A 144,179-nucleotide genomic window follows, 5' to 3' on the forward strand; every position below is an offset into this window, starting at 1 on the left:
GCACTGCGGGTACTTTATACCGTCAGTGCTACTTAAGGTTTAAGGTATAACATCATTGCAGTGCTTTGCTGCATAAAGGTTTAAAGTGTAACCATATTATTACATTGTATTACTAATAAGGTTTAAAGGTTATCAATTGTGTGTGCGCGCGCTGTGCGTACTCTGTACACTCAGCGCGGCGTGTGTACGCCAAGTACGTACCTCGTACGGGACTCTGTACGCAAATAGCATACAAAGTGCGTAGCGCGTGTATTCAGTCTAGCGGCCATAGCGGCTCCACGGTAAAAGTTTATCTAGAGGTATAGCTTTATGGTTTAAGATAATATCGACATTATCAATTGGGGGCATCGTCCAGTTTTTCCTCATACCCGCAGCCTAGCAGGTTTACGCAGACTTTATCTATCAGCAAAGGGCGGAAAGTATCCCACGTAAGCCTTCTCCTGGTTGGTGGATACACTGAAAACCCTAAATTTAGTGCTGATTAGATGGCGTCTGCTCTGCATGGTTTGTAGGGATGCTGGTGGGATCCGTAAGGTAAATATACAAAGCTATTTTTAAAGTCTGTGAATTTCTGTTTGGCACCAAATGCGCACACAATACAAGCATACACCTGTACTCTGCATATCTGATCATATTGTTGCAAAACAAGGTTCAAATGAGTCATATTGTGTTTGATTCAAATTGGATTGCTTATCTGTTAAGTAGGGTAAACGTACATTTAAAAGTTGCTGCAAAAGCCTTGATATAGTGTTTTTTTTAACTCAACCCTAAAATAACTTCAGGGGCTTGCATGGTGTGTGATTTCTTTGTGACAAAGGAAGCCGCATGGTCTGTCCTCCATTTTGGACTAACCACATGGCTTGTCCACCATTTTGTGTAACCCTCATGGATGTGGAAGGGGGAGGAGCAGCAGCCATGTTGGGAAGGTCATTTTTCTAAATGGCTGATTTTCACTGCCCGGAATAATCAGCCCTCCTTGGTCAAAAATAAATCACCATTTATGAGTTACCAATGCATTTATTTAACCCATGCCATAGTCAATTACAAATAGTTTCAGCTGGGCCTAGTGAAAAGTTAATAGTAAGATGAATATTTGATGTAAGAAGTACACACAGATATAAAAAAAAGTTTTTTTCTCTCTAAGATTCAGTTAACTCTGCTTGCTATAAGATAGCCATTGAAATGCAAATTAACCTGTGTAACTGCTTTTTCTTAGCAGTGAACAACCCTCTTGAACAGGCAGTCAAAAAGCACACAGCATTGTTATGCAAATTAGAGACTTTAAAGGAAATGCATTCATTTCAGTAGGTGTGTACTGTGTGGGGGTTCTATGAGAGTCAAGTTATATATATTATATAAATATATAATATATATAATAATATTATAATTATGTGTATATTTATATCAGTGTATGTTCTGCAAGATAGCTATCCAATCTGAATCATACCATTTGAATTATTGATTATTATTAGATTCATTTTGACCTGTGCTGAGAAATTTGTTGCTATTTAGTTAAAACATAGACTAGATATTAAGGGAGTAAAACGTAAAAATACAAATACAGTCTGGCCTAGTTAAACAAGGTTTATACAGAAAGATACTGTGTTGTGTTAAGTAAACAATTATAGGTAATATCGCTTACATTTATAGAAGTGTGGGATTTGTACTACTGCGGACGTACGGTTTGTACACGTGTCTTGGACAAAGTACGGTACTGCGTATGCAACGTAAAGACATACGCATGGTCGCATGTTTACGCAACATGCATAAGGATCAGTGGCGGATCTTGCCACGGGCAAGCGGTACTTTTGCCTGGGGCGCCGCCTTCCGGAGGGCACCGCTCCAGGGCAAAATCCGTCACTGTGCCCCCCACAGTGCCCCGCTGTGCCCCCCGCTTTGAAGGGAACCAGACGCGTAGCGTCTAGTCTCCCTTCATGGAGAGGACCTTAGTTGTGCGGTGCGCGATGACGTCATCGCACACCGCACAGCAAAGGTCCTCTCCATGAAGGGAAACTAGTTGCTACTGTCTAGTTTCCCTTCATGTAGAGGACCTTTGCTGTGCGGTGCGCGATGACGTCATCGCGCACCGCACAGCATAGTGGCACAGACACTAGGGGTCATAATTGACCTCTAGTGTCTATGCTGTTTTATGGGAGAGACGTAATAATGTCTCTCCCATAGATCGAGGAGAGGAGAGGAGAAGAGCGGCGCCGCCGGCGGAGGAGGTCTGCAGCGGTCTGGATCAGGAACGGGGATGGTAAGAAAACTTTTTTTATTTTATTTTTTCTTTCAGTGTCGCTACTGGGGGCATAAATAGGGGCGTAACTGACCACGCCCCCATTTGAAGCCACGCCCCTATACTTTGCCCGGGGCGCCACAAGGCCAAGAACCGGCCCTGGTAAGGATACAACCGCTAAGTACAAATTACACAATAGCAGTGTTTAGTTTAGGCGCAAAACGGTAGCCACGCGATAATAGCACAAATTGCTCAGTGTCCAAGATTTAGTTTAAATAAAACCTTTTTTACTTTATTACCTCTGGTACTAAGGCTGTTCACCTGAATGAAAGTTAATTTTCTGTACAGAAAAACCAAAGTGTATATGAGTGAACGAGAGTGAGTGTGCAAACAATAAAGGTTTTGTGGACCCAGGGAATTCGGGATCCCGTAGGAGACCACACCAGGTGAGTGGACACTTGGTGGCGTGAGAGTGGCTTGCTCACGTTAACATTGATTAAAGTACAAAAGAGCAAGGTAGTAGATATCGCAAACCAAAGGTCAGCAAAGGTTTAGAGTACTGCAGACCAAAGGTCAGCTAGGTTTTTGTTTAGATACCGCAGCCCAGGTGGTTGGCGAAGAACCCATATAGGCCCGTTTAGATACGCTCCGGCTGAGGTTTCGCAGCCTGAAAAACGATCCCATTGATCGTACGGCGGATAAGTAACAGTTACCTATACGCTGTGCGATTGGACCGCACATTCGTGGGTGCAATACTTAGCTCAACATAATACCCTTTTTACGAGCTTTGCGTAAAATCGCGGGATCATAAGCGCTGAGTGTAGCATACGCAAGCGTGATTTGTGTAAAAATAAAATATTTTAAGGGAGTTTCGCTGGTCACTCAGGAAATCTCCAACAACCAATATTTACTGGGAAGGGTAAGTCACTCCCATATACTTTCAGTAAATAGAGGTTAAACAGGTGCCCGAGGTTTGGGTACATTGCCTGCGCTATCAACAGTGTATGGTAGTATTGGCCAACGGTGGCGTGAGTGGGTGAAAGCACTCGTTGAACTTTCACCGTTGCCTTATATTGAGTATTTTGTTTTTTTGTAGGAATTAGCTGAGAAGGCAATACCTGCAAAATTTGGAGGCCAGTTGCTCAAGTAAGGGACGTTCAACCAGGGTTCAGGTTGATGTTCTGCGGCCCAGAGGGTCAGCGAGGTACATAATGTGTGAGAAATATGGATCACACACAGAGGTTTTATGCAATGAATGGGAACGTATGACTGCGGAAGATAGGGAACCATTCCCTAGGGTAGGCAGTTTTGAACCAGAGGTGTTGCAGAATTTAAGGGTTAGGATATGTCTGATAAAGTCCCAAAAGAAAAGGGTCAGACACACAAACTGTTTAAATTTATGGCAGCAAGAGGGCGATATGCAAGAGAAATTAACATATGCAACCGGTTCCAAACCTAGCGGGAATGAGAACACAAACACACCATTGTCGACACAGGTCGAAGGGGAACAGAAGGCTACAGTCAATGATACATCCGTAAATGATAGTAATATGAAAGAGCAATGTATTAACCCTAACTTTTGCAAAATGTATCCTGTTTTGAAGTCTCTCCAAGGTTTTAGGTCACAGGAAGATGAAGGATTCAGCCAAATCGCAGCTCTCCTCCAAGCAGTCACTTTGCAGGACACTCAGGTGGGGCCTGTCCAACCAGGTAGCGCAGTAATAATATTCCCTAATGAAAGAACTGGTGAGGTCACAGCTACCGGTAAGTATGAGACAGTTCATTGCACAGAAACAACAACACCACACAGTAAACAGATTAGGAACGGAACGGTAGGATTACACCCTGTCTTGGAAATTGTAACTCCCAATGGGGGAACCGATAGTCAGGAAGTAGTCCTCACCAGGAATAATGCAATGTATTGCCCGTGGCCCAGAGATGAGCTGCGATCAATCATTTCAGAATTCCCCGACCCTCAGAAGCATTTAGCCAGATGTCAGAAATTTATCAGAGATCTGGGTAATGTGTATGAACCGACAAACCAACATTGGCAGACATTTTTGAAAGCCTGCCTACCCCCTAATATTGACACCCTAAAATTAATCACTGATTGTAGATTAGAATTGGATAGTCCTATGACTGACAGAAACAATCAGGAAAATATAGAACGAATTAATAGACAACTAGAGTTGTATTTCCCCACAACTGCTAAATGGAGGAAAATTTTCTCCATAAAGCAGAGGGAAAACGAAATGGCATCTGAATATTTCCATCGGGCCCTACACATAATGGATAGATACATAGGGGTATCGGATGCAGGGAATGATGAAAATTACAGAGGGGTGGTTGTCTCTGCGCTAATGGATGGACTCGATAAGACAGTGAGGGACAGAGTACAAACATCTTTGCCTGGTTGGAGAGGGGTCACAGTAGCTTGCCTTAGAGAGTGCGCAATTGAACACCATAGGAATATTTCTAGGCGTAGAAAACTGCGAGAGGAGAGGCTGAGGATTGAAAGTATGCAGGCTCTTACACCAAAGTCTCATCAGCCCAAACCCCAAAACCCTAGTAGTAACAAAAGACCTAAGATATGTTACATTTGTAAAAATGAAGGACATTTTGCTAGAAATTGTAGGAGTAGTGGAGCACATAGCCAATATAGACCTCTAGACAGAATAAATAAGCCACGTTATTAAACACATAGATAGGATCAAGGGACATATAGTAAGGAATCACGATACAGTATAGAAAAACAGATTCGGTTAATGGGAAGAACAGAATAAATGCAACTTTACTCTTTTGACAGAATTTACGAAGATTAGGAGGAGGATTCTAAACTTCTGCTTCTCTCTCTCTAGCAGAAGTGACCTCTAAGTAATTTAACAGGAGTTTTGTTAGAGATGGTATACATATAGAGTGCTCCCACCCAGGAAGCACAAAATATGTTAAAATACCCACAAAGACTAATATTGCATTTCACTGTTTTAGAAGCATGTCCATCACAGGTAGAAGAAATTATCTCAAAGATACCGGGTTCCCTATAAACTTAGAATGGATAAGACACTGGATTGAGGGCTGGGATAGTCCCAGTAGAGATATAACACACATAGAATTTTTTTTAAGGGAACAGACTGATTAGGGAATCATTCCCCGTAGTGCCCAATCCAGATGTCAAACTTTGTAAAATCTTCTTTGTTACTAAACTCTGTGATTTGTCTTCAAAGTTTTATCTTCATCTCTGACGTTCACTGACAGAATTACAGCTCAAACATCACATGTCTACTCGGTCTTTTCAGAGGTCTGCCCAAACCCAGTATATCTCACCAGCATCACTGTGCCTGGCCATGCACAAAGGGTGGAAAATGGAAATACTGGTGAAGGGAGACTGTGCATAGATACTGATAGACATGCTGATGTGACAGCCTGATGGTGAACGCAAATCTGACAAATTTTCTTTTTATTATTTTCTCTCTCTCTTTTTCATTTTTCCACGGATGGTTTACTTCACACAACTGATAATATACAACAGTTAAACACAATGTAATGCAAGATTTATGTTCCCTATAGAAAGGTCGCTGACACGGAGAGAACATCGTATCACTGGAGTGTCTGTTCCGGGAAAGCTGAGAGGTAGGACTGTTGTCACGGCACCTGAGCGCGGAGAACAAGACCAGAGGCGGTTGTCGTACCAGTTTTCTTTTTCCTTTTTATTATTTTCTCCATCTCCCATTTCCTCCCCCTTCTTGTTCCCTTTCTCGCCCCCTAACAAGATGGACTTACCCCAAGAGACTGCATTCCGGGTTTTCCTGTTAATCCTGTTGTTGACCAGAGCAGTCTGTTTCGGTGAGAGTACCAGAGAGGTCGAGAAAGGATCTGGAATGGGTTCTGATGGCAAGGACGGATTTGTAGAATTCCAAGAGCAACACATCCATCGAGCAAAGGCAAGTACCAGAAAACGATCTGGTAGTCAGGAAACTAGGAGGCACTGTGAAGGGTTATTGGCTGAGGAAGAATGCATTTGTAGGAATTGTGAAAACATAGTTGAGGATGGGTGCATACAGAGATGTCAGTCCATCATTAATATCAACATGGACCGGCATCCATTGAGTGATTACCACTCACTAGTGGGTAAGGTCTTAAACCAGACAGAATGCTGGGTGTGCTCACAAGTACCTCAAGGTCAGAGCAAGTCAGGATTAGTACCATACCCTTTAGCAACAGATGAGGTACTCGAATTACGGGGTGGGAGACCGGTGGACAAGAAATTTAATATTTCTAGGCCCCCTAGTTTGAAGCTCCACTAGTACCATGTAGATAGATCCATAGTATGTTTCAACATTTCCAATTCCCAAAAGCCGGGAAATTGGGAGGTGACATGGAATAACCAAATAATGGCATTTTCGCACAGAGCTGATAGGATACCCGTAGACTCTGAACTTATACGCCAAATAGCCAACAGTGGAAGGTATTTTCGGTAAAGGTATACTCAAGGAAGTAAGACCATGCGGGTTGGAGAAGTATCACCAGGGTACTGTGCGCATATCATACAGCCTGATATGTGTACAGAACAGATGATAGGGATAGGATTTTTCACTTGGAAAGTTTGCAATATGGTAATGTCATATTCTGTCCCATATGTTCTCCCCGATGATGCTCATTTCATATGTGGGAGGAAGGCGTATAAGTGGCTTGCCCCGAACTCAGAGGGATTGTGTTACATTGGAAGAGTGTTGCCAGAAGTAATGACCATCACCCATAATAAGATGAAAGACGTTCACCACAGTGCTCAAGCTCCTTATATCCATACTCACTATGAACACATCGTTAAGAGACACCTCATAGATAGGACAGAGCACGCAGCCTCTGATTTGATCCACGAATCCACCGGGATTCAATTCCTTCTCGCATTAGATATCATCCGTACTGCCAGAGGAATTATAAATTATAGGTACATCCATGCGCTAGCGAACCTGATAGATAATAGCACTGAGATATATGACGACACCTTCAGGTATACAGGAAGGGAGTTGCAAGCTTACAAAACGGAACTGATCCAGCACAAGATGGTCCTCAATTATATCACAGCCGTGATGGGTGGGTACTGTGTCACACTGGCTACTCAATATGGTGTGATGTGCTGCACGTATATTACAAACAGCACTGATGACCCAACTGAGATCATTGATCAAAAGATGGACGATATCTTGCAGTTGAAGTGGGAGTTCCGAAGGAGACACAACCTTACCTTGACTGCTGTGAGTAATGAACTGACCGTCTGGGTCTCATGGTTGAACCCACGCAATTTGTTCTCAGGTTTAGGAGAATGGGCTCAAAATGTTATCATGAGTGTAGGAAAGTTTCTCCTTTGTATCCTGGGAGTCGTCATAATTATTGGCTTGATATTTAGGTGTGTTCGAATTTTAACGCGGCGCAAGCGCAGTACAAAATTGATGAGTTTAAGGAGCGGGGGCATTGGTACAGCAGCAGATTTAATTTATGATCCATCTATAGAAACGATGTTGTGATAAGGATTGCAAATGAATTCCACGGCCCGTTTCTTTCACCCGTTTTTCCTATGTTTTTCCCTCAGCAAAAATACTCCCATCCGGAAGAGACTTTGATCAATACCCAAGAATGATTACGCAAATGTTATGTGAATGTATTGTACATATGTGTCTTATCTTCATCTCTACAACCTTCAGTTAGTGACACACATAGTCGACAGGTGATATCCACATATATTAGCACTCACATATGTTCCCCCTCCATGTATCATCTAAATGTGCACCCCATTTGTTGGAACAAGAAGCCGAAAAGAGCTCGGTAGTGTTTGTTGGCCCACTTACAGACCCTTAATATGGGATAAGAAGGATTTAATGTATACTTCGTAATACCTTGAAGCTTATCTATAACATATACGGCACTATGATACATGCCCCTCAGACATGGATTCATACATACATGCTTTTATTATCTCACTAGGTCATATATTTCCCACCTACACCTCTCCTCATACCGTCCAATCATCTGTAGATATGTATTGTATATTTTTCTGTTTAATGTTTAGATAGTGGCAGTTATTGTTGACTGCCAAAGGGTGGACTGTCAAAGTCGAAAAATATTGTAATGCATACACCATGTACTAACCCCATACACATGCCCGCTGCGCGTGCACTTATTCCGCCGTGCGTGCATATATCCGCAATTTGCGTATGATCGCTCCTGCGATCATGCGTGTGGTATGGGTATTTACGGCGGAGTTTGTGAGCGCATAGAGGGTTATCAGAACATTACATATTTAACCCAAATAGTGCATTTTGTACACATAGCTCCCCTACACCTGTCAAAGTTGAAAAATATTGTAATGCATGCCACACGTACTAACCCCATGCACATGCCCGCTGCGCGTGCGCCCAGTCTGCCGTGCGTGCACATATCCGCAATTTGCGTAAAGTAGCTTTCCACGGTCATGCGCCTTAGCGCGTGGTATGTGCATTTACGGTAGAGTTTGTGAACGCATAGAGGGTTATTAGAACATTACATATTTAACCCAAATAGTGTACATTTTAGATATAGTTCCCCTACACCACATCAGCGAGTATCAATAGTTTAAACAGTTCCAGTACTAAGGGATTCGCCTTTGCATGATAGGAAGGGTAAAACAAAGGTTAGAAGGTGATGTCTAGTATCCAGCTGTAGGGTATTTTAAGGGTAACATTCCGTTGTTAGTTAGAGAAAGATTGCATGTTCCTGCGTATAGTTATGTACAGAAGTAGAATATAAATATTAACTGTATTTACTGTATATTATGTATGCGGCGGGAATCCAGAGGATACCACCCACAAGAGCAGTTGGGGAAAGACATCGCCCATCTATTCAAATCAACCTATGACCTCTTCTGTAATGTAAAGACACATCCCTGTGTCCAATGGACAATGAGATTACAGTAACCATTGTATTGTGTATGCATGTTGTGTATAAATTGACCGTTGTTGCCTGGCCGGTCAGAAGACTCTGAACGCTATCTGTATGACCAGCGGAGGACCGTCCGGGTTGCGCTTGCGAACATTCTCACGTATGTACATTCTCTGTAGCCATTATCCTGTTTAGATTTATCTTGTTAGCCTGTAGTGTATGATTTGTACTGTTTTACCTTTTGGAATAACCCACTGTGGCCTTAGAACCCTGTGGTTTCACCTACAAATCGGTGTTGTGTCTTCACTTTCCTGCAAGGGTTTTAGAGTGTATTTATCTTTATAAGGTGTATAATACTTTATACCGTAAGCGCTACTTAAGGTTTAAGGTATAACATCATTGCAGTACTTTGCTGTTAAGGGTTTAAAGTGTAATCATATCATTACATTGTATCATTAACAAGGTTTAAAGGTTATCAATTGTGTGTGCGCACGCTGTGTGTACTCTGTACACTCAGCGCGGTGGGTGTACGCCAAGTACGTACCACGTGCAGGTTATATGTCATGTTAAATTGTTTTTAGACTAATACATTTTATATTAGTTTGATAGATAGTATACCATTTTAAATATAATCTCTTAAAATGTTTTAAGACTAATACATTTCCTATTAGTTTGGTACCTAATATAAGATTTAAATGTGTTTTTTCTGCGCTAGCCAGTACTTGAACACAGGTCGCAAGAATGGGACTCTTGCATGATACCCCTACACTAGTGGCGCTGCTGGCTTATAGGGTTCCACAAGAAAATAGATGTATATTCAAAACTATGTGACATGAATATCTTTTTAATTGAAAACTTACTAATTGCACTGCTGCATAGCTTTCCCTAATTAAGAAAAAATATTTCTTTGATCCATGGATGTATTTATTTGTCAAAAAAGTTGTGCTAATGAATTTGTTATGCAGATTCAGTTTATTAATAAATGTTATTGTCAGCAGAAAAAAGCTATGAGATCTTAAAGTTAGTGTCACAAGTAAACAAATTTTCTAAGTTTAAAGAAAGTATTACTATCATATTTAACTACAATGTGGTGCATCCAGGCATCTTGTAGGAAATGTAGGTTATATGTCATGTTAAATTGTTTTTAGACTAATACATTTCTTATTAGTTTGATAGATAGTATAACATTTTAAATATAATCTCTTAAAATGTTTTAAGACTAATACATTTCATATTAGTTTGATACCTAATATAAGATTTAAAATGTGTTTTTTCTGCGCTAGCCGGTACTCGAACACAGGTCGCAAGAATGAGACTCTTGCATGATACCCCTACACTAGTAGCACTGCTGACATATAGGGCTCCACAAGAAAATGGATGTATATTCAAAACTGTGTGACATGAATATCTTTTTAATTGAAAATTTACTAATTGCACTGCTGCATAGCTTTCCCTAATTAAGAAAAATATTTCTTTGCTCCATGGATGTATTATTAATAAATTTATTGTCAGCAGAAAAAAAGCTATGAGATCTTAAAGTTAGTGTCACAAGCAAACACATTTTCTAAGTATAAAGTATTACTGCCATATTTAACTACAATGTTGTGCATCCAGTCATCATGTAGGATACATGTCATGTTAAATAGTTTTTAGACTAATACATTTCATATTAGTTTGATAGATAGTATAACATTTTAAATATAATCTCTTAGAATGTTTTAAGACTAATACATTTCATATTAGTTTGATACCTAATATAAGATTTAAAATATATTTTTTTCTGCTCTAGCCGGGACTCGAACGCAGGTTGCAAGAATGGGAATCTTGCATGATACCCCTACACTACTAACGCGGCTGGTTTATAATGCTCCACAAGAAAATAGATGTATATTCAAAACTATGTGACATGAATATCTTTTTAATTGAAAATTTACTAATTACACTGCTGCATAGCTTTCCATAATTAAGAAAAATATTTATTTGCTCCATGGATGTATTTATTTGACAAAAAAATTGTGCTAATGAATTTGTTATGCAGATTCAGTTTATTAATAAATGTTATTGTCAGCAGAAAAAAGCTATGAGATCTTATAGTTAGTGTCACAAGTAAACAAATTTTCTAAGTATAAAGAAAGTATTACTGCCATATTTAACTACAATGTGGTGCATCCAGTCATCTTGTAGGTCATGTAGGTTATATGTCATGTTAAAATGTTTTTAGACTAATACATTTCATATTAGTTTGATAGATAGTATAACATTTTAAATATAATCTCTTAAAATGTTTTAAGACTAATACATTTCATATTAGTTTGATACCTAATAAAAGATTTAAAATGTGTTTTTTCTGCGTTAGCCGGTACTCGAACACAGGTCGCAAGAAAGAGACTCTTGCATGATACCCCTACACTAGTAGCGCTGCTGATTTATAGGGCTCCACAAGAAAATAGATGTATATTCAAAACTATGTGACATGAATATCTTTTTCATTGAAAATGTACTAATTGCACTGCTGCATAGCTTTCCCTAATTAAGAAAAATATTTCTTTGATCCATGGATGTATTTATTTGTCAAAAAAGTTGTGCTAATGAATTTGTTATGCAGATTCAGTTTATTAATAAATGTTATTGTCAGCAGAAAAAAGCTATGAGATCTTAAAGTTGGTGTCACAAGTAAACAAATTTTCTAAGTATAAAGAAAGTATTACTGCCATATTTAACTACAATGTGGTGCATCCAGTCATCTTGTAGGATACATGTCATGTTAAATAGTTTTTAGACTAATACATTTCATATAAGTTTGATAGATAGTATAACATTTTAAATATAATCTCTTAAAATGTTTTAAGACTAATACATTTCATATTAGTTTGATAAATAATATAAGATTTAAAATTTATTTTTTTCTGCGCTAGCTGGGACTAGAACGCAGGTCGCAAGAATGGGAACCTTGCATGATACCCCTACACTACTAACGCTGCTGGTTTATAATGCTCCACAAGAAAATAGATGTATATTCAAAACTATGTGACATGAATATCTTTTTAATTGAAAATTTACTAATTGCACTGCTGCATAGCTTTCTCTAATTAAGAAAAATATTTCTTTGCTCCATGGATGTATTATTAATAAATGTTATGGTTAGCAGAAAAAAAGCTATGAGATCTTAAAGTTAGTGTCACAAGCAAACAAATTTTCTAAGTATAAAGTATTACTGCCATATTTAACTACAATGTGGTGCATCCAGTCATCATGTAGGATACATGTCATGTTAAATAGTTTTTAGACTAATACATTTCATATTAGTTTGAAAGATAGTATAACATTTTAAATATAATCTCTTAAAATGTTTTAAGACTAATACATTTCATATTAGTTTGATACCTAATATAAGATTTAAAATGTGTTTTTTCTGCACTAGCCGGTACTCGAACAAATGTCACAAGAATGGTACTCTTGCATGATACCCCTACACTAGTAGCGCTGCTGGCTTATAGGGCTCCTCAAGAAAATAGATGTATATTCAAAACAGTGTGACATGAATATCTTTTTAATTGAAAATTTACTAATTGCACTGCTGCATAGCTTTCCCTAATTAAGAAAAATATTTCTTTGCTCCATGGATGTATTTATTTGTTAAAGAAAGTTGTGCTAATGAATTTGTTATGCAGATTCAGTTTATTAATAAATGTTATTGTCAGCAGAAAAATGCTATGAGATCTTAAAGTTAGTGTCACAAGTAAACACATTTTCTAAGTATAAAGAAAGTATTACTGCCATATTAAACTACAATGTGGTGCATCCAGTCATCTTGTAGGTCACGTAAGTTATGTGTCATGTTAAATAGTTTTTAGACTAATACATTTCATATTAGTTTGATAGATAGTATAACATTTTAAATATAATCTCTTAAAATGTTTTAAGACTAATACATTTCATATTAGTTCGATACCTAATATAAGATTTAAAATGTATTTTTTTCTGCGCTAGCCGGGATTTGAACCCAGGTCGCAAGAATGGGATTCTTGCATGATACCCCTACACTACTAACGCTGCTGGTTTGTATTGCTCCACAAGAAAATAGATGTATATTCAAAACTATGTGACATGAATATCTTTTTAATTGAAAATTTACTAATTGCACTGCTGCATAGCTTTCCCTAATTAAGAAAAATATTTCTTTGATCCATGGATGTATTTATTTGTCAAAAAAGTTGTGGTAATGAATTTGTTATGCAGATTCAGTTTATTAATAAATGTTATTGTCAGCAGAAAAAAGCTATGAGATCTTAAAGTTAGTGTCACAATTAAACAAATGTTCTAAGCATAAAGAAAGTATTACTGCCATATTTAACTACAATGTGGTGCATCCAGTCATCTTGTAGGTCATGTAGGTTATATGTCATGTTAAATTGTTTTTAGACTAATACATTTCTTATTAGTTTGATAGATAGTATAACATTTTAAATATAATCTCTTAAAATGTTTTAAGACTAATACATTTCATATTAGTTTGATACCTAATATAAGATTTAAAATATATTTTTTTCTGCGCTAGCCGAGACTCGAACCCAGGTCGCAAGAATGGGAATCTTGCATGATACCCCTACACTACTAACGCTGCTGGTTTGTAATGCTCCATAAGAAAATAGATGTATATTCAAAACTATGTGACATGAATATCTTTTTAATTGAAAATGTACTAATTGCACTGCGGCATAGCTTTCCCTAATTAAGAAAAATATTTCTTTGATCCATGGATGTATTTATTTGTCAAAAAAGTTGTGCTAATGAATTTGTTATGCAGATTCAGTTTATTAATAAATGTTATTGTCAGCAGAAAAAAGCTATGAGATCTTAAAGTTAGTGTAACAAGTAAACAAATTTTCTAAGTTTAAAGAAAGTATTACTGTCATATTTAACTACAATGTGGTGCATCCAGGCATCTTGTAGGAAATGTAGGTTATATGTCATGTTAAATTGTTTTTAGACTAATACATTTCTTATTAGTTTGATAGATAGTATAACATTTTAAATATAATCTCTTAAAATGTTTTAAGACTAATACATTTCATATTAGTTTGATACCTAATATAAGATTTAAAATGTGTTTTTTCTGCGCTAGCCGGTACTCGAACACAGGTCGCAAGAATGAGACTCTTGCATGATACCCCTACACTAGTAGCGCTGCTGACATATAGGGCTCTACAAGAAAATAGATGTATATTCAAAACTGTGTGACATGAATATCTTTTTAATTGAAAATTTACTAATTGCACTGCTGCATAGCTTTCCCTAATTAAGAAAAATATTTCTTTGCTCCATGGATGTATTATTAATACATTTATTGTCAGCAGAAAAAAAGCTATGAGATCTTAAAGTTAGTGTCACAAGCAAACAAATTTTCTTAGTATAAAGTATTACTGCCATATTTAACTACAATGTTGTGCATCCAGTCATCATGTAGGATACATGTCATGTTAAATAGTTTTTAGACTAATACATTTCATATTAGTTTGATAGATAGTATAACATTTTAAATATAATCTCTTAAAATGTTTTAAGACTAATACATTTCATATTAGTTTGATACCTAATATAAGATTTAAAGTATATTTTTTTCTGCTCTAGCCGGGACTCGAACGCAGGTCGCAAGAATGGGAATCTTGCATGATACCCCTACACTAGTAGCGCTGCTGATTTATAGGGCTCCACAAGAAAATAGATGTATATTCAAAACTATGTGACATGAATATCTTTTTAATTGAAAATTTACTAATTGCACTGCTGCATAGCTTTCCCTAATTAAGAAAAATATTTCTTTGCTCCATGGATGTATTTATTTGTTAAAGAAAGTTGTGCTAATGAATTTGTTATGCAGATTCAGTTTATTAATAAATGTTATTGTCAGCAGAAAAAAGCTATGAGATCTTAAAGTTAGTGTCACAAGTAAACAAATGTTCTAAGTATAAAGAAAGTATTACTGCCATATTTAACTACAATGTGGTGCATCCAGTCATCTTGTAGGATACATGTCATGTTAAATAGTTTTTAGACTAATACATTTCATATAAGTTTGATAGATAGTATAACATTTTAAATATAATCTCTTAAAATGTTTTAAGACTAATACATTTCATATTATTTTGATACCTAATATAAGATTTAAAATTTATTTTTTTCTGCGCTAACTGGGACTCGAACGCAGGTCGCAAGAATGGGAACCTTGCATGATACCCCTACACTACTAACGCTGCTGGTTTATAATGCTCCACAAGAAAATAGATGTATATTCAAAACTATGTGACATGAATATCTTTTTAATTGAAAATTTACTAATTGCACTGCTGCATAGCTTTCCCTAATTAAGAAAAATATTTCTTTGCTCCATGGATGTATTTATTTGTTAAAGAAAGTTGTGCTAATGAATTTGTTATGCAGATTCAGTTTATTAATAAATGTTATTGTCAGCAGAAAAATGCTATGAGATCTTAAAGTTAGTGTCACAAGTAAACACATTTTCTAAGTATAAAGAAAGTATTACTGCCATATTAAACTACAATGTGGTGCATCCAGTCATCTTGTAGGTCACGTAAGTTATATGTCATGTTAAATAGTTTTTAGACTAATACATTTCATATTAGTTTGATAGATAGTATAACATTTTAAATATAATCTCTTAAAATGTTTTAAGACTAATACATTTCATATTAGTTTGATACCTAATAAAAGATTTAAAATGTATTTTTTTCTGCGCTAGCCGGGATTTGAACCCAGGTCGCAAGAACGAGAATCTTGCATGATACGCTACACTACTAACGCTGCTGGTTTGTAATGCTCCACAAGAAAATAGATGTATATTCAAAACTATGTGACATGAATATCTTTTTAATTGAAAATTTACTAATTGCACTGCTGCATAGCTTTCCCTAATTAAGAAAAATATTTCTTTGCTCCATGGATGTATTTATTTGTTAAATAAAGTTGTGCTAATGAATTTGTTATGCAGATTCAGTTTATTAATAAATGTTATTGTCAGCAGAAAAAAGCTATGAGATCTTAAAGTTAGTGTCATAAGTAAACACATTTTTTAAGTATAAAGAAAGTATTACTACCATATTTAACTACAATGTGGTGCATCCAGTCATCTTGTAGGTCACGTAGGTTATATGTCATGTTAAATAGTTTTTAGACTAATACATTTCATGTTAGTTTGACAGATAGTATAACATTTTAAATATAATCTCTTAAAATGTTTTAAGAATAATACATTTCATATTAGTTTGATACCTAATATAAGATTTAAAATGTGTTTTTTCTGCACTAGCCGGTACTCGAACAAAGGTCACAAGAATGGTAATCTTGCATGATACCCCTACACTAGTGTCGCTGCTTGCTTATAGGGCTCCACAAGAAAATAGATGTATATTCAAAACTATGTGACATGATTATCTTTTTCATTGAAAATTTACTAATTGCACTGCTGCATAGCTTTCCCTAATTAAGAAAAATATTTCTTTGCTCCATGGATGTATTATTAATAAATGTTATTGTCAGCAAAAAAAAAAGCTATGAGATCTTAAAGTTAGTGTCACAAGCAAACAAATTTTCTAAGTATAAAGTATTACTGCCATATTTAACTACAATGTGGTGCATCCAGTCATCATGTAGGATACATGTCATGTTAAATAGCTTTTAGACTAATACATTTCATATTAGTTTGATAGATAGTATAACATTTTAAATATAATCTCTTAAAATGTTTTAAGACTAATACATTTCATATTAGTTTGATACTTAATATAAGATTTAAAATGTATTTTTTTCTGCGCTAGCCGGGATTTGAACCCAGGTCGCAAGAATGGGAATCTTGCATGATACCGCTACATTACTAACGCTGCTGGTTTGTAATGCTCCACAAGAAAATAGATGTATATTCAAAACTATGTGAATATCTTTTTAACTGAAAATTTACTAATTGCACTGCTGCATAGCTTTCCCTAATTAAGAAAAATATTTCTTTGATCCATGGATGTATTTATTTGTCAAAAAAGTTGTGCTAATGAATTTGTTATGCAGATTCAGTTTATTAATAAATGTTATTGTCAGCAGAAAAAAGCTATGAGATCTTAAAGTTAGTGTCACAAGTAAACAAATGTTCTAAGTATAAAGAAAGTATTACTGCCATATTTAACTACAATGTGGTGCATCCAGTCATCTTGTAGGTCATGTAGGTTATATGTCATGTTAAATTGTTTGTAGACTAATACATTTCTTATTAGTTTGATAGATAGTATAACATTTTAAATATAATCTCTTAAAATGTTTTAAGACTAATACATTTCATATTAGTTTGATACCTAATATAAGATTTAAAATGTGTTTTTTCTGCGCTAGCCGGTACTCGAACACAGGTCGCAAGAATGAGACTCTTGCATGATACCCCTACACTAGTAGCGCTGCGGATATATAGGGCTCTACAAGAAAATAGATGTATATTCAAAACTGTGTGACATGAATATCTTTTTAATTGAAAATGTACTAATTGCACTGCTGCATAGCTTTCCCTAATTAAGAAACATATTTCTTTGCTCCATGGATGTATTATTAATAAATGTTATTGTCAGCAGAAAAAAAGCTATGAGATCTTAAAGTTAGTGTCACAAGCAAATAAATTTTCTAAGTATAAAGTATTACTGCCATATTTAACTACAATGTGGTGCATCCAGTCATCATGTAGGATACATGTCATGTTAAATAGTTTTTAGACTAATACATTTCATATTAGTTTGATAGATAGTATAAAATTTTAAATATAATCTCTTAAAATGTTTTATGACTAATACATTTCATATTAGTTTGATACCTAATATAAGATTTAAAATGTATTTTTTATTTTGCGCTAGCCGGGATTTTAACCCAGGTCGCAAGAACGGGAATCTTGCATGATACCCCTACACTACTAACGCTACTGGTTTGTAATGCTCCACAAGAAAATAGATGTATATTCAAAACTATGTGACATGAATATCTTTTTAATTGAAAATTTACTAATTGCACTGCTGCATAGCTTTCCCTAATTAAGAAAAATATTTCTTTGCTCAATGGATGTATTTATTTGTTAAATAAAGTTGTGCTAATGAATTTGTTATGCAGATTCAGTTTATTAATACATGTTATTGTCAGCAGAAAAAAGCTATGAGATCTTAAAGTTAGTGTCACAAGTAAACACATTTTCTAAGTATAAAGAAAGTATTACTACCATATTTAACTACAATGTGGTGCATCCAGTCATCTTGTAGGTCATGTAGGTTATATGTCATGTTAAATTGTTTTTAGACTAATACATTTTATATTAGTTTGATAGATAGTATAACATTTTAAATATAATCTCTTAAAATGTTTTAAGAATAATACATTTCATATTAGTTTGATACCTAAAATAAGATTTAAAATGTGTTTTTTCTGCACTAGCCGGTACTTGAACAAAGGTCACAAGAATGGTACTCTTGCATGATACCCCTATACTAGTAGCGCTGCTGGCTTATAGGGCTCCACAAGAAAATAGATGTATATTCAAAACTATGTGATATGAATATCTTTTTAATTGAAAATTTACTAATTGCACTGCTGCATAGCTTTCCCTAATTAAGAAAAATATTTCTTTGCTCCATGGATGTATTATTAATAAATGTTATTGTCAGCAGAAAAAAAAGCTATGAGATCTTAAAGTTAGTGTCACAAGTAAACAAATGTTCTAAGTATAAAGAAAGTATTACTGCCATATTTAACTACAATGTGGTGCATCCAGTCATCTTGTAGGTCATGTAGGTTATGTGTCATGTTAAACTGTTTTTAGACTAATACATTTCTTATTAGTTTGATAGATAGTATAACATTTTAAATATAATCTCTTAAAATGTTTTAAGACTAATACATTTCATATTAGTTTGATACCTAATATAAGATTTAAAATGTGTTTTTTCTGCGCGAGCCGGTACTCGAACACAGGTCGCAAGAATGAGACTCTTGCATGATACCCCTACACTAGTAGCGCTGCTGACATATAGGGCTCTACAAGAAAATAGATGTATATTCAAAACTGTGTGACATGAATATCTTTTTAATTGAAAATGTACTAATTACACTGCTGCATAGCTTTCCTTAATTAAGAAACATATTTCTTTGCTCCATGGATGTATTATTAATAAATGTTATTGTCAGCAGAAAAAAAGCTATGAGATCTTAAAGTTAGTGTCACAAGCAAACAAATTTTCTAAGTATAAAGTATTACTGCCATATTTAACTACAATGTGGTGCATCCAGTCATCATGTAGGATACATGTCATGTTAAATAGTTTTTAGACTAATACATTTCATATTAGTTTGATATATAGTATAACATTTTAAATATAATCTCTTAAAATGTTTTAAGACTAATACATTTAATATTAGTTTGATACCTAATATAAGATTTAAAATGTATTTTTTTCTGCGCTAGCTGGGATTTGAACCCAGGTCGCAAGAATGGGAATCTTGCATGATACCCCTACACTACTAACGCTGCTGGTTTGTAATGCTCCATAAGAAAATAGATGTATATTCAAAACTATGTGACATGAATATCTTTTTAATTGAAAATTTACTAATTGCACTGCGGCATAGCTTTCCCTAATTAAGAAAAATATTTATTTGATCCATGGATGTATTTATTTGTCAAAAAAGTTGTGCTAATGAATTTGTTATGCAGATTCAGTTTATTATTAAATGTTATTGTCAGCAGAAAAAAGCTATGAGATCTTAAAGTTAGTGTCACAAGTAAACAAATGTTCTAAGTATAAAGAAAGTATTACTGCCATATTAAACTACAATGTGGTGCATCCAGTCATCTTGTAGGTCACATAAGTTATATGTCATGTTAAATAGTTTTTAGACTAATACATTTCATATTAGTTTGATAGATAGTATAACATTTTAAATATAATCTCTTAAAATGTTTTAAGACTAATACATTTCATATTAGTTTGATACCTAATATAAGATTTAAAATGTATTTTTTTCTGCGCTAGCCGGGATTTGAACCTAGGTCACAAGAACTGGAATCTTGCATGATACCCCTTCACTACTAACGCTGCTGGTTTGTAATGCTTCACAAGAAAATAGATGTATATTCAAAACTATGTGACATGAATATCTTTTTAATTGAAAATTTACTAATTGCACTGCTGCATAGCTTTCCCTAATTAAGAAAAATATTTCTTTGCTCCATGGATGTATTATTAATAAATGTTATTGTCAGCAGAAAAAAAAGCTATGAGATCTTAAAGTTAGTGTCACAAGTAAACAAATGTTCTAAGTATAAAGAAAGTATTACTGCCATATTAAACTACAATGTGGTGCATCCAGTCATCTTGTAGGTCACATAAGTTATATGTCATGTTAAATAGTTTTTAGACTAATACATTTCATATTAGTTTGATAGATAGTATAACATTTTAAATATAATCTCTTAAAATGTTTTAAGACTAATACATTTCATATTAGTTTGATACCTAATATAAGATTTAAAATGTATTTTTTTCTGCGCTAGCCGGGATTTGAACCCAGGTCACAAGAACTGGAATCTTGCATGATACCCCTTCACTACTAACGCTGCTGGTTTGTAATGCTTCACAAGAAAATAGATGTATATTCAAAACTATGTGACATGAATATCTTTTTAATTGAAAATTTACTAATTGCACTGCTGCATAGCTTTCCCTAATTAAGAAAAATATTTCTTTGCTCCATGGATGTATTCATTTGTTAAATAAAGTTGTGCTAATGAATTTGTTATGCAGATTCAGTTAATATTAGTTTGATAGATAGTATAACATTTTAAATATAATCTCTTTAAATGTTTTAAGACTAATACATTTCATATTAGTTTGATACCTAATATAAGATTTAAAATGTGTTTTTTCTGCACTAGCCGGTACTCGAACAAAGGTCACAAGAATGAGAATCTTGCATGATACCCCTACACTAGTAGCGCTGCTGGCTTATAGGGCTCCACAAGAAAATAGATGTATATTCAAAACTATGTGACATGAATATCTTTTTAATTGAAAATTTACTAATTGCACTGCTGCATAGCTTTCCCTAATTAAGAAAAATATTTCTTTGCTCCATGGATGTATTATTAATAAATGTTATTGTCAGCAGAAAAAAAGCTATGAGATCTTAAAGTTAGTGTCACAAGCAAACAAATGTTCTAAGTATAAAGAAAGTATTACTGCCATATTTAACTACAATGTGGTGCATCCAGTCATCTTGTAGGTCATGTAGGTTATATGTCATGTTAAATTGTTTTTAGACTAATACATTTCTTATTAGTTTGATAGATAGTATAACATTTTAAATATAATCTCTTAAAATGTTTTAAGACTAATACATTTCATATTAGTTTGATACCTAATATAAGATTTAAAATGTGTTTTTTCTGCGCTAGCCGGTACTCGAACACAGGTCGCAAGAATGAGATTCTTGCATGATACCCCTACACTAGTAGCGCTGCTGACATATAGGGCTCTACAAGAAAATAGATGTATATTCAAAACTGTGTGACATGAATATCTTTTTAATTGAAAATTTACTAATTGCACTGCTGCATAGCTTTCCCTAATTAAGAAACAAATTTCTTTGCTCCATGGATGTATTATTAATAAATGTTATTGTCAGCAGAAAAAAAGCTATGAGATCTTAAAGTTAGTGTCACAAGCAAACAAATTTTCTAAGTATAAAGTATTACTGCCATATTTAACTACAATGTGGTGCATCCAGTCATCATGTAGGATACATGTCATGTTAAATAGTTTTTAGACTAATACATTTCATATTAGTTTGATATATAGTATAACATTTTAAATATAATCTCTTAAAATGTTTTAAGACTAATACATTTAATATTAGTTTGATACCTAATATAAGATTTAAAATGTATTTTTTTCTGCGCTAGCTGGGATTTGAACCCAGGTCGCAAGAATGGGAATCTTGCATGATACCCCTACACTACTAACGCTGCTGGTTTGTAATGCTCCATAAGAAAATAGATGTATATTCAAAACTATGTGACATGAATATCTTTTTAATTGAAAATTTACTAATTGCACTGCGGCATAGCTTTCCCTAATTAAGAAAAATATTTCTTTGATCCATGGATGTATTTATTTGTCAAAAAAGTTGTGCTAATGAATTTGTTATGCAGATTCAGTTTATTATTAAATGTTATTGTCAGCAGAAAAAAGCTATGAGATCTTAAAGTTAGTGTCACAAGTAAACAAATGTTCTAAGTATAAAGAAAGTATTACTGCCATATTAAACTACAATGTGGTGCATCCAGTCATCTTGTAGGTCACATAAGTTATATGTCATGTTAAATAGTTTTTAGACTAATACATTTCATATTAGTTTGATAGATAGTATAACATTTTAAATATAATCTCTTAAAATGTTTTAAGACTAATACATTTCATATTAGTTTGATACCTAATATAAGATTTAAAATGTATTTTTTTCTGCGCTAGCCGGGATTTGAAACCAGGTCACAAGAACTGGAATCTTGCATGATACCCCTTCACTACTAACGCTGCTGGTTTGTAATGCTTCACAAGAAAATAGATGTATATTCAAAACTATGTGACATTAATATCTTTTTAATTGAAAATTTACTAATTGCACTGCTGCATAGCTTTCCCTAATTAAGAAAAATATTTCTTTGCTCCATGGATGTATTCATTTGTTAAATAAGTTGTGCTAATGAATTTGTTATGCAGATTCAGTTAATATTAGTTTGATAGATAGTATAACATTTTAAATATAATCTCTTTAAATGTTTTAAGACTAATACATTTCATATTAGTTTGATACCTAATATAAGATTTAAAATGTGTTTTTTCTGCACTAGCCGGTACTCGAACAAAGGTCACAAGAATGAGAATCTTGCATGTTACCCCTACACTAGTAGCGCTGCTGGCTTATAGGGCTCCACAAGAAAATAGATGTATATTCAAAACTATGTGACATGAATATCTTTTTAATTGAAAATTTACTAATTGCACTGCTGCATAGCTTTCCCTAATTAAGAAAAATATTTCTTTGCTCCATGGATGTATTATTAATAAATGTTATTGTCAGCAGAAAAAAAGCTATGAGATCTTAAAGTTAGTGTCACAAGCAAACAAATGTTCTAAGTATAAAGAAAGTATTACTGCCATATTTAACTACAATGTGGTGCATCCAGTCATCTTGAAGGTCATGTAGGTTATATGTCATGTTAAATTGTTTTTAGACTAATACATTTCTTATTAGTTTGATAGATAGTATAACATTTTAAATATAATCTCTTAAAATGTTTTAAGACTAATACATTTCATATTAGTTTGATACCTAATATAAGATTTAAAATGTGTTTTTTCTGCACTAGCCGGTACTCGAACACAGGTCGCAAGAATGAGACTCTTGCATGATACCCCTACACTAGTAGCGCTGCTGACATATACAGATGTAGCCACCTTTATCTTGAGTGGCTGCGGCGTTTGTCCCGTTCGACCATACGCAGCGTACTGGGGCGTAGCGAGGCGCGCCTAGTCACAGAGAGGCTATCTAATCGCACGGAGACAGACATTTGACGTTTGGCGTTACCTTTACGTGTAATACCTGCGATCAGCCACCAGATGTCGCTTTTTACAATCACCACTGCGCATGCGTGTGGTCTCCCGTAAAATACAATACTGAAATACATAATAAGGACTACTTTACTAAGGCGTCTCATTACGCTGCATACAGTAAATACTGTACTCATTACGCTGCATTATTTAATACAGTACTGTATATACGACACCGACGCAAATAGTACAGCATACAGTTTATGATCCATCTACAATACTTTATGAATACTGTATGTGAGCGTCCAAGTCCCGCAGACAAAACATACAGTACTGTAAAACCAGTAGTGTACACTGTCGCAAATGGATGTGTGTTACAAGTTCACTATTGCCTCTCAAGATTAGGAATTTTGTACAGTATGTTATCGTCCTAATCCCGTAGCCATTACAGCATAATCAAAACCAACGGATTTATACATTTGTCTGCGGCAAAGTGGTGAAGTGTTTCGTTTCCTATACTCAGAGTCCAGGGTTCGATTCCTTAAGTACGAATGCATGTTAGTTTTTTTCAGACACTTTATTATTTTTTTTATTCACATACTGTAAACCAGGGCATACAGTAGCTGCATGAGCGGTTCTATGCGATCGAGTCCGGTGTACCATAATGTGCAGGTTCTATGCAGGTTAAGGTTCTATGCTCCGTACAGTACACATACAATTCTGTAGCTGGGCAGACTGAATAGAAATGGCTACCACCTATGACTCCTTGCCCCACAGAGGCCCTAGGCTACGGAGCAAGTAATAGTCCAGATTGTACAGACTATGGGGCAATGCTGAAGGAGCGTCACAATCCCCTAGCTAAAATACACAGTATGCATATTATGGTACACCGGACTCGATCACATACTGTAGCACACTGGCAAAATGGCCGCCGCCCCTGAACCCTTGTGCAGGTTATGGGGCAATGCTGAAGGAGCGTCACAATTCCCTAGCCAAAAATACACAGGGGAGATAGGGATAAGCTACTGTAGGATTGCATACAGTATTACGGTACACCGGACTCAATCGCATAGCACACTGTCAAAACGACCACTACCCATGAACCCCCACCTCCTGAACCCCCACCTCGTGGCAGGCAGCAGTTGGGTATGGAATGAGAAATGGCATAAGCTGTGCAGGCTACGGGGCGATGCTGAAGGAGCGTCACAATCCCCTAGCCAAAAATACACAGGGGAGATAGGGATAAGCTACTGTAGGATTGCATACAGTATTACGGTACACCGGACTCAATCGCATAGCACACTGTCAAAACGACCACTACCCATGAACCCCCACCTCCTGAACCCCCACCTCGTGGCAGGCAGCAGTTGGGTATGGAATGAGAAATGGCATAAGCTGTGCAGGCTACGGGGCGATGCTGAAGGAGCGTCACAATCCCCTAGCCAAAATACACAGAGATAAGCGAGGTCTATGCACATTACAGTACGTTACACCGGGCTCGGTCGCATAGCAAACTGACAAAACACAAGTTTTACAGTACATACAGTAAAGCAGGCCAAAGCTGCAGGAGAGTTTCTACTGTAAAGGTTCTATGCACCGTACGGTAATGTACACATACCTGTACAATTCTATAGCAGGGCAGACTCAATTGAAATGGCTACCGCCTGTGACTCCTAGCTCCTAGGAGGCACTCAGCTATGGAGCAAATAACAGCACAGATTTTGCAGGCTACGGGGCAATGCTGAAGGAGCGTCACAATCCCCTAGCTACAATACACAGGGGTGATAGAGATAATCGAGTGGCTGGAGGGGGGTCCCCTTGATTTAAGGGGCCCCCACTCCTCCAGGGTACTCCGGCCAGGTGTGACTAGTTGGGTATTTAATTCCATGGCCGCAGGGACCGGTATAAAAGTCTCCCCCGGCTGTGCATTATCTGTCCAGCTAGTGGAGCCCAGTGCTGATTCAAAAAATATGGGGAACCCCTACGCTTTTTTGTCCCCCTTATTTTTTGCACCAGGACCAGGCGCAGAGCCCGGTGCTGGTTCTAAAAAGATGGGGGATCCCGTGTCCATTTTTTCCGTATTCCTGCCGGAATTCGACTGCAATTGCATATACAGTACTGTACCCCTTAATGTCACTGCTTACAGTATACAGTATTTAGACATGAGCTTGTGTACAGTATCTGTCATGAGGTGCTTTTTTCACTGACACTATAACTTTTTTCTATTGTAATATACTGTACAGAGGCGGCAAACTAGCCAAACGGGAATAATCAGCTTCTGCAGAATAAAATGAGATGCTACAGTACATGCCTATATTCTGTGAGTGACTGCGGCTCTATGAAATTAAATCAGAAAATTTAAATATGAAATGCATTACTAATGTGTGGCATTACTGTACTGTATGTGTATAAGGTGTACTACAATATTTTCTGGTGTAACATAAGGAAAGGGCACTACTGCATGGTCTAATGCAGTGGTTCTCAAACTTGGTCCTCAGGACCCCACACAGTGCATGTTTTGCAGGTAAACCAGCAAGTGCACAGATGTATTCATTACTAACTGACACATTTTAGAAGGTCCATACAGTAGGTGGAGCTAATTTTTTCACTTGTGATTCTGTGAGACCTGCAAAACCTGCACTGTGTGGGGTCCTGAGGGCTGAGTTTGAGAACCTGTGGTCTAATGTAAATAAAGATGAATGTGGTGGGGTGTAATGTGAATAAGGGGCATTACTGTTAGGAGTAATGTGGTACTATGATATGATGTCATGAGAATAAGAGACACCACTGCATGATATAATGTGAATAAAGTTGCAGTACTGTGTTGTGTCATTTCATCTTCGGGTATTATTGTGTTACCATGCCCCTTCCCAGCAAGAACATACTGTACACTGTTTTGGGCTGGCACTAAATGTGCACATTGTTCTTATTTAGATTATAGGGGGTAGGAGCGCCAAAATGGGTGATGGTGCTGGGAAAGGGGTGCAGGGTTAGAGGCGGAACTACGTAGCATCTGTGCAAGAGGGCATCAGCCAAAATCTAGCCTAGGGCATCATGTTGGTCAGGTTTGGCTCTGATAATACTGTATACTGTACTCTTACTGTACTTTGCATTCAATACAGATACTGTTTGCACACAGGTTTTACATGAATCATTGGCAATGCTGCAGGAGTGTCTCATTAGGCAATCTAAAATATACCACGACTATGGGTGGGGATACAGTAGGGAAGTTCTGTCACCATAAGCTGTCTGCTGTGTATAGCATATTTCCATCTGAGATGCATTTGTGTGTTTGTAATAAGAAAAAAACATTTTACTGTACATTTAGTGGATACAGTATTTCTCCCCCATAATGACGTATCATACTGTACAGGTACCCTCATGTACTGTACCGTACCATACTGTAAAATTGAATATTTATTGGAAAAACATCAATATTAATGTAAAAATAAAGTATTACAACATCCGATTCCATGTACTGCACTGATCAAAATGTACAGTACTCTTATTCAGGACTTATAAAACTGAAAATAACTGTTCATACACATCAATAACATTACTACTGTATAATATTCTACATTAGTTTATGCAATAATCAGACAAAGGCAATTTTATCATTTTTTTTAATAATGCACCAATTTAAAATTTTAAACAGAAAATACAGTACAGAACTACATATTTGTGGCTTGACCATTTCTTTCGACTACAACAGGTAATACTTTATACAGGTGATTTATATAATTATTACAATGTTCAGGTGTGAGTACTTCTAGCCAAAATTTCTTTATCCCATCCACCAGTTGCTGTTTTGTTGTTGGCTTTGCAACACTCCTAACGTACCTCTTCAATTGAGCCCACACTAATTCGATTGGGTTCATGTCTGATGATCTATATAAAAATAAAAAAAAAGCGTATAGAAAAAATTAATTACATTACAGTAAATAGAGAAAATTAAACATACAATATTGTACTGTTTATTAAACAAAATTTTTTTTTACAGTACTAGAGTGCTATCCAAAATTTTACTTGTACACTGTTGAAAGAATACTCACTCTGGTGGTGTGCGTTCCCAATTCATACTGTACCTTTCTCTTCCATAAATTTGGCTGAGGCGGAGTGTTTAGGATCATTGTCTTGGAATATCCTATGGTGAGTTGGGTAATATTTATTCACAAATGGCACCATACATTCCTCTACTATTGTTTCTTGGAAAAATTTCTTATCCATGATTCCTACAGAAATCAAAAAATGTTGTTCATTAATAAGCAACTCCTTTTATTGTGCAGTTACATGTACTCTACAGTACAACATGTATTTTTACAGAACACAGGCACAGAATAAAGTATAGTACTGTACCTTCGAAAAATAATAGGGGACCAGCTCCTAATCGTGATATGCCTCCCCATACATGGACTTTCAATGGATGCTTTGGGCGTGGTTTTAAAGAGATATGGTTACGTTTCCTGAATGACATTCTGGAGAACCGCTCAAGGGCAACAGACGATTCATCTGTGAAAATGACATCATCAAATGTTTCACCACTCTCAATCCATCGCCGTGCCTGTTCCACTCTCTTTTCTTTATTCACATCTCTTATCATTGGAGATATCCTGTGAAGAGCCAAAAATAATGAAATCAGATACAGTTATGAAATTACAGATTTACAGATTACTGTATATACAGTAGACTGTATGTGCAGTATACTGTATTATATACCTACTGTATACATTAAACTGTACATACAGTACATTAAGTTACATACAGAGTAATATATATATACATACTGTACATACACACAAACACACACACACAGTATACAGTATGTAATCATCACAATAAGCCGGCAATGCTTCATTGCTGTCTCTGAGTGCCTATACAGTAGGTATCTCTTTTGGGATAGAATATATACAGTATATACACACACACATACTGTATATAGTATAAAGTACACACTCTGTATAATGATTTATGGCATTATTATATCACGTATCAAGGGATTATTAACAGTGCATTTACTGTATGGTTTATACTGCTTTCAGTATTTTACCTTGTTGCGCCAAAGGTCCATCCCATTTTCCGTCGCATCCTTCTGATGCTGGTGGCCGATATGTCCAGGTCATACTTGGAATGGAGAATTCGTTTTATTTGCAGAGCAGTACGCTCATCATCCTCACGAGTTAGTTCCTCCACAATTTGTTGCACTCTCCTACAGTACAATACAGTATGAAAAATATGAATTCATGAACAGCACAATCACAGTTACAATTGATGAAGTTTTTATTTTATTTCAAAAAAATTGTTTATGGTATAAAGCAAGTCATTTAAACATTACAGTAGTGTACAGTACGTACCATGTGCATTTTGTAGGAAATACAAATCTGGGCGTTGTTCTCTCGAATGCATGATAGCGCACCGTTTCTAAAGTGACTATAATGCCACTTTCCTTGAGCCATGCATGGATCTCTTTGATGGTTTTATTTTCTTTTTTCATGTTGGCGATTATCTTGCTCATCGTTTTGTTGATAGTTACTGGCATGTTGTCCAACTATAATTCCTGTATGGAGAGAAAACATTTGTGAATACTGTAGTCTAAAATTTACACATCTGAAAATGCATAAGAGTTTTATGATAGAAGTTAATACTGTACATGTTTACTATCCAGTACCTGATGTTCAAATTTAAGTATTGTATACTGTACAGTACTGAAAATACCACTTCAGTGTTATGGACTGCAATTAGTTTCCTGTATGAAACAGATACAGTACAGTAAATAACCCTCCTTGGAAGTGCATGGGCCCTGTGAGACTTACAGTAGTGTACAGCATAAGGGTCGACTGACATGATGTACAAGCATTACATACAGTACATGTCAGTACTGTATGTAAATTCTTCAATTATTGCCTAACAACAATGCTGCTTACTGTATATTAAATACTGTAGGCCTAGAAATGTGCATCTCAATATAGTAGTTAAAAACACAGGGGCCTATGTGGATAAGCGAGTTCTATGCACACTAAAAATGGCCACCGACCGTGAACCCACAGCACGTGGCAGCGCTCGGATATGTAGTGAGATACAGTATGGCATACATTTCACAGTCCAGGGGGCAATGCTGAAGGAGCGTCACAATCCCCTAGCTCAATTACACTGGGATAAGCGAGGTCTATGCACATTACGGTATACCAAGCTGGATCGCTTAGCAACCTGACAACATGGCCGCCGACCGTGAACTCCCAGCACGTGGCAGCGCTCGGATATGTAGTGAGATACAGTATGACATACATTTCACAGTCCAGGGGGCAATGCTGAAGGAGCGTCACAATCCCCTAGCTCAATTACATTGGGATAAGCGAGGTCTATGCACATTACGGTATACCGAGCTGGATCGCTTAGCAACCTGACAAAATGGCCGCCGACCGTGAACTCCCAGCACGTGGCAGCGCTCGGATATGTAGTGAGATACAGTATGACATACATTTCACAGTTCAGGGGGCAATGCTGAAGGAGCGTCACAATCCCCCTAGCTTAATTACACCGGGATAAGCGAGGTCTATGCACATTACGGTATACCGAGCTGGATCGCTTAGCAACCTGACAAAATGGCCGCCGACCGTGAACTCCCAGCACGTGGCAGCGCTCGGATATGTAGTGAGATACAGTATGACATACATTTCACAGTCCAGGGGGCAATGCTGAAGGAGCGTCACAATCCCCTAGCTCAATTACACCGGGATAAGCGAGGTCTATGCACATTACGGTATACCGAGCTGGATCGCTTAGCAACCTGACAAAATGGCCGCCGACCGTGAACTCCCAGCACGTGGCAGCGCTCAAATATGGAGTGAGAGATGGTATACATTTTAAAATACACCGGGATAAGTTGTACAGGCCATGGAGCAATGCACAGGGACATTCATCATTTACGTATATAAATAATTGTAAACCGTAAATGAAAGAATTACCGGTCAAATACTGTATGACGAAACTGTGTCAATGAGCTGGAACAGTATGGCCTGTGAAGAAGTTTTCGAAGGCAGAAACAGAGAGCAAATTATCAGGAGATTTCTGAAAGGTCGGAGAAGATCCACACAGCAAGTCTGCTTACGAGGAAACAGCTTTGCAAAGTGGGTAGCGGGGCGGTGACTGAGACGCTCTTTTATTCACATTCACACAAAAGGAATTCTTACCGCTGTGATTGGTGCCAATATAGGCGCATTCATCCTTACACCAATCACAGAGCATACTGTACTTTTGAATGTGAATAAAAGAGCGTCTCAGTCACCGCCCGCTACCCACTTTGCAAATCTGTTTCCTCGTAGGCAGACTTGCTGTCTGGATCTTCTCCGACCTTTCAGAAATCTCCTGATAATTTGCTCTCTGTTTCTGCCTTCGAAAACTTCTTCACAGGCCATACTGTTCCAGCTCATTGACACAGTTTCGTCATACAGTATTTGACCGGTAATTCTTTCATTTACGGTTTACAATTATTTATATACGTAAATGATGAATGTCCCTGTGCATTGCTCCCTGGCCTGTACAACTTATCCCGGTGTATTTTAAAATGTATACCATCTCTCACTCCATATTTGAGCGCTGCCACGTGCTGGGAGTTCACGGTCGGCGGCCATTTTGTCAGGTTGCTAAGCGATCCAGCTCGGTATACCGTAATGTGCATAGACCTCGCTTATCCCGGTGTAATTGAGCTAGGGGATTGTGACGCTCCTTCAGCATTGCCCCCTGGAGTGTGAAATGTATGCCATACTGTATCTCACTACATATCCGAGCGCTGCCACGTGCTGGGAGTTCACGGTCGGCGGCCATGTTGTCAGGTAGCTAAGCGATCCAGCTCGGTATACCGTAATGTGCATAGACCTCGCTTATCCCAGTGTAATTGAGCTAGGGGATTGTGACGCTCCTTCAGCATTGCCCCCTGGAGTGTGAAATGTATGCCATACTGTATCTCACTACATATCCGAGCGCTGCCACGTGCTGGGAGTTCACGGTCGGCGGCCATGTTGTCAGGTTGCTAAGCGATCCAGCTCGGTATACCGTAATGTGCATAGACCTCGCTTATCCCGGTGTAATTAAGCTAGGGGGATTGTGACGCTCCTTCAGCATTGCCCCCTGAACTGTGAAATGTATGTCATACTGTATCTCACTACATATCCGAGCGCTGCCACGTGCTGGGAGTTCACGGTCGGCGGCCATGTTGTCAGGTTGCTAAGCGATCCAGCTCGGTATACCGTAATGTGCATAGACCTCGCTTATCCCAATGTAATTGAGCTAGGGGATTGTGACGCTCCTTCAGCATTGCCCCCTGGAGTGTGAAATGTATGCCATACTGTATCTCACTACATATCCGAGCGCTGCCACGTGCTGGGAGTTCACGGTCGGCGGCCATGTTGTCAGGTTGCTAAGCGATCCAGCTCGGTATAACGTAATGTACATAGACCTCGCTTATCCCGGTGTACTATGTGCAGTAGTACTGAATGATTGCTATCACTTGTGGTGAAACACCTATCTTATCAAATACAGTAACTACTGTACAGTATAGTTGTTCGCACAGGTGATGGTAATCATACTGTATATTTAAACTGAAGTCCGTAACAGAGCATTCTGTCCCTCCTGCAGAGGTTCATGTTGGGAGGCACAGGGAAAAAAGTATAATACTGTACAGTATTTGCACTTTACTGTTGTGCACTTTATTTGAAAATGTACAGTTGTTTGCTATTTTTAGCATGCTGTGCTTTACATGTTTTCTTATTGTGGTTTTTATATTTTTAGACAAAAGACAAAGAATGCAGACTACCAGATTTTACGGGAGTGCCAAAACCCACGCATCAGTGGCACCGAAACTTGCTGCAGTAGTCCCACAAAAGAAGAAGAAAACTGCCAAGGCGGCTCAGAAAGAAAATGTGGTGAAACCACGAAAAAATGCCAAGGCAAAGAATAATAAGTTGGAGCTGATATGTGGTGTGGCAAATGATGTAATTGTTCCATCTCCTGCAGATCACAGTGTTCAGCCAATGAATCTGGAAATACCGGTGCTAGAGGACGTGACAAACACGCTGCATCAGGAAGCTTCTTTTTTGGACCATGTAGCCACCCCTGGACAAGAAGACATGACACATTCACCACGAAGAAGGTTGCATTTCACAGATGTGAACACCAAAGTGCAGGACTGCCAGTGTACCTGTCCTGTTTTACTAAAGGAGCTACTCAGTAAGGTGACCAATATGGAGTCAGAAGTTGGTGGACAGGTCAATCAGCTGCAGACCGATGTGGCTGGCCTTAAAGAAGGCATAAAGGAACAGATGGTAGAAGCCATGAAGAAAGTCATTGAACAAACGAGGGAAGAATGGCAAGTTGGAGTTTGCCGCACCATAATTGCAACACACCACCAAGCGGTTCAAGTCAGCGGCCTGGACGACCGAGGCCTGGAGGACCGCAGAGGAGGCCTGGAGGACCGCAGAGGAGGCCTGGAGGACCGCAGCGGACTGGACGAAGTCAGCGGCATGGACGACCACAGAGGAGGCCTGGACGACCGCAGAGGAAGCCTGGACGACCGCAGAGGAGGCCTGGACGACCGCAGAGGAGACCTGGACGACCGCAGAGGAGACCTGGACGACCGTAGAGGAGGCCTGGGGGACCGCAGCAGCGGACTGGACGAAGTCAGCGACTTGGACGACCGCAGAGGAGGCCTGGAGGACCGCAGAAGAGACCTGGAGGACCGCAGAAGAGACCTGGAGGACCGCAGAAGAGACCTGGAGGACCGCAGAGGAGGCCTGGAGGACCGCAGAGGAGGCCTGGACGACCGCAGAGGAGGCCTGGACGACCACAGAGGCCTGGAGGACCGCAGAGGAAACCTGGAGGACCGCAGAGGAGCCCTGGAGGACCGCAGAGGCCTGGACCACAGCAGCGGACTGGACGAAGTCAGCGACTTGGACGACCGCAGAGGAGGCCTGGAGGACCGCAGAAGAGACCTGGAGGACCGCAGAAGAGACCTGGAGGACCGCAGAGGAGGCCTGGACGACTGCAGAGGAGGCCTGGACGACCGCAGAGGAGGCCTGGACAACCACAGAGGCCTGGAGGACCGCAGAGGAGCCCTGGAGGACCGCAGAGGAGCCCTGGAGGACCGCAGAGGCCTGGACCACAGCAGCGGACTGGACGAAGTCAGCGACTTGGACGACCGCAGAGGAGGCCTGGAGGACCGCAGAAGAGACCTGGAGGACCGCAGAAGAGACCTGGAGGACCGCAGAGGAGGCCTGGACGACCACAGAGGCCTGGAGGACCGCAGAGGAGCCCTGGAGGACCGCAGAGGAGCCCTGGAGGACCGCAGAGGCCTGGACCACAGCAGCGGACTGGACGAAGTCAGCGACTTGGACGACCGCAGAGGAGGCCTGGAGGACCGCAGAGGAAACCTGGAGGACCGCAGAGGAGGCCTGGAGGACCGCAGAGGAAGCCTGGAGGACCGCAGAGGAGGCCTGGAGGACCGCAGAGGAGGCCTGGAGGACCGCAGAGGAAACCTGGAGGACCGCAGAGGAGCCCTGGAGGACCGCAGAGGCCTGGACCACAGCAGCGGACTGGACGAAGTCAGCGACTTGGACGACCGCAGAGGAGGCCTGGAGGACCGCAGAAGAGACCTGGAGGACCGCAGAGGAAACCTGGAGGACCGCAGAGGAAACCTGGAGGACCGCAGAGGAGGCCTGGAGGACTGCAGAGGAGGCCTGGAGGACCGCAGAGGAGGCCTGGAGGACCGCAGAGGAGGCCTGGAGGACCGCAGAGGAGGCCTGGAGGACCGCAGAGGAGGCCTGGACGACCGCAGAGGAGGCCTGGAGTACCGCAGAGGGCTGGACGACCGCAGAGGCCTGGATTCAAGTGTGCTGTTGCCAGGAACACCAATGATGACCAGCACACCTGCTCACAGGCCACTTCTCAATACATTCGGAGGCTCTCTGAACAATATTGCCCTGGCTGTCATCTCAACTTCCCTGGACGACCATCTGTACAGAGCTTCAAATGGACATATTCAGAAATATGCATATTCTCTGTTCCAGCTCCATGTACGGTACGACAAATACTTGACGTGGGCCAATCGTGTGAACTTTGATGGTTCCAAGGGCAAACTTCCGCTGCCCAAAAATCTGGTACATGACATCATGGCTAGGTGTGAACGCCGCGTGAGGATTGGTGATCCAGAAAAGAGGAAGATAAGGGATACCATAAACGCTGTGCTGAGAACGAAGAGGAAAATGACTTGGAAGCTCGACTATGATGAAACCAGATCATTACCTACCTCCTAGCTTCAGCACATCAGCTTCACACAGCTGAAGCTAAAAAATTGTGTCAATGTACCTGTATGACCTGTACATTTTCTGGGGCTGCATGCACTGTGCTGAATCCACTTGGAGCAGCTCGGTTACTCAAAGGGGAGTGCATAAACTTGGCTCACCACATTCCTGGTAATGTAAGGGCCTGGTACAAGTTGCCCCTTTTATTCCTGTTGATTTTTTGGGCGCTGCTGTATCTATCCAGTAGCAGCCGAGTCCATTGTGCTGTGTCCATCTGGGGCCTTGGGCTGCGTTTCCATCCAGGGGCTGCTGTTGTCAGTCCTCTATTCTGGTGTCCGTATGCGACAGTGTTAAAAAGCAAAAGACAAAAACGAAAAATAATTCAAAAAAGCAAAACCTAAAAATAAAGTACAAAAACCATCACCCCGCACCACCACCACAAAAAAATAAATTATAAAAATGTTAAAGTTGATATTGTTACTGTATTTGTGCTGTTACCTTTTGATTAAAGTACCGTACAGTATGTGTGATGTTGGCTTTCTTATTACAATACAGTACAGTATGTGTGATGTTACATGTTCCAAATGATTTTGTCCGTAAATAAAGTGTTTCTTAAAATAAACATGACGTGGTTTCCAATGTTTGTATTCCCAACTTCCTGTACTGTATAAATTAGTACTACTGTATGATGGGAATTCAATTAAGAGTGGTATACTGTATGTAAAACAACTTGGTTAGGCATCTTGCATTTCATATTTTAATAAAAACCACAGGAAACTTCTATTTTTAAAAGTTTATTGAAGAAAAAAAAGGTGTTTTTTTTAAATAAAGTTTGAAAGTTAATTAAAACAAAAAAGTAGTTTGTTCTTCGTTACATTCTTTTCTTGTGTATATAGATATCTGTGGAAAAAAAAAAAAAAGTATTAAAGTAAAGACACTCATGTTCATTTGTTTTCCAAGAAAATTTGTGGAACCACACAGCCCAGCAATAAGTCATGCTGGGCTGTATGGTTCCACAAAAGGCATGCGGTCCAAAGTGAAATAGTGGTGTCAGTGGTCAGCACTTTGACACGCTAACATTTGTGGAACCACACAGCCCAGCAATAAGTCATGCTGGGCTGTGTGGTTCCACAAAAGGCATGCGGTCCAAAGTGAAATAGTGGTGTCAGTGGTCAGCACTTTGACACACTAACATTTGTGGAACCACACAGCAATGGCTGACACACATAAAATGCCTGACACACACAAAATGCCTGACACACACAAAATGCCTGACACACACATGCTGGAGGGAAAACACATGTTTGCCAAACAGTCGACAGCACATGTCGGCCAGATGGCCGACCAAACTTGCTCCAAATCACCCCAAACTGGCCAGAAAGCACGCCAGCACACTCAGGAGGTACACCACAGCTAAATTACGAGAGAATTTCATTACAAACAGCCAGATCTTGCAGATTATCTGCCAGATAATTGTATGGTGTACAGTATGCCTATCTTATACAGTAGAAAAAGATACTATACAATGGAGTACAATAACAAACATTTATTAAAAAAAAAAAAATTTTTTTTAAATGATCTTAATAACAAATTAAAAAAGTGGTCCACTAAGAGGTGGACCACCACCCGCAGGAGCAGAATGGCACGCTGCAACTGTTCTGTGGGAAAAAAAGGACAGTATTACAAAACAAATACTGAATACTTTACAGTGTAGTAATGGCAATACAGTACTTTACTCTATATTAGACAATCTTGTTATTTACAATGTACAGTACTGTATTGTCAGTACAGTAAATCAAACACTACTGTATGCTGTCGAGGTAATTTAAACATTGCTTTAGTTTACCTCTTGTATAAGTGGGCTGCTGCCTGCCCGCTTCTGGGCCAGCCCACCTATCTTGCCCCTGTCTGGGGCCCCCATAAATCATTGGCACTATATTGGAGAAAAAAAAACATTTAGTCACATTCAAATACTATACAATTATTACTGTATACTGTAGGTACAGTATTATACTGTATTGCTGGTATTCAAAATATAAAGTACTGTACAAGAGATTAGCTTCAATAGGTCATAAACAAATTGTCAAAGGAATAAAACACCACAGTACAAATACTGTAGACATTTACTGTATGTATTAGCAGTCATGACATTTCATGACCGCTTCAGAAAAAAGAGGGTTACAGTACTGTAGGTGGTGTTGTAGGGAGTACTATCAATAATAGTGGACTGTACTCAGAGCCAGCCATAAATAATATGATTCCCTAGTCAAGTTTTTGGATGCTGCCCCCTTGCACAGACGCTATTTCCGCCTCTGATCCTGTACCTCTTTCCCAGCACCATCACCCCTCAACCATAGCAGTCCTCATTTTGGTGCTCCTCCAACCTACTGTATGTTTAAAATAGCAACAGTGTGCACATTCGGTGTGCATCCCAAAACGGTGCATGTTCTTGCTGGGAAGGGGCATGGCCACACAGTAATTCCCCAATCTGAAATGACGCCACACAGTACTGCAACTTTATTCACAACATATCATGCAATAGTGTCTCTTATTCTCGTTATGCTTGCTTCGCTCGCCATGCGGTGGGCACGGTGCCTCGCTACGCTCTGCACACTATTACTGTATATCAGTAGTCAGGAAAGGCAGCATGCATTTGTGGAGTGAAGAGGGTGAAAAAAGAGAGAAAGTACAGTATGTACTGTAAGGTTATGTCAGAGGGTGTGAAGATGATCAGCTCAGTGTTATACATGTTACAGTAAGTTAGAATACAGTACAGTGCATTATGTATTTATATTTTATTACCAGGTGTCTCCTCCACTGGTTGGCGACGGACTGTAAAAAGATAAAATACAGTTAGTCATATCAGTTTGACTTAAAATAATGTTGGAGAAAAAAAATACTGTAATTACAGTACCAACTATTGCTACTGTACAGTATATTTACCAAAAATGTATTCTGGCTCGTCGTCTGTGGGTAAAAGAGAAGAATATTATAAGATACAGTATACAGTAAAAAGTATAGTAATAGTACACTAGTGTCCAGGCCCAGTGTCAGGTGGGTAAAAAAAGGTATGCTTGTGACAGGCATGGTGATTCCAAGGGACCCCACCGAGACCATCAGAAAATTTGTGAGTGACCCGTATGCCGGTGATTATGACTAGAATAAGGTAGCAACTCTTTTTTCTTTTGAATTATGTATACTGTACAGTACTGTATGTGCATATTGTACAGTACACTTAAAATATTTAGCAGTTACTGTAGTGGTAATTTTTGGGATGACAGTATTAGCATACTGTAAGCATCCAACTGAGGCCCCCAAACAGATGCCGCCACTAGGTACAGTACGTGCCTCTCGTGCCTAATGGGAAATTCATCACTGACAGTATCTAGAGAGATGAATGGAGAGACAGTGACAAGGGGTGAGAGAGAGAGAGAGAGAGAGAGAGAAATTGAGTAAGATGGGTGTTTTTTTTAGAACAGGATGTTGTCCATACAGTAGCAACCAATCAAATATTACCTACTGTACTGTATTATCGTCTGTAAGTGTAACTAGATACTGTAAATGTTAATGTGGGATGTGATCGGTTGCTACTGTATGGGCAATATCACCAGTTCAAACAAAAACAATTTTCATCCGATTTCTACGCATTTGCCAGAAAAATCTGATGAAAAGTGCTACTCTGATGGCATCAGATCAATGTCAGTAATAATTCTTACCACTAAATGCAGCAGCATCATCATCATCATCATCCTCCTCCTCCTCCGTGGCCTGTTCCAGTGTAGGGCCTGTGAAAAAAAACATTAATGTGAAAAAAAAAGGTTCATTCCAGGAAATACACATACCCTCCAACATGACCCGCCCCACTAGGTACAAAATGCTCTGGTTCTGGACTTCCCTCTTAATTTATTATTGCCATCACCTGTGAAGAAACAGCTTTCTTATCATATAACTAGTTCAACACAGGTGATGGAAATCATAAATTAAGAGGGAAGTCTAGAAACAGAGCAGTGCGGCGGGTCATGTTGGAGGGTCTGCATACAGAAACATAGAATTTGATGACAAATACTGTAAGAACCACTTTGCCCATCTAATCTGCCTCTTTTTTTTAACCTTTTTTTTACATCAAACCTTATTTGATCCTTATTTCTTTGTAAGGGTATCCTTATGTATGTCTCTTCCATGCATGTTTAAATACTGTAGCTCTACTGTTTTAGGCTCTATCACCTCTGATGGGAGGCTATTCCACTTGTCCACTGCACTTTCTGTGAAGTAATTTTTCTTAAAATTCCCCCTGAACCTCGCCCCCCTCCAGTCTCCGTGCACATCCTCGTGTCCTATTGCTTGCAGTGTCTTCATTAGGAGAATGTTTCCCTCCTGGACTTTATTAAAACTAGAGATGTGCACCGGAAATTTTTCGGGTTTTGTGTTTTGCTTTTGGATTCGGACTTGTTTTGGATCCTGGTGCTTTTTTTCAAAAACCTCTCAAAAACAGCTTAAATCGCAGAATTTGGGGGTATTTTTGATCCTACTGTATAGTGTTATTAACCTCAATAACCATAATTTCCACTCATTTCCAGTCTAACCTGAACACCTCACAATATTATTTGTAGTCCTAAAATTTTCACCGAGGTCACTGGATGACTAAGCTAAGCGACCCAAGTGGCCGGCACAAACACCTGGCCCATTTAGGAGTGGCAGTGCAGTGGCAGACAGGATGTCACTTATAACAATTTTCCCCAAACATCACATGATGCAAAGATAAATAAATAAAAAAAGAGGTGCAAGATGGAATTGTGATTGGGCCCTCCCAACCACCCTTATGTTATATAAACAGGGTCTGCCACACGACTGTGGCTGAAATGACTGGTTGGTTTGGGCCCCCACCAAAAAAAGAAGCAATCAATCTCTCCTTGCTCAAACTGGCTCTACAGAGGCAAGATGTACCGGACTGGACTTACTTAATGGGTGCAGTGAGGTGATGGACATAGAGTCCTGGTCCTCCTCCTCCGCCACCGCCTGTGACAGTGTAGGGCCTGTGAAAGCAAAAATTCCATGAAATATACTTTTGTATTCTGTGTTGAATACAGTAAAGCAAAAATTCAGTCAGGAATTGGAGGAGGAGAGTAGATTTCGCACACAGAGACGAGAATGTCGAGGCCAGAATCAGGGGGTAGTGGAGGAGGGTTAGGATACCGTACCTCACCCTGTTGTGATTGCTGCAATCAGGATGCCACTGTCGGTCACCTGACCGCTAGAATCCTGACTGCTGGTCACGCAAACCCAACCCATTGGTTTAACACAATGTACAGTACAGTACAATACTGCAGTTTACTTACCAAGTTGGGGAGAGGGTTTTTTATCTTCATCCTCACTGTCAATAATTACTGAGTTGAAAATAAAAAAATATTATAAACAAAATACAGTAGAGTACAGTTACTACAAAATTGCACAGTAGTACAGTGCTACAGGAGGCAGAGATATATTCATAATACAGTAGGAGCAGAATGACTGTCCAGTGGTAGGGGACATACAGTACTGTATTTAAAAGACCTGCTGTCTGGATCCCGACATTCAGAATGCAGAGTGTGGATTCAGAGTATGATTGGAGGGTTAGGCTAGTGGAGGGTGGGTAGGATGCACAATTTTGGGCACCATAATACAAAATGGATATTGTGGAACTACAAAAGGTTTAGAGGCGGGCGACCAAAGTGATGAAGTGGATTGAGAAGATGGAATACAAGGAAAGGCAGGCTAGGCATGTTTACATTGGAAAAGAGGAGATTAAGAGGGGACATGATTAACCTTTACAAATATACTGTATACAGTAAGGGGACAATACACAGGAACTGTTTTTGATAAGATGGACACAGAGGACACGTGCACAGTAACTCTTGTTGAAGTAGAGGCGATTTCGCACAGAGGCGAAAAGGGGTCTTCACAGTGAGGGAAATACTGTACAGTACATGTTTGGAATTCCCTGCCTGAAAAGTAATAAAAGTGGACTTGGTCAATACTTTTAAGAATGGGCTTGAGAAAATCCTACTGTACTTACTATAATCTGGCTCCTCTTCCTCCCCCGACTCAATGTAAATGAGCTCCTCCTCCGCCTCTGTATCAATTACGAGGCGGTCTGTGTGTAAAAGATGACAAGTATTGTAAAATACAAAAATTACAGTAATACTGTAGGAAACTAGTGTGTCTGTAACAAAAAGTAATTATTACCACTTCCGGAGCTCTCGGATGGTGTCGGCGGTGGTGGTGGTGGTGTTGGTACTGTGGGAAAAAAAATAACAGTACTGTAAGTGAAGCTGTCAATTGGAAATATGTACTGTACAGTATCCAGGACACATGTACAGTAGTGTAACGATGACAGTCACACCAGAATTCTCGTTACACAATACCTGGCAGCGCAGCAGGTGGTGGTGGTGGTGTTGGTACTGTGGGAAAAAAAATAACAGTACTGTAAGTGAAGCTGTCAATTGGAAACATGTACTGTACAGTATCCAGGACACATGTACAGTAGTGTAACAACGATGACAGTAGCACCATAATTCTCGTTACACAATACCTGGCAGCGCAGCAGGTGGTGGTGGTGGTGGTGGTGGTGGTGGTGGTACTGTGGGAAAAAAAATAACAGTACTGTAAGTGAAGCTGTCAATTGGAAACATGTACTGTACAGTATCCAGGACACATGTACAGTAGTGTAACGATGACAGTCACACCAGAATTCTCGTTACACAATACCTGGCAGCGCAGCAGGTGGTGGTGGTGGTGTTGGTACTGTGGGGAAAAAAATAACAGTACTGTAAGTGAAGCTGTCAATTGGAAACATGTACTGTACAGTATCCAGGACACAAGTACAGTAGTGTAACGATGACAGTAGCACCAGAATTCTCGTTACACAATACCTGGCAGCGCAGCAGGTGGTGGTGGTGGTGGTGTTGGTACTGTGGGAAAAAAATAACAGTACTGTAAGTGAAGCTGTCAATTGGAAACATGTACTGTACAGTATCCAGGACACATGTACAGTAGTGTAACAACGATGACAGTAGCACCAGAATTCTCGTTACACAATACCTGGCAGCGCAGCAGGTGGTGGTGGTGGTGGTGTTGTTGGTACTGTGGGAAAAAAAATAACAGTACTGTAAGTGAAGCTGTCAATTGGAAACATGTACTGTACAGTATCCAGGACACATGTACAGTAGTGTAACGATGACAGTCACACCAGAATTCTCGTTACACAATACCTGGCAGCGCAGCAGGTGGTGGTGGTGGTGGTGTTGGTACTGTGGGAAAAAAAATAACAGTACTGTAAGTGAAGCTGTCAATTGGAAACATGTACTGTACATTATCCAGGACACATGTACAGTAGTGTAACAACGATGACAGTAGCACCAGAATTCTCGTTACACAATACCTGGCAGCGCAGCAGGTGGTGGTGGTGGTGGTGTTGGTACTGTGGGAAAAAAAATAACAGTACTGTAAGTGAAGCTGTCAATTGGAAACATGTACTGTACAGTATCCAGGACACATGTACAGTAGTGTAACGATGACAGTCACACCAGAATTCTCGTTACACAATACCTGGCAGCGCAGCAGGTGGTGGTGGTGGTGGTGGTGGTGTTGGTACTGTGGGAAAAAAAATAACAGTACTGTAAGTGAAGCTGTCAATTGGAAACATGTACTGTACAGTATCCAGGACACATGTACAGTAGTGTAACGATGACAGTCACACCAGAATTCTCGTTACACAATACCTGGCAGCGCAGCAGGTGGTGGTGGTGGTGGTGGTGGTGTTGGTACTGTGGGAAAAAAAATAACAGTACTGTAAGTGAAGCTGTCAATTGGAAACATGTACTGTACAGTATCCAGGACACATGTACAGTAGTGTAACAACGATGACAGTAGCACCAGAATTCTCGTTACACAATACCTGGCAGCGCAGCAGGTGGTGGTGGTGGTGGTGGTGGTGGTGGTACTGTGGGAAAAAAAATAACAGTACTGTAAGTGAAGCTGTCAATTTGAAACATGTACTGTACAGTATCCAGGACCAAAAAGGGGTCCGGCCAATAAACAATCTGCATCAGAGAAGCAAGATACAGTATGCTTAAAGTATACAGTACTATATACTAGATCGCCAACAAACGTAAATTAACAAACAACTATCACTGGAATTTACCATTCTCATCCCGTAGCGAAGCACGGGTATTCAGCTATCTACAATGTTATTTATACTTTGTGTTTAATATTTACATTTAGTTTTGTAAACAGACATTCTTAACATTAACGGGTTGCAGCGAGTTATCTGTGATGGTCAGGACAGGGGGTTGGGACTATAGAAATCACTATGTACTGTACACTACTGTATTTGACAATACTTACCAGCTTGGCGGCGCCTGTCCCGCCTCCTGTGACGTCGTGCTACCAGCCCTGTAAAAATATATATATACACAGTATAATGGCAGCATACTGTACAGCCAATGAAATTCAACATTGACAGCATCTTTATGACATCACAATAAATGGAATTGTTCATTCTAGTACCCTGCACCTAATCACTCAGGAGGGCATAGTGTACTGTACTGTCTTCAAAACTTAAGGGGCACATTTCTAAATGTGACATACAGTACACTTACAGTATCGCTACAGTACAGTAGGTCCAGGGTATTAGACAGAACACTACCTTTATAGACATTGTAACACACATAAGCATTGCCCTTATAAACATTATGACACACATCAGCATGCAGCCCTCCCACCCTTAACCATCTCAGTACTGTTCATTACATTACAAATTGATTTCATGACAGATGATGCAGTACTCACCTGAATTCATCTTATTCACGTCATGTCACAGTAGTGCAGTTTATTCACGTCACAGTACTGTCCTTGATTCACGTTGTGTCACACAGTAGAGCACCGTATTCACGTCACAGTACTGTCCTTGATTCACGTTGTGTCACACAGTAGAGCACCGTATTCACGTCACAGTACTGTCCTTGATTCACGTTGTGTCACACAGTAGAGCACCTTATTCACGTTACTGTACTGTACGTCACAGTAGTGCAGTAGTATATCCACATTACGTCACAAAGTAGAGATCTGCCACAGTCATGAACCTTATAACACATTATGCAAGAGTAATGCACGTCAGAACACATTAGGCCACTGTAACATCCCTTAGAATAATTTCTGCCAAAGTAACATCCCTTAGAACACTGTACTATCTGAAACACAAATTTCTGCACACTGCACGACACACTGCAATTAAACCACACAATGCACTGCACGACTGCATAGTGTATGCACTGCGTGATATGACAAACTGCACATTACACTGCACATTTCCCTGCAAAATATGATACAATGTACACTACACAAAAAACTGCAATTACCACATGTGTATACAGTACACTGCACGACAGTGCTGGCCCAAGCCAGATACAGATACAGCCGCAGTCACGCAAAATATAGGCATGCCGCATATCATTTTAATCAGCAGAAGCTGCTGGTGCCCCTAAGCATAGCAAATGCCCTAGGCATTTGCCTACTGTAGTTTGCCTATGCCTAAGGCCGGCTCTGCTGCACGATGTGATTCACTATGCATTACACTCACTGCACAATACCATATACTGAATGTACACTGCATGACACGCTGCAATTACGCAGCACGATACACTGTGATACATTGCATATACTGTACACTGCATGATACTGTACACTGCACAATCGTAGACCACGTGGATTGTAAAGAACTACTGTATATACACAAGTTTAAAAAAATAACAATTGTTTTTGTAAAACGCATGTCGATCTTTTTCCATGTCAACTTAACGACCATGTCAACCTACAGTAACTGGTGTCAACCAATTTCAAAAGCTGCACCATCTAGGTCGACGCAAAAAAACAAATTGACCTTTTGACCCGGGTTAATGTTTGGTCCTTGTTTAACCATTTGTTTACCACAAATACTGTACAGTGCTGTATAGACCGGATACCTGCTGCTACAGCAGCCCCTGCTATAATGTACTGTACCTGTAACTACAGTAACTTAAAGTACAGTAATCTACAGTAATGTACTGTACTTACAATCCCTTATGGCCTGCAGGCGTCGTGGGGTCCTCCTCACGAGGTCACTCCATCTCCTCTGGAGAGACCTCACCGTTCTCCTCCGGTTGTAGGTCCGGAGGATAGCCCTACTTGCCCTCCTATATGCTCTCACCTTCTCCTCGTTGCTGGCGAGAGTTCTGTCCCGCCAGCGAACGAGGAGACGCAGCTCACCCAGAGCATAGGGACGGTCCCGTACAGCAGCCATGACCGTCCTTATGCTCAATGAGCGTCTCAGACGTCGTGCGCCTCAGACGTCGTGCGTCTCAGACGTCGTGCGTTCCAGGCATTCAACGTACAGTACTGTAGTTACTGTACTTTGTGACAGTTTCCCTTAGTTTTAAATATGCCCTTTCTTTGACCACAGTATTTTCCACTGTCTTGCCCTACGCCCTTCCCTCCTGGGAGCCTTCACAGGTCTTATGCTATACACAAATACCGAAGATGCACAGTCCGTCAGAATACACTCATTTCATTCCCGCTGTTTAGGTGCATTTAGCGTAAAGAATCGCTCCTGCAGATGTACTTTGATTTATGTGAAACCTGTGTGCATCCTTCCATTGGATGTACTGTATTGGAGAGAAAAAAAAAATGTTAAAGTGAATGTCACGGGAACACATTAAAAATAAGGTTGGCACTTCCTTCCCATTGGTGTTGGTTTACAGTATGCCGTAGTGTACTCGGACGCTCATGTAATTGCATTTCAAAGGCACAGTATTTTCCATCGTCTCCCCCCTACCCCCATCGCCCTTCCCCCCTGGGGGCCTGCACAGGGAGGAAATTCAGGTCCTGTGCAATGCACAAACGCTGAAGATCTACAGTACTGTTTTGCTTAGTTGGTAGCGTCAGAATACACTCATTTCATTCACGCTGTTTGGGTGCATTTAGCGTAAAGAATCGCTCCTGCAGATGTACTTTGATTTATGTGAAACCTGTGTGCATCCTTCCATTGGATGTACTGTATTGGAGAGAAAACAAGAAAATGTTAAAGTGAATGTCACGGGAACACATTAAAAATAAGGTTGGCACTTCCTTCCCATTGGTGTTGGTTTACAGTATGCCGTAGTGTACTCGGATGCTCATGTAATTGCATTTCAAAGGCACAGTATTTTCCATCGTCTCCCCCCTACCCCCATCGCCCTTCCCCCCTGGGGGCCTGCACAGGGAGGAAATTCAGGTCCTGTGCAATACACAAACGCTGAAGATCTACAGTACTGTTTTGCTTAGTTGGTAGCGTCAGAATACACTCATTTCATTCACGCTGTTTGGGTGCATTTAGCGTAAAGAATCGCTCCTGCAGATGTACTTTGATTTATGTGAAACCTGTGTGCATCCTTCCATTGACTGTCTTACAATGTAAATAAAATAATACAGTGCATTATTACAGAAAAAAAAAAAAAAAAGAAAGAAAGAAAGCACATCATGTCTCGAACCCTGGACCCCCAGCGAGGGAGGTGGGAGCCTTCACCCCTAGCCCACGACGCCTCATGAGAGATTTCCAATTTCATGTGTGAAAGTACTGCAAACAGCGCCCGGCCCCCGCCCCATTGCTGTTGGTTTATGCCTTAGAGGACTCGGACGCTCGCATTTGTAAAGCACGGTGTTTTCCTCCGCCTCCTGCTAGCCTGTTGCCCTTCCCCCATGGGAGCCTGCACAGATCATGCAGTAGACAGGGAGGGAATGCAGGTCATGTGCAATACACAAACGCCCACTGTAGTACTGTTTTGCTCACTTACAGTACCGTACTGTAGGTTGCATTTAGCGTAAAGAATCGCTCCTGCAGATGTACTTTGATTTATGTGAAACCTGTGTGCATCCTTCCATTGGATGTACTGTATTGGAGAGAAAAAAAAAATGTTAAAGTGAATGTCACGGGAACACATTAAAAATAAGGTTGGCACTTCCTTCCCATTGGTGTTGGTTTACAGTATGCCGTAGTGTACTCGGACGCTCATGTAATTGCATTTCAAAGGCACAGTATTTTCCATCGTCTCCCCCCTACCCCCATCGCCCTTCCCCCCTGGGGGCCTGCACAGGGAGGAAATTCAGGTCCTGTGCAATACACAAACGCTGAAGATCTACAGTACTGTTTTGCTTAGTTGGTAGCGTCAGAATACACTCATTTCATTCACGCTGTTTGGGTGCATTTAGCGTAAAGAATCGCTCCTGCAGATGTACTTTGATTTATGTGAAACCTGTGTGCATCCTTCCATTGACTGTCTTACAATGTAAATAAAATAATACAGTGCATTATTACAGAAAAAAAAAAAAAAAAAGAAAGAAAGCACATCATGTCTCGAACCCTGGACCCCCAGCGAGGGAGGTGGGAGCCTTCACCCCTAGCCCACGACGCCTCATGAGAAATTTCCAATTTCATGTGTGAAAGTACTGCAAACAGCGCCCGGCCCCCGCCCCATTGCTGTTGGTTTATGCCTTAGAGGACTCGGACGCTCGCATTTGTAAAGCACGGTGTTTTCCTCCGCCTCCTGCTAGCCTGTTGCCCTTCCCCCATGGGAGCCTGCACAGATCATGCAGTAGACAGGGAGGGAATGCAGGTCATGTGCAATACACAAACGCCCACTGTAGTACTGTTTTGCTCACTTACAGTACCGTACTGTAGGTTGCATTTAGCGTAAAGAATCGCTCCTGCAGATGTACTTTGATTTATGTGAAACCTGTGTGCATCCTTCCATTGGATGTACTGTATTGGAGAGAAAAAAAAAATGTTAAAGTGAATGTCACGGGAACACATTAAAAATAAGGTTGGCACTTCCTTCCCATTGGTGTTGGTTTACAGTATGCCGTAGTGTACTCGGACGCTCATGTAATTGCATTTCAAAGGCACAGTATTTTCCATCGTCTCCCCCCTACCCCCATCGCCCTTCCCCCCTGGGGGCCTGCACAGGGAGGAAATTCAGGTCCTGTGCAATACACAAACGCTGAAGATCTACAGTACTGTTTTGCTTAGTTGGTAGCGTCAGAATACACTCATTTCATTCACGCTGTTTGGGTGCATTTAGCGTAAAGAATCGCTCCTGCAGATGTACTTTGATTTATGTGAAACCTGTGTGCATCCTTCCATTGACTGTCTTACAATGTAAATAAAATAATACAGTGCATTATTACAGAAAAAAAAAAAAAAAAAAAAGAAAGAAAGCACATCATGTCTCGAACCCTGGACCCCCAGCGAGGGAGGTGGGAGCCTTCATCCCTAGCCCACGACGCCTCATGAGAGATTTCCAATTTCATGTGTGAAAGTACTGCAAACAGCGCCCGGCCCCCGCCCCATTGCTGTTGGTTTATGCCTTAGAGGACTCGGACGCTCGCATTTGTAAAGCACGGTGTTTTCCTCCGCCTTCTGCTAGTCCTCCATTCCCATTATGCATTAGCGAACTCAGACGCTCATATATTTTAAAAGCACGGTGTTTATACATTGTACTGTACATTCTTCCTTTTACACAATTACTGTAGTTGCGTCTCCATACACATACAGTACTGTACAGTACTCCATACTTTTTCCACCGCCTCCCGTTACGCCTACAGTATTGCCAGAGCTGTAGATCAATCCGCCGCTATACTGTACGATCGAAAGTACTGGATTAGTGGAGCATTAGCCACACAGTGGTGGAGATGTGTAATGCATGATGAGTATCTAGATCGTCTCAACGCGCCTGCCTGTGATTAAACTCAGCTATCGCCTTAGCGTGGCTAAACGCCCGTCTCGGCGGAGAAACAGTCAAGATAAAGGTGGCTACATCTGTAGGGCTCTACAAGAAAATAGATGTATATTCAAAACTGTGTGACATGAATATCTTTTTAATTGAAAATTTACTAATTGCACTGCTGCATAGCTTTCCCTAATTAAGAAACATATTTCTTTGCTCCATGGATGTATTATTAATAAATGTTATTGTCAGCAGAAAAAAAGCTATGAGATCTTAAAGTTAGTGTCACAAGCAAACAAATTTTCTAAGTATAAAGTATTACTGCCATATTTAACTACAATGTGGTGCATCCAGTCATCATGTAGGATACATGTCATGTTAAATAGTTTTTAGACTAATACATTTCATATTAGTTTGATATATAGTATAACATTTTAAATATAATCTCTTAAAATGTTTTAAGACTAATACATTTCATATTAGTTTGATACCTAATATAAGATTTAAAATGTATTTTTTTCTGCGCTAGCTGGGATTTGAACCCAGGTCGCAAGAATGGGAATCTTGCATGATACCCCTACACTACTAACGCTGCTGCTTTGTAATGCTCCATAAGAAAATAGATGTATATTCAAAACTATGTGACATGAATATCTTTTTAATTGAAAATTTACTAATTGCACTGCGGCATAGCTTTCCCTAATTAAGAAAAATATTTCTTTGATCCATGGATGTATTTATTTGTCAAAAAAGTTGTGCTAATGAATTTGTTATGCAGATTCAGTTTATTATTAAATGTTATTGTCAGCAGAAAAAAGCTATGAGATCTTAAAGTTAGTGTCACAAGTAAACAAATGTTCTAAGTATAAAGAAAGTATTACTGCCATATTAAACTACAATGTGGTGCATCCAGTCATCTTGTAGGTCACATAAGTTATATGTCATGTTAAATAGTTTTTAGACTAATACATTTCATATTAGTTTGATAGATAGTATAACATTTTAAATATAATCTCTTAAAATGTTTTAAGACTAATACATTTCATATTAGTTTGATACCTAATATAAGATTTAAAATGTATTTTTTTCTGTGCTAGCCGGGATTTGAAACCAGGTCACAAGAACTGGAATCTTGCATGATACCCCTTCACTACTAACGCTGCTGGTTTGTAATGCTTCACAAGAAAATAGATGTATATTCAAAACTATGTGACATGAATATCTTTTTAATTGAAAATTTACTAATTGCACTGCTGCATAGCTTTCCCTAATTAAGAAAAATATTTCTTTGCTCCATGGATGTATTCATTTGTTAAATAAGTTGTGCTAATGAATTTGTTATGCAGATTCAGTTAATATTAGTTTGAAAGATAGTATAACATTTTAAATATAATCTCTTTAAATGTTTTAAGACTAATACATTTCATATTAGTTTGATACCTAATATAAGATTTAAAATGTGTTTTTTCTGCACTAGCCGGTACTCGAACAAAGGTCACAAGAATGAGAATCTTGCATGATACCCCTACACTAGTAGCGCTGCTGGCTTATAGGGCTCCACAAGAAAATAGATGTATATTCAAAACTATGTGACATGAATATCTTTTTAATTGAAAATTTACTAATTGCACTGCTGCATAGCTTTCCCTAATTAAGAAAAATATTTCTTTGCTCCATGGATGTATTATTAATAAATTTTATTGTCAGCAGAAAAAAAGCTATGAGATCTTAAAGTTAGTGTCACAAGCAAACAAATGTTCTAAGTATAAAGAAATATTACTGCCATATTTAACTACAATGTGGTGCATCCAGTCATCTTGTAGGTCATGTAGGTTATATGTCATGTTAAATTGTTTTTAGACTAATACATTTCTTATTAGTTCGATAGATAGTATAACATTTTAAATATAATCTCTTAAAATGTTTTAAGACTAATACATTTCATATTAGTTTGATACCTAATATAAGATTTAAAATGTGTTTTTTCTGCACTAGCCGGTACTCGAACACAGGTCGCAAGAATGAGACTCTTGCATGATACCCCTACACTAGTAGCGCTGCTGACATATAGGGCTCTACAAGAAAATAGATGTATATTCAAAACTGTGTGACATGAATATCTTTTTAATTGAAAATTTACTAATTGCACTGCTGCATAGCTTTCCCTAATTAAGAAAAATATTTCTTTGCTCCATGGATGTATTATTAATAAATGTTATTGTCAGCAGAAAAAAAGCTATGAGATCTTAAAGTTAGTGTCACAAGCAAACAAATTTTCTAAGTATAAAGTATTACTGCCATATTTAACTACAATGTGGTGCATCCAGTCATCATGTAGGATACATGTCATGTTAAATAGTTTTTAGACTAATACATTTCATATTAGTTTGATAGATAGTATAACATTTTAAATATAATCTCTTAAAATGTTTTAAGACTAATACATTTCATATTAGTTTGATACCTAATATAAGATTTAAAATGTATTTTTTTCTGCGCTAGCTGGGATTTGAACCCAGGTCGCAAGAATGGGAATCTTGCATGATACCCCTACACTACTAACGCTGCTGGTTTTTAATGCTCCACAAGAAAATAGATGTATATTCAAAACTACGTGACATGAATATCTTTTTAATTGAAAATTTACTAATTGCACTGCTGCATAGCTTTCCCTAATTAAGAAAAATATTTCTTTGATCCATGGATGTATTTATTTGTCAAAAAAGTTGTGCTAATGAATTTGTTATGCAGATTCAGTTTATTAATAAATGTTATTGTCAGCAGAAAAAAGCTATGAGATCTTAAAGTTAGTGTCACAAGTAAACAAATGTTCTAAGTATAAAGAAAGTATTACTGCCATATTTTACTACAATGTGGTGCATCCAGTCATCTTGTAGGTCATGTAGGTTATATGTCATGTTAAATTGTTTTTAGACTAATACATTTCTTATTAGTTTGATAGATAGAATAACATTTTAAATATAATCTCTTAAATTGTTTTAAGACTAATACATTTCATATTAGTTTGATACCTAATATAAGATTTAAAATGTGTTTTTTCTGCGCTAGCCGGTACTCGAACACAGGTCGCAAGAATGAGACTCTTGCATGATACCCCTACACTAGTAGCGCTGCTGGCTTATAGGGCTCCACAAGAAAATAGATGTATATTCAAAACTATGTGACATGAATATATTTTTAATTGAAAATTTACTAATTGCACTGCTGCATAGCTTTCCCTAATTAAGAAAAATATTTCTTTGCTCCATGGATGTATTATTAATAAATGTTATTGTCAGCAGAAAAAAAAGCTATGAGATCTTAAAGTTAGTGTCACAAGCAAACAAATTTTCTAAGTATAAAGAAAGTATTACTGCCATATTTTACTACAATGTGGTGCATCCAGTCATCTTGTAGGTCATGTAGGTTATGTCATGTTAAATTGTTTTTAGACTAATACATTTCTTATTAGTTTGATAGATAGTATAACATTTTAAATATAATCTCTTAAAATGTTTTAAGACTAATACATTTCATATTAGTTTGATACCTAATATAAGATTTAAAATGTGTTTTTTCTGCGCTAGCCGGTACTCGAACACAGGTCGCAAGAATGAGACTCTTGCATGATACCCCTACACTAGTAGCGCTGCTGGCTTATAGGGCTCCACAAGAAAATAGATGTATATTCAAAACTATGTGACATGAATATCTTTTTAATTGAAAATTTACTAATTGCACTGCTGCATAGCTTTCCCTAATTAAGAAAAATATTTCTTTGCTCCATGGATGTATTATTAATAAATTTTATTGTCAGCAGAAAAAAAGCTATGAGATCTTAAAGTTAGTGTCACAAGCAAACAAATGTTCTAAGTATAAAGAAAGTATTACTGCCATATTTAACTACAATGTGGTGCATCCAGTCATCTTTTAGGTCATGTAGGTTATATGTCATGTTAAATTGTTTTTAGACTAATACATTTCTTATTAGTTTGATAGATAGTATAACATTTTAAATATAATCTCTTAAAATGTTTTAAGACTAATACATTTCATATTAGTTTGATACCTAATATAAGATTTAAAATGTGTTTTTTCTGCGCTAGCCGGTACTCGAACACAGGTCGCAAGAATGAGACTCTTGCATGATACCCCTACACTAGTAGCGCTGCTAACATATAGGGCTCTACAAGAAAATAGATGTATAATCAAAACTGTGTGACATGAATATCTTTTTAATTGAAAATTTACTAATTGCACTGCTGCATAGCTTTCCCTAATTAAGAAAAATATTTCTTTGCTCCATGGATGTATTATTAATAAATGTTATTGTCAGCAGAAAAAAAGCTATGAGATCTTAAAGTTAGTGTCACAAGCAAACAAATGTTCTAAGTATAAAGAAAGTATTACTGCCATATTTAACTACAATGTGGTGCATCCAGTCATCTTGTAGGTCATGTAGGTTATATGTCATGTTAAATTGTTTTTAGACTAATACATTTCTTATTAGTTTGATAGATAGTATAACATTTTAAATATAATCTCTTAATATGTTTTAAGACTAATACATTTCATATTAGTTTGATACCTAATATAAGATTTAAAATGTGTTTTTTCTGCGCTAGCCGGTACTCGAACACAGGTCGCAAGAATGAGACTCTTGCATGATACCCCTACACTAGTAGCGCTGCTAACATATAGGGCTCTACAAGAAAATAGATGTATATTCAAAACTGTGTGACATGAATATCTTTTTAATTGAAAATTTACTAATTGCACTGCTGCATAGCTTTCCCTAATTAAGAAAAATATTTCTTTGCTCCATGGATGTATTATTAATAAATGTTATTGTCAGCAGAAAAAAAGCTATGAGATCTTAAAGTTAGTGTCACAAGCAAACAAATTTTCTAAGTATAAAGTATTACTGCCATATTTAACTACAATGTGGTGCATCCAGGCATCATGTAGGATACATGTCATGTTAAATAGTTTTTAGACTAATACATTTCATATTAGTTTGATAGATAGTATAACATTTTAAATATAATCTCTTAAAATGTTTTAAGACTAATACATTTAATATTAGTTTGATACCTAATATAAGATTTAAAATATATTTTTTTCTGCTCTAGCCGGGACTCGAACGCAGGTCGCAAGAATGGGAATCTTGCATGATACCCCTACACTACTAACGCTGCTGGATTATAACGCTCCACAAGAAAATAGATGTATATTCAAAACTATGTGACATGAATATCTTTTTAATTGAAAATTTACTAATTGCACTGCTGCATAGCTTTCCCTAATTAAGAAAAATATTTCTTTGCTCCATGGATGTATTATTAATAAATGTTATTGTCAGCAGAAAAAAAAGCTATGAGATTTTAAAGTTAGTGTCACAAGCAAACAAATTTTCTAAGTATAAAGTATTACTGCCATATTTAACTACAATGTGGTGCATCCAGTCATCATGTAGGATACATGTCATGTTAAATAGTTTTTAGAATAATACATTTCATATTAGTTTGATAGATAGTATAACATTTTAAATATAATCTCTTAAAATGTTTTAAGACTAATACATTTTATATTAGTTTGATACCTAATATAAGATTTAAAATGTTTTTTTTTCTGCGCTAGCCGGGATTTGAACCCAGGTCGCAAGAATGGGAATCTTGCATGATACCCCTACATTACTAACGCTGCTGGTTTGTAATGCTCTACAGGAAAATAGATGTATATTCAAAACTATGTGACATGAATATCTTTTTAATTGAAAATTTACTAATTGCACGGCTGCATAGCTTTCCCTAATTAAGAAAAATATTTCTTTGATCCATGGATGTATTTATTTGTCAAAAAAGTTGTGCTAATGAATTTGTTATGCAGATTCAGTTTATTAATAAATGTTATTGTCAGCAGAAAAAAGCTATGAGATCTTAAAGTTAGTGTCACAAGTAAACAATTGTTCTAAGTATAAAGAAAGTATTACTGTCATATTTAACTACAATGTGGTGCATCCAGTCATCTTGTAGGTCATGTAGGTTATATGTCATGTTAAATTGTTTTTAGACTAATACATTTCTTATTAGTTTGATAGATAGTATAACATTTTAAATATAATCTCTTAAAATGTTTTAAGACTAATACATTTCATATTAGTTTGATACCTAATATAAGATTTAAAATGTGTTTTTTCTGCGCTAGCCGGGACTCGAACACAGGTCGCAAGAATGAGACTCTTGCATGATACCCCTACACTAGTAGCGCTGCTGACATATAGGGCTCTACAAGAAAATAGATGTATATTCAAAACTGTGTGACATGAATATCTTTTTAATTGAAAATTTACTAATTGCACTGCTGCATAGCTTTCCCTAATTAAGAAACATATTTCTTTGCTCCATGGATGTATTATTAATAAATGTTATTGTCAGCAGAAAAAAAGCTATGAGATCTTAAAGTTAGTGTCACAAGCAAACAAATTTTCTAAGTATAAAGTATTACTGCCATATTTAACTACAATGTGGTGCATCCAGTCATCATGTAGGATACATGTCATGTTAAATAGTTTTTAGACTAATACATTTCATATTAGTTTGATAGATAGTATAACATTTTAAATATAATCTCTTAAAATGTTTTAAGACTAATACATTTCATATTAGTTTGATACCTAATATAAGATTTAAAATGTATTTTTTTCTGCGCTAGCCGGGATTTGAACCCAGGTCGCAAGAACTGGAATTTTGCATGATACCCCTACACTACTAACGCTGCTAGCTTGTAATGCTCCACAAGAAAATAGATGTATATTCAAAACTATGTGACATGAATATATTTTTAATTGAAAATTTACTAATTGCTCTGTTGCATAGCTTTCCCTAATTAAGAAAAATATTTCTTTGCTCCATGGATGTATTTATTTGTTAAATAAAGTTGTGCTAATGAATTTGTTATGCAGATTCAGTTTATTAATAAATGTTATTGTCAGCAGAAAAAAGCTATGAGATCTTAAAGTTAGTGTCACAAGTAAACACATTTTCTAAGTATAAAGAAAGTATTACTACCATATTTAACTACAATGTGGTGCATCCAGTCATCTTGTAGGTCACGTAGGTTATATGTCATGTTAAATTGTTTTTAGACTAATACATTTTATAATAGTTTGATAGATAGTATAACATTTTAAATATAATCTCTTAAAATGTTTTAAGACTAATACATTTCATATTAGTTTGATACCTAATATAAGATTTAAAATGTGTTTTTTCTGCACTAGCCGGTACTCGAACAAAGGTCACAAGAATGGTACTCTTGCATGATACCCCTACACTAGTAGCGCTGCTGGCTTATAGGGCTCCACAAGAAAATAGATGTATATTCAAAACTATGTGACATGAATATCTTTTTAATTGAAAATTTACTAATTGCACTGCTGCATAGCTTTCCCTAATTAAGAAAAATATTTCTTTGCTCCATGGATGTATTATTAATAAATGTTATTGTCAGCAGAAAAAAAAGCTATGAGAACTTAAAGTTAGTGTCACAAGCAAACAAATTTTCTAAGTATAAAGAAAGTATTACTGCCATATTTTACTACAATGTGGTGCATCCAGTCATCTTGTAGGTCATGTAGGTTATATGTCATGTTAAATTGTTTTTAGACTAATACATTTCCTATTAGTTTGATAGATAGTATAACATTTTAGAAATAATCTCTTAAAATGTTTTAAGACTAATACATTTCATATTAGTTTGATACCTAATATAAGATTTAAAATGTGTTTTTTCTGCGCTAGCCGGGACTCGAACACAGGTCGCAAGAATGAGACTCTTGCATGATACCCCTACACTAGTAGCGCTGCTGACGTATAGGGCTCTACAAGAAAATAGATGTATATTCAAAACTGTGTGACATGAATATCTTTTTAATTGAAAATTTACTAATTGCACTGCTGCATAGCTTTCCCTAATTAAGAAAAATATTTCTTTGCTCCATGGATGTACTATTAATAAATGTTATTGTCAGCAGAAAAAAAGCTATGAGATCTTAAAGTTAGTGTCACAAGCAAACAAATTTTCTAAGTATAAAGTATTACTGCCATATTTAACTACAATGTGGTGCATCCAGTCATCATGTAGGATACATGTCATGTTAAATAGTTTTTAGACTAATACATTTCATTTTAGTTTGATAGATAGTATAACATTTTAAATATAATCTCTTAAAAATGTTTTAAGACTAATACATTTCATATTAGTTTGATACCTAATATAAGATTTAAAATGTATTTTTTTCTGCGCTAGCCGGGATTTGAACCCAGGTCGCAAGAACTGGAATTTTGCATGATACCCCTACACTACTAACGCTGCTGGTTTGTAATGCTCCACAAGAAAATAGATGTATATTCAAAACTATGTGACATGAATATCTTTTTAATTGAAAATTTACTAATTGCACTGCTGCATAGCTTTCCCTAATTAAGAAAAATATTTCTTTGATCCATGGATGTATTTATTTGTCAAAAAAGTTGTGCTAATGAATTTGTTATGCAGATTCAGTTTATTAATAAATGTTATTGTCAGCAGAAAAAAGCTATGAGATCTTAAAGTTAGTGTCACAAGTAAACAAATTTTCTAAGTATAAAGAAAGTATTACTGCCATATTTAACTACAATGTGGTGCATCCAGTCATCTTGTAGGTCATGTAGGTTATATGTCATGTTAAATTGTTTTTAGACTAATACATTTCTTATTAGTTTGATAGATAGTATAACATTTTAAATATAATCTCTTAAAATGTTTTAAGACTAATACATTTCATATTAGTTTGATACCTAATTTAAGATTTAAAATGTGTTTTTTCTGCGCTAGCCGGTACTCGAACACAGGTCGCAAGAATGAGACTCTTGCATGATACCCCTACACTAGTAGCCCTGCTGACATATAGGGCTCTACAAGAAAATAGATGTATATTCAAAACTGTGTGACATGAATATCTTTTTAATTGAAAATTTACTAATTGCACTGCTGCATAGCTTTCCCTAATTAAGAAAAATATTTCTTTGCTCCATGGATGTATTATTAATAAATGTTATTGTCAGCAGAAAAAAAGCTATGAGATCTTAAAGTTAGTGTCACAAGCAAACAAATTTTCTAAGTATAAAGTATTACTGCCATATTTAACTACAATGTGGTGCATCCAGTCATCATGTAGGATACATGTCATGTTAAATAGTTTTTAGACTAATACATTTCATATTAGTTTGATAGATAGTATAAAATTTTAAATATAATCTCTTAAAATGTTTTAAGACTAATACATTTAACATTAGTTTGATACCTAATATAAGATTTAAAATGTATTTTTTTCTGTGCTAGCCAGGATTTGAACCCAGGTTGCAAGAATGGGAATCTTGCATGATACTCCTACACTACTAACGCTGCTGGTTTGTAATGCTCCACAAGAAAATAGATGTATATTCAAAACTATGTGACATGAATATCTTTTTAATTGAAAATTTACTAATTGCACTGCTGCATAGCTTTCCCTAATTAAGAAAAATATTTCTTTGATCCATGGATGTATTTATTTGTCAAAAAAGTTGTGCTAATGAATTTGTTATGCAGATTCAGTTTATTAATAAATGTTATTGTCAGCAGAAAAAAGCTATGAGATCTTAAAGTTAGTGTCACAAGTAAACAAATTTTCTAAGTAAAAAGAAAGTATTACTGCCATATTAAACTACAATGTGGTGCATCCAGTCATCTTGTAGGTCACGTAAGTTATATGTCATGTTAAATAGTTTTTAGACTAATACATTTCATATTAGTTTGATAGATAGTATAACATTTTAAATATAATCTCTTAAAATGTTTTAAGACTAATACATTTCATATTAGTTTGATACCTAATATAAGATTTAAAATGTATTTTTTTCTGCGCTAGCCGGGATTTGAACCCAGGTCGCAAGAATGGAATTTTGCATGATACCCCTACACTACTAACACTGCTAGTTTGTAATGTTCCACAGGAAAATAGATGTATATTCAAAACTATGTGACATGAATATCTTTTTAATTGAAAATTTACTAATTGCTCTGTTGCATAGCTTTCCCTAATTAAGAAAAATATTTCTTTGCTCCATGGATGTATTTATTTGTTAAATAAAGTTGTGCTAATGAATTTGTTATGCAGATTCAGTTTATTAATAAATGTTATTGTCAGCAGAAAAAAGCTATGAGATCTTAAAGTTAGTGTCACAAGTAAACACATTTTCTAAGTATAAAGAAAGTATTACTACCATATTTAACTACAATGTGGTGCATCCAGTCATCTTGTAGGTCATGTAGGTTATATGTCACGTTAAATTGTTTTTAGACTAATACATTTTATATTAGTTTGATAGATAGTATAACATTTTAAATATAATCTCTTAAAATGTTTTAAGACTAATACATTTCATATTAGTTTGATATCTAATATAAGATTTAAAATGTGTTTTTTCTGCACTAGCCGGTACTCGAACAAATGTCACAAGAATGGTACTCTTGCATGATACCCCTACACTAGTAGCGCTGCTGGCTTATAGGGCTCCACAAGAAAATAGATGTATATTCAAAACTATGTGACATGAATATCTTTTTAATTGAAAATTTACTAATTGCACTGCTGCATAGCTTTCCCTAATTAAGAAAAATATTTCTTTGCTCCATGGATGTATTATTAATAAATGTTATTGTCAGCAGAAAAAAAGCTATGAGATCTTAAAGTTAGTGTCACAAGCAAACAAATTTTCTAAGTAGAAAGTATTACTGCCATATTTAACTACAATGTTTTGCATCCAGTCATCATGTAGGATACATGTCATGTTAAATAGTTTTTAGACTAATACATTTCATATTAGTTTGATAGATAGTATAACATTTTAAATATAATCTCTTAAAATGTTTTAAGACTAATACATTTCATATTAGTTTGATACCTAATATAAGATTTAAAATATATTTTTTTCTGTTCTTGCCGGGACTCGAACGCAGGTTGCAAGAATGGGAATCTTGCATGATACCCCTACACTACTAACGCTGCTGGATTATAATGTTCCACAAGAAAATAGATGCATATTCAAAACTATGTGACATGAATATCTTTTTAATTGAAAATTTACTAATTGCACTGCTGCATAGCTTTCCCTAATTAAGAAAAATATTTCTTTGCTCCATGGATGTATTATTAATAAATGTTATTGTCAGCAGAAAAAAAAGCTATGAGATCTTAAAGTTAGTGTCACAAGCAAACAAATTTTCTAAGTATAAAGTATTACTGCCATATTTAACTACAATGTGGTGCATCCAGTCATCATGTAGGATACATGTCATGTTAAATAGTTTTTAGACTAATACATTTCATATTAGTTTCATAGATAGTATAACATTTTAAATATAATCTCTTAAAATGTTTTAAGACTAATACATTTTATATTAGTTTGATACCTAATATAAGATTTAAAATTTATTTTTTTCTGTGCTAGCCAGGATTTGAACCCAGGTCACAAGAATTTGAATCTTGCATGATACCCCTACATTACTAACGCTACTGGTTTGTAAAGCTCTACAAGAAAATAGATGTATATTCAAAACTATGTGACATGAATATCTTTTTAATTGAAAATTTACTAATTGCACTGCTGCATAGCTTTCCCTAATTAAGAAAAATATTTCTTTGCTCCATGGATGTATTATTAATAAATGTTATTGTCAGCAGAAAAAAAAGCTATGAGATCTTAAAGTTAGTGTCACAAGCAAACAAATTTTCTAAGTATAAAGTATTACTGCCATATTTAACTACAATGTGGTGCATTCAGTCATCATGTAGGATACATGTCATGTTAAATAGTTTTTAGACTAATACATTTCATATTAGTTTCATAGATAGTATAACATTTTAAATATAATCTCTTAAAATGTTTTAAGACTAATACATTTCATATTAGTTTGATACCTAATATAAGATTTAAAATGTATTTTTTTCTGCGCTAGCTGGGATTTGAATCCAGGTCGCAAGAATGGGAATCTTGCATGATACCCCTACACTACTAACGCTGCTGGTTTGTAATGCTCCACAAGAAAATAGATGTATATTCAAAACTATGTGACATGAATATCTTTTTAATTGAAAATTTACTAATTGCACTGCTGCATAGCTTTCCCTAATTAAGAAAAATATTTCTTTGATCCATGGATGTATTTATTTGTCAAAAAAGTTGTGCTAATGAATTTGTTATGCAGATTCAGTTTATTAATAAATGTTATTGTCAGCAGAAAAAAGCTATGAGATCTTAAAGTTAGTGTCACAAGTAAACAAATGTTCTAAGTATAAAGAAAGTATTACTGCCATATTTAACTACAATGTGGTGCATCCAGTCATCTTGTAGGTCATGTAGGTTATATGTCATGTTAAATTGTTTTTAGACTAATACATTTCTTATTAGTTTGATAGGTAGTATAACATTTTAAATATAATCTCTTAAAATGTTTTAAGACTAATACATTTCATATTAGTTTGATACCTAATATAAGATTTAAAATGTATTTTTTTCTGCGCTAGCCGGGATTTGAACCCAGGTCGCAAGAACTGGAATTTTGCATGATACCCCTACACTACTAACGCTGCTAGTTTGTAATGCTCCACAAGAAAATAGATGTATATTCAAAACTATGTGACATGAATATCTTTTTAATTGAAAATTTACTAATTGCTCTGTTGCATAGCTTTCCCTAATTAAGAAAAATATTTCTTTGCTCCATGGATGTATTTATTTGTTAAATAAAGTTGTGCTAATGAATTTGTTATGCAGATTCAGTTTATTAATAAATGTTATTGTCAGCAGAAAAAAGCTATGAGATCTTAAAGTTAGTGTCACAAGTAAACACATTTTCTAAGTATAAAGAAAGTATTACTACCATATTTAACTACAATGTGGTGCATCCAGTCATCTTGTAGGTCATGTAGGTTATATGTCATGTTAAATTGTTTTTAGACTAATACATTTTATATTAGTTTGATAGATAGTATAACATTTTAAATATAATCTCTTAAAATGTTTTAAGACTAATACATTTCATATTAGTTTGATACCTAATATAAGATTTAAAATGTATTTTTTTCTGCGCTAGCTGGGATTTGAATGCAGGTCGCAAGAATGGGAATCTTGCATGATACCCCTACACTACTAACGCTGCTGGTTTGTAATGCTCTACAAGAAAATAGATGTATATTCAAAACTATGTGACATGAATATCTTTTTAATTGAAAATTTACTAATTGCACGGCTGCATAGCTTTCCCTAATTAAGAAAAATATTTATTTGATCCATGGATGTATTTATTTGTCAAAAAAGTTGTGCTAATGAATTTGTTATGCAGATTCAGTTTATTAATAAATGTTATTGTCAGCAGAAAAAAGCTATGAGATCTTAAAGTTAGTGTCACAAGTAAACAAATGTTCTAAGTATAAAGAAAGTATTACTGCCATATTTAACTACAATGTGGTGCATCCAGTCATCTTGTAGGTCATGTAGGTTATATGTCATGTTAAATTTTTTTTAGACTAATACATTTCTTATTAGTTTGATAGATAGTATAACATTTTAAATATAATCTCTTAAAATGTTTTAAGACTAATACATTTCATATTAGTTTGATACCTAATATAAGATTTAAAATGTATTTTTTTCTGCGCTAGCTGGGATTTGAATCCAGGTCGCAAGAATGGGAATCTTGCATGATACCCCTACACTACTAACGCTGCTGGTTTGTAATGCTCCACAAGAAAATAGATGTATATTCAAAACTCTGTGACATGAATATCTTTTTAATTGAAAATTTACTAATTGCACTGCTGCATAGCTTTCCCTAATTAAGAAAAATATTTCTTTGATCCATGGATGTATTTATTTGTCAAAAAAGTTGTGCTAATGAATTTGTTATGCAGATTCAGTTTATTAATAAATGTTATTGTCAGCAGAAAAAAGCTATGAGATCTTAAAGTTAGTGTCACAAGTAAACAAATGTTCTAAGTATAAAGAAAGTATTACTGCCATATTTAACTACAATGTGGTGCATCCAGTCATCTTGTAGGTCATGTAGGTTATATGTCATGTTAAATTGTTTTTAGACTAATACATTTCTTATTAGTTTGATACCTAATATAAGATTTAAAATGTGTTTTTTCTGCGCTAGCCGGTACTCGAACACAGGTCGCAAGAATAAGACTCTTGCATGATACCCCTACACTAGTAGCGCTGCTGACATATAGGGCTCTACAAGAAAATAGATGTATATTCAAAACTGTGTGACATGAATATCTTTTTAATTGAAAATTTACTAAGTGCACTGCTGCATAGCTTTCCCTAATTAAGAAAAATATTTCTTTGCTCCATGGATGTATTATTAATAAATGTTATTGTGAGCAGAAAAAAAGCTATGAGATCTTAAAGTTAGTGTCACAAGCAAACAAATTTTCTAAGTATAAAGTATTACTGCCATATTTAACTACAATGTTTTGCATCCAGTCATCATGTAGGATACATGTCATGTTAAATAGTTTTTAGACTAATACATTTCATATTAGTTTGATAGATAGTATAACATTTTAAATATAATCTCTTAAAATGTTTTAAGACTAATACATTTCATATTAGTTTGATACCTAATCTAAGATTTAAAATATATTTTTTTCTGCTCTAGCCGGGACTCGAATGCAGGTCGCAAGAATGGGAATCTTGCATGATACCCCTACACTACTAATGCTGCTGGATTATAACGCTCCACAAGAAAATAGATGTATATTCAAAACAATGTGACATGAATATCTTTTTAATTGAAAATTTACTAATTGCACTGCTGCATAGCTTTCCCTAATTAAGAAAAATATTTCTTTGCTCCATGGATGTATTATTAATAAATGTTATTGTCAGCAGAAAAAAAAGCTATGAGATCTTAAAGTTAGTGTCACAAGCAAACAAATTTTCTAAGTAAAAAGAAAGTATTACTGCCATATTAAACTACAATGTGGTGCATCCAGTCATCTTGTAGGTCACGTAAGTTATATGTCATGTTAAATAGTTTTTAGACTAATACATTTCATATTAGTTTGATAGATAGTATAACGTTTTAAATATAATCTCTTAAAATGTTTTAAGACTAATACATTTCATATTAGTTTGATACCTAATATAAGATTTAAAATGTATTTTTTTCTGCGCTAGCCGGGATTTGAACCCAGGTCGCAAGAACTGGAATTTTGCATGATACCCCTACACTACTAACGCTGCTAGTTTGTAATGCTCCACAAGAAAATAGATGTATATTCAAAACTATGTGACATGAATATCTTTTTAATTGAAAATTTACTAATTGCTCTGTTGCATAGCTTTCCCTAATTAAGAAAAATATTTCTTTGCTCCATGGATGTATTTATTTGTTAAATAAAGTTGTGCTAATGAATTTGTTATGCAGATTCAGTTTATTAATAAATGTTATTGTCAGCAGAAAAAAGCTATGAGATCTTAAAGTTAGTGTCACAAGTAAACACATTTTCTAAGTATAAAGAAAGTATTACTACCATATTTAACTACAATGTGGTGCATCCAGTCATCTTGTAGGTCATGTAGGTTATATGTCATGTTAAATTGTTTTTAGACTAATACATTTTATATTAGTTTGATAGATAGTATAACATTTTAAATATAATCTCTTAAAATGTTTTAAGACTAATACATTTCATATTAGTTTGATACCTAATATAAGATTTAAAATGTGTTTTTTCTGCACTAGCCGGTACTCGAACAAAGGTCACAAGAATGGCACTCTTGCATGATACCCCTACACTAGTAGCGCTGCTGGCTTATAGGGCTCCACAAGAAAATAGATGTATATTCAAAACTATGTGACATGAATATCTTTTTAATTGAAAATTTACTAATTGCACTGCTGCATAGCTTTCCCTAATTAAGAAAAATATTTCTTTGCTCCATGGATGTATTATTAATAAATGTTATTGTCAGCAGAAAAAAAAGCTATGAGATCTTAAAGTTAGTGTCACAAGCAAACAAATTTTCTAAGTATAAAGAAAGTATTACTGCCATATTTTACTACAATGTGGTGCATCCAGTCATCTTGTAGGTCATGTAGGTTATATGTCATGTTAAATTTTTTTTAGACTAATACATTTCTTATTAGTTTGATAGATAGTATAACATTTTAAATATAATCTCTTAAAATGTTTTAAGACTAATACATTTCATATTAGTTTGATACCTAATATAAGATTTAAAATGTATTTTTTTCTGCGCTAGCTGGGATTTGAATCCAGGTCGCAAGAATGGGAATCTTGCATGATACCCCTACACTACTAACACTGCTGGTTTGTAATGCTCCACAAGAAAATAGATGTATATTCAAAACTATGTGACATGAATATCTTTTTAATTGAAAATTTACTAATTGCACTGCTGCATAGCTTTCCCTAATTAAGAAAAATATTTATTTGATCCAAGGATGTATTTATTTGTCAAAAAAGTTGTGCTAATGAATTTGTTATGCAGATTCAGTTTATTAATAAATGTTATTGTCAGCAGAAAAAAGCTATGAGATCTTAAAGTTAGTGTCACAAGTAAACAAATGTTCTAAGTATAAAGAAAGTATTACTGCCATATTTAACTACAATGTGGTGCATCCAGTCATCTTGTAGGTCATGTAGGTTATATGTCATGTTAAATTGTTTTTAGACTAATACATTTCTTATTAGTTTGATAGATAGTATAACATTTTTAATATAATCTCTTAAAATGTTTTAAGACTAATACATTTCATATTAGTTTGATACCTAATATAAGATTTAAAATGTGTTTTTTCTGCGCTAGCAGGTACTTGAACACAGGTCGCAAGAATAAGACTCTTGCATGATACCCCTACACTAGTAGCGCTGCTGACATATAGGGCTCTACAAGAAAATAGATGTATATTCAAAACTGTGTGACATGAATATCTTTTTAATTGAAAATTTACTAATTGCACTGCTGCATAGCTTTCCCTAATTAAGAAAAATATTTCTTTGCTCCATGGATGTATTATTAATAAATGTTATTGTCAGCAGAAAAAAAGCTATGAGATCTTAAAGTTAGTGTCACAAGCAAACAAATTTTCTAAGTATAAAGTATTACTGCCATATTTAACTACAATGTTTTGCATCCAGTCATCATGTAGGATACATGTCATGTTAAATAGTTTTTAGACTAATACATTTCATATTAGTTTGATAGATAGTATAAGATTTTAAATATAATCTCTTAAAATGTTTTAAGACTAATACATTTCATATTAGTTTGATACCTAATATAAGATTTAAAATATATTTTTTTCTGCGCTAGCCGGGACTCGAACGCAGGTCGCAAGAATGGGAATCTTGCATGATACCCCTACACTACTAACGCTGCTGGATTATAACGCTCCACAAGAAAATAGATGTATATTCAATACTATGTGACATGAATATCTTTTTAATTGAAAATTTACTAATTGCACTGCTGCATAGCTTTCCCTAATTAAGAAAAATATTTCTTTGCTCCATGGATGTATTATTAATAAATGTTATTGTCAGCAGAAAAAAAGCTATGAGATCTTAAAGTTAGTGTCACAAGCAAACAAATTTTCTAAGTATAAAGTATTACTGCCATATTTAACTACAATGTTTTGCATCCAGTCATCATGTAGGATACATGTCATGTTAAATAGTTTTTAGACTAATACATTTCATATTAGTTTGATAGATAGTATAACATTTTAAATATAATCTCTTAAAATGTTTTAAGACTAATACATTTCATATTAGTTTGATACCTAATATAAGATTTAAAATATATTTTTTTCTGCTCTAGCCAGGACTCGAATGCAGGTCGCAAGAATGGGAATCTTGCATGATACCCCTACACTACTAACGCTGCTGGATTATAACGCTCCACAAGAAAATAGATGTATATTCAAAACTATGTGACATGAATATCTTTTTAATTGAAAATTTACTAATTGCACTGCTGCATAGCTTTCCCTAATTAAGAAAAATATTTCTTTGCTCCATGGATGTATTATTAATAAATGTTATTGTCAGCAGAAAAAAAAGCTATGAGATCTTAAAGTTAGTGTCACAAGCAAACAAATTTTCTAAGTAAAAAGAAAGTATTACTGCCATATTAAACTACAATGTGGTGCATCCAGTCATCTTGTAGGTCACGTAAGTTATATGTCATGTTAAATAGTTTTTAGACTAATACATTTCATATTAGTTTGATAGATAGTATAACGTTTTAAATATAATCTCTTAAAATGTTTTAAGACTAATACATTTCATATTAGTTTGATACCTAATATAAGATTTAAAATGTATTTTTTTCTGCGCTAGCCGGGATTTGAACCCAGGTCGCAAGAACTGGAATTTTGCATGATACCCCTACACTACTAACGCTGCTAGTTTGTAATGCTCCACAAGAAAATAGATGTATATTCAAAACTATGTGACATGAATATCTTTTTAATTGAAAATTTACTAATTGCTCTGTTGCATAGCTTTCCCTAATTAAGAAAAATATTTCTTTGCTCCATGGATGTATTTATTTGTTAAATAAAGTTGTGCTAATGAATTTGTTATGCAGATTCAGTTTATTAATAAATGTTATTGTCAGCAGAAAAAAGCTATGAGATCTTAAAGTTAGTGTCACAAGTAAACACATTTTCTAAGTATAAAGAAAGTATTACTACCATATTTAACTACAATGTGGTGCATCCAGTCATCTTGTAGGTCATGTAGGTTATATGTCATGTTAAATTGTTTTTAGACTAATACATTTTATATTAGTTTGATAGATAGTATAACATTTTAAATATAATCTCTTAAAATGTTTTAAGACTAATACATTTCATATTAGTTTGATACCTAATATAAGATTTAAAATGTGTTTTTTCTGCACTAGCCGGTACTCGAACAAAGGTCACAAGAATGGTACTCTTGCATGATACCCCTACACTAGTAGCGCTGCTGGCTTATAGGGCTCCACAAGAAAATAGATGTATATTCAAAACTATGTGACATGAATATCTTTTTAATTGAAAATTTACTAATTGCACTGCTGCATAGCTTTCCCTAATTAAGAAAAATATTTCTTTGCTCCATGGATGTATTATTAATAAATGTTATTGTCAGCAGAAAAAAAAGCTATGAGATCTTAAAGTTAGTGTCACAAGCAAACAAATTTTCTAAGTATAAAGAAAGTATTACTGCCATATTTTACTACAATGTGGTGCATCCAGTCATCTTGTAGGTCATGTAGGTTATATGTCATGTTAAATTTTTTTTAGACTAATACATTTCTTATTAGTTTGATAGATAGTATAACATTTTAAATATAATCTCTTAAAATGTTTTAAGACTAATACATTTCATATTAGTTTGATACCTAATATAAGATTTAAAATGTATTTTTTTCTGCGCTAGCTGGGATTTGAATCCAGGTCGCAAGAATGGGAATCTTGCATGATACCTCTACACTACTAACGCTGCTGGATTATAACGCTCCACAAGAAAATAGATGTATATTCAATACTATGTGACATTAATATCTTTTTAATTGAAAATTTACTAATTGCACTGCTGCATAGCTTTCCCTAATTAAGAAAAATATTTCTTTGCTCCATGGATGTATTATTAATAAATGTTATTGTCAGCAGAAAAAAAAGCTATGAGATCTTAAAGTTAGTGTCACAAGCAAACAAATTTTCTAAGTATAAAGTATTACTGCCATATTTAACTACAATGTGGTGCATCCAGTCATCATGTAGGATACATGTCATGTTAAATAGTTTTTAGACTAATACATTTCATATTAGTTTGATAGATAGTATAACATTTTAAATATAATCTCTTAAAATGTTTTAAGACTAATAAATGTTATATTAGTTTGATACCTAATATAAGATTTAAAATGTATTTTTTTCTGTGCTAGCCAGGATTTGAACCCAGGTCGCAAGAATGGGAATCTTGCATGATACCCCTACATTACTAACGCTGCTGGTTTGTAATGCTCTACTTGAAAACAGATGTATATTCAAAACTATGTGACATGAATATCTTTTTAATTGAAAATTTACTAATTGCACGGCTGCATAGCTTTCACTAATTAAGAAAAATATTTATTTGATCCATGGATGTATTTATTTGTCAAAAAAGTTGTGCTAATGAATTTGTTATGCAGATTCAGTTTATTAATAAATGTTATTGTCAGCAGAAAAAAGCTATGAGATCTTAAAGTTAGTGTCACAAGTAAACAAATGTTCTAAGTATAAAGAAAGTATTACTGCCATATTTAACTACAATGTGGTGCATCCAGTCATCTTGTAGGTCATGTAGGTTATATGTCATGTTAAATTGTTTTTAGACTAATACATTTCTTATTAGTTTGATAGATAGTATAACATTTTAAATATAATCTCTTAAAATGTTTTAAGACTAATACATTTCATATTAGTTTGATACCTAATATAAGATTTAAAATGTGTTTTTTCTGCGCTAGCCGGTACTCGAACACAGGTCGCAAGAATGAGACTCTTGCATGATACCCCTACACTAGTAGCACTGCTGACATATAGGGCTCTACAAGAAAATAGATGTATATTCAAAACTGTGTGACATGAATATCTTTTTAATTGAAAATTTACTAATTGCACTGCTGCATAGCTTTCCCTAATTAAGAAAAATATTTCTTTGCTCCATGGATGTATTATTAATAAATGTTATTGTGAGCAGAAAAAAAGCTATGAGATCTTAAAGTTAGTGTCACAAGCAAACAAATTTTCTAAGTATAAAGTATTACTGCCATATTTAACTACAATGTGGTGCATCCAGTCATCATGTAGGATACATGTCATGTTAAATAGTTTTTAGACTAATACATTTCATATAAGTTTGATAGATAGTATAACATTTTAAATATAATCTCTTAAAATGTTTTAAGACTAATACATTTAATATTAGTTTGATACCTAATATAAGATTTAAAATGTATTTTTTTCTGTGCTAGCCAGGATTTGAACCCAGGTCGCAAGAATGGGAATCTTGCATGATACCCCTACACTACTAACGCTGCTGGTTTGTAATGCTCCACAAGAAAAAAGATGTATATTCAAAACTATGTGACATGAATAACTTTTTAATTGAAAATTTACTAATTGCACTGCTGCATAGCTTTCCCTAATTAAGAAAAATATTTCTTTGATCCATGGATGCATTTATTTGTCAAAAAAGTTGTGCTAATGAATTTGTTATGCAGATTCAGTTTATTAATAAATGTTATTGTCAGCAGAAAAAAGCTATGAGATCTTAAAGTTAGTGTCACAAGTAAACAAATTTTCTAAGTAAAAAGAAAGTATTACTGCCATATTAAACTACAATGTGGTGCATCCAGTCATCTTGTAGGTCACGTAAGTTATATGTCATGTTAAATAGTTTTTAGACTAATACATTTCATATTAGTTTGATAGATAGTATAACATTTTAAATATAATCTCTTAAAATGTTTTAAGACTAATACATTTCATATTAGTTTGATACCTAATATAAGATTTAAAATGTATTTTTTTCTGCGCTAGCCGGGATTTGAACCCAGGTCGCAAGAACTGGAATTTTGCATGATACCCCTACACTACTAACGCTGCTAGTTTGTAATGCTCCACAAGAAAATAGATGTATATTCAAAACTATGTGACATGAATATCTTTTTAATTGAAAATTTACTAATTGCTCTGTTGCATAGCTTTCCCTAATTAAGAAAAATATTTCTTTGCTCCATGGATGTATTTATTTGTTAAATAAAGTTGTGCTAATGAATTTGTTATGCAGATTTAGTTTATTAATAAATGTTATTGTCAGCAGAAAAAGGCTATGAGATCTTAAAGTTAGTGTCACAAGTAAACACATTTTCTAAGTATAAAGAAAGTATTACTACCATATTTAACTACAATGTGGTGCATCCAGTCATCATGTAGGTCATGTAGGTTATATGTCATGTTAAATTGTTTTTAGACTAATACATTTTATATTAGTTTGATAGATAGTATAACATTTTAAATATAATCTCTTAAAATGTTTTAAGACTAATACATTTCATATTAGTTTGATACCTAATATAAGATTTAAAATGTGTTTTTTCTGCACTAGCCGGTACTCGAACAAAGGTCACAAGAATGGTACTCTTGCATGATACCCCTACACTAGTAGCGCTGCTGGCTTATAGGGCTCCACAAGAAAATAGATGTATATTCAAAACTATGTGACATGAATATCTTTTTAATTGAAAATTTACTAATTGCACTGCTGCATAGCTTTCCCTAATTAAGAAAAATATTTCTTTGCTCCTTGGATGTATTATTAATAAATGTTATTGTCAGCAGAAAAAAAAGCTATGAGATCTTAAAGTTAGTGTCACAAGCAAACAAATTTTCTAAGTATAAAGAAAGTATTACTGCCATATTTTACTACAATGTGGTGCATCCAGTCATCTTGTAGGTCATGTAGGTTATATGTCATGTTAAATTTTTTTTAGACTAATACATTTCTTATTAGTTTGATAGATATTATAACATTTTAAATATAATCTCTTAAAATGTTTTAAGACTAATACATTTCATATTAGTTTGATACCTAATATAAGATTTAAAATGTGTTTTTTCTGCGCTAGCCGGTACTCGAACACAGGTCGCAAGAATGAGACTCTTGCATGATACCCCTACACTAGTAGCACTGCTGACATATAGGGCTCTACAAGAAAATAGATGTATATTCAAAACTGTGTGACATGAATATCTTTTTAATTGAAAATTTACTAATTGCACTGCTGCATAGCTTTCCCTAATTAAGAAAAATATTTCTTTGCTCCATGGATGTATTATTAATAAATGTTATTGTGAGCAGAAAAAAAGCTATGAGATCTTAAAGTTAGTGTCACAAGCAAACAAATTTTCTAAGTATAAAGTATTACTGCCATATTTAACTACAATGTGGTGCATCCAGTCATCATGTAGGATACATGTCATGTTAAATAGTTTTTAGACTAATACATTTCATATAAGTTTGATAGATAGTATAACATTTTAAATATAATCTCTTAAAATGTTTTAAGACTAATACATTTAATATTAGTTTGATACCTAATATAAGATTTAAAATGCATTTTTTTCTGTGCTAGCCAGGATTTGAACCCAGGTCGCAAGAATGGGAATCTTGCATGATACCCCTACACTACTAACGCTGCTGGTTTGTAATGCTCCACAAGAAAAAAGATGTATATTCAAAACTATGTGACATGAATATCTTTTTAATTGAAAATTTACTAATTGCACTGCTGCATAGCTTTCCCTAATTAAGAAAAATATTTCTTTGATCCATGGATGCATTTATTTGTCAAAAAAGTTGTGCTAATGAATTTGTTATGCAGATTCAGTTTATTAATAAATGTTATTGTCAGCAGAAAAAAGCTATGAGATCTTAAAGTTAGTGTCACAAGTAAACAAATTTTCTAAGTAAAAAGAAAGTATTACTGCCATATTAAACTACAATGTGGTGCATCCAGTCATCTTGTAGGTCACGTAAGTTATATGTCATGTTAAATAGTTTTTAGACTAATACATTTCTTATTAGTTTGATAGATAGTATAACATTTTAAATATAATCTCTTAAAATATTTTAAGACTAATACATTTCATATTAGTTTGATACCTAATATAACATTTAAAATGTGTTTTTTCTGCACTAGCCGGTACTCGAACAAAGGTCACAAGAATGGTACTCTTGCATGATACCCCTACACTAGTAGCGCTGCTGGCTTATAGGGCTCCACAAGAAAATAGATGTATATTCAAAACTATGTGACATGAATATCTTTTTAATTGAAAATTTACTAATTGCACTGCTGCATAGCTTTCCCTAATTAAGAAAAATATTTCTTTGCTCCATGGATGTATTATTAATAAATGTTATTGTCAGCAGAAAAAAAAGCTATGAGATCTTAAAGTTAGTGTCACAAGCAAACAAATTTTCTAAGTATAAAGAAAGTATTACTGCCATATTTTACTACAATGTGGTGCATCCAGTCATCTTGTAGGTCATGTAGGTTATATGTCATGTTAAATTTTTTTTAGACTAATACATTTCTTATTAGTTTGATAGATATTATAACATTTTAAATATAATCTCTTAAAATGTTTTAAGACTAATACATTTCATATTAGTTTGATACCTAATATAAGATTTAAAATGTGTTTTTTCTGCGCTAGCCGGTACTCGAACACAGGTCGCAAGAATGAGACTCTTGCATGATACCCCTACACTAGTAGCACTGCTGACATATAGGGCTCTACAAGAAAATAGATGTATATTCAAAACTGTGTGACATGAATATCTTTTTAATTGAAAATTTACTAATTGCACTGCTGCATAGCTTTCCCTAATTAAGAAAAATATTTCTTTGCTCCATGGATGTATTATTAATAAATGCTATTGTCAGCAGAAAAAAAGCTATGAGATCTTAAAGTTAGTGTCACAAGCAAACAAATTTTCTAAGTATAAAGTATTACTGCCATATTTAACTACAATGTGGTGCATCCAGTCATCATGTAGGATACATGTCATGTTAAATAGTTTTTAGACTAATACATTTCATATAAGTTTGATAGATAGTAGAACATTTTAAATATAATCTCTTAAAATGTTTTAAGACTAATACATTTAATATTAGTTTGATACCTAATATAAGATTTAAAATGTATTTTTTTCTGTACTAGCCAGGATTTGAACCCAGGTCGCAAGAATGGGAATCTTGCATGATACCCCTACACTACTAACGCTGCTGGTTTGTAATGCTCCACAAGAAAAAAGATGTATATTCAAAACTATGTGACATGAATATCTTTTTAATTGAAAATTTACTAATTGCACTGCTGCATAGCTTTCCCTAATTAAGAAAAATATTTCTTTGATCCATGGATGCATTTATTTGTCAAAAAAGTTGTGCTAATGAATTTGTTATGCAGATTCAGTTTATTAATAAATGTTATTGTCAGCAGAAAAAAGCTATGAGATCTTAAAGTTAGTGTCACAAGTAAACAAATGTTCTAAGTATAAGGAAAGTATTACTGCCATATTTAACTACAATGTGGTGCATCCAGTCATCTTGTAGGTCATGTAGGTTATATGTCATGTTAAATTGTTTTTAGACTAATAAATTTCTTATTAGTTTGATAGATAGTATAATATTTTAAATATAATCTCTTAAAATGTTTTAAGACTAATACATTTCATATTAGTTTGATACCTAATATAAGATTTAAAATGTGTTTTTTCTGCGCTAGCCGGTACTCGAACACAGGTCGCAAGAATGAGACTCTTGCATGATACCCCTACACTAGTAGCGCTGCTGACATATAGGGCTCTACAAGAAAATAGATGTATATTCAAAACTGTGTGACATGAATATCTTTTTAATTGAAAATTTACTAATTGCACTGCTGCATAGCTTTCCCTAATTAAGAAAAATATTTCTTTGCTCCATGGATGTATTATTAATAAATGTTATTGTCAGCAGAAAAAAAGCTATGAGATCTTAAAGTTAGTGTCACAAGCAAACAAATTTTCTAAGTATAAAGTATTACTGCCATATTTAACTACAATGTTTTGCATCCAGTCATCATGTAGGATACATGTCATGTTAAATAGTTTTTAGACTAATACATTTCATATTAGTTTGATAGATAGTATAACATTTTAAATATAATCTCTTAAAATGTTTTAAGACTAATACATTTCATATTAGTTTGATACCTAATATAAGATTTAAAATATATTTTTTTCTGCTCTAGCCGGGACTCGAACGCAGGTCGCAAGAATGGGAATCTTGCATGATACCCCTACACTACTAACGCTGCTGGATTATAATGCTCCACAAGAAAATAGATGTATATTCAAAACTATGTGACATGAATATCTTTTTAATAGAAAATTTACTAATTGCACTGCTGCATAGCTTTCCCTAATTAAGAAAAATATTTCTTTGCTCCATGGATGTATTATTAATAAATGTTATTGTCAGCAGAAAAAAAAGCTATGAGATCTTAAAGTTAGTGTCACAAGCAAACAAATTTTCTAAGTAAAAAGTATTACTGCCATATTTAACTACAATGTGGTGCATCCAGTCATCATGTAGGATACATGTCATGTTAAATTGTTTTTAGACTAATACATTTCATATTAGTTTCATAGATAGTATAACATTTTAAATATAATCTCTTAAAATGTTTTAAGACTAATACATTTTATATTAGTTTGATACCTAATATAAGATTTAAAATGTATTTTTTTCTGTGCTAGCCAGGATTTGAACACAGGTCGCAAGAATGGGAATCTTGCATGATACCCCTACATTACTAACGCTACTGGTTTGTAATGCTCTACAAGAAAATTGATGTATATTCAAAACTATGTGACATGAATATCTTTCTAATTGAAAATTTACTAATTGCACGGCTGCATAGCTTTCCCTAATTAAGAAAAATATTTATTTGATCCATGGATGTATTTATTTGTCAAAAAAGTTGTGCTAATGAATTTGTTATGCAGATTCAGTTTATTAATAAATGTTATTGTCAGCAGAAAAAAGCTATGAGATCTTAAAGTTAGTGTCACAAGTAAACAAATGTTCTAAGTATAAAGAAAGTATTACTGCCATATTTAACTACAATGTGGTGCATCCAGTCATCTTGTAGGTCATGTAGGTTATATGTCATGTTAAATTGTTTTTAGACTAATACATTTCTTATTAGTTTGATAGATAGTATAACATTTTAAATATAATCTCTTAAAATGTTTTAAGACTAATACATTTCATATTAGTTTGATACCTAATATAAGATTTAAAATGTGTTTTTTCTGCGCTAGCCGGTACTCGAACACAGGTCGCAAGAATAAGACTCTTGCATGATACCCCTACACTAGTAGCGCTGCTGACATATAGGGCTCTACAAGAAAATAGATGTATATTCAAAACTGTGTGACATGAATATCTTTTTAATTGAAAATTTACTAAGTGCACTGCTGCATAGCTTTCCCTAATTAAGAAAAATATTTCTTTGCTCCATGGATGTATTATTAATAAATGTTATTGTCAGCAGAAAAAAAGCTATGAGATCTTAAAGTTAGTGTCACAAGCAAACAAATTTTCTAAGTATAAAGTATTACTGCCATATTTAACTACAATGTTTTGCATCCAGTCATCATGTAGGATACATGTCATGTTAAATAGTTTTTAGACTAATACATTTCATATTAGTTTGATAGATAGTATAACATTTTAAATATAATCTCTTAAAATGTTTTAAGACTAATACATTTCATATTAGTTTGATACCTAATATAAGATTTAAAATATATTTTTTTCTGCTCTAGCCGGGACTCGAATGCAGGTCGCAAGAATGGGAATCTTGCATGATACCCCTACACTACTAACGCTGCTGGATTATAATGCTCCACAAGAAAATAGATGTATATTCAAAACTATGTGACATGAATATCTTTTTAATTGAAAATTTACTAATTGCACTGCTGCATAGCTTTCCCTAATTAAGAAAAATATTTCTTTGCTCCATGGATGTATTATTAATAAATGTTATTGTCAGCAGAAAAAAAAGCTATGAGATCTTAAAGTTAGTGTCACAAGCAAACAAATTTTCTAAGTATAAACTATTACTGCCATATTTAACTACAATGTGGTGCATCCAGTCATCATGTAGGATACATGTCATGTTAAATAGTTTTTAGACTAATACATTTCATATTAGTTTGATAGATAGTATAACATTTTAAATATAATCTCTTAAAATGTTTTAAGACTAATACATTTTATATTAGTTTGATACCTAATATAAGATTTAAAATGTATTTTTTTCTGTGCTAGCCAGGATTTGAACCCAGGTCGCAAGAATGGGAATCTTGCATGATACCCCTACATTACTAACGCTGCTGGTTTGTAAAGCTCTACAAGAAAATAGATGTATATTCAAAACTATGTGACATGAATATCTTTTTAATTGAAAATTTACTAATTGCACGGCTGCATAGCTTTCCCTAATTAAGAAAAATATTTATTTGATCCATGGATGTATTTATTTGTCAAAAAAGTTGTGCTAATGAATTTGTTATGCAGATTCAGTTTATTAATAAATGTTATTGTCAGCAGAAAAAAGCTATGAGATCTTAAAGTTAGTGTCACAAGTAAACAAATGTTCTAAGTATAAAGAAAGTAATACTGCCATATTTAACTACAATGTGGTGCATCCAGTCATCTTGTAGGTCATGTAGGTTATATGTCATGTTAAATTGTTTTTAGACTAATACATTTCTTATTAGTTTGATAGATAGTATAACATTTTAAATATAATCTCTTAAAATGTTTTAAGACTAATACATTTCATATTAGTTTGATACCTAATATAAGATTTAAAATGTGTTTTTTCTGCGCTAGCCGGTACTCGAACACAGGTCGCAAGAATGAGACTCTTGCATGATACCCCTACACTAGTAGCACTGCTGACATATAGGGCTCTACAAGAAAATAGATGTATATTCAAAACTATGTGACATGAATATCTTTTTAATTGAAAATTTACTAATTGCACTGCTGCATAGCTTTCCCTAATTAAGAAAAATATTTCTTTGCACCATGGATGTATTATTAATAAATGTTATTGTCAGCAGAATAAAAGCTATGAGATCTTAAAGTTAGTGTCACAAGCAAACAAATTTTCTAAGTATAAAGTATTACTGCCATATTTAACAACAATGTGGTGCATCCAGTCATCATGTAGGATACATGTCATGTTAAATAGTTTTTAGACTAATACATTTCATATAAGTTTGATAGATAGTATAACATTTTAAATATAATCTCTTAAAATGTTTTAAGACTAATACATTTCATATTAGTTTGATATTTAATATAACATTTAAAATGTGTTTTTTCTGCGCAAGCCGGTACTCGAACACAGGTCGCAAGAATGAGACTCTTGCATGATACCCCTACACTAGTAGCGCTGCTGACATATAGGGCTCTACAAGAAAATAGATGTATATTCAAAACTGTGTGACATGAATATTTTTTATTGAAAATTTACTAATTGCACTGCTGCATAGCTTTCCCTAATTAAGAAAAATATTTCTTTGCTCCATGGATGTATTATTAATAAATGTTATTGTCAGCAGAAAAAAAGCTATGAGATCTTAAAGTTAGTGTCACAAACAAACAAATTTTCTAAGTATAAAGTATTACTGCCATATTTAACTAGAATGTGGTGCATCCAGTCATCATGTAGGATACATGTCATGTTAAATAGTTTTTAGACTAATACATTTCATTTCATTTTAGTTTGATAGATAGTATAACATTTTAAATATAATCTCTTAAAATGTTTTAAGACTAATACATTTCATATTAGTTTGATACCTAATATAAGATTTAAAATGTATTTTTTTCTGCGCTAGCTGGGATTTGAATCCAGGTCGCAAGAATGGGAATCTTGCATGATACCCCTACACTACTAACGCTGCTGGTTTGTAATGCTCCACAAGAAAATAGATGTATATTCAAAACTATGTGACATGAATATCTTTTTAATTGAAAATTTACTAATTGCACTGCTGCATAGCTTTCCCTAATTAAGAAAAATATTTCTTTGATTCATGGATGTATTTATTTGTCAAAAAAGTTGTGCTAATGAATTTGTTATGCAGATTCAGTTTATTAATAAATGTTATTGTCAGCAGAAAAAAGCTATGAGATCTTAAAGTTAGTGTCACAAGTAAACAAATGTTCTAAGTATAAGGAAAGTATTACTGCCATATTTAACTACAATGTGGTGCATCCAGTCATCTTGTAGGTCATGTAGGTTATATGTCATGTTAAATTGTTTTTAGACTAATAAATTTCTTATTAGTTTGATAGATAGTATAATATTTTAAATATAATCTCTTAAAATGTTTTAAGACTAATACATTTCATATTAGTTTGATACCTAATATAAGATTTAAAATGTGTTTTTTCTGCGCTAGCCGGTACTCGAACACAGGTCGCAAGAATGAGACTCTTGCATGATACCCCTACACTAGTAGCGCTGCTGATATATAGGGCTCTACAAGAAAACAGATGTATATTCAAAACTGTGTGACAAGAATATCTTTTTAATTGAAAATTTACTAATTGCACTGCTGCATAGCTTTCCCTAATTAAGAAAAATATTTCTTTGCTCCATGGATGTATTATTAATAAATGTTATTGTCAGCAGAAAAAAAGCTTTGAGATCTTAAAGTTAGTGTCACAAGCAAACAAATTTTCTAAGTATAAAGTATTACTGCCATATTTAACTACAATGTTTTGCATCCAGTCATCATGTAGGATACATGTCATGTTAAATAGTTTTTAGACTAATACATTTCATATTAGTTTGATAGATAGTATAACATTTTAAATATAATCTCTTAAAATGTTTTAAGACTAATACATTTCATATTAGTTTGATACCTAATATAAGATTTAAAATATATTTTTTTCTGCTCTAGCCGGGACTCGAACGCAGGTCGCAAGAATGGGAATCTTGCATGATACCCCTACACTACTAACGCTCCACAAGAAAATAGATGTATATTCAAAACTATGTGACATGAATATCTTTTTAATTGAAAATTTACTAATTGCACTGCTGCATAGCTTTCCCTAATTAAGAAAAATATTTCTTTGCTCCATGGATGTATTATTAATAAATGTTATTGTCAGCAGAAAAAAAAGCTATGAGATCTTAAAGTTAGTGTCACAAGCAAACAAATTTTCTAAGTATAAAGTATTACTGCCATATTTAACTACAATGTGGTGCATCCAGTCATCATGTAGGATACATGTCATGTTAAATAGTTTTTAGACTAATACATTTCATATTAGTTTCATAGATAGTATAACATTTTAAATATAATATCTTAAAATGTTTTAAGACTAATACATTTTATATTAGTTTGATACCTAATATAAGATTTAGAATGTATTTTTTTTTGTGCTAGCCTGGATTTGAACCCAGGTCGCACGAATGGGAATCTTGCATGATACCCCTACATTACTAATGCTACTGGTTTGTAATGCTCTACAAGAAAATAGATGTATATATTCAAAACTATGTGACATGAATATCTTTCTAATTGAAAATTTACTAATTGCACGGCTGCATAGCTTTCCCTAATTAAGAAAAATATTTATTTGATCCATGGATGTATTTATTTGTCAAAAAAGTTGTGCTAATGAATTTGTTATGCAGATTCAGTTTATTAATAAATGTTATTGTCAGCAGAAAAAAGCTATGAGATCTTAAAGTTAGTGTCACAAGTAAACAAATGTTCTAAGTATAAAGAAAGTATTACTGCCATATTTAACTACAATGTGGTGCATCCAGTCATCATGTAGGATACATGTCATGTTAAATAGTTTTTAGACTAATACATTTCATATTAGTTTGATAGATAGTATAACATTTTAAATATAATCTCTTAAAATGTTTTAAGACTAATACATTACATATTAGTTTGATACCTAATATAAGATTTAAAATATATTTTTTTCTGCTCTAGCCGGGACTCGAACGCAGGTCGCAAGAATGGGAATCTTGCATGATACCCCTACACTACTAACGCTGCTGGGTTATAAAGCTCCACAAGAAAATAGATGTATATTCAAAACTATGTGACATGAATATCTTTTTAATTGAAAATTTACTAATTGCACTGCTGCATAGCTTTCCCTAATTAAGAAAAATATTTCTTTGCTCCATGGATGTATTATTAATAAATGTTATTGTCAGCAGAAAAAAAAGCTATGAGATCTTAAAGTTAGTGTCACAAGCAAACAAATTTTCTAAGTATAAACTATTACTGCCATATTTAACTACAATGTGGTGCATCCAGTCATCATGTAGGATACATGTCATGTTAAATAGTTTTTAGACTAATACATTTCATATTAGTTTGATAGATAGTATAACATTTTAAATATAATCTCTTAAAATGTTTTAAGACTAATACATTTTACATTAGTTTGATACCTAATATAAGATTTAAAATGTATTTTTTTCTGTGCTAGCCGGGATTTGAACCCAGGTCGCAAGAATGGGAATCTTGCATGATACCCCTACCTTACTAACGCTGCTGGTTTGTTATGCTCTACAAGAAAATAGATGTATATTCAAAACTATGTGACATGAATATCTTTTTAATTGAAAATTTACTAATTGCACGGCTGCATAGCTTTCCCTAATTAAGAAAAATATTTCTTTGATCCATGGATCTATTTATTTGTCAAAAAAGTTGTGCTAATGAATTTGTTATGCAGATTCAGTTTATTAATAAATGTTATTGTCAGCAGAAAAAAGCTATGAGATCTTAAAGTTAGTGTCACAAGTAAACAAATGTTCTAAGTATAAAGAAAGTATTACTGCCATATTTAACTACAATGTGGTGCATCCAGTCATCTTGTAGGTCATGTAGGTTATATGTCATGTTAAATTGTTTTTAGACTAATACATTTCTTATTAGTTTGATAGATAGTATAACATTTTAAATATAATCTCTTAAAATGTTTTAAGACTAATACATTTCATATTAGTTTGATACCTAATATAAGATTTAAAATGTGTTTTTTCTGCGCTAACCGGTACTCGAACACAGGTCGCTAGAATGAGACTCTTGCATGATACCCCTACGCTAGTAGCGCTGCTGACATATAGGGCTCTACAAGAAAATAGATGTATATTCAAAACAGTGTGACATGAATATCTTTTTAATTGAAAATTTACTAATTGCACTGCTGCATAGCTTTCCCTAATTAAGAAAAATATTTCTTTGCTCCATGGATGTATTATTAATAAATGCTATTGTCAGCAGAAAAAAAGCTATGAGATCTTAAAGTTAGTGTCACAAGCAAACAAATTTTCTAAGTATAAAGTATTACTGCCATATTTAACTACAATGTGGTGCATCCAGTCATCATGTAGGATACATGTCATGTTAAATAGTTTTTAGACTAAAACATTTCATATTAGTTTGATAGATAGTATAACATTTTAAATATAATCTCTTAAAATGTTTTAAGACTAATACATTACATATTAGTTTGATACCTAATATAAGATATAAAATGTATTTTTTTCTGCACTAGCCGTGAATTGAACCCAGGTCGCAAGAACGGGAATCTTGCATGATACCCTTACACTACTAACGCTGCTGGTTTGTAAAGCTCCACAAGAAAATAGATGTATATTCAAAACTATGTGACATGAATATCTTTTTAAATGAAAATTTACTAATTGCACTGCTGCATAGCTTTCCCTAATTAAGAAAAATATTTCTTAGATCCATGGATGTATTTATTTGTCAAAAAAGTTGAGCTAATGAATTTGTTATGCAGATTCAGTTTATTAATAAATGTTATTGTCAGCAGAAAAAAGCTATGAGATCTTAAAGTTAGTGTCACAAGTAAACAAATTTTCTAAGTATAAAGAAAGTATTACTGCCATGTTTAACTACAATGTGGTGCATCCAGTCATCTTGTAGGTCATGTAGTTTATATGTCATGTTAAATTGTTTTTAGACTAATACATTTCATATTAGTTTGATAGATAGTATAACATTTTAAATATAATCTCTTAAAATGTTTTAAGACTAATACATTTCATATTAGTTTGATACCTAATATAAGATTTAAAATGTGTTTTTTCTGCGCTAGCCGGTACTCGAACACAGGTCGCAAGAATGAGACTCTTGCATGATACCCCTACACTAGTAGCGCTGTTGACATATAGGGCTCTACAAGAAAATAGATGTATATTCAAAACTGTGTGACATGAATATCTTTTTAATTGAAAATTTACTAATTGCACTGCTGCATAGCTTTCCCTAATTAAGAAAAATATTTCTTTGCTCCATGGAAGTATTATTAATAAATGTTATTGTCAGCAGAAAAAAAGCTATGAGATCTTAAAGTTAGTGTCACAAGCAAACAAATTTTCTAAGTATAAAGTATTACTGCCATATTTAACTACAATGTTTTGCATCCAGTCATCATGTAGGATACATGTCATGTTAAATAATTTTTAGACTAATACATTTCATATTAATTTGATAGATAGTATAACATTTTAAATATAAGCTCTTAAAATGTTTTAAGACTAATACATTTCATATTAGTTTGATACCTAATATAAGATTTAAAATATATTTTTTTCTGCTCTAGCCTGGACTCAAACGCAGGTCGCAAGAATGGGAATCTTGCATGATACCCTTACACTACTAACGCTGCTGGTTTATAATGCTCCACAAGAAAATAGATGTATATTCAAAACTATGTGACATGAATATCTTTTTAATTGAAAATTTACTAATTGCACTGCTGCATAGCTTTCCCTAATTAAGAAAAATATTTCTTTGCTCCATGGATGTATTTATTTGTCAAAAAAGTTGTGCTAATGAATTTGTTATGCAGATTCAGTTTATTAATAAATGTTATTGTCAGCAGAAAAAAGCTATGAGATCTTAAAGTTAGTGTCACAAGTAAACAAATTTTCTAAGTATAAAGAAAGTATTACTGCCATGTTTAACTACAATGTGGTGCATCCAGTCATCTTGTAGGTCATGTAGTTTATATGTCATGTTAAATTGTTTTTAGACTAATACATTTCATATTAGTTTGATAGATAGTATAACATTTTAAATATAATCTCTTAAAATGTTTTAAGACTAATACATTTCATATTAGTTTGATACCTAATATAAGATTTAAAATGTGTTTTTTCTGCGCTAGCCGGTACTCGAACACAGGTCGCAAGAATAGGACTCTTGCATGATACCCCTACACTAGTAGCGCTGCTGGCTTATAGGGCTCCACAAGAAAATAGATGTCTATTCAAAACTATGTGACATGAATATCTTTTTAATTGAAAATTAACTAATTGCACTGCTGCATAGTTTTCCCTAATTAAGAAATATATTTCTTTGCTCCATGGATGTATTATTAATAAATGTTATTGTCAGCAGAAAAAAAGCTATGAGATCTTAAAGTTAGTATTAGGGTTAGTTAGAGTTAGGGTTCATATTAGGGTTCGTATTAGGGTTAGGGTTCGTATTAAAGTTAGGGTTAGGGTTTGTGTTAGGGGTAGGGTTCATATTAGGGTTAGGGTTAGATTTAGGTTAACGTTAGGGTATTAGGGTTAGGGTAATAGGGTTAGTGTTAGGGTTAGGATATGAGGGTTAGGGTTAGTTAGGGTTAGGGGTTAAGGTTAGGGTTAGGGTTTTAGTGTTAGAGTATTAGGGATAGAATTAGGATTTATGGTATTAGGGTTATGGTTCGTGTTAGGGTTAGGGTTCGTGTTAGGGTTAGGATTTGTGTAAGGGTTAGGGTTAGGTTAGGGTTAGGGTTACGGTTAGGGTTGGGTTAGGGTTAAGGTATTAAGGTTAGGGTTAGGTTAGGGTTCGTATTAGGGATAGGGTTAGGGTTTGGATTAGGGTATTAGGGTTAGGGTTAGTGTTAGTGTTAGGTTATGGTTAGGGTTCATATTAGGGTTAGGGTTCGTTTTACGGTTAGGGATAGAATAGCTTTAGGATTATGTTTCGCGTTGTTATGGTTAGTTATGGTTAGGGTATTAGGGTTACAGTTAGGGTTCGTATTAGGGTTAGGGTTTGTATTAGGGTTATGGTTTTAGGGTTAGGGTTAGTGTTATTAGATTAGGGTTAGTGATACATAGGGTTAGGGTTAGTGTTAGGGTTAGGTTATGGATAGGGTTAGGGTTCATATTAGGGTTAGGATTAGGGTATTAGGGTTAGGGTTACTGTTAGGGTTAGGTTATGAATAGGGTTAGGGTTCATATTAGGGTTAGTTAGGGTTAGGATATTAGGGTTTTCGGGTTAGGGTTAGGGTTCGTATTAGGGTTCGTATTAGGGTTAGGGTTTGTATTAGGGTAAGGGTTCGTATTAGGGTTAGGGTTAGGATTCGTATTAGTGTTAGGGTTAGTGTTTTAGGGTTTTAGTGTTAGAGTTAGCGTTATTAGGATTAGGGTTAGGGTTACTTAGGGTTAGGGCTAGGGTATTAGGGTGTTAGGGTTAGTGTTAGGTTTCGCGTTAGGGTTAGTTAGGGTTAGGGTATTAGGGTATTAAGGTTAGGATTAGGGTTCATATTAGGCTTAGGGTTCGTATTAGAGTGAGGGTTAGGGTTCGTATTAGAGTTAGGGTTAGGATTTTAGGGTTTTAAGGTTAACCCTAACACAAACCGTAACCCTAAAGCTACTCTAACCCTAACCCTAATAAGAACACTAACCCTAATACGAACCCTAACCCTAACTAACCCTATCCTTAACCCAAACCCTAACCCTAATACCCTAACCCTAACCCTAATACCCTAACCCTAATACCCTAACCCTAATACCCTAACCCTAAATCCCTAACCCTAATACCCTTACCCTAACCCTAATCCTAATAACCATGGGTTAGGGTTCGGGTTAAGGTTAGCGTATTAGGGTTAGGGAATTAGGGTTAGGGTATTAGGGTATAAGGGTTAGGGTATTAGGGTTAGGGTTTTGGTTAAGGTTAGGGTTAGTTAGGGTTAGGGATCGTATTAGGGTTATTGTTCTTATTAGGGTTAGGGTTAGAGTAGCGTTAGGGTTACAGTTTGTGTTAGGGTTAGGGTTTGTTTTAGGGTTAGGGTTTGGGTATTAGGTTTGGGGTTAGGGTTAGGTTAAAGATAGGGTTTGGATATTAGGGTTAGGGTATTACATTTATGGTTGGGGTATTAATGTTCGGGTTAGTATTCTTATTAGGGTTAGGGTTTTAGGGTTAGGGTTAGGGTTAGTTAGGGTTAAGTTTAGGGTATTAGAGTGTTAGGGTTAGGGTTCATATTAGGTTTTGCGTTGGGTCAGGGTTAAGGTCAGGGTTTGTATTAGGATTAGGGTTCGTATTAGGGTTAAGGTTAGGGTAGGATTAGGGTATTAGGGTTAGGGTTAGTGTTAGGGTTAGGTTAGGGTTAGGGTATTAGGGTTAGTTAGAGTTAGGGTTCATATTAGGGTTAGGGTTCGTATTAGAGTTAAGGTTCGTATTAGAGTTAGGATTAGAGTTTGTGTTAGGGGTAGGGTTCATATTAGGGTTAGGGTTAGAGTTAGGTTAGGGTTAGGGTATTAGGGTTAGGATAATAGGGTTAGTGTTAGGGTGAGGATATGAGGGTTAGGGTTAGTTAGGGTTAGGGTTTGTATTAAGGTTAGGGTATTAGGGTTAGAATTAGGATTTATGGTATTAGGGTTATGGTTCGTGTTAGGGTTAGGGTTCGTGTTAGGGTTAGGGATTGTGTAAGGGTTAGGGTTAGGTTAGGGTTAGGGTTACGGTTAGGGTTGGGTTAGGGTTATGGTATTAAGGTTAGGGTTAGGGTTAGGTTAGGGTTCGTATTAGGGACAGGGTTAGGGTTTGGATTAGGGTATTAGGGTTAGGGTTGGTGTTAGTGTTAGGTTATGGTTAGGGTTCATATTAGAGTTAGGGTTCGTATTAGGGTTAGGGTTCATTTTAGGGTTAGGGATAGAATAGCTTTAGGATTATATTTCACGTTGTTAGGGTTAGTTATGGTTAGGGTATTACGGTATTATGGTTAGGGTTCATATTAGGGTTACGGTTAGGGTTCGTGTTAGGGTTTGTATTAGGGTTATGGTTTTAGGGTTTTAGGGTTAGGGTTATTAGATTAGGGTTAGTGTTACATAGGGTTAGTGTTAGGGTTAGGTTATGGATAGGGTTAGGGTTCGTATTAGGGTTAGGATTAGGGTATTAGGGTTAGGGTTACTGTTAGGGTTAGGTTATGAATAGGGTTAGGGTTCATATTAGGGTTAGGGTTTGTATTAAGGTTAGGGTATTAGGGTTAGAATTAGGATTTATGGTATTAGGGTTATGGTTCGTGTTAGGGTTAGGGTTCGTGTTAGGGTTAGGATTTGTGTAAGGGTTAGGGTTAGGTTAGGGTTAGGGTTACGGTTAGGGTTAGGTTAGGGTTATGGTATTAAGGTTAGGGTTAGGTTAGGGTTCGTATTAGGGATAGGGTTAGGGTTTGGATTAGGGTATTAGGGTTAGGGTAAGTGTTAGTGTTAGGGTTAGGTTATGGTTAGGGTTCATATTAGGGTTAGGGTTCGTTTTACGGTTAGGGATAGAATAGCTTTAGGATTATGTTTCGCGTTGTTAGGGTTAGTTATGGTATTAGGGTTACAGTTAGGGTTCGTATTAGGGTTAGGGTTTGTATTAGGGTTATGGTTTTAGGGTTAGGGTTATTAGATTAGGGTTAGTGATACATAGGGTTAGGGTTAGTGTTAGGGTTAGGTTATGGATAGGGTTAGGGTTCATATTAGGGTTAGGATTAGGGTATTAGGGTTAGGGTTACTGTTAGGGTTAGGTTATGAATAGGGTTAGGGTTCATATTAGGGTTAGTTAGGGTTAGGATATTAGGGTTTTCGGGTTAGGGTTAGGGTTCGTATTAGGGTTCGTATTAGGGTTAGGGTTTGTATTAGGGTAAGGGTTCGTATTAGGGTTAGGGTTAGGATTCGTATTAGGGTTAGGGTTAGTGTTTTAGGGTTTTAGTGTTAGAGTTAGCGTTATTAGGATTAGGGTTAGGGTTACTTAGGGTTAGGGCTAGGGTATTAGGGTGTTAGGGTTAGTGTTAGGTTTCGCGTTAGGGTTAGTTAGGGTTAGGGTATTAGGGTATTAAGGTTAGGATTAGGGTTCATATTAGGCTTAGGGTTCGTATTAGAGTGAGGGTTAGGGTTCGTATTAGAGTTAGGGTAAGGTTTTTAGGGTTTTAAGGTTAACCCTAACACAAACCGTAACCCTAAAGCTACTCTAACCCTAACCCTAATAAGAACACTAACCCTAATACGAACCCTAACCCTAACTAACCCTATCCTTAACCCAAACCCTAACCCTAATACCCTAACCCTAACCCTAATACCCTAACCCTAATACCCTAACCCTAATACCCTAACCCTAAATCCCTAACCCTAATACCCTAACCCTAAATCCCTAACCCTTTTACCCTAACCCTAATCCTAATAACCATGGGTTAGGGTTCGGGTTAGGGTTAGGTTATTAGGGTTAGGGAATTAGGGTTAGGGTATTAGGGTATAAGGGTTAGGGTTAGGGTATTAGGGTTAGGGTTTGGGTTAAGGTTAGGGTTAGTTAGGGTTAGGGATCGTATTAGGGTTATTGTTCTTATTAGGGTTAGGGTTAGAGTAGCGTTAGGGTTACAGTTTGTGTTAGGGTTAGGGTTTGTTTTAGGGTTAGGGTTTGGGTATTAGGTTTGGGGTTAGGGTTAGGTTAAAGATAGGGTTTGGATTATTAGGGTTAGGGTATTACATTTATGGTTGGGGTATTAATGTTCGGGTTAGTATTCTTATTAGGGTTAGGGTTTTAGGGTTAGGGTTAGGGTTAGTTAGGGTTAAGTTTAGGGTATTAGGGTGTTAGGGTTAGGGTTCATATTAGGTTTAGCGTTGGGTCAGGGTTAGGGTCAGGGTTTGTATTAGGATTAGGGTTCGTATTAGGGTTAAGGTTAGGGTAGGATTAGGGTATTAGGGTTAGGGTTAGTGTTAGGGTTAGGTTAGGGTTAGGGTATTAGGGTTAGTTAGAGTTAGGGTTCATATTAGGGTTAGGGTTCGTATTAGAGTTAAGGTTCGTATTAGAGTTAGGATTAGAGTTTGTGTTAGGGGTAGGGTTCATATTAGGGTTAGGGTTAGAGTTAGGTTAGGGTTAGGGTATTAGGGTTAGGATAATAGGGTTAGTGTTAGGGTGAGGATATGAGGGTTAGGGTTAGTTAGGGTTAGGGTTTGTATTAAGGTTAGGGTATTAGGGTTAGAATTAGGATTTATGGTATTAGGGTTATGGTTCGTGTTAGGGTTAGGGTTCGTGTTAGGGTTAGGGATTGTGTAAGGGTTAGGGTTAGGTTAGGGTTAGGGTTACGGTTAGGGTTGGGTTAGGGTTATGGTATTAAGGTTAGGGTTAGGGTTAGGTTAGGGTTCGTATTAGGGACAGGGTTAGGGTTTGGATTAGGGTATTAGGGTTAGGGTTGGTGTTAGTGTTAGGTTATGGTTAAGGTTCATATTAGAGTTAGGGTTCGTATTAGGGTTAGGGTTCATTTTAGGGTTAGGGATAGAATAGCTTTAGGATTATGTTTCACGTTGTTAGGGTTAGTTATGGTTAGGGTATTACGGTATTATGGTTAGGGTTCATATTAGGGTTACGGTTAGGGTTCGTGTTAGGGTTTGTATTAGGGTTATGGTTTTAGGGTTTTAGGGTTAGGGTTATTAGATTAGGGTTAGTGTTACATAGGGTTAGTGTTAGGGTTAGGTTATGGATAGGGTTAGGGTTCGTATTAGGGTTAGGATTAGGGTATTAGGGTTAGGGTTACTGTTAGGGTTAGGTTATGAATAGGGTTAGGGTTCATATTAGGGTTAGGGTTTGTATTAAGGTTAGGGTATTAGGGTTAGAATTAGGATTTATGGTATTAGGGTTATGGTTCGTGTTAGGGTTAGGGTTCGTGTTAGGGTTAGGATTTGTGTAAGGGTTAGGGTTAGGTTAGGGTTAGGGTTACGGTTAGGGTTGGGTTAGGGTTATGGTATTAAGGTTAGGGTTAGGTTAGGGTTCGTATTAGGGATAGGGTTAGGGTTTGGATTAGGGTATTAGGGTTAGGGTAAGTGTTAGTGTTAGGGTTAGGTTATGGTTAGGGTTCATATTAGGGTTAGGGTTCGTTTTACGGTTAGGGATAGAATAGCTTTAGGATTATGTTTCGCGTTGTTAGGGTTAGTTATGGTATTAGGGTTACAGTTAGGGTTCGTATTAGGGTTAGGGTTTGTATTAGGGTTATGGTTTTAGGGTTAGGGTTATTAGATTAGGGTTAGTGATACATAGGGTTAGGGTTAGTGTTAGGGTTAGGTTATGGATAGGGTTAGGGTTCATATTAGGGTTAGGATTAGGGTATTAGGGTTAGGGTTACTGTTAGGGTTAGGTTATGAATAGGGTTAGGGTTCATATTAGGGTTAGTTAGGGTTAGGATATTAGGGTTTTCGGGTTAGGGTTAGGGTTCGTATTAGGGTTCGTATTAGGGTTAGGGTTTGTATTAGGGTAAGGGTTCGTATTAGGGTTAGGGTTAGGATTCGTATTAGGGTTAGGGTTAGTGTTTTAGGGTTTTAGTGTTAGAGTTAGCGTTATTAGGATTAGGGTTAGGGTTACTTAGGGTTAGGGCTAGGGTATTAGGGTGTTAGGGTTAGTGTTAGGTTTCGCGTTAGGGTTAGTTAGGGTTAGGGTATTAGGGTATTAAGGTTAGGATTAGGGTTCATATTAGGCTTAGGGTTCGTATTAGAGTGAGGGTTAGGGTTCGTATTAGAGTTAGGGTAAGGTTTTTAGGGTTTTAAGGTTAACCCTAACACAAACCGTAACCCTAAAGCTACTCTAACCCTAACCCTAATAAGAACACTAACCCTAATACGAACCCTAACCCTAACTAACCCTATCCTTAACCCAAACCCTAACCCTAATACCCTAACCCTAACCCTAATACCCTAACCCTAATACCCTAACCCTAATACCCTAACCCTAAATCCCTAACCCTAATACCCTAACCCTAAATCCCTAACCCTTATACCCTAACCCTAATCCTAATAACCATGGGTTAGGGTTCGGGTTAGGGTTAGGTTATTAGGGTTAGGGAATTAGGGTTAGGGTATTAGGGTATAAGGGTTAGGGTTAGGGTATTAGGGTTAGGGTTTGGGTTAAGGTTAGGGTTAGTTAGGGTTAGGGATCGTATTAGGGTTATTGTTCTTATTAGGGTTAGGGTTAGAGTAGCGTTAGGGTTACAGTTTGTGTTAGGGTTAGGGTTTGTTTTAGGGTTAGGGTTTGGGTATTAGGTTTGGGGTTAGGGTTAGGTTAAAGATAGGGTTTGGATTATTAGGGTTAGGGTATTACATTTATGGTTGGGGTATTAATGTTCGGGTTAGTATTCTTATTAGGGTTAGGGTTTTAGGGTTAGGGTTAGGGTTAGTTAGGGTTAAGTTTAGGGTATTAGGGTGTTAGGGTTAGGGTTCATATTAGGTTTAGCGTTGGGTCAGGGTTAGGGTCAGGGTTTGTATTAGGATTAGGGTTCGTATTAGGGTTAAGGTTAGGGTAGGATTAGGGTATTAGGGTTAGGGTTAGTGTTAGGGTTAGGTTAGGGTTAGGGTATTAGGGTTAGTTAGAGTTAGGGTTCATATTAGGGTTAGGGTTCGTATTAGAGTTAAGGTTCGTATTAGAGTTAGGATTAGAGTTTGTGTTAGGGGTAGGGTTCATATTAGGGTTAGGGTTAGAGTTAGGTTAGGGTTAGGGTATTAGGGTTAGGATAATAGGGTTAGTGTTAGGGTGAGGATATGAGGGTTAGGGTTAGTTAGGGTTAGGGTTTGTATTAAGGTTAGGGTATTAGGGTTAGAATTAGGATTTATGGTATTAGGGTTATGGTTCGTGTTAGGGTTAGGGTTCGTGTTAGGGTTAGGGATTGTGTAAGGGTTAGGGTTAGGTTAGGGTTAGGGTTACGGTTAGGGTTGGGTTAGGGTTATGGTATTAAGGTTAGGGTTAGGGTTAGGTTAGGGTTCGTATTAGGGACAGGGTTAGGGTTTGGATTAGGGTATTAGGGTTAGGGTTGGTGTTAGTGTTAGGTTATGGTTAAGGTTCATATTAGAGTTAGGGTTCGTATTAGGGTTAGGGTTCATTTTAGGGTTAGGGATAGAATAGCTTTAGGATTATGTTTCACGTTGTTAGGGTTAGTTATGGTTAGGGTATTACGGTATTATGGTTAGGGTTCATATTAGGGTTACGGTTAGGGTTCGTGTTAGGGTTTGTATTAGGGTTATGGTTTTAGGGTTTTAGGGTTAGGGTTATTAGATTAGGGTTAGTGTTACATAGGGTTAGTGTTAGGGTTAGGTTATGGATAGGGTTAGGGTTCGTATTAGGGTTAGGATTAGGGTATTAGGGTTAGGGTTACTGTTAGGGTTAGGTTATGAATAGGGTTAGGGTTCATATTAGGGTTAGGGTTTGTATTAAGGTTAGGGTATTAGGGTTAGAATTAGGATTTATGGTATTAGGGTTATGGTTCGTGTTAGGGTTAGGGTTCGTGTTAGGGTTAGGATTTGTGTAAGGGTTAGGGTTAGGTTAGGGTTAGGGTTACGGTTAGGGTTGGGTTAGGGTTATGGTATTAAGGTTAGGGTTAGGTTAGGGTTCGTATTAGGGATAGGGTTAGGGTTTGGATTAGGGTATTAGGGTTAGGGTAAGTGTTAGTGTTAGGGTTAGGTTATGGTTAGGGTTCATATTAGGGTTAGGGTTCGTTTTACGGTTAGGGATAGAATAGCTTTAGGATTATGTTTCGCGTTGTTAGGGTTAGTTATGGTATTAGGGTTACAGTTAGGGTTCGTATTAGGGTTAGGGTTTGTATTAGGGTTATGGTTTTAGGGTTAGGGTTATTAGATTAGGGTTAGTGATACATAGGGTTAGGGTTAGTGTTAGGGTTAGGTTATGGATAGGGTTAGGGTTCATATTAGGGTTAGGATTAGGGTATTAGGGTTAGGGTTACTGTTAGGGTTAGGTTATGAATAGGGTTAGGGTTCATATTAGGGTTAGTTAGGGTTAGGATATTAGGGTTTTCGGGTTAGGGTTAGGGTTCGTATTAGGGTTCGTATTAGGGTTAGGGTTTGTATTAGGGTAAGGGTTCGTATTAGGGTTAGGGTTAGGATTCGTATTAGGGTTAGGGTTAGTGTTTTAGGGTTTTAGTGTTAGAGTTAGCGTTATTAGGATTAGGGTTAGGGTTACTTAGGGTTAGGGCTAGGGTATTAGGGTGTTAGGGTTAGTGTTAGGTTTCGCGTTAGGGTTAGTTAGGGTTAGGGTATTAGGGTATTAAGGTTAGGATTAGGGTTCATATTAGGCTTAGGGTTCGTATTAGAGTGAGGGTTAGGGTTCGTATTAGAGTTAGGGTAAGGTTTTTAGGGTTTTAAGGTTAACCCTAACACAAACCGTAACCCTAAAGCTACTCTAACCCTAACCCTAATAAGAACACTAACCCTAATACGAACCCTAACCCTAACTAACCCTATCCTTAACCCAAACCCTAACCCTAATACCCTAACCCTAACCCTAATACCCTAACCCTAATACCCTAACCCTAATACCCTAACCCTAAATCCCTAACCCTAATACCCTAACCCTAAATCCCTAACCCTTATACCCTAACCCTAATCCTAATAACCATGGGTTAGGGTTCGGGTTAGGGTTAGGTTATTAGGGTTAGGGAATTAGGGTTAGGGTATTAGGGTATAAGGGTTAGGGTTAGGGTATTAGGGTTAGGGTTTGGGTTAAGGTTAGGGTTAGTTAGGGTTAGGGATCGTATTAGGGTTATTGTTCTTATTAGGGTTAGGGTTAGAGTAGCGTTAGGGTTACAGTTTGTGTTAGGGTTAGGGTTTGTTTTAGGGTTAGGGTTTGGGTATTAGGTTTGGGGTTAGGGTTAGGTTAAAGATAGGGTTTGGATTATTAGGGTTAGGGTATTACATTTATGGTTGGGGTATTAATGTTCGGGTTAGTATTCTTATTAGGGTTAGGGTTTTAGGGTTAGGGTTAGGGTTAGTTAGGGTTAAGTTTAGGGTATTAGGGTGTTAGGGTTAGGGTTCATATTAGGTTTAGCGTTGGGTCAGGGTTAGGGTCAGGGTTTGTATTAGGATTAGGGTTCGTATTAGGGTTAAGGTTAGGGTAGGATTAGGGTATTAGGGTTAGGGTTAGTGTTAGGGTTAGGTTAGGGTTAGGGTATTAGGGTTAGTTAGAGTTAGGGTTCATATTAGGGTTAGGGTTCGTATTAGAGTTAAGGTTCGTATTAGAGTTAGGATTAGAGTTTGTGTTAGGGGTAGGGTTCATATTAGGGTTAGGGTTAGAGTTAGGTTAGGGTTAGGGTATTAGGGTTAGGATAATAGGGTTAGTGTTAGGGTGAGGATATGAGGGTTAGGGTTAGTTAGGGTTAGGGTTTGTATTAAGGTTAGGGTATTAGGGTTAGAATTAGGATTTATGGTATTAGGGTTATGGTTCGTGTTAGGGTTAGGGTTCGTGTTAGGGTTAGGGATTGTGTAAGGGTTAGGGTTAGGTTAGGGTTAGGGTTACGGTTAGGGTTGGGTTAGGGTTATGGTATTAAGGTTAGGGTTAGGGTTAGGTTAGGGTTCGTATTAGGGACAGGGTTAGGGTTTGGATTAGGGTATTAGGGTTAGGGTTGGTGTTAGTGTTAGGTTATGGTTAAGGTTCATATTAGAGTTAGGGTTCGTATTAGGGTTAGGGTTCATTTTAGGGTTAGGGATAGAATAGCTTTAGGATTATGTTTCACGTTGTTAGGGTTAGTTATGGTTAGGGTATTACGGTATTATGGTTAGGGTTCATATTAGGGTTACGGTTAGGGTTCGTGTTAGGGTTTGTATTAGGGTTATGGTTTTAGGGTTTTAGGGTTAGGGTTATTAGATTAGGGTTAGTGTTACATAGGGTTAGTGTTAGGGTTAGGTTATGGATAGGGTTAGGGTTCGTATTAGGGTTAGGATTAGGGTATTAGGGTTAGGGTTACTGTTAGGGTTAGGTTATGAATAGGGTTAGGGTTCATATTAGGGTTAGGGTTTGTATTAAGGTTAGGGTATTAGGGTTAGAATTAGGATTTATGGTATTAGGGTTATGGTTCGTGTTAGGGTTCGTGTTAGGGTTAGGATTTGTGTAAGGGTTAGGGTTAGGTTAGGGTTAGGGTTACGGTTAGCGTTGGGTTAGGGTTATGGTATTAAGGTTAGGGTTAGGTTAGGGTTCGTATTAGGGATAGGGTTAGGGTTTGGATTAGGGTATTAGGGTTAGGGTTAGTGTTAGTGTTAGGGTTAGGTTATGGTTAGGGTTCATATTAGGGTTAGGGTTCGTTTTACAGTTAGGGATAGAATAGCTTTAGGATTATGTTTCGCGTTGTTAGGGTTAGTTATGGTTAGGGTATTATGGTTACAGTTAGGGTTCATATTAGGGTTAGGGTTTGTATTAGGGTTATGGTTTTAGGGTTAGGGTTAGGGTTATTAGATTAGGGTTAGTGATACATAGGGTTAGGGTTAGTGTTAGGGTTAGGTTATGGATAGGGTTAGGGTTCATATTAGGGTTAGGATTAGGGTATTAGGGTTAGGGTTACTGTTAGGGTTAGGTTATGAATAGGGTTAGGGTTCATATTAGGGTTAGTTAGGGTTAGGATATTAGGGTTTTCGGGTTAGGGTTAGGGTTCGTATTAGGGTTCGTATTAGGGTTAGGGTTTGTATTAGGGTAAGGGTTCGTATTAGGGTTAGGGTTAGGATTCGTATTAGGGTTAGGGTTAGTGTTTTAGGGTTTTAGTGTTAGAGTTAGCGTTATTAGGATTAGGGTTAGGGTTACTTAGGGTTAGGGCTAGGGTATTAGGGTTAATGTTAGGTTTCGCATTAGGGTTAGTTAGGGTTAGGGTATTAGGGTATTAAGGTTAGGATTAGGGTTCATATTAGGCTTAGGGTTCGTATTAGAGTGAGGGTTAGGGTTCGTATTAGAGTTAGGGTTAGGTTTTTAGGGTTTTAAGGTTAACCCTAACACAAACCGTAACCCTAAAGCTACTCTAACCCTAACCCTAATAAGAACACTAACCCTAATACGAACCCTAACCCTAACTAACCCTATCCTTAACCCAAACCCTAACCCTAATACCCTAACCCTAACCCTAATACCCTAACCCTAATACCCTAACCCTAAATCCCTAACCCTAATACCCTAACCCTAACCCTAATCCTAATAACCATGGGTTAGGGTTCGGGTTAGGGTTAGGGTATTAGGGTTAGGGAATTAGGGTTAGGGTATTAGGGTATAAGGGTTAGGGTTAGGGTATTAGGGTTAGGGTTTGGGTTAAGGTTAGGGTTAGTTAGGGTTAGGGATCGTATTAGGGTTATTGTTCTTATTAGGGTTAGGGTTAGAGTAGCGTTAGGGTTACAGTTTGTGTTAGGGTTAGGGTTTGTTTTAGGGTTAGGGTTTGGGTATTAGGTTTGGGGTTAGGGTTAGGTTAAAGATAGGGTTTGGATTATTAGGGTTAGGGTATTACATTTATGGTTGGGGTATTAATGTTCGGGTTAGTATTCTTATTAGGGTTAGGGTTTTAGGGTTAGGGTTAGTTAGGGTTAAGTTTAGGGTATTAGGGTGTTAGGGTTAGGGTTCATATTAGGTTTAGCGTTGGGTCAGGGTTAGGGTCAGGGTTTGTATTAGGATTAGGGTTCGTATTAAGGTTAAGGTTAGGGTAGGATTAGGGTATTAGGGTTAGGGTTAGTGTTAGGGTTAGGTTAGGGTTAGGGTATTAGGGTTAGTTAGAGTTAGGGTTCATATTAGGGTTAGGGTTCGTATTAGAGTTAGGGTTCGTATTAGAGTTAGGATTAGAGTTTGTGTTAGGGGTAGGGTTCATATTAGGGTTAGGGTTAGAGTTAGGTTAGGGTTAGGGTATTAGGGTTAGGATAATAGGGTTAGTGTTAGGGTGAGGATATGAGGGTTAGGGTTAGTTAGGGTTAGAATTAGGATTTATGGTATTAGGGTTATGGTTCATGTTAGGGAGAGGGTTCGTGTTAGGGTTAGGGATTGTGTAAGGGTTAGGGTTAGGTTAGGGTTAGGGTTACGGTTAGGGTTACGGTTAGGGTTATGATATTAAGGTTAGGGTTAGGGTTAGGTTAGGGTTCGTATTAGGGATAGGGTTAGGGTTTGGATTAGGGTATCAGGGTTAGGGTTGGTGTTAGTGTTAGGTTATGGTTAGGGTTCATATTAGAGTTAGGGTTCGTATTAGGGTTAGGGTTCGTTTTAGGGTTAGGGATAGAATAGCTTTAGGATTATGTTTCACGTTGTTAGGGTTAGTTATGGTTAGGGTATTACGGTATTATGGTTAGGGTTCATATTAGGGTTACGGTTAGGGTTCGTGTTAGGGTTTGTATTAGGGTTATGGTTTTAGGGTTTTAGGGTTAGGGTTATTAGATTAGGGTTAGTGTTACATAGGGTTAGGGTTAGTGTTAGGGTTAGGTTATGGATAGGGTTAGGGTTCGTATTAGGGTTAGGATTAGGGTATTAGGGTTAGGGTTACTGTTAGGGTTAGGTTATGAATAGGGTTAGGGTTCATATTAGGGTTAGGGTTAGGGTTTGTATTAAGGTTAGGGTATTAGGGTTAGAATTAGGATTTATGGTATTAGGGTTATGGTTCGTGTTAGGGTTAGGGTTCGTGTTAGGGTTAGGATTTGTGTAAGGGTTAGGGTTAGGTTAGGGTTACGGTTAGGGTTGGGTTAGGTTTATGGTATTAAGGTTAGGGTTAGGTTAGGGTTCGTATTAGGGATAGGGTTAGGGTTTGGATTAGGGTATTAGGGTTAGGGTTAGTGTTAGTGTTAGGGTTAGGTTATGGTTAGGGTTCATATTAGGGTTAGGGTTCGTTTTACGGTTAGGGATAGAATAGCTATAGGATTATGTTTCGCGTTGTTTGGGTTAGTTATGGTTAGGGTATTAGGGTTACAGTTAGGGTTCGTATTAGGGTTAGGGTTTGTATTAGGGTTATGGTTTTAGGGTTATTAGATTAGGGTTAGTGATACATAGGGTTAGGGTTAGTGTTAGGGTTAGGTTATGGATAGGGTTAGGGTTCATATTAGGGTTAGGATTAGGGTATTAGGGTTAGGGTTACTGTTAGGGTTAGGTTATGAATAGGGTTAGGGTTCATATTAGGGTTAGTTAGGGTTAGGATATTAGGGTTTTCGGGTTAGGGTTCGTATTAGGGTTCGTATTAGGGTTAGGGTTTGTATTAGGGTAAGGGTTCGTATTAGGGTTAGGGTTAGGATTCGTATTAGGGTTAGGGTTAGTGTTTTAGGGTTTTAGTGTTAGAGTTAGCATTATTAGGATTAGGGTTAGGGTTACTTAGGGTTAGGGCTAGGGTATTAGGGTGTTAGGGTTAGTGTTAGGTTTCGCGTTAGGGTTACTTAGGGTTAGGGTATTAGGGTACTAAGGTTAGGATTAGGGTTCATATTAGGCTTAGGGTTCGTATTAGAGTGAGGGTTAGGGTTCGTATTAGAGTTAGGGTAAGGTTTTTAGGGTTTTAAGGTTAACCCTAACACAAACCGTAACCCTAAAGCTACTCTAACCCTAACCCTAATAAGAACACTAACCCTAATACGAACCCTAACCCTAACTAACCCTATCCTTAACCCAAACCCTAACCCTAATACCCTAACCCTAACCCTAATACCCTAACCCTAATACCCTAACCCTAATACCCTAACCCTAAATCCCTAACCCTAATACCCTAACCCTAAATCCCTAACCCTAATACCCTAACCCTAATCCTAATAATCATGGGTTAGGGTTCGGGTTAGGGTTAGGGTATTAGGGTTAGGGAATTAGGGTTAGGGTATTAGGGTATAAGGGTTAGGGTTAGGGTATTAGGGTTAGGGTTTGGGTTAAGGTTAGGGTTAGTTAGGGTTAGGGATCGTATTAGGGTTATTGTTCTTATTAGGGTTAGGGTTAGAGTAGCGTTAGGGTTACAGTTTGTGTTAGGGTTAGGGTTTGTTTTAGGGTTAGGGTTTGGGTATTAGGTTTGGGGTTAGGGTTAGGTTAAAGATAGGGTTTGGATATTAGGGTTAGGGTATTACATTTATGGTTGGGGTGTTAATGTTCGGGTTAGTATTCTTATTAGGGTTAGGGTTTTAGGGTTAGGGTTAGGGTTAGTTAGGGTTAAGTTTAGGGTATTAGGGTGTTAGGGTTAGGGTTCATATTAGGTTTAGCGTTGGGTCAGGGTTAGGGTCAGGGTTTGTATTAGGATTAGGGTTCGTATTAGGGTTAAGGTTAGGGTAGGATTAGGGTATTAGGGTTAGGGTTAGTGTTAGGGTTAGGTTAGGGTTAGGGTATTAGGGTTAGTTAGAGTTAGGGTTCATATTAGGGTTAGGGTTCGTATTAGAGTTAAGGTTCGTATTAGAGTTAGGATTAGAGTTTGTGTTAGGGGTAGGGTTCATATTAGGGTTAGGGTTAGAGTTAGGTTAGGGTTAGGGTATTAGGGTTAGGATAATAGGGTTAGTGTTAGGGTGAGGATATGAGGGTTAGGGTTAGTTAGGGTTAGGGTTTGTATTAAGGTTAGGGTATTAGGGTTAGAATTAGGATTTATGGTATTAGGGTTATGGTTCGTGTTAGGGTTAGGGTTCGTGTTAGGGTTAGGGATTGTGTAAGGGTTAGGGTTAGGTTAGGGTTAGGGTTACGGTTAGGGTTGGGTTAGGGTTATGGTATTAAGGTTAGGGTTAGGGTTAGGTTAGGGTTCGTATTAGGGACAGGGTTAGGGTTTGGATTAGAGTATTAGGGTTAGGGTTGGTGTTAGTGTTAGGTTATGGTTAAGGTTCATATTAGAGTTAGGGTTCGTATTAGGGTTAGGGTTCATTTTAGGGTTAGGGATAGAATAGCTTTAGGATTATGTTTCACGTTGTTAGGGTTAGTTATGGTTAGGGTATTACGGTATTATGGTTAGGGTTCATATTAGGGTTACGGTTAGGGTTCGTGTTAGGGTTTGTATTAGGGTTATGGTTTTAGGGTTTTAGGGTTAGGGTTATTAGATTAGGGTTAGTGTTACATAGGGTTAGTGTTAGGGTTAGGTTATGGATAGGGTTAGGGTTCGTATTAGGGTTAGGATTAGGGTATTAGGGTTAGGGTTACTATTAGGGTTTGGTTATGAATAGGGTTAGGGTTCATATTAGGGTTAGGGTTTGTATTAAGGTTAGGGTATTAGGGTTAGAATTAGGATTTATGGTATTAGGGTTATGGTTCGTGTTAGGGTTAGGGTTCGTGTTAGGGTTAGGATTTGTGTAAGGGTTAGGGTTAGGTTAGGGTTAGGGTTACGGTTAGCGTTGGGTTAGGGTTATGGTATTAAGGTTAGGGTTAGGTTAGGGTTCGTATTAGGGATAGGGTTAGGGTTTGGATTAGGGTATTAGGGTTAGGGTTAGTGTTAGTGTTAGGGTTAGGTTATGGTTAGGGTTCATATTAGGGTTAGGGTTCGTTTTACAGTTAGGGATAGAATAGCTTTAGGATTATGTTTCGCGTTGTTAGGGTTAGTTATGGTTAGGGTATTATGGTTACAGTTAGGGTTCATATTAGGGTTAGGGTTTGTATTAGGGTTATGGTTTTAGGGTTAGGGTTAGGGTTATTAGATTAGGGTTAGTGATACATAGGGTTAGGGTTAGTGTTAGGGTTAGGTTATGGATAGGGTTAGGGTTCATATTAGGGTTAGGATTAGGGTATTAGGGTTAGGGTTACTGTTAGGGTTAGGTTATGAATAGGGTTAGGGTTCATATTAGGGTTAGTTAGGGTTAGGATATTAGGGTTTTCGGGTTAGGGTTAGGGTTCGTATTAGGGTTCGTATTAGGGTTAGGGTTTGTATTAGGGTAAGGGTTCGTATTAGGGTTAGGGTTAGGATTCGTATTAGGGTTAGTGTTTTAGGGTTTTAGTGTTAGAGTTAGCGTTATTAGGATTAGGGTTAGGGTTACTTAGGGTTAGGGCTAGGGTATTAGGGTTAGTGTTAGGTTTCGCATTAGGGTTAGTTAGGGTTAGGGTATTAGGGTATTAAGGTTAGGATTAGGGTTCATATTAGGCTTAGGGTTCGTATTAGAGTGAGGGTTAGGGTTCGTATTAGAGTTAGGGTTAGGTTTTTAGGGTTTTAAGGTTAACCCTAACACAAACCGTAACCCTAAAGCTACTCTAACCCTAACCCTAATAAGAACACTAACCCTAATACGAACCCTAACCCTAACTAACCCTATCCTTAACCCAAACCCTAACCCTAATACCCTAACCCTAACCCTAATACCCTAACCCTAATACCCTAACCCTAAATCCCTAACCCTAATACCCTAACCCTAATCCTAATAACCATGGGTTAGGGTTCGGGTTAGGGTTAGGGTATTAGGGTTAGGGAATTAGGGTTAGGGTATTAGGGTATAAGGGTTAGGGTTAGGGTATTAGGGTTAGGGTTTGGGTTAAGGTTAGGGTTAGTTAGGGTTAGGGATCGTATTAGGGTTATTGTTCTTATTAGGGTTAGGGTTAGAGTAGCGTTAGGGTTACAGTTTGTGTTAGGGTTAGGGTTTGTTTTAGGGTTAGGGTTTGGGTATTAGGTTTGGGGTTAGGGTTAGGTTAAAGATAGGGTTTGGATTATTAGGGTTAGGGTATTACATTTATGGTTGGGGTATTAATGTTCGGGTTAGTATTCTTATTAGGGTTAGGGTTTTAGGGTTAGGGTTAGGGTTAGTTAGGGTTAAGTTTAGGGTATTAGGGTGTTAGGGTTAGGGTTCATATTAGGTTTAGCGTTGGGTCAGGGTTAGGGTCAGGGTTTGTATTAGGATTAGGGTTCGTATTAGGGTTAAGGTTAGGGTAGGATTAGGGTATTATGGTTAGGGTTAGTGTTAGGGTTAGGTTAGGGTTAGGGTATTAGGGTTAGTTAGAGTTAGGGTTCATATTAGGGTTAGGGTTCGTATTAGAGTTAGGGTTCGTATTAGAGTTAGGATTAGAGTTTGTGTTAGGGGTAGGGTTCATATTAGGGTTAGGGTTAGAGTTAGGTTAGGGTTAGGGTATTAGGGTTAGGATAATAGGGTTAGTGTTAGGGTGAGGATATGAGGGTTAGGGTTAGTTAGGGTTAGAATTAGGATTTATGGTATTAGGGTTATGGTTCATGTTAGGGAGAGGGTTCGTGTTAGGGTTAGGGATTGTGTAAGGGTTAGGGTTAGGTTAGGGTTAGGGTTACGGTTAGGGTTACGGTTAGGGTTATGATATTAAGGTTAGGGTTAGGGTTAGGTTAGGGTTCGTATTAGGGATAGGGTTAGGGTTTGGATTAGGGTATCAGGGTTAGGGTTGGTGTTAGTGTTAGGTTATGGTTAGGGTTCATATTAGAGTTAGGGTTCGTATTAGGGTTAGGGTTCGTTTTAGGGTTAGGGATAGAATAGCTTTAGGATTATGTTTCACGTTGTTAGGGTTAGTTATGGTTAGGGTATTACGGTATTATGGTTAGGGTTCATATTAGGGTTACGGTTAGGGTTCGTGTTAGGGTTTGTATTAGGGTTATGGTTTTAGGGTTTTAGGGTTAGGGTTATTAGATTAGGGTTAGTGTTACATAGGGTTAGGGTTAGTGTTAGGGTTAGGTTATGGATAGGGTTAGGGTTCGTATTAGGGTTAGGATTAGGGTATTAGGGTTAGGGTTACTGTTAGGGTTAGGTTATGAATAGGGTTAGGGTTCATATTAGGGTTAGGGTTAGGGTTTGTATTAAGGTTAGGGTATTAGGGTTAGAATTAGGATTTATGGTATTAGGGTTATGGTTCGTGTTAGGGTTAGGGTTCGTGTTAGGGTTAGGATTTGTGTAAGGGTTAGGGTTAGGTTAGGGTTACGGTTAGGGTTGGGTTAGGGTTATGGTATTAAGGTTAGGGTTAGGTTAGGGTTCGTATTAGGGATAGGGTTAGGGTTTGGATTAGGGTATTAGGGTTAGGGTTAGTGTTAGTGTTAGGTTATGGTTAGGGTTCATATTAGGGTTAGGGTTCGTTTTACGGTTAGGGATAGAATAGCTTTAGGATTATGTTTCGCGTTGTTTGGGTTAGTTATGGTTAGGGTATTAGGGTTACAGTTAGGGTTCGTATTAGGGTTAGGGTTTGTATTAGGGTTATGGTTTTAGGGTTAGGGTTATTAGATTAGGGTTAGTGATACATAGGGTTAGGGTTAGTGTTAGGGTTAGGTTATGGATAGGGTTAGGGTTCATATTAGGGTTAGGATTAGGGTATTAGGGTTAGGGTTACTGTTAGGGTTAGGTTATGAATAGGGTTAGGGTTCATATTAGGGTTAGTTAGGGTTAGGATATTAGGGTTTTCGGGTTAGGGTTCGTATTAGGGTTCGTATTAGGGTTAGGGTTTGTATTAGGGTAAGGGTTCGTATTAGGGTTAGGGTTAGGATTCGTATTAGGGTTAGGGTTAGTGTTTTAGGGTTTTAGTGTTAGAGTTAGCATTATTAGGATTAGGGTTAGGGTTACTTAGGGTTAGGGCTAGGGTATTAGGGTGTTAGGGTTAGTGTTAGGTTTCGCGTTAGGGTTACTTAGGGTTAGGGTATTAGGGTACTAAGGTTAGGATTAGGGTTCATATTAGGCTTAGGGTTCGTATTAGAGTGAGGGTTAGGGTTCGCATTAGAGTTAGGGTAAGGTTTTTAGGGTTTTAAGGTTAACCCTAACACAAACCGTAACCCTAAAGCTACTCTAACCCTAACCCTAATAAGAACACTAACCCTAATACGAACCCTAACCCTAACTAACCCTATCCTTAACCCAAACCCTAACCCTAATACCCTAACCCTAACCCTAATACCCTAACCCTAATACCCTAACCCTAATACCCTAACCCTAAATCCCTAACCCTAATACCCTAACCCTAAATCCCTAACCCTAATACCCTAACCCTAACCCTAATCCTAATAATCATGGGTTAGGGTTCGGGTTAGGGTTAGGGTATTAGGGTTAGGGAATTAGGGTTAGGGTATTAGGGTATAAGGGTTATGGTTAGGGTATTAGGGTTAGGGTTTGGGTTAAGGTTAGGGTTAGTTAGGGTTAGGGATCGTATTAGGGTTATTGTTCTTATTAGGGTTAGGGTTAGAGTAGCGTTAGGGTTACAGTTTGTGTTAGGGTTAGGGTTTGTTTTAGGGTTAGGGTTTGGGTATTAGGTTTGGGGTTAGGGTTAGGTTAAAGATAGGGTTTGGATATTAGGGTTAGGGTATTACATTTATGGTTGGGGTATTAATGTTCGGGTTAGTATTCTTATTAGGGTTAGGGTTTTAGGGTTAGGGTTAGGGTTAGTTAGGGTTAAGTTTAGGGTATTAGGGTGTTAGGGTTAGGGTTCATATTAGGTTTAGCGTTGGGTCAGGGTTAGGGTCAGGGTTTGTATTAGGATTAGGGTTCGTATTAGGGTTAAGGTTAGGGTAGGATTAGGGTATTAGGGTTAGGGTTAGTGTTAGGGTTAGGTTAGGGTTAGGGTATTAGGGTTAGTTAGAGTTAGGGTTCATATTAGGGTTAGGGTTCGTATTAGAGTTAAGGTTCGTATTAGAGTTAGGATTAGAGTTTGTGTTAGGGGTAGGGTTCATATTAGGGTTAGGGTTAGAGTTAGGTTAGGGTTAGGGTATTAGGGTTAGGATAATAGGGTTAGTGTTAGGGTGAGGATATGAGGGTTAGGGTTAGTTAGGGTTAGGGTTTGTATTAAGGTTAGGGTATTAGGGTTAGAATTAGGATTTATGGTATTAGGGTTATGGTTCGTGTTAGGGTTAGGGTTCGTGTTAGGGTTAGGGATTGTGTAAGGGTTAGGGTTAGGTTAGGGTTAGGGTTACGGTTAGGGTTGGGTTAGGGTTATGGTATTAAGGTTAGGGTTAGGGTTAGGTTAGGGTTCGTATTAGGGACAGGGTTAGGGTTTGGATTAGGGTATTAGGGTTAGGGTTGGTGTTAGTGTTAGGTTATGGTTAAGGTTCATATTAGAGTTAGGGTTCGTATTAGGGTTAGGGTTCATTTTAGGGTTAGGGATAGAATAGCTTTAGGATTATGTTTCACGTTGTTAGGGTTAGTTATGGTTAGGGTATTACGGTATTATGGTTAGGGTTCATATTAGGGTTACGGTTAGGGTTCGTGTTAGGGTTTGTATTAGGGTTATGGTTTTAGGGTTTTAGGGTTAGGGTTATTAGATTAGGGTTAGTGTTACATAGGGTTAGTGTTAGGGTTAGGTTATGGATAGGGTTAGGGTTCGTATTAGGGTTAGGATTAGGGTATTAGGGTTAGGGTTACTGTTAGGGTTAGGTTATGAATAGGGTTAGGGTTCATATTAGGGTTAGGGTTTGTATTAAGGTTAGGGTATTAGGGTTAGAATTAGGATTTATGGTATTAGGGTTATGGTTCGTGTTAGGGTTAGGGTTCGTGTTAGGGTTAGGATTTGTGTAAGGGTTAGGGTTAGGTTAGGGTTAGGGTTACGGTTAGCGTTTGGTTAGGGTTATGGTATTAAGGTTAGGGTTAGGTTAGGGTTCGTATTAGGGATAGGGTTAGGGTTTGGATTAGGGTATTAGGGTTAGGGTTAGTGTTAGTGTTAGGGTTAGGGTTATTAGATTAGGGTTAGTGATACATAGGGTTAGGGTTAGTGTTAGGGTTAGGTTATGGATAGGGTTAGGGTTCATATTAGGGTTAGGATTAGGGTATTAGGGTTAGGGTTACTGTTAGGGTTAGGTTATGAATAGGGTTAGGGTTCATATTAGGGTTAGTTAGGGTTAGTATATTAGGGTTTTCGGGTTAGGGTTAGGGTTCGTATTAGGGTTCGTATTAGGGTTAGGGTTTGTATTAGGGTAAGGGTTCGTATTAGGGTTAGGGTTAGGATTCGTATTAGGGTTAGGGTTAGTGTTTTAGGGTTTTAGTGTTAGAGTTAGCGTTATTAGGATTAGGGTTAGGGTTACTTAGGGTTAGGGCTAGGGTATTAGGGTTAGTGTTAGGTTTCGCATTAGGGTTAGTTAGGGTTAGGGTATTAGGGTATTAAGGTTAGGATTAGGGTTCATATTAGGCTTAGGGTTCGTATTAGAGTGAGGGTTAGGGTTCGTATTAGAGTTAGGGTTAGGTTTTTAGGGTTTTAAGGTTAACCCTAACACAAACCGTAACCCTAAAGCTACTCTAACCCTAACCCTAATAAGAACACTAACCCTAATACGAACCCTAACCCTAACTAACCCTATCCTTAACCCAAACCCTAACCCTAATACCCTAACCCTAAATCCCTAACCCTAATACCCTAACCCTAATCCTAATAACCATGGGTTAGGGTTCGGGTTAGGGTTAGGGTATTAGGGTTAGGGAATTAGGGTTAGGGTATTAGGGTATAAGGGTTAGGGTTAGGGTATTAGGGTTAGGGTTTGGGTTAAGGTTAGGGTTAGTTAGGGTTAGGGATCGTATTAGGGTTATTGTTCTTATTAGGGTTAGGGTTAGAGTAGCGTTAGGGTTACAGTTTGTGTTAGGGTTTGTTTTAGGGTTAGGGTTTGGGTATTAGGTTTGGGGTTAGGGTTAGGTTAAAGATAGGGTTTGGATTATTAGGGTTAGGGTATTACATTTATGGTTGGGGTATTAATGTTCGGGTTAGTATTCTTATTAGGGTTAGGGTTTTAGGGTTAGGGTTAGGGTTAGTTAGGGTTAAGTTTAGGGTATTAGGGTGTTAGGGTTAGGGTTCATATTAGGTTTAGCGTTGGGTCAGGGTTAGGGTCAGGGTTTGTATTAGGATTAGGGTTCGTATTAGGGTTAAGGTTAGGGTAGGATTAGGGTATTAGGGTTAGGGTTAGTGTTAGGGTTAGGTTAGGGTTAGGGTATTAGGGTTAGTTAGAGTTAGGGTTCATATTAGGGTTAGGGTTCGTATTAGAGTTAGGGTTCGTATTAGAGTTAGGATTAGAGTTTGTGTTAGGGGTAGGGTTCATATTAGGGTTAGGGTTAGAGTTAGGTTAGGGTTAGGGTATTAGGGTTAGGATAATAGGGTTAGTGTTAGGGTGAGGATATGAGGGTTAGGGTTAGTTAGGGTTAGAATTAGGATTTATGGTATTAGGGTTATGGTTCATGTTAGGGAGAGGGTTCGTGTTAGGGTTAGGGATTGTGTAAGGGTTAGGGTTAGGTTAGGGTTACGGTTAGGGTTATGGTATTAAGGTTAGGGTTAGGGTTAGGTTAGGGTTCGTATTAGGGATAGGGTTAGGGTTTGGATTAGGGTATCAGGGTTAGGGTTGGTGTTAGTGTTAGGTTATGGTTAAGGTTCATATTAGAGTTAGGGTTCGTATTAGGGTTAGGGTTCGTTTTAGGGTTAGGGATAGAATAGCTTTAGGATTATGTTTCACGTTGTTAGGGTTAGTTATGGTTAGGGTATTACGGTATAATGGTTAGGGTTCATATTAGGGTTACGGTTAGGGTTCGTGTTAGGGTTTGTATTAGGGTTATGGTTTTAGGGTTTTAGGGTTAGGGTTATTAGATTAGGGTTAGTGTTACATAGGGTTAGGGTTAGTGTTAGGGTTAGGTTATGGATAGGGTTAGGGTTCGTATTAGGGTTTGGATTAGGGTATTAGGGTTAGGGTTACTGTTAGGGTTAGGTTATGAATAGGGTTAGGGTTCATATTAGGGTTAGGGTTAGGGTTTGTATTAAGGTTAGGGTATTAGGGTTAGAATTAGGATTTATGGTATTAGGGTTATGGTTCGTGTTAGGGTTAGGGTTCGTGTTAGGGTTAGGATTTGTGTAAGGGTTAGGGTTAGGTTAGGGTTACGGTTAGGGTTGGGTTAGGGTTATGGTATTAAGGTTAGGGTTAAGTTAGGGTTCGTATTAGGGATAGGGTTAGGGTTTGGATTAGGGTATTAGGGTTAGGGTTAGTGTTAGTGTTAGGGTTAGGTTATGGTTAGGGTTCATATTAGGGTTAGGGTTCGTTTTACGGTTAGGGATAGAATAGCTTTAGGATTATGTTTCGCGTTGTTAGGGTTCGTTTTGGTTAGGGTATTAGGGTTACAGTTAGGGTTCGTATTAGGGTTAGGGTTTGTATTAGGGTTATGGTTTTAGGGTTAGGGTTAGGGTTATTAGATTAGGGTTAGTGATACATAGGGTTAGGGTTAGTGTTAGGGTTAGGTTATGGATAGGGTTAGGGTTCATATTAGGGTTAGGATTAGGGTATTAGGGTTAGGGTTACTGTTAGGGTTAGGTTATGAATAGGGTTAGGGTTCATATTAGGGTTAGTTAGGGTTAGGATATTAGGGTTTTCGGGTTAGGGTTATGGTTCGTATTAGGGTTCGTATTAGGGTTAGGGTTTGTATTAGGGTAAGGGTTCGTATTAGGGTTAGGGTTAGGATTCGTATTAGGGTTAGGGTTAGTGTTTTAGGGTTTTAGTGTTAGAGTTAGCGTTATTAGGATTAGGGTTAGGGTTACTTAGGGTTAGGGCTAGGGTATTAGGGTGTTAGGGTTAGTGTTAGGTTTCGCGTTAGGGTTAGTTAGGGTTAGGGTATTAGGGTATTAAGGTTAGGATTAGGGTTCATATTAGGCTTAGGGTTCGTATTAGAGTGAGGGTTAGGGTTTGTATTAGAGTTAGGGTAAGGTTTTTAGGGTTTTAAGGTTAACCCTAACACAAACCGTAACCCTAAAGCTACTCTAACCCTAACCCTAATAAGAACACTAACCCTAATACGAACCCTAACCCTAACTAACCCTATCCTTAACCCAAACCCTAACCCTAATACCCTAACCCTAACCCTAATACCCTAACCCTAATACCCTAACCCTAATACCCTAACCCTAAATCCCTAACCCTAATACCCTAACCCTAACCCTAATCCTAATAACCATGGTTTAGGGTTCTGGTTAGGGTTAGGGTATTAGGGTTAGGGAATTAGGGTTAGGGTATTAGGGTATAAGGGTTAGGGTTAGGGTATTAGGGTTAGGGTTTGGGTTAAGGTTAGGGTTAGTTAGGGTTAGGGATCGTATTAGGGTTATTGTTCTTATTAGGGTTAGGGTTAGAGTAGCGTTAGGGTTACAGTTTGTGTTAGGGTTTGTTTTAGTGTTAGGGTTTGGGTATTAGGTTTGGGGTTAGGGTTAGGTTAAAGATAGGGTTTGGATATTAGGGTTAGGGTATTACATTTATGGTTGGGGTATTAATGTTCGGGTTAGTATTCTTATTAGGGTTAGGGTTTTATGGTTGGGGTTAGGGTTAGTTAGGGTTAAGTTTAGGGTATTAGGGTGTTAGGGTTAGGGTTCATATTAGGTTTAGCGTTGGGTCAGGGTTAGGGTCAGGGTTTGTATTAGGATTAGGGTTCGTATTAGGGTTAAGGTTAGGGTAGGATTAGGGTATTAGGGTTAGGGTTAGTGTTAGGGTTAGGTTAGGGTTAGGGTATTAGGGTTAGTTAGAGTTAGGGTTCATATTAGGGTTAGGGTTCATATTAGAGTTAGGGTTCGTATTAGAGTTAGGATTAGAGTTTGTGTTAGGGGTAGGGTTCATATTAGGGTTAGGGTTAGAGTTAGGTTAGGGTTAGGGTATTAGGGTTAGGATAATAGGGTTAGTGTTAGGGTGAGGATATGAGGGTTAGGGTTAGTTAGGGTTACGGTTTGTATTAAGGTTAGGGTATTAGGGTTAGAATTAGGATTTATGGTATTAGGGTTATGGTTCGTGTTAGGGTTAGGGTTCGTGTTAGGGTTAGGGATTGTGTAAGGGTTAGGGTTAGGTTAGGGTTAGGGTTATGGTTAGGGTTGGGTTAGGGTTATGGTATTAAGGTTAGGGTTAGGGTTAGGTTAGGGTTCGTATTAGGGATAGGGTTAGGGTTTGGATTAGGGTATTAGAGTTAGGGTTGGTGTTAGTGTTAGGTTATAGTTAGGGTTCATATTAGAGTTAGGGTTCGTATTAGGGTAAGGGTTCGTTTTAGGGTTAGGGATAGAATAGCTTTAGGATTATGTTTCACGTTGTTAGGGTTAGTTATGGTTAGGGTATTACGGTATTATGGTTAGGGTTCATATTAGGGTTACGGTTAGGGTTCGTGTTAGGGTTTGTATTAGGGTTATGGTTTTAGGGTTTTAGGGTTAGGGTTATTAGATTAGGGTTAGTGTTACATAGGGTTAGGGTTAGTGTTAGGGTTAGGTTATGGATAGGGTTAGGGTTCGTATTAGGGTTAGGATTAGGGTATTAGGGTTAGGGTTACTGTTAGGGTTAGGTTATGAATAGGGTTAGGGTTCATATTAGGGTTAGGGTTAGGATTAGGGTATTAGGGTTAGATTTAGGTTAGGGTTAGTGTTTGGGTATTAGGGTTAGGGTTAGGTTAGGGTTAGGTTTGGGTTAGGGTTAGGGTATTAGAGTTAAGGTTAGGGTATTAGCGTTAGGGTTAGTTAGGGTTCGGGTTCGTATAAGGGTTAGAGTTAGGGTTCGTATTAGGGTTAGTGTTCGTATTAGGGTTAGGGTAGCATTAGGGTTAGGGTTCGCGTTAGGGTTAGGGTTAGTTAGGGTTAGGATACTAGGGTATTCGGGTTAGGGTTCATATTAGGGTTAGTGTTCTTATTAGGGTTAGGGTTAGAGTAGCGTTAGGGTTAGGGTTTGTGTTAGGGTTAGGGTTTGTTTTAGGCTTAGGGTTTGGGTATTAGGTTTGGGGTTAGGGTTAGGTTAGAATTAGGGTTAGGATATTAGGGTTAGGGTATTACAGTTATGGTTGGGGTATTAGGGTTAGGGTTAGTGTTCATATTAGGGTTAGGTTTAGGGTTTTAGGGTTAGGGTTAGTTAGGGTTTAGGTTAGGGTTAGGTTTAGGGTATTAGGGTGTTAGTTTTAGGGTTCATATTAGGTTTAGCGTTGGGTCAGGGTTAGGGTCAGGGTTTGTATTAGGGTTAGGGTTCGTATTAGGATTAAGGTTTGGGTTAGGGTTCATATTAGGGTTAGGGTTCGTATTAGGTTTAGCGTTAGAGTTCGTATTTGAGATATTAGTGTTATAGTTAGGGCTATGGTAGCGTTAGAGTTAGGGTTAGGGTTCATATTAGGGTTAGGGTTTCTTGTTAGGATTAGGGTTCGTATTAGGGTTAGGGTTAGGTTAGGGTTAGGGTATTAGGGTTGGGGTATTAGGGTTAGAATTAGAGTAATGGTATTAGGGTTAGGGTTCATGTTAGGGTTAGGGTTCGTGTTAGTGTTAGGGTTAGGTTTGTGTAAGTGTTAGGGTTAGGTTAGGGTTAGTTTTTAGGGTTAGGGTTTTAGTGTTAGGGTTAGGTCAGGGTTAGGGTTCGTTTTATGTTTAGGGTTAGGGTTAAGATTAAGGTATTACGGTTAGGGTTAGTATTAGGGTTAGGGTTCGGTTAGGGTTAGGGTTTTGGTTTTAGGATTAGGGTTAGGGTAGCATTAGGGTTAGGGTTCACGTTAGGGTTAGTGTTAGGGTTCGTATTACGGTTAGGGCTAGGGTTCGTATTAGGGTTATTGTTTTAGGGTTAGGGTTATTAGAATTAGGGTTAGAGTTACTTAGTGTTAGGATTAGAGTATTAGGTTGTTAGGGTTAGGGGTTAGGGTTCGTATTAGGGATAGGGTTAGGGTAGAGTTAGGGTTAGGGTTAGGTTTCGCGTTAGGGTTTGTTTTAGTGTTACAGAGGTATTAGGGTTACAGTGAGGGAAAGGGTAGCGTTAGAGTTAGGGTTTGGTTGGGGTTCGTATTAGGGTTAGGTTTAGTGTTAGGGTTCATGTTAGGGTTAGGGTTAGGTTAGGGTTAGGGTATTGGGGTTAGGGTTAGGTTATGGTTAGGGTTAAGGTATTAGGGATAGGGTATTAGTGTTAGGGTTAGGGTATTAGGGTTAAGGTTAGGGTTAGTTAGGGTTAGGGTTCATATTAGGATTAGGGTTAGGGTTACTTAGGGTTAGGGTGTTAGGGAGTTAGGGTTAGTGGGTGGGTTAGGGTTCGTATTAGGGATAGGGTTAGGGTAGCATTAGGGTTAGGCTTCACATTAGGGTTAGGGTTTCTTTTAGGGTTAGGGTTTTTATTAGAGGTATTAGAGTTATAGTTAGGGTTAGGGTAGCGTTAGAGTTTGGTTTAAGTTAGGGTACGTATAAGGGTTAGGGTTCGTGTTAGGCATAGAGTTTTAGGTTTAGGGTATTAGGGTTAGGGTTAGGGTTAAGGTTAGTTAGTTTAGGGTTTGTATTAGGGTTAGGGTTCGTATTAGGGTTAGGGTTAGAGTAGCGTTAGGGTTCGTGTTAGGGTTAGAGTTAGGATTAGGGTTTGTGTAAGTGTTAGGGTTAGGTTAGGGTTAGGGTTAGGATTACGGTTAGGGTTTGGTTAGGGTATTAGGGTTAGTGTTAGGGTTCGTATTAGGGTTAAGGTTAGGGTATTAGGGTTAGGGTTTTAGGGTTAGTGTTAGGGAATTAGGGAATTAGGGTTAGGGTTAGTTAGGGAAAGGGTATTAGGGTTCAGATTAGGGTTAGGGTTAGGATTTTATTATGGTTAGGGTTCATATTAGGGTTAGGATTAGGGTATTAGGGTTAGGGTTACTGTTAGGGTTAGGTTATGAATAGGGTTAGGGTTCATATTAGGGTTAGTTAGGGTTAGGATATTAGGGTTTTCGGGTTAGGGTTAGGGTTCGTATTAGGGTTCGTATTAGGGTTAGGGTTTGTATTAGGGTAAGGGTTCGTATTAGGGTTAGGGTTAGGATTTGTATTAGGGTTAGGGTTAGTGTTTTAGGGTTTTAGTGTTAGAGTTAGCGTTATTAGGATTAGGGTTAGGGTTACTTAGGGTTAGGGCTAGAGTATTAGGGTGTTAGGGTTAGTGTTAGGTTTCGCGTTAGGGTTAGTTAGGGTTAGGGTATTAGGGTATTAAGGTTAGGATTAGGGTTCATATTAGGCTTAGGGTTCGTATTAGAGTGAGGGTTAGGGTTCGTATTAGAGTTAGGGTTAGGTTTTTAGGGTTTTAAGGTTTACCCTAACACAAACCGTAACCCTAAAGCTACTCTAACCCTAACCCTAATAAGAACACTAACCCTAATACGAACCCTAACCCTAACTAACCCTATCCTTAACCCAAACCCTAACCCTAATACCCTAACCCTAACCCTAATACCCTAACCCTAATACCCTAACCCTAATACCCTAACCCTAAATCCCTAACCCTAATACCCTAACCCTAATCCTAATAACCATGGGTTAGGGTTCGGGTTAGGGTTAGGGTATTAGGGTTAGGGAATTAGGGTTAGGGTATTAGGGTATAAGGGTTAGGGTTAGGGTATTAGGTTTAGGGTTTGGGTTAAGGTTAGGGTTAGTTAGGGTTAGGGATCGTATTAGGGTTATTGTTCTTATTAGGGTTAGGGTTAGAGTAGCGTTAGGGTTACAGTTTGTGTTAGGGTTAGGGTTTGTTTTAGGGTTAGGGTTTGGGTATTAGGTTTGGGGTTAGGGTTAGGTTAAAGATAGGGTTTGGATTATTAGGGTTAGGGTATTACATTTATGGTTGGGGTATTAATGTTCGGGTTAGTATTCTTATTAGGGTTAGGGTTTTAGGGTTAGGGTTAGGGTTAGTTAGGGTTAAGTTTAGGGTATTAGGGTGTTAGGGTTAGGGTTCATATTAGGTTTAGCGTTGGGTCAGGGTTAGGGTCAGGGTTTGTATTAGGATTAGGGTTCGTATTAGGGTTAAGGTTAGGGTAGGATTAGGGTATTAGGGTTAGGGTTAGTGTTAGGGTTAGGTTAGGGTTAGGGTATTAGGGTTAGTTAGAGTTAGGGTTCATATTAGGGTTAGGGTTCGTATTAGAGTTAGGGTTCGTATTAGAGTTAGGATTAGAGTTTGTGTTAGGGGTAGGGTTCATATTAGGGTTAGGGTTAGAGTTAGGTTAGGGTTAGGGTACTAGGGTTAGGATAATAGGGTTAGTGTTAGGGTGAGGATATGAGGGTTAGGGTTAGTTAGGGTTTGTATTAAGGTTAGGGTATTAGGGTTAGAATTAGGATTTATGGTATTAGGGTTATGGTTCGTGTTAGGGTTAGGGTTCGTGTTAGGGCTAGGGATTGTGTAAGGGTTAAGGTTAGGTTAGGGTTAGGGTTATGGTTAGGGTTGGGTTAGGGTTATGGTATTAAGGTTAGGGTTAGGGTTAGGTTAGGGTTCGTATTAGGGATAGGGTTAGGGTTTGGATTAGGGTATTAGGGTTAGGGTTGGTGTTAGTGTTAGGTTATGGTTAGGGTTCATATTAGAGTTAGGGTTCGTATTAGGGTTAGGGTTCGTTTTAGGGTTAGGGATAGAATAGCTTTAGGATTATGTTTCACGTTGTTAGGGTTAGTTATGGTTAGGGTATTACGGTATTATGGTTAGGGTTCATATTAGGGTTACGGTTAGGGTTCGTGTTAGGGTTTGTATTAGGGTTATGGTTTTAGGGTTTTAGGGTTAGGGTTATTAGATTAGGGTTAGTGTTACATAGGGTTAGGGTTAGTGTTAGGGTTAGGTTATGGATAGGGTTAGGGTTCGTATTAGGGTTAGGATTAGGGTATTAGGGTTAGGGTTACTGTTAGGGTTAGGTTATGAATAGGGTTAGGGTTCATATTAGGGTTAGGGTTAGGATTAGGGTATTAGGGTTAGATTTAGGTTAGGGTTAGTGTTTGGGTATTAGGGTTAGGGTTAGGTTAGGGTTAGGTTTTGGTTAGGGTTAGGGTATTAGAGTTAAGGTTAGGGTATTAGCGTTAGGGTTAGTTAGGGTTCGGGTTCGTATAAGGGTTAGAGTCAGGGTTCGTATTAGGGTTAGTGTTCGTATTAGGGTTAGGGTAGCATTAGGGTTAGGGTTCGCGTTAGGGTTAGTTAGGGTTAGGATACTAGGGTATTCAGGTTAGGGTTCATATTAGGGTTAGTGTTCTTATTAGGGTTAGGGTTAGAGTAGCGTTAGGGTTAGGGTTTGTGTTAGGGTTAGGGTTTGTTTTAGGCTTAGGGTTTGGGTATTAGGTTTGGGGTTAGGGTTAGGTTAGAATTAGGGTTAGGATATTAGGGTTAGGGTATTACAGTAATGGTTGGGGTATTAGGGTTAGGGTTAGTGTTCATATTAGGGTTAGGTTTAGGGTTTTAGGGTTAGGGTTAGTTAGGGTTTAGGTTAGGGTTAGGTTTAGGGTATTAGGGTGTTAGGTTTAGGGTTCATATTAGGTTTAGCGTTGGGTCAGGGTTAGGGTCAGGGTTTGTATTAGGGTTAGGGTTCGTATTAGGATTAAGGTTTGGGTTAGGGTTCATATTAGGGTTAGGGTTCGTATTAGGTTTAGCGTTAGAGTTAGGGTTCGTATTTGAGATATTAGTGTTATAGTTAGGGCTATGGTAGCGTTAGAGTTAGGGTTAGGGTTTATATTAGGGTTAGGGTTTCTTGTTAGGATTAGGGTTCGTATTAGGGTTAGGGTTAGGTTAGGGTTAGGGTATTAGGGTTGGGGTATTAGGGTTAGAATTAGAGTAATGGTATTAGGGTTAGGGTTCATGTTAGGGTTAAGGTTCGTGTTAGTGTTAGGGTTAGGGTTTGTGTAAGTGTTAGGGTTAGGTTTGGGTTAGTTTTTAGGGTTAGGGTTTTAGTGTTAGGGTTAGGGTTCGTTTTATGTTTAGGGTTAGGGTTAAGATTAAGGTATTACGGTTAGGGTTAGTATTAGGGTTAGGGTTCGGTTAGGGTTAGGGTTTTGGTATTAGGATTAGGGTTAGGGTAGCATTAGGGTTAGGGTTCACGTTAGGGTTAGTGTTAGGGTTCGTATTACGGTTAGGGCTAGGGTTCGTATTAGGATTAGGGTTAGAGTTACTTAGTGTTAGGATTAGAGTATTAGGTTGTTAGGGTTAGGGGTTAGGGTTCGTATTAGGGATAGGGTTAGGGTAGAGTTAGGGTTAGGGTTAGGTTTCGCGTTAGGGTTTGTTTTAGTGTTACAGAGGTATTAGGGTTACAGTGAGGGAAAGGGTAGCGTTAGAGTTAGGGTTTGGTTGGGGTTTGTATTAGGGTTAGGTTTAGTGTTAGGGTTCATGTTAGGGTTAGGGTTAGGTTAGGGTTAGGGTATTGGGGTTAGGGTTAGGTTATGGTTAGGGTTAAGGTATTAGGGATAGGGTATTAGTGTTAGGGTTAGGGTATTAGGGTTAGGGTTAAGGTTAGGGTTAGTTAGGGTTAGGGTTCATATTAGGATTAGGGTTAGGGTTACTTAGGGTTAGGGTGTTAGGGAGTTAGGGTTAGTGGGTGGGTTAGGGTTCGTATTAGGGATAGGGTTAGGGTAGCATTAGGGTTAGGCTTCACATTAGGGTTAGGGTTATAGTTAGGGTTAGGGTAGCGTTAGAGTTTGGTTTGGGTTAGGGTACGTATAAGGGTTAGGGTTCGTGTTAGGCATAGAGTTTTAGGTTTAGGGTATTAGGGTTAGGGTTAGGGTTAAGGTTAGTTAGTTTAGGGTTTGTATTAGGGTTAGGGTTCGTATTAGGGTTAGGGTTAGAGTAGCGTTAGGGTTCGTGTTAGGGTTCGAGTTTGGATTAGGGTTTGTGTAAGTGTTAGGGTTAGGTTAGGGTTAGGGTTAGGATTACGGTTAGGGTTTGGTTAGGGTATTAGGGTTAGTGTTAGGGTTCGTATTAGGGTTAAGGTTAGGGTATTAGGGTTAGGGTTTTAGGGTTAGTGTTAGGGAATTAGGGAATTAGGGTTAGGGTTAGTTAGGGAAAGGGTATTAGGGTTCAGATTAGGGTTAGGGTTAGGATTTGTATTATGGTTAGGGTTCGTATTAGGGTTAGGGTTTGTATTATGGTTATGGTTAGGGTTTTAGGGTTAGGGTTAGCGTTAGTGTTATTAGGATTATGGTTAGTTAGGTTTAGGGTTAGGGCATTAGGGTGTTAGGGTTAGGGGTTAGTGTTCTTATTAGGGTTAGGATAGTGTTAGGGTTCGCGTTAGGTTTAGGGTTTGTGTTAGGGTTAGGGTTCATATTAGAAGTTTTAGGGTTATAGTTATTGTTAGGGTAGCGTTAGAGTTAGGGTTAGGTTAGGGTTAGGGTTATGGTATTTGGGTTAGGGTATGTGTTAGTGTTAGGGTAAGGGTTAGGGAAATGTTAGGGTTAGGGTTCATATTAGGGTTAGGTTTAGATTTAGGGTATTAGGGTTAGGGTTAGTTAGGGTTAGGGTTTGTATCAGGGTTAGGGTTCATATTAGGGTTAGGGTTAGAGTAGTTTTATGGTTAGGATTAGGGTTCGTGTTAAGGTTAGGGTTAGGGTATTAGGGTTAAGGTTAGGTTTGTTTCAGTGTTAGGGTCAGGGTTCATTTTAGGGTTAGGGTTCATATTAGGGTTAGGGGTAGGGTTCGTATTAGGGTTAGGTTAGTGTTTTAGGTTTTTAGTGTTAGGGTTAGGTTTATTAGGATTAGGGTTAGGGGTTAGGGTTCATATTAGGGTTAGGGTTATGGTTGCGTTAGGGTTAGGGTTCGCGTTAGTGTTAGGGTTAGGGTTCGTATTAGAGGTATTAGGGTTATAGTTAGGGTTAGGGTATTATGGTTAGAATTAGTGTTATGGTATTAGGGTTAGGTTTAGCGTCCATATTATGGTTAGGGTTCGTATTAAGGTTCTTCTTATGGTTAGGGTAGTATTAGGGTTAGGGTTCGCGTTAGGGTTAGGGTTAGTTAGGGTTAGGGTATTAGGGTATTAGGGTTAGGGATCGTATTAGGGTTAGGGTTAGAGTTAGGTTTTGTGTAAGAGTTATGGTTAGGGTATTCGGGTTCGGGTTAGGGTTGGGTCAGGGTTAGGGTCGGGATAAGGGTTCGTATTTGGGTTAGGGTTCGTATTAGGGTTAGTGTTCGTATTAGAGTTAGGGTTAGGGTTTGTGTTAGGGGTAGAGTTCATATTAGGGAGGGGGTTAGAGTTAGATTAGGGTTAGGGTATTAGGGTGATGGTAATATTGTTAGCATTAGGGTTAGAGTAATAAGGTTAGGGTTAGTTAGGGTTAGGGTTTTAGGGTTAGGGTTTTAGGGTTAGGGTTTTAGGGTTAGGGTACTAGGGTTAGAATTAGGATTTATGGTTTTAGGGTTAGGGTTACGGTTAGGGTTTGGTTAGGGTTATGGTTATGGTATTAAGGTTAGGGTTAGGTTAGGGTTAGGGTTTGTATTAGGGTTTGGGTTAGTGTTAGGGTTAGGTTAGGGTTAGGGAATTAGGGTTAGGGTTAGTTAGGTTTAGGGTTCATATTAGGGTAAGTGTTCGTATTAGAGTTAGGATTCATATTAGGGTTATGGTTAGATTAGCTTTAGGATTAGGGTTCACATTTTGTTAGGGTTAGGGTATTTTGGTATTAGGGTTAGGGTTAGGGTTCGCATTAGGGTTAGGGTTCGTATTAGGGTTAGGGTTAGGGTGTTAGTGTTTTAAGGTTAGGGTTAGGGTTATTAGATTAGGGTTAGGGTTACTTAGGGTTAGGAATAGGGTTTAGGGTTAGGGTATTAGGGTTAGGTTATTAGGGTTTGGGTTATGTTTTTAGGGTTAGGTTTAGGGTATTAGGGTTAGAATAAGGGTAATGGTATAAGGGTTGGGGTTAGGGTTTGTGTTAGGGTTAGGTATAGGGTTAGGGCTCCTGTTAGGGTTAGGGTTTGTGTAAGGGTTTGTGTTAGGGTTAGGATTAGGGTTAGGGTTAGGGTTAGCATATTAGGTTTATGGATAGGGTTAGGGTTAGTGTTAGGGTTAGGTTAGGGATAGGGTTAGGGTTCGTATTAAGGTTAGGGTTAGGTTTAGGATTAGGGTATTAGGGTTAGGTTTAGGTTAGGGTTAGGGTTTGGGTATTATATTTAGGGTTAGGGTTAGGTAAGGGTTAGGTTTAGGGTTATGGTTTTAGGGTTAGGGTATTAGAGTTAGGGTTAGATTATTAGGGTTAGGGTTAGTTAGAATTAGGGTTCATATAAGGGTTAGCATTAGGGTTTGTATTAGGGTTAGGGTTTGTATTAGGGTTAGGGTAGCGTTAGGGTTATTGTTTGCGTTAGGGTTAATGTTAGTTAGGTTTAGGGTTAGGATATTAGGGTATTAGGGTTAGGGTTCGTATTAGGGTTCGTATTAGGGTTAGAGATGTGCACTTGAAATTTTTCGGGTTTTGTGTTTTGGTTTTGGGTTCGGTTCCGCGGCCGTGTTTTGGGTTCGAACGCGTTTTGGCAAAACCTCACCGAATTTTTTTTGTCGGATTCGGGTGTGTTTTGGATTCGGGTGTTTTTTTCAAATAACCCTAAAAAACAGCTTAAATCATAGAATTTGGGGGTCATTTTGATCCCAAAGTATTATTAACCTCAAAAACCATAATTTCCACTCATTTTCAGTCTATTCTGAACACCTCACACCTCACAATATTATTTTTAGTCCTTAAATTTGCACCGAGGTCGCTGGATGACTAAGCTAAGCGACCCAAGTGGCCGACACAAACACCTGGCCCATCTAGGAGTGGCACTGCAGTGTCACGCAGGATGGCCCTTCCAAAAAACACTCCCCAAACAGCACATGACGCAAAGAAAAAAAGAGGCGCAATGAGGTAGCTGTGTGACTAAGCTCAACGACCCAAGTGGCCGACACAAACACCTGGCCCATCTAGGAGCGGCACTGCAGTGTCACGCAGGATGGCCCTTCCAAAAAACACTCCCCAAACAGCACATGACGCAAAGAAAAAAAGAGGCGCAATGAGGTAGCTGTGTGACTAAGCTCAACGACCCAAGTGGCCGACACAAACACCTGGCCCATCTAGGAGTGGCACTGCAGTGTCACGCAGGATGGCCCTTCCAAAAAACACTCCCCAAACAGCACATGACGCAAAGAAAAAAAGAGGCGCAATGAGGTAGCTGTGTGACTAAGCTCAGCGACCCAAGTGGCCGACACAAACACCTGGCCCATCTAGAAGTGTCACTGCAGTGTCACGCAGGATGGCCCTTCCAAAAAACACTCCCCAAACAGCACATGATGCAAAGAAAAAAAGAGGCGCAATGAGGTAGCTGTGTGACTAAGCTCAACGACCCAAGTGGCCGACACAAACACCTGGCCCATCTAGGAGTGGCACTGCAGTGTCACGCAGGATGGCCCTTCCAAAACCCCCCCCCCAAACAGCACATGACGCAAAGAAAAAAAGAGGCGCAATGAGGTAGCTGTGTGAGTAAGCTAAGCGACCCTAGTGGCTGACACAAACACCTGGCCCATCTAGGGGTGGCACTGCAGTGTCACGCAGGATGGCCCTTCAAAAAAATACTCCCCAAACAGCACATGACGCAAAGAAAAATGAAAGAAAAAAGAGGTGCAAGATGGAATTGTCCTTGGGCCCTCCCACCCACCCTTATGTTGTATAAACAGGACATGCACACTTTAACCAACCCATCATTTCAGTGACAGGGTCTGCCACACGACTGTGACTGAAATGACGGGTTGGTTTGGACCCCCACCAAAAAAGAAGCAATTAATCTCTCCTTGCACAAACTGGCTCTACAGAGGCAAGATGTCCACCTCATCATCATCCTCCGATATATCACCGTGTACATCCTCCTCCTCACAGATTATCAATTCGTCCCCACTGGAATCCACCATCTCAGCTCCCTGTGTACTACTTTGTGGAGGCAATTGCTGCTGGTCAATGTCTCCACGGAGGAATTGATTATAATTCATTTTAATGAACATTATCTTCTCCACATTTTCTGGATGTAACCTCGTACGCCGATTGCTGACAAGGTGAGCGGTGGCACTAAACACTCTTTCGGAGTACACACTTGTGGGAGGGCAACTTAGGTAGAATAAAGCCAGTTTGTGCAAGGGCCTCCAAATTGCCTCTTTTTCCTGCCAGTATAAGTACGGACTGTCTGACGTGCCTACTTGGATGCGGTCACTCATATAATCCTCCACCATTCTTTCAATGGGGAGAGAATCATATGCAGTGACAGTAGACGACATGTCCGTAATCGTTGTCAGGTCCTTCAGTCCGGACCAGATGTCAGCATCAGCAGTCGCTCCAGACTGCCCTGCATCACCGCCAGCGGGTGGGCTCGGAATTCTAAACCTTTTCCTCGCACCCCCAGTTGCGGGAGAATGTGAAGGAGGAGATGTTGACAGGTCGCGTTCCGCTTGACTTGACAATTTTGTCACCAGCAGTTCTTTGAACCCCAGCAGACTTGTGTCTGCCGGAAAGAGAGATCCAAGGTAGGTTTTAAATCTAGGATCGAGCACGGTGGCCAAAATGTAGTGCTCTGATTTCAACAGATTGACCACCCGTGAATCCTTGTTAAGCGAATTAAGGGCTCCATCCACAAGTCCCACATGCCTAGCGGAATCGCTCTGTGTTAGCTCCTCCTTCAATGTCTCCAGCTTCTTCTGCAAAAGCCTGATTAGGGGAATGACCTGACTCAGGCTGGCAGTGTCTGAACTGACTTCACGTGTGGCAAGTTCAAAAGGTTGCAGAACCTTGCACAACGTTGAAATCATTCTCCACTGTGCTTGAGACAGGTGCATTCCACCTCCTATATCGTGCTCAGTTGTATAGGCTTGAATTGTCTTTTGCTGCTCCTCCAACCTCTGAAGCATATAGAGGGTTGAATTCCACCTCGTTACCACTTCTTGCTTCAGATGATGGCAGGGCAGGTTCAGGCGTTTTTGGCGGTGCTCCAGTCTTCTGTACGTGGTGCCTGTACGCCGAAAGTGTCCCGCAATTCTTCTGGCCACCGACAGCATCTCTTGCACGCCCCTCTCGTTTTTTAAATAATTCTGCACCACCAAATTCAAGGTATGTGCAAAACATTGGATGTGCTGGAATTTGCCCATATTTAATGCACACACAATATTGCTGGCGTTGTCCGATGCCACAAATCCACAGGAGAGTCCAATTGGGGTAAGCCATTCTGCGATGATCTTCCTCAGTTGCCGTAAGAGGTTTTTAGCTGTGTGCGTATTCTGGAAAGCGGTGATACAAAGCGTAGCCTGCCTAGGAAAGAGTTGGCGTTTGCGAGATGCTGCTACTGGTGCCGCCGCTGCTGTTCTTGCGGCGGGAGTCCATACATCTACCCAGTGGGCTGTCACAGTCATATAGTCCTGAGCCTTCCCTGCTCCACTTGTCCACATGTCCGTGGTTAAGTGGACATTGGGTACAACTGCATTTTTTAGGACACTGGTGAGTCTTTTTCTGAGGTCTGTGTACATTTTCGGTATCGCCTGCCTAGAGAAATGGAACCTAGATGGTATTTGGTACCGGGGACACAGTACCTCCAACAAGTCTCTAGTTGCCTCTGCAGTAATGATGGATACCGGAACCACGTTTCTCACCGCCCAGGATGCCAAGGCCTCAGTTATCCGCTTTGCAGCAGGATGACTGCTGTGATATTTCATCTTCCTCGCAAAGGACTGTTGGACAGTCAATTGTTTGGTGGAAGTAGTAAAAGTGGGCTTACGAGTACGACTTCCCCTCTGGGATGACCATCAACTCCCAGCAGCAACAACAGCAGCGCCAGCAGCAGTAGGCGTTACACGCAAGGATGCATCGGAGGAATCCCAGGCAGGAGAGGACTCGTCAGAATTGCCAGTGACATGGCCTGCAGGACTATTGGCATTCCTGGGGAAGGAGGAAATTGACACTGAGGGAGTTGGTGGGGTGGTTTGCGTGAGCTTACAAGAGGAAGGGATTTACTGGTCAGTGGACTGCTTCCGCTGTCGCCCAAAGTTTTTGAACTTGTCACTGACTTATGATGAATGCGCTGCAGGTGACGTATAAGGGAGGATGTTCCGAGGTGGTTAACGTCCTTACCCCTACTTATTACAGCTTGACAAAGGCAACACGCGGCTTGACAAATGTTGTCCGCATTTCTGTTGAAATACTTCCACACCGAAGAGCTGATTTTTTTGGTATTTTCACCAGGCATGTCAATGGCCCTATTCCTCCCACGGACAACAGGTGTCTCCCCGGGTGCTTGACTTAAACAAACCACCTCACCATCAGAATCCTCCTGGTCAATTTCCTCCCCAGCGCCAGCAACACCCATATCCTCCTCATATGACATCTTCAATCTGACTATCAGGAACTGGACTGCGGGTGCTCCTTCCAGCACTTGCAGGGGGCGTGCAAATGGTCGAAGGCGCATGCTCTTCACGTCCAGTGTTGGGAAGGTCAGGCATCGCAAACGACTCTCCTTGTGGATTTGTGATTTCGAAGAACGCACAGTTCTTTGCTGTGCTTTTGCCAGCTTGAGTCTTTTCATTTTTCTAGCGAGAGGCTGAGTGCTTCCATCCTCATGTGAAGCTGAACCACTAGCCATGAACATAGGCCAGGGCCTCAGCCGTTCCTTGCCACTCCGTGTGGTAAATGGCATATTGGCAAGTTTACGCTTCTCCTCCGACAATTTTATTTTAGATTTTTGAGTCCTTTTTTTACTGATATTTGGTGTTTTGGATTTTACATGCTCTGTACTATGACATTGGGCATCGGCCTTGGCAGACGACGTTGATGGAATTTCATAATCTCGGCCATGACTAGTGGCAGCAGCTTCAGCACGAGGTGGAAGTGGATCTTGATCTTTCCCTATTTTTGGAACCTCAACATTTTTGTTCTCCATATTTTAATAGGCACAACTAAAAGGCACCTCAGGTAAACAATGGAGATGGATGGATACTAGTATACTTATGGATGACGAGCGACTGCCGACACAGAGGTAGCTACAGCCGTGGACTACCATACTGTGTCTGCTGCTAATATAGACTGGATGATAATGAGATAAAATTAATATATATATATATCACACTAGTACTGCAGCCGGACAGGTATATATTATGTAATGACGGACCTGCTGGACACTGTCTGTCAGCACTGCAGACTCCTACAGTAAGCTACTAGTATCAAGAAGATAGAAAAAAAAAAAAACCACGGGTAGGTGGTATACAATTATGGATGGACGAGCGACTGCCGACACAGAGGTAGCTACAGCCGTGGACTACCGTACTGTGTCTGCTGCTAATATAGACTGGATGATAATGAGATAAAATTAAAATATATATATATCACACTAGTACTGCAGCCGGACAGGTATATATTATGTAATGACGGACCTGCTGGACACTGTCTGTCAGCACTGCAGACTCCTAAAGTAAGCTACTAGTATCAAGAAGATAGAAAAAAAAAAACCACGGGTAGGTGGTATACAATTATGGATGGACGAGCGACTGCCGACACAGAGGTAGCTACAGCCGTGGACTACCGTACTGTGTCTGCTGCTAATATAGACTGGATGATAATGAGATAAAATTTAAATATATATATATATATATCACACTAGTACTGCAGCCGGACAGGTATATATTATGTAATGACGGACCTGCTGGACACTGTCTGTCAGCACTGCAGACTCCTAAAGTAAGCTACTAGTATCAAGAAGATAGAAAAAAAAAACCCACAGGTAGGTGGTATACAATTATGGATGGTCGAGCGACTGCCGACACAGAGGTAGCTACAGCCGTGGACTACCGTACTGTGTCTGCTGCTAATATAGACTGGATGATAATGAGATAAAATTAAAATATATATATATCACACTAGTACTGCAGCCGGACAGGTATATATTATGTAATGACGGACCTGCTGGACACTGTCTGTCAGCACTGCAGACTCCTAAAGTAAGCTACTAGTATCAAGAAGATAGAAAAAAAAAAAAACCCCGGGTAGGTGGTATACAATTATGGATGGACGAGCGACTGTCGACACAGAGGTAGCTACAGCCGTGGACTACCGTACTGTGTCTGCTGCTAATATAGACTGGATGATAATGAGATAAAATTAAAATATATATATATATCACACTAGTACTGCAGCCGGACAGGTATATATTATGTAATGACGGACCTGCTGGACACTGTCTGCAGAATGCGTTTATAAAAACACCACACGACGAGTGTTTAACTTTTTCAGGCAGACAATCACAATATACTGGTGGTCAGCAGACAATCACAATATACTGGTGGTCAGTGGTCACTGGTCAGTCACACTGGCAGTGGCACTCTGGCAGCAAAAGTGTGCACTGTACTTAAAATATGTACTCCTGCTATAACTGCTCCCCAGTCTCCCCCACAATTAAGCTGTGTGAGCAGTGAGCACTCAGCACAGTCAGATAATGATATACAGTATTACATATGATGCAGCACACTGGGCTGAGCACAGATATGGTATGTGACTGTGTCACACTGTGTATCGTTTTTTTTTAAGGCAGAGAACTGATTAATTAAACTGGTGGTGGTCACTGGTCACTGGTCACACTATCAGCAAGTAGTACTCCGTCCTAAGCAGACAATCACAATATACTGGTGGTCAGTGTGGTCACTGGTCAGTCACACTGGCAGTGTGGCACTCTGGCAGCAAAAGTGTGCACTGTACTTAAAATATATTATTTATGTACTCCTGCTCTAACTGCTCCCCAGTCTCCCCCACAATTAAGCTGTGTGAGCAGTGAGCACTCAGCACAGTCAGATATACAGTATTACATATGATGATGCAGCACACTGAGGCTGAGCACAGATATGGTATGTGACTGTGTCACACTGTGTATCGTTTTTTTTCAGGCAGAGAATGGATTAATTAAACTGGTGGTCAATGGTCACTGGTCACACTATCAGCAAGTAGTAGTACTCCAGTCCTAATATGCTCCCCAAAATTAGTAAATAGTGTCTCTAACTCTCTACTCTCTTCTCTATAAACGGAGAGGACGCCAGCCACGTCCTCTCCCTATCAATCTCAATGCACGTGTGAAAATGGCGGCGACGCGCGGCTCCTTATATAGAATCCGAGTCTCGCGATAGAATCCGAGCCTCGCGAGAATCCGACAGCGGGATGATGACGTTCGGGCGCGCTCGGGTTAGCCGAGCAAGGCGGGAAGATCCGAGTCTGCCTCGGATCCGTGTAAAAAGGCTGAAGTTCGGGGGGGTTCGGATTCCGAGAAACCGAACCCGCTCATCACTAATTAGGGTTAGGATTAGGGTTCAAATTAGGGTTAGGGTTCATATTAGGGTTAGGGTTCATATTAGAGTTAGGGCTAGGGTTTGTGTTAGGGTTAGGGTTCATATTAGGGTAAGGTTTAGAGCTAGGTTAGGGTTAGGGTTCGTGTTAGGGTTAGGGCTTGTGTAAGGGTTAGGGTTAAGGTTAGGGTTAGGATTAGGGTTACGGTTAGGGTTTGGTTAGGGTTAGGTTTATGGTGTTAAGGTTAGGGTTAGGGTCAGGTTGGGGTTAGGGTTTGTATTAGGGTTTTGGTTAGGGTTAGGGAATTTGGGTTAGGGTTAGTTAGGGTTAGGGTTCATATTAGGGTTAGGGTTCTTATTAGGGTTAGGATTCGTATTAGGGTTATGGTTAGATTATCTTTAGGATTAGGGTTCGCGTTATGAATGGGTTAGTTAGGGTTAGGGTATTTTGGTATTAAGGTTAAGGTTAGGGTTCATATTAGGTGTAGGGTTTGTATTAGGGTTAGGGTTAGGGTATTAGGGTTTTAGGGTTAGGGTTATTAGATTAGGGTTAGGGTTACTTAGGGTTAGGAATAGGGTTTACGGTTAGGGTATTAGGGTTAGATTATTAGGGATAGGGTTAGGGTTTTAGGGTTAGGGTATTAGGTTTAGAATAAGGGTTATGGTATAAGGGTTAGGGTTAGGGTTTGTGTTAGGGTTTGTGTTAGGGTTATGGATAGGGTTAGGGTTCGTTTTAGAGTTAGGGTTAGGGTTTGTGTAAGGGTTTGGGTTAGGGTTAGGATTAGGGTTAGGGTTAGGGTTGGGTTAGGGTATTAGGTTTAGGGATAGAGTTAGGGTTAGTGTTAGGGTTAGGTTAGGGATAGGGTTAGGGTTAGGATTAGGGTTTTAGAGTTAGGTTTAGGTTAGGGTTTGGGTATTATAGTTAGGGTTAGGTTATTAGGGTTAGTATATTAAAGTTAGGGTTAGGGTATTAGGGTTAGGGTTCATATAAGGGTTAGAGTTAGGGTTAGGATTAGGGTATTATGGAAAGGTTTAGGTTAGGGTTAGGGTTTGAGTATTATAGTTAGTGTTAGGGTTAGGTTAGGGTTAGGGTATTAGGGTTAGTGTATTAAAATTAGGGTTAGGGTTAGTTAGGTTTAGGGTTAGGATATTAGGGTATTAGGGGTAGGGTTCGTATTAGGGTTCGTATTAGGGTAATGGTTCATATTAGGGTTAGGGTTCATACTAAAGTTAGGGTTAGTGTTTTATTGTTTTAGTGTTAGGGTTATGGTTTATTAGGATTAGGGTTAGGGTTACTTAGGGTTAGGGCTAGGTTATTAGGGGGTTAGGGTTACGGTTAAGTTAGGGTTAGGATATTAGGGTTAGGGTATTAGGGTTATGGTTAGGTTAGGGTTAAGTTAAGGGTATTAGGGAAAGGGTATTAGGGTTAGGGTTAAGGTTAGGGTTAGGGTTCATATTAGGGTTCGTATTAGGGTTAGGATTTGTATTAGGGTTATGGTTAGGTTAGGGTTAGGTTAAGGTTATTAGGGAAAGGATATTAGGGTTAGTGTTAGGGAATTAGGGTTAGGGTTAGTTAGGGTTAGGCTTCATATTAGGGTTAGGGTTCGTATTAGGGTTAGGATTCGTATTAGGGTTATGGTTAGATTAGGTTTAGGATAAGGATTTGCATTTTGTTAGGGTTAGTTGGGGTTAGGGTATTGTTATGGATAGGGTTAGGGTTCGTTTTAGAGTTAGGGTTACGGTTTGTGTAAGGGTTTGTGTAAGGATTTGGGTTAGGGTTAGGATTAGGGTTAGGGTTGGGTTAGGGGATTAGGTTTAGGGATAGAGTTAGGGTTAGTGTTATTGTTAGGTTAGGGTTAGGGTTCAAATTAGGGATAGTGTTAGGGTTAGGATTAGGGTTTTAGAGTTAGGTTTACGTTAGGGTTTGGGTATTATAATTAGGGTTAGGTTAGGGTTAGGGTATTAGGCTTAGTATATTAGAGTCAGGGTTAGGGTATTAGGGTTAGGGTAAGTTAGGGTTAGGGTTCATATAAGGGTTAGAGTTAGGGTTAGGATTAGGGTATTAGGGTTAGGTTTAGGTTAGGGTAAGTGTTCGTATTAGGGTTAGGGTTAGAGTTAGGATTAGGGTATTAGGGTTAGGTTTAGGTTAGGGTTAGGGTTTGAGTATTATAGTTAGGGTTAGGGTTAGGTTAGGGTTAGGGTATTAGGGTTAGTGTATTAGAGTTAGGGTTAGGGTACGCGTTAGGGTTAGGGTTAGTTAGGTTTAGGGTTAGGATATTAGGGTATTAGGGGTAGGGTTCGTATTAGGGTTCATTTTAGGGTTTGGTTGATATTAGGGTTAGGGTTCGTACTAAGGTTAGGGTTAGTGTTTTATTGTTTTAGTGTTAGAGTTATGGTTATTAGGATTAGGGTTAGGGTTACTTAGGGTTAGGGCTAGGTTATTAGGGGGTTAGGGTTAGGGTTAAGTTAGGGTTAGGATATTAGGGTTAGGGTATTAGGGTTATGGTTAGGTTAGGGTTAGGTTAAGGGTATTAGGGAAAGGGTATTAGGGTTAGGGTTAGTGTTAAGGTTAGGGTTCATATTAGGGTTAGGGTTCGTATTAGGGTTAGGATTTGTATTAGGGTTATGGTTAGATTAGCTTTAGGATTAGGGTTTGCGTTTTGTTAGGGTTAGTTGGGGTTACGGTATTTTGGTATTAGGGTTAGGGTTCGGGTTCGTATTAGGGTTAGGGTGTGTATTAGGGTTAGGGTGTTAGGGTTTTAGGGTTAGGGTTATTAGATTAGGGTTAGGGTTACTTAGGGTTAGGAATAGGGTTTAGGGTTATGGTATTAGGGTTAGATTATTAGGGATAGGTTTAGGGTTTTAGGGTAAGGGTTAGGGTATGAGGTTTAGAATAAGGGTTATGGTATAAGGGTTAGGGTTCGTGTTAGGGTTAGGGATAGGGTTAGGGTTCATGTTAGGGTTAGAGTTAGGGTTTTTGTAAGGGTTTGGGTTAGGGTTAGTGTTATGGTTAGGTTGGGGATAGGGTTAGGGTTCGTATAAAGGTTAGGGTTAGGATTAGGGTATTAGGGTTAGGTTTAGGTTAGGGTTAGGGTTTGGGTATTATAGTTAGGGTTAGGGTTAGGTTAGGGTTAGGGTTAGAGTATTAGAGTTAGGGTTAGTGTTTTAGGGTTTTAGTGTTAGGGTTATGGTTATTAGGATTAGGGTTATGGTTACTTAGGGTTAGGGCTAGGGTATTATGGGGTTAGGGTAGTGTTAGGGTTCGTGTTAGGGTTAGTGTTCATATTAGCGGTATTAGGGTTATAGTTATGGTTAGGGTAGCGTTAGATTTAGGGTTAGGGTTAGGTAAGGGTATTAGGGTTAGTTTTTATATTAGGGTTAGGGTAGCGTTAGAGTTAGGGTTGGGTTAGGGTTAGGGTATTAGGGTTAGGATTAGGTTTCATATTAGGGTTAGGGTTACGGTTAGGTTAGGTTATTAGGGTTATGGTTAGTTTAGGGTTAGGTTAAGGGTATTAGGGACATGGTATTAGGGTTAGGGTATTAGGGTTAGTATTAATATTAGGGTTAGTTAGTGTTAGGGATCGTATAAGGGTTAGGGTTCGTATTAGGGTTAGGATTAGGGATTGGGTTTGTATTAGGGTTAGGGTTAGTGTATCTTTAGGGTTAGGGTTTGTGTTAGGGTTCGTGTTAGGGATAGGATTTGTGTAAGGGTTAAGGTTAGGTTAGGGTTAGGGTTTGTATTAGGGTTAGGGTTAGATTAGCTTTAGTATTAGGGTTCGCATTATGTTAGGGTTAGTTACAGTTAGGGTTAGGGTTAGTTAGGGTTAGGGTTAAGATATTAGGTTATTAGGGTTAGGGTTCATATTAGAGTTCGTATTAGGTTAGGGTACGTATTAGGTTTAGGGTTCGTATTAGGGTTATGGTCGGTGTTTTAGGGTTTTAATGTTAGGGTTAGGGTTATTAGGATTAGGGTTAGGGTTAGAGTAGTGTTAGGGTTAGGGTTCGTGTTAGGGTTAGTGTTAGAGTTAGGGTTTGTGTTAGAGTTAGGTTTAGGTTAGGGTTAGGGTTAGGATTAGGGTTAGGGTTTACGGTTAGCGTTTGGTTAGGGTTAGGGTTATGGTATTAAGTTTAGGGATAGGGTTAGGGTTATATTAGCTTTAGTATTAGGGTTCGCATTATGTTAGGGTTAGTTCCAGTTAGGGTTAGGGTTAGTTAGGGTTAGGGTTAAGATATTAGGTTATTAGGGTTAGGGTTAGGGTTCTTATTAGGGTTCGTATTAGGTTAGGTTTCGTATTAGGGTAAGGGTTCGTATTAGGGTTATGGTCGGTGTTTTAGGGTTTTAGTGTTAGGGTTAGGGTTATTATGATTAGGGTTAGGGTTAGAGTAGTGTTAGGGTTAGGGTTCGTGTTAGTGTTAGAGTTAGGGTTTGTGTTAGAGTTAGGGTTAGGTTAGGGTTAGGGTTAGGATTAGGGTTACAGTTAGAGTTTGGTCAGGTTTAGGGTTATGGTATTAAGCTTAGGGATAGGGTTAGGGTTGCGTTAGAGTTAGGGTTAAGGTTAGGGTTAGGTAAGGGTTACGGTTAGGATTAGGGTTAGGGTTGGGTTAGGGTTAGGGTATTAGGGTTTGGGTTAGGTTTCATATTAGGGTTAGGGTTACGGTTAGGTTAGGTTTAGGGTATTAGGGTTAGGGTATTAGTGTTATGGTTAGGTTAAGGTTAGGTTAAGGGTATTAGGGAAAGGGTATTATTGTTAGGGTATTAGGGAAAGGGTTAAGGTTAGGGTTAGTTAGTGCTAGGGTTTGTATTAGGGTTAGGGTTCCTATTAGCATTAGGATTATGGTTTGTATTAGGGTTAGTGTTAGAGTATCTTTAGGGTTAGGGTTCGTGCTAGGGTTCGTGTTAGGGTTAGGGTTTGTGTAAGAGTTAGGGTTAGATTAGCTTTAGGATTAGGGTTCGAATTATGTTAGGGGTAGTTACGGTTAGGGTTAGGTTTAGTTAGGGTTAGGGTTAGGATATTAGGTTATTAGGGTTAGGGTTCGTATTAGGGTTCGTATTAGGGTTAGGGTTCGTATTAGGGTTAGGGTTAGGGTTCGTATTAGGATTAGGGTCAGTGTTTTAGGGTTTTAGTGTTAGGGTTATTAGGATTAGGGTTAGGGTTAGAGTAGTGTTAGGGTTAGGGTTTATGTTAGGGTTAGTGTTAATTTAGGGTTTGTGTTAGATTTAGGGTCCGGTTAGGGTTAGGGTTAGGATTAGGGTTACAGTTAGAGTTTGGTTAGGGTAAGAGTTATGGTATTAAGGTTAGGGTTAGGGTTAGGTTAGTGTTCGTATTAGGGTTAGGGTTAGGATTATGGTATTAGGATTAGGGTTAGTGTTCGTATTAGGGTTAGGGTTCATATTAGGGTTAGGGTTCGTATTAGGGTTAGTGTTCGTATTAGAGTTAGGGTTAGGGTTCGTGTAAGGGGTAGGAACCCTACCCTTACACGAACCCTAACTCTAATACGAACACTAACCCTAATACGAACCCTAACCCTAATATGAACCCTAACCCTAACTAACCCTAATACCCTAACCCTAACCCTAACACTAACACTAACCCTAACCCTAATGCCATAATCCTAACCCTATCCCTAATACGAACCCTAACCTAACCCTAAGGGTTAGGTTTAGAGTTAGGTTAGGGTTAGGGTAATAGGGTTTGCATTAGTGTTAGGATTTGAGGGTTAGGGTTAGTTAGGGTTAGGGTTCGTATTAGGGTTAGGGTTAGGGTTAGGATTAGGGTAAGGGTTGGGTTAGGGTTAGCATATTAGGTTTAGGGATAGGGTTAGGGTTAGTGTTAGGGTTAGGTTAGGGATATGGTTAGGGTTCGTATTAGAGTTAGGGTTAGGGTTAGGTTTAGGTTAGGGTTTGGGTATAATAGTTAGGGTTAGGGTTAGGTTCGGGTTAGGGTTAGGATTTTAGGGTTAGGGTATTAGAATTAGGGTTAGGGTATTAGGGTTAGGGTTAGTTAGGGTTTGTATAAGGGTTAGAGTTAGGGTTCGTATTAGGGTTAGGGTTGTATTAGGGTTAGGGTAGCGTTAGGGTTCGCGTTAGGGTTAGTGTTAGTTAGGTTTAGGGTTAGGATATTAGGGTATTAGGGTTACGGTTCGTATTAGGGTTCATATTAGGGTTAGGGTAGGGTTCATATTAGGGTTAGGGTTTATATTAGGGTTAGGGTAATCATTCGTATTAGGGTTAGGGTTAGAGTTTTAGGGTTTTAGTGTTAGGGTTATGGCTATTAGGATTAGGGTTTGGGTAATTTAGGGTTAGGGTTTAGTTATTAGGGGGTTAGGGTTACGGGTTAGGGTTCATATTAGGGTTAGGAAAAGGGTAGTATTAGGGTTAGGGTTCACGTTAGGGTTTGTGTTAGGGTTAGGGTTCATATTAGAGGTATTAGGGTTATAGTTAGGGTTAGGGTAGAGTTAGAGTTAGGGTTAGGATATTAGGGTATTAGGGTTAGGGTTAGGTTTAGGGTTCGTATTAGGGTTAGGTTTAGGGTTCATACTAGGGTTAGTGTTCGTATTAGGGTTAGGGTTATATTTTGTATTAGGGTTAGGGTTAGTGTTTTAGGGTTTTAGTGTTAGGGTTTAGGTTATTAGGATTAGGGTTAGGGTTACTTAGGGTTAGGGCTAGGGTATTAGAGGGTTAGGTTTAGGGTTTAGGGTTCGTATTAGGGTTAGGAATAAGGTAGCATTAGGGTTAGGGTACGCGTTAGGGATAGGGTTTGCGTTAGGGTTCATATTAGAGGTATTAGGGTTATAGTTAGGGTTAGGGTAGCATTAGAGTTAGGGTTAGGTAAGGGTTAGGGTATTAGGGTTAGAATTAGAATTTACGGTATTAGGGTTAGGGTTTTTGTTAGGGTTAGGGTTAGGGTTCGTGTTAGTGTTAGTGTTAGGGTTTGTGAAAGGGTTAGGGTTAGGTTAGGGTTAGGATTAGAGTTACGGTTAGGGTTGTGTTAAGGTTAGGGTTATGGTATTAAGGTTAGGGTTAGGGTTCGTATTAGGGTTAGGGTTAGGATTAGGGTATTAGTGTTAGGGTTAGTGTTAGAGTTAGGGTTAGGTTAGGGTTAGTGTATTAGGGTTAGGGTTTGTTAGGGTTCATATTATGGTTAGGGTTCTTATTAGGGTAAGGGTTAGATTAGCTTTAGGATTAGGGTTCGCGTTATGTTAGGGTTAGTTAGGGTTAGGGTATTAGGCTATTAGGGTTATGGTTCGTATTAGGGTTAAGGTTAGTGTTCCTATTAGGGCTAGGTTTTGTATTAGGGGTAGGGTTAGGGTTTTAGGGTTAGGGTTATTAGGATTAGGGTTAGGGTTAGAGTAGTGTTAGGGTTAGGGTTTATGTTAGGGTTAGTGTTAAAGTTAGGGTTTGTGTTAGATTTAGGGTTAGGTTAGGGTTAGGGTTAGGATTAGGGTTACAGTTAGAGTTTGGTTAGGGTTAGAGTTATGGTATTAAGGTTAGGGTTAGGGTTAGGTTAGTGTTCGTATTAGGGTTAGGGTTAGGATTATGGTATTAGGATTAGGGTTAGTGTTCGTATTAGGGTTAGGGTTCATATTAGGGTTAGGGTTCGTATTAGGGTTAGTGTTCGTATTAGAGTTAGGGTTAGGGTTCGTGTAAGGGGTAGGAACCCTACCCTTACACGAACCCTAACTCTAATACGAACACTAACCCTAATACGAACCCTAACCCTAATATGAACCCTAACCCTAACTAACCCTAATACCCTAACCCTAACCCTAACACTAACACTAACCCTAACCCTAATACCATAATCCTAACCCTATCCCTAATACGAACCCTAACCTAACCCTAAGGGTTATGTTTAGAGTTAGGTTAGGGTAATAGGGTTTGCATTAGTGTTAGGATTTGAGGGTTAGGGTTAGTTAGGGTTAGAGTTCGTATTAAGGTTAGGGTTAGCGTTTTAGGGTTAGGGTTAGGGTATTAGGGTTAGAATTAGAATTTATCGTATTAGGGTTAGGGTTTGTGTTAGGGTTAGGGTTCATGTTAGTGTTAGGGTTAGGGTTTGTGTAAGGGTTAGGGTTAGGTTAGGGTTAGGATTAGGGTTACGGTTAGGGTTGGGTTAGGGTTATGGTTATGGTATTAAGGTTAGGGTTAGGGTTCATATTAGGGTTAGGGTTCGTATTAGGGTTAGGGTTAGGGTTAGGATTAGGGTAAGGGTTGGGTTAGGGTTAGCATATTAGGTTTAGGGATAGGGTTAGGGTTAGTGTTAGGGTTAGGTTAGGGATATGGTTAGGGTTCGTATTAGAGTTAGGGTTAGGGTTAGGTTTAGGTTAGGGTTTGGGTATAATAGTTAGGGTTAGGGTTAGGTTCGGGTTAGGGTTAGGATTTTAGGGTTAGGGTATTAGAATTAGGGTTAGGGTATTAGGGTTAGGGTTAGTTAGGGTTCGTATAAGGGTTAGAGTTAGGGTTCGTATTAGGGTTAGGGTTGTATTAGGGTTAGGGTAGCGTTAGGGTTCGCGTTAGGGTTAGTGTTAGTTAGGTTTAGGGTTAGGATATTAGGGTATTAGGGTTACGGTTCGTATTAGGGTTCGTATTAGGGTTAGGGTAGGGTTCATATTAGGGTTAGGGTTTATATTAGGGTTAGGGTAATCATTCGTATTAGGGTTAGGGTTAGAGTTTTAGGGTTTTAGTGTTAGGGTTATGGCTATTAGGATTAGGGTTTGGGTAATTTAGGGTTAGGGTTTAGTTATTAGGGGGTTAGGGTTACGGGTTAGGGTTCATATTAGGGTTAGGAAAAGGGTAGTATTAGGGTTAGGGTTCACGTTAGGGTTTGTGTTAGGGTTAGGGTTCATATTAGAGGTATTAGGGTTATAGTTAGGGTTAGGGTAGAGTTAGAGTTAGGGTTAGGATATTAGGGTATTAGGGTTAGGGTTAGGTTTAGGGTTCGTATTAGGGTTAGGTTTAGGGTTCATACTAGGGTTAGTGTTCGTATTAGGGTTAGGGTTATATTTTGTATTAGGGTTAGGGTTAGTGTTTTAGGGTTTTAGTGTTAGGGTTTAGGTTATTAGGATTAGGGTTAGGGTTACTTAGGGTTAGGGCTAGGGTATTAGAGGGTTAGGTTTAGGGTTTAGGGTTCGTATTAGGGTTAGGAATAAGGTAGCATTAGGGTTAGGGTACGCGTTAGGGATAGGGTTTGCGTTAGGGTTCATATTAGAGGTATTAGGGTTATAGTTAGGGTTAGGGTAGCATTAGAGTTAGGGTTAGGTAAGGGTTAGGGTATTAGGGTTAGAATTAGAATTTACGGTATTAGGGTTAGGGTTTTTGTTAGGGTTAGGGTTAGGGTTCGTGTTAGTGTTAGTGTTAGGGTTTGTGAAAGGGTTAGGGTTAGGTTAGGGTTAGGATTAGAGTTACGGTTAGGGTTGTGTTAAGGTTAGGGTTATGGTATTAAGGTTAGGGTTAGGGTTCGTATTAGGGTTAGGGTTAGGATTAGGGTATTAGTGTTAGGGTTAGTGTTAGAGTTAGGGTTAGGTTAGGGTTAGTGTATTAGGGTTAGGGTTTGTTAGGGTTCATATTATGGTTAGGGTTCTTATTAGGGTAAGGGTTAGATTAGCTTTAGGATTAGGGTTCGCGTTATGTTAGGGTTAGTTAGGGTTAGGGTATTAGGCTATTAGGGTTATGGTTCGTATTAGGGTTAAGGTTAGTGTTCCTATTAGGGCTAGGTTTTGTATTAGGGGTAGGGTTAGGGTTTTAGGGTTAGGGTTATTAGGATTAGGGTTAGGGTTAGAGTAGTGTTAGGGTTAGGGTTTATGTTAGGGTTAGTGTTAAAGTTAGGGTTTGTGTTAGATTTAGGGTTAGGTTAGGGTTAGGGTTAGGATTAGGGTTACAGTTAGAGTTTGGTTAGGGTTAGAGTTATGGTATTAAGGTTAGGGTTAGGGTTAGGTTAGTGTTCGTATTAGGGTTAGGGTTAGGATTATGGTATTAGGATTAGGGTTAGTGTTCGTATTAGGGTTAGGGTTCATATTAGGGTTAGGGTTCGTATTAGGGTTAGTGTTCGTATTAGAGTTAGGGTTAGGGTTCGTGTAAGGGGTAGGAACCCTACCCTTACACGAACCCTAACTCTAATACGAACACTAACCCTAATACGAACCCTAACCCTAATATGAACCCTAACCCTAACTAACCCTAATACCCTAACCCTAACCCTAACACTAACACTAACCCTAACCCTAATACCATAATCCTAACCCTATCCCTAATACGAACCCTAACCTAACCCTAAGGGTTAGGTTTAGAGTTAGGTTAGGGTAATAGGGTTTGCATTAGTGTTAGGATTTGAGGGTTAGGGTTAGTTAGGGTTAGAGTTCGTATTAAGGTTAGGGTTAGCGTTTTAGGGTTAGGGTTAGGGTATTAGGGTTAGAATTAGAATTTATCGTATTAGGGTTAGGGTTTGTGTTAGGGTTAGGGTTCATGTTAGTGTTAGGGTTAGGGTTTGTGTAAGGGTTAGGGTTAGGTTAGGGTTAGGATTAGGGTTACGGTTAGGGTTGGGTTAGGGTTATGGTTATGGTATTAAGGTTAGGGTTCATATTAGGGTTAGGGTTCGTATTAGGGTTAGGGTTCGTATTAGGGTTAGGGTTAGATTAGTTTTTGGATTAGGGTTCGCGTTATGTTAGGGTTAGTTAGGGTTAGGGTATTAGGCTATTAGGGTTATGGTTCGTATTAGGGTTAGGGTTAGTGTTCCTATTAGGGTTAAGGTTTGTATAAGGGATAGGGTTTTAGGGTTAGGGTTATTAGATTAGGGTTAAGGTTACATAGGGTTAGGATTAGGGTTAGTGTTAGGGTGGGGTTATGGATAGTGTTAGGGTTCGTATTAGGGTTAGGGTTAGGGTTATGGTTAGGTTTAGGGTATTAGGGTTAGGGTTAGTGTTAGGGTTAGGTTATGGATATGGTTTTGGTTCGTATTAGGGTTAGGGTTAGGATTAGGGTATTAGTGTTAGGGTTAGGGTTTGGGTTAGGATTAGGGTTAGGTTATCGTTAGGATTAGGATATTAGGGTTAGGGTATTAGGGTTAGTGTTAGTTAGGTTTAGGGTTAGGGTGTGTATAAGGGTTAGAGTTAGGGTTCGTATTAGGGTTAGGGTTCGTATTAGGGTTAGGGTAGCATTAGTGTTAGGGTTAGGTTATTAGGGTTAGGGTTTTACGGTTAGGGTTAGGGTGAGTTACGGTTAGGGTTAGGATATTAGGGTATTAGGGTTAGGGTTCGTATTAGGGTTCGTTTTAGTGTTTGCGATAGGGTTCGTATTAGAATTTGGATTAGGGTTCGTAATAGGGTTAGGGTTTGTGTTTTAGGGTTTTAGTGTTAGGGTTAGGGTTATTAGGATTAGGGTTAGGGTAGCATTAGGGTTCGCGTTAGGGTTAGGGTTTGTGTTAGGGTTACGGTACGTATTAGAGGGTTATAGTTAGGGTTAGGATAGCATTAGAGTTAGGGTTAGGGTTAGGCTAGGGTTAGGGTTATTCTAGGGTTAGGGTATTAGGGTTAGGGTTCATATTAGGGTTAGGATTAGGGTTAGGGTTATGGATAGGTTAGGGCTAGGGTTAGTGTATTAGGGTTAGGGTTAGTTTAGGCTTAGGGTATTAGGAAAGGGTATTAGGGTTAGGGTATTAGTGTTAGGGTTAAGGTTAGGGTTAGTTAGTGTTAGGGTTCGTATTAGGGTTCATATTAAGGTTAGGATTAGGGTTAAGGTTTATATTAGGGTTAGAGTTAGAGTATCTTTAGGATTAGGGTTAGGGTTCGTGTAAGGGTTAGGGTTAGGGTTAGGATTAGGGTAAGAGTTGGGTTAGGGTTAGCATATTAGGTTTAGGGATAGGGTTAGGGTTAGTGTTAGGGTTAGGTTAGGGATATGGTTAGGGTTCGTATTAGAGTTAGGGTTAGGGTTAGGTTTAGGTTAGGGTATAATAGTTAGGGTTAGGGTTAGGTTCGGGTTAGGGTTAGGATATTAGGGTTAGGGTATTAGAATTAGGGTTAGGGTATTAGGGTTAGGGTTAGTTAGGGTTCGTATAAGGGTTAGAGTTAGGGTTCGTATTAGGGTTAGGGTTTGTATTAGGGTTAGGGTAGTGTTAGGGTTCGCGTTAGGGTTAGTGTTAGTTAGGTTTAGGGTTAGGGTGTGTATAAGGGTTAGAGTTAGGGTTCGTATTAGGGTTAGGGTAGGGTTCATATTAGGGTTAGGGTTTATATTAGGGTTAGGGTAATCATTCGTATTAGGGTTAGGGTTAGAGTTTTAGGGTTTTAGTGTTAGGGTTATGGTTATTAGGATTAGGGTTTGGGTAATTTAGGGTTAGGGTTTAGTTATTAGGGGGTTAGGGTTAGGTTTTAGGGTTCATATTAGGGTTAGGAAAAGTGTAGTATTAGGGTTAGGGTTCACGTTAGGGTTTGTGTTAGGGTTAGGGTTCATATTAGAGGTATTAGGGTTATAGTTAGGGTTAGGGTAGAGTTAGGGTTAGGATATTAGGGTATTAGGGTTAGGGTTCGTATTATGGTTCGTATTAGGGTTAGGTTTAGGGTTCATACTAGGGTTAGTGTCCGTATTAGGGTTAGGGTTATGATTTGTATTAGGGTTAGGGTTAGTGTTTTAGGGTTTTAGTGTTAGGGTTATGGTTATTAGGATTAGGGTTAGGGTTACTTAGGGTTAGGGCTAGGGTATTAGAGGGTTAGGTTTAGGGTTTAGGGTTTGTATTAGGGTTAGGAATAAGGTAGCATTAGGGTTAGGGTACGCATTAGGGATAGGGTTTGCGTTAGGGTTCATATTAGAGGTATTAGGGTTATAGTTAGGGTTAGGGTAGCATTAGAGTTAGGGTTAGGTAAGGGTTAGGGTATTAGGGTTAGAATTAGAATTTACGGTATTAGGGTTAGGGTTTGTGAAAGGGTTAGGGTTAGGTTAGGGTTAGGATTAGAGTTACGGTTAGGGATGTGTTAAGGTTAGGGTTATGGTATTAAGGTTAGGGTTAGGGTTAGGGTATTAGTGTTAGGGTTAGTGTTAGAGTTAGGGTTAGGTTAGGGTTAGTGTATTAGGGTTAGGGTTTGTTAGGGTTAGGGTTCATATTATGGTTAGGGTTCTTATTAGGGTAAGGGTTAGATTAGCTTTAGGATTAGGGTTCGCGTTATGTTAGGGTTAGTTAGGGTTAGGGTATTAGGCTATTAGGGTTATGGTTCGTATTAGGGTTAAGGTTAGTGTTCCTATTAGGGCTAGGTTTTGTATTAGAGGTAGGGTTAGGGTTTTAGGGTTAGGGTTATTAGATTAGGGTTAGGGTTACATAGGGTTAGGGTTAGTGTTATGGTTAGGTTATGGATAGTGTTAGGGTACGTATTAGGGTTAGGGTTTTGGATACGATTAGGGTATTAGGGTTAGGGTTAGTTTTAGGGTTAGGTTATGGATAGGGTTTTGGTTCGTATTAGGGTAAGGATTAGGGTATTAGGGTTAGGGTTAGGGTTTGGTTATTAGAGTTTGGGTTAGGATTAGGGTTAGGTTAGGGTTAGGGTTAGGATATTAGGGTTATGGTATTAGGGTTAGGGTTAGGGTTCGTATTAGGGTTAGGGTTCGTATTAGGGTAGCATTAGGGTTAGGTTATTATGGTTAGGGTATTACGGTTAGGGTTAGAGTTAGGGTTAGTTAGGGTTAGGGTTAGGTTATTAGGGTATTAGGGTTAGGGTTCGTATTAGGGTTCGTTTTAGGGTTTGGGATAGGGTTCGTATTTGGGTTAGGGTACATATTAGGGTTAGGGTTAGGGTATGTATTAGGGTTAGGGTTAGTGTTTTAGGGTTTTAGTGTTAGGGTTAGGGTTATTAGGATTAGTGTTAGGGTTCGTATTAGGGTTAGGGTAGCGTTAGGGATAGGGTTCGCGTTAGGGTTAGGGTTTGTGTTAGGGTTAGGGTTCGTATTAGAGGCATTATGGTTATAGTTAGGGATAGGGTAGAGTTAGGGTTAGGGTTAGGATATTAGGGTATTAGGGTTAGGGTTCGTATTAGGGTTCGTATTAGGGTTAGGTTTAGGGTTCATAGTAGGGTTAGTGTTCGTATTAGGGTTAGGGTTATGGTTTGTATTAGGGTTAGGGTTAGTGTTTTAGGGTTTTAGTGTTAGGGTTATGGTTATTAGGATTAGGGTTAGGGTTAATTAGGGTTAGGGCTAGGGTATTAGAGGGTTAGGTTTAGGGTTTAGGGTTCGTATTAGGGTTAGGAATAAGGTAGCATTAGGGTTAGGGTACGCGTTAGGGATAGGGTTTGCGTTAGGGTTCATATTAGAGGTATTAGGGTTATAGTTAGGGTTAGGGTTAGGGTTAGGGTTAGGGTTAGGGTTAGGATTAGTATTAGGGTTAGGGTTAGGGTTAGGTTAGGGTTAGGGAATTAGGGTTAGGGTTAGTTAGGATTAGGGTTCATATTAGGGTTAGGGTTCGTATTAGAGTTAGGATTCGTATTAGGGTTATAGTTTGATTAGCTTTAGGATTAGGGTTTGCGTTATGTTAGGGTTAGTAAGGGTTAGGGTATTTTGGTATTAGGGTTAGGGTTCATATTAGGGTTAGGGTTCGTATTAAGGTTAGGGTATTAGGGTTTTAAGGTTAGGGTTAGGGTATTAGGGTAAGGTTATTATCGTTAGGGTTATGGTTTTAGGGTTAGGGTTAGGGTATTAGGTTTAGAATAAGGGTTATGGTTTAAGGGTTGGGGTTATGGTTCATTTTAGGTTTAGGGATAGGGTTAGGGCTCGTGTTAGGGTTAGGGTTTGTGTAAGGGTTTGGGTTAGGGTTAGGATTAGGGTAAGGATTGGGTTAGGGTTAGCATATTAGGTTTAGGGATAGGGTTAGGGTTAGTGTTAGGGTTAGGTTAGGGATATGGTTAGGGTTCGTATTAGAGTTAGGGTTAGGGTTACGTTTAGGTTAGGGTTTAGGTATAATAGTTAGGGTTAGGGTTAGGTTAGGGTTAGGGTTAGGATATTAGGGTTAGGGTATTAGAATTAGGGTTAGGGTATTAGGGTTAGGGTTAGTTAGGGTTAGGGTTCGTATAAGGGTTAGAGTTAGGGTTCGTATTAGGGTTAGGGTTTGTATTAGGGTTAGGGTAGCGTTAGGGTTCGCGTTAGGGTTAGTGTTAGTTAGGTTTAGGGTTAGGATATTAGGGTATTAGGGTTACGGTTCGTATTAGGGTTCATATTAGGGTTAGGGTTAGGGTTCATATTAGGGTTAGGGTTCATATTAGGGTTAGGGTTATCATTCGTATTAGGGTTAGGGTTAGAGTTTTAGGGTTTAGTGTTAGGGTTATGGTTATTAGAATTAGGGTTAGGGTTACTTAGGGTTAGGGCTAGGTTATTAGGAGGTTAGGGTTCATATTAGGGTTAGGAAAAGGGTAGTATTAGGGTTAGGGTTCACGTTAGGGTTAGAGTTAGGGTTTGTTAGGGTTAGGGTTAGGTTATTAGGGTATTAGGTTAGGGTTCGTATTAGGGTTCATTTTAGGGTTTGGGATAGGGTTCGTATTAGGGTTAGGGTACATATTAGGGTTAGGGTTAGGGTACGTATTAGGGTTAGGGTTAGTGCTTTAGGGTTTTAGTGTTAGGGTTAGGGTTATTATGATTAGTGTTAGGGTTCGTATTAGGGTTAGGGTAGCGTTAGGGATAGGGTTCGCGTTAGGGTTAGGGTTTGTGTTAGGGTTAGGGTTCGTATTAGAGGTATTAGGGTTATAGTTAGGGTTAGGATAGCATTATAGTTAGGGTTAGGGTTAGGATTAGGGTTAGGGTTAGGATTAGGGTTAGGGTTAGGGCTATCCTAGGGTTAGGGTATTATGGTTAGGATTCATATTAGGGTTAGGTTTAGGGTTAGGGTTATGGATAGGTTAGGGCTAGGGTTAGTGTATTATTGTTAGGGTTTGTTTAGGGTTAGGGTATTAGGGAAAGGGTATTAGGGTTACGGTAATAGGGTTAGGGTTAAGGTTAGGGTTAGTTAGTGTTAGGGTTCATATTAGGGATAGGGTTCGTATTAGGGATAGGGCTCGTATTAGGGTTAGGATTAGGGTTAAGATTTGTATTAGGGTTAGGGTTAGAGTATCTTTAGGATTAGGGTTAGGGTTCGTGTTAGGGTTACGGTTTGTGTAAGGGTTAGGGTTAGGTTAGGGTTAGGGTTAGGGTTAGGATTAGGGTTAGGGTATTAGGGTTAGGGTTTGGTTTAGGTTAGGGTTTGGGTTCATATTAGGGTTAGAGTTAGGGTTCATATTAGGGTTAGGGTTCATATTAGGTTTAGGTTTAGCATTTGTATTATGGTTAGGGTTAGAGTTTTAGGGTTTAGTGTTAGGGTTATCGTTATTAGAATTAGGGTTAGGGTTACTTAGGGTTAGGGCTAGGTTATTAGGAGGTTAGGGTTAGGGGTTAGGGTTCATATTAGGGTTAGGAAAAGGGTAGTATTAGGGTTAGGGTTCACGTTAGGGTTAGAGTTAGGGTTAGTTAGGGTTAGGTTATTAGGGTATTAGGGTTAGGGTTCGTATTAGGGTTCATTTTAGGGTTTGGGATAGGGTTCGTATTAGGGTTAGGGTTAGGTTACATATCAGGGTTAGGGTTAGGGTACGTATTAGGGTTAGTGTTTTAGGGTTTCAGTGTTAGGGTTAGGGTTATTAGGATTAGTGTTAGGGTTCGTATTAGGTTTAGGGTAGCGTTAGGGATAGGGTTCACGTTAGGGTTAGGGTTTGTGTTAGGGTTAGGGTTCGTATTAGAGGTATTAGGGTTATAGTTAGGGTTAGGATAGCATTATAGTTAGGGTTAGGGTTAGGATTAGGGTTAGGGTTAGGATTAGGGTTAGGGTTAGGGCTATCCTAGGGTTAGGGTATTATGGTTAGGATTCATATTAGGATTAGGTTTAGGGTTAGGGTTACGGATAGGTTAGGGCTAGGGTTAGTGTATTATTGTTAGGGTTTGTTTAGGGTTAGGGTATTAGGGAAAGGGTATTAGGGTTAGGGTAATAGGGTTAGGGTTAAGGTTAGGGTTAGTTAGTGTTAGGGTTCATATTATGGATAGGGTTCGTATTAGGGTTAGGAATAGGGTTAAGATTTGTATTAGGGTTAGGGTTAGAGTATCTTTAGGATTAGGATTAGGGTTCGTGTTAGGGTTACGGTTTGTGTAAGGGTTAGGGTTAGGTTAGGTTAGGGTTAGGATTAGGGTTAGGGTATTAGGGTTAGGGTTTGGTTTAGGTTAGGGTTAGGGTTCATATTAGGGTTAGAGTTAGGGTATTAGGGTTAGGGTTTTAGAGTTATGGTTAGGTTATTAGTGTTAGAATTAGTGTAATGGTATTAGGTTTATGTTTAGCATTCATATTATGGCTAGGGTTCGTATTAGGGTTCGTCTTAGGGTTAGGTTAGCATTAGGGTTAGGGTTTGCGTTAGGGTTAGGGTTAGTTAGGGTTAGGGTATTAGGTTATTAGGGTTAGGGTTCGTATTAGGGTTAGGGTTAGATTTAGGTTTTGTGTTAGAGTTATGGTTAGGGTATTCGGATTCGGGTTAGGGTTGGGTCAGGGTTAGGGTCGGAGTCAGGGTTCGTATTAGGGTTAGGGTTCGTATTAGGGTTTGGGTTTGTATTAGAGTTAGGATTAGGGTTTGTGTTAGGGGTAGGGTTCATATTAGGGTTAGGGTTAGAGTTAGATTAGGGTCAGGGTATTAGGGTGAGGGTAATAGTGTTAGCGTTAGGGTTAGAGTATTAAGGTTAGGGTTAGTTAGGGTTAGGGTTCATATTAAGGTTAGGGTTAGGGTTTTAGGGTTAGGGTATTAGAGTTAGAATTAGGATTTATGGTATTAGGGTTAGGGTTAGGGTTCGTGTTAGGGTTAGGGTTCAAGTTAGGGTGAGGGTTTGTGTAATGGTTAGGGTTAGGTTAGGGTTAGAGTTAGGATTAGGGTTACGGTTATGGTTTGGTTAGGGTTAGGGTTAGGGTAATGGTATTAAGGTTAGGGTTAGGGTTAGGTTAGGGTTAGGATTAGTATAAGGGTTAGGGTTAGTGTTGGGGTTAGGTTAGGGTTAGGGAATTAGGGTTAGGGTTAGTTAGGATTAGGGTTCATATTAGGGTTAGGGTTCGTATTAGAGTTAGGATTCGTATTAGGGTTATAGTTTGATTAGCTTTAGGATTAGGGTTTGCGTTATGTTAGGGTTAGTAAGGGTTAGGGTATTTTGGTATTAGGGTTAGGGTTCATATTAGGGTTAGGGTTCGTATTAGGGTTAGGGTATTAGGGTTTTAAGGTTAGGGTTAGGGTATTAGGGTAAGGTTATTATCGTTAGGGTTGTGGTTTTAGGGTTAGGGTTAGGGTATTAGGTTTAGAATAAGGGTTATGGTATAAGGGTTGGGGTTATGGTTCATTTTAGGTTTAGGGATAGGGTTAGGGCTCGTGTTAGGGTTAGGGTTTGTGTAAGGGTTTGGGTTAGGGTTAGGATTAGGGTAAGGATTGGGTTAGGGTTAGCATATTAGGTTTAGGGATAGGGTTAGGGTTAGTGTTAGGGTTAGGTTAGGGATATGGTTAGGGTTCGTATTAGAGTTAGGGTTAGGGTTACGTTTAGGTTAGGGTTTAGGTATAATAGTTAGGGTTAGGGTTAGGTTAGGGTTAGTGTTAGGATATTAGGGTTAGGGTATTAGAATTAGGGTTAGGGTATTAGGGTTAGGGTTAGTTAGGGTTAGGGTTCGTA

At 37.9% G+C, this 144,179-nt stretch overlaps 1 long non-coding RNA gene and 20 other non-coding genes across 21 annotated transcripts; all 21 read right to left on the reverse strand.

The window, feature by feature from the left end:
- Positions 1-13,133: 13,133 nt before the first annotated feature.
- On the reverse strand, positions 13,134-13,204 carry TRNAG-CCC (transfer RNA glycine (anticodon CCC)). Its single transcript has one exon. It is a non-coding gene; the product is annotated as a tRNA-Gly (tRNA).
- Positions 13,205-13,701: 497 nt separating this feature from the next.
- TRNAG-CCC (transfer RNA glycine (anticodon CCC)) lies at positions 13,702-13,772 on the reverse strand. The gene has a single exon. It is a non-coding gene; the product is annotated as a tRNA-Gly (tRNA).
- A 3,206-nt stretch (positions 13,773-16,978) lies between these two features.
- TRNAG-CCC (transfer RNA glycine (anticodon CCC)) lies at positions 16,979-17,049 on the reverse strand. The gene has a single exon. It is a non-coding gene; the product is annotated as a tRNA-Gly (tRNA).
- Positions 17,050-18,049: 1,000 nt separating this feature from the next.
- Positions 18,050-18,120, reverse strand: TRNAG-CCC (transfer RNA glycine (anticodon CCC)). Its single transcript has one exon. It is a non-coding gene; the product is annotated as a tRNA-Gly (tRNA).
- Positions 18,121-19,644: 1,524 nt separating this feature from the next.
- Positions 19,645-19,715, reverse strand: TRNAG-CCC (transfer RNA glycine (anticodon CCC)). Its single transcript has one exon. It is a non-coding gene; the product is annotated as a tRNA-Gly (tRNA).
- A 1,018-nt stretch (positions 19,716-20,733) lies between these two features.
- Positions 20,734-20,804, reverse strand: TRNAW-CCA (transfer RNA tryptophan (anticodon CCA)). Its single transcript has one exon. It is a non-coding gene; the product is annotated as a tRNA-Trp (tRNA).
- A 1,336-nt stretch (positions 20,805-22,140) lies between these two features.
- On the reverse strand, positions 22,141-22,211 carry TRNAG-CCC (transfer RNA glycine (anticodon CCC)). The gene has a single exon. It is a non-coding gene; the product is annotated as a tRNA-Gly (tRNA).
- A 15,819-nt stretch (positions 22,212-38,030) lies between these two features.
- LOC135057543 (uncharacterized) lies at positions 38,031-40,174 on the reverse strand. Its single transcript, XR_010244192.1, has 3 exons — positions 40,046-40,174; positions 38,804-38,872; positions 38,031-38,054 (listed from the first exon to the last, which is right to left on the reverse strand). It is a non-coding gene; the product is annotated as an uncharacterized LOC135057543 (long non-coding RNA).
- Positions 40,175-49,380: 9,206 nt separating this feature from the next.
- On the reverse strand, positions 49,381-49,451 carry TRNAG-CCC (transfer RNA glycine (anticodon CCC)). Its single transcript has one exon. It is a non-coding gene; the product is annotated as a tRNA-Gly (tRNA).
- A 1,902-nt stretch (positions 49,452-51,353) lies between these two features.
- Positions 51,354-51,424, reverse strand: TRNAG-CCC (transfer RNA glycine (anticodon CCC)). The gene has a single exon. It is a non-coding gene; the product is annotated as a tRNA-Gly (tRNA).
- Positions 51,425-54,491: 3,067 nt separating this feature from the next.
- On the reverse strand, positions 54,492-54,562 carry TRNAG-CCC (transfer RNA glycine (anticodon CCC)). Its single transcript has one exon. It is a non-coding gene; the product is annotated as a tRNA-Gly (tRNA).
- A 1,003-nt stretch (positions 54,563-55,565) lies between these two features.
- On the reverse strand, positions 55,566-55,636 carry TRNAW-CCA (transfer RNA tryptophan (anticodon CCA)). The gene has a single exon. It is a non-coding gene; the product is annotated as a tRNA-Trp (tRNA).
- A 1,525-nt stretch (positions 55,637-57,161) lies between these two features.
- TRNAW-CCA (transfer RNA tryptophan (anticodon CCA)) lies at positions 57,162-57,232 on the reverse strand. The gene has a single exon. It is a non-coding gene; the product is annotated as a tRNA-Trp (tRNA).
- A 3,661-nt stretch (positions 57,233-60,893) lies between these two features.
- On the reverse strand, positions 60,894-60,964 carry TRNAG-CCC (transfer RNA glycine (anticodon CCC)). Its single transcript has one exon. It is a non-coding gene; the product is annotated as a tRNA-Gly (tRNA).
- A 497-nt stretch (positions 60,965-61,461) lies between these two features.
- Positions 61,462-61,532, reverse strand: TRNAW-CCA (transfer RNA tryptophan (anticodon CCA)). Its single transcript has one exon. It is a non-coding gene; the product is annotated as a tRNA-Trp (tRNA).
- Positions 61,533-62,598: 1,066 nt separating this feature from the next.
- Positions 62,599-62,669, reverse strand: TRNAG-CCC (transfer RNA glycine (anticodon CCC)). The gene has a single exon. It is a non-coding gene; the product is annotated as a tRNA-Gly (tRNA).
- Positions 62,670-64,123: 1,454 nt separating this feature from the next.
- Positions 64,124-64,194, reverse strand: TRNAW-CCA (transfer RNA tryptophan (anticodon CCA)). Its single transcript has one exon. It is a non-coding gene; the product is annotated as a tRNA-Trp (tRNA).
- Positions 64,195-67,314: 3,120 nt separating this feature from the next.
- On the reverse strand, positions 67,315-67,385 carry TRNAW-CCA (transfer RNA tryptophan (anticodon CCA)). Its single transcript has one exon. It is a non-coding gene; the product is annotated as a tRNA-Trp (tRNA).
- A 1,018-nt stretch (positions 67,386-68,403) lies between these two features.
- On the reverse strand, positions 68,404-68,474 carry TRNAG-CCC (transfer RNA glycine (anticodon CCC)). Its single transcript has one exon. It is a non-coding gene; the product is annotated as a tRNA-Gly (tRNA).
- A 2,079-nt stretch (positions 68,475-70,553) lies between these two features.
- Positions 70,554-70,624, reverse strand: TRNAW-CCA (transfer RNA tryptophan (anticodon CCA)). Its single transcript has one exon. It is a non-coding gene; the product is annotated as a tRNA-Trp (tRNA).
- Positions 70,625-78,489: 7,865 nt separating this feature from the next.
- TRNAG-CCC (transfer RNA glycine (anticodon CCC)) lies at positions 78,490-78,560 on the reverse strand. The gene has a single exon. It is a non-coding gene; the product is annotated as a tRNA-Gly (tRNA).
- Positions 78,561-144,179: the final 65,619 nt, after the last annotated feature.

The sequence above is a fragment of the Pseudophryne corroboree genome, chromosome 3, assembly GCF_028390025.1.
Source record: "Pseudophryne corroboree isolate aPseCor3 chromosome 3, aPseCor3.hap2, whole genome shotgun sequence".
NCBI lineage: Eukaryota > Metazoa > Chordata > Amphibia > Anura > Myobatrachidae > Pseudophryne > Pseudophryne corroboree.